This window comes from Amblyomma americanum, chromosome 2 (genome assembly GCF_052857255.1).
Source record: "Amblyomma americanum isolate KBUSLIRL-KWMA chromosome 2, ASM5285725v1, whole genome shotgun sequence".
NCBI lineage: Eukaryota > Metazoa > Arthropoda > Arachnida > Ixodida > Ixodidae > Amblyomma > Amblyomma americanum.
The window spans coordinates 145,085,134-145,226,094 of record NC_135498.1 but is presented as its reverse complement, the minus strand read 5'-3'; the positions used below and the strand labels follow the sequence as shown (position 1 = coordinate 145,226,094).

The window sequence follows — 140,961 nt, the reverse complement described above, 5'->3', positions numbered from 1 at the left end:
AAAGCACAAAGAAAAAAACTTTAACGCAAAATGAAAAATACAGTTTCCAATTCAGCAAATACGATATCTTATACATTACGCAACGTAGTTGAACACCATTTTCTCAATTTTTCATCATTTTACTGCTTGATTCTATGTCACACAATGTTTCAGTAAGTTGATTAAAAATTTCAGTTAGATAATAATTTCTGCTTTTCTTTCCGTAGTTTGTAAAAACTGTCGATTTAAGATATTTTTATGTTTTTATTATGTTACATCTTTTTTACATACTCTTTAAAACCATTTTAATGAACCCCACCTTCTCGTATGTGTTAAGATTTCACAAAAACAATCATTATATACGCTGATCTCAGGTCGGCAAGTGTGCGTTTTTTTGCTGTTAACGTTGTTGCTATGGTCAAAAGCGTTCGAAATTGGTTTTCTATGGCAGTGTTAACTGCTCAAAACATCAAAAGTAAGGTATTTGCTACGAATCGGGAGAAGGAACGATTACATTCAATGCTTCCAGAACAGTGCCTTGCCATTTTCCAAAATTCCATATTTTTGTCAAAGAATGATGGAAATGGCACTGCCACATCCTTCCATTTAATGTGTACGTAAATTACAATTAAGTACAGACACTTTCGTTGCCTTTGAAAAGGTATGCTTACGACAGACCAATACTCGTTTCAAGCCCTAAACTTAGTGAGTTATTACTGAAGTGTAATGCACTGCTTAATACATTTTAAGCGCGTTCAAACATTAATAAATTAAACATAAATCCTGCAAAGCGAAAGGCTGTAATATTTTTGGAAGAAATTAACCGCTTACACGGAGCTGCATGCTCAACTAAGAAGATATGCAAATAGAGTTTTGTACAACGAACAGGGCCCTTCGAGTATATCTTTCTTGTCATTTAAACTGGAAAGCTGAAGGTGATAATTTTTGGACAAAATTGGGTCGGGTTCAAACGGGCTGAACCTAATTTACAGAACGGAAGCTCCAAGCGGAGTCATGGCAACGTCCGCTACCTGCTTCCTTTTGAACACGCCGCTGCTTCTCCAGACGAACCTGAATGAGAATCGATGGAATTTTTCCCGGTGGTCAAAATCGGTCCTGGACCAATCGGGCTCTCCGCTGGGTATTTGGACGGAATCTCTGCCGCGGCAGCGGATTCCGCTCGCTCTCGCCGTCGAACTTCCAAGTGACAACGCGCCTTAAATGCCCTCGGCCGCGCGAGTCGCAGCGGCGCCGAACCGCGCGGAGTTATATAGTATGACGTCACAGCCCCCCCCCCCCCCCCCGCTCTACCTCTTGAACGCCATTCTTCGGAGCCTCATGGCCTTGAGGTTTTGCATGGGAGGAGTAGAGCTACCGCTCTTATGCTTTCACCCGCGTGCGGGGTCTTCTCACGACGCCTTGCTATTCTGTATTTTAAATGTGAATTACAAGCTTATTAGGCATTATTGTTTTCCCGGCTTCGTCATTGAAGTTTAGGAAGAGCCACAATGAGTAAACAATGACGAGTTATGTTCTTGTGTGAGAAAAAAATTTGTTCGAATAATTGACAGGATGGATCATATAACTACGTTCAAAAACCATGGGCACGATGATGAAGACGAAATTGGGCTATCGCCCTTGATTGGTGGAAAAGGTGTTGTGTGGAAAACAACAACAACAAATAGGCGCGCTTCGTTTAGATTCCAGGTCACTGTGGTATTTTACAAAATGCTGCTGTAGACTTCTTGGCAAAATCAGCTTTGAATGCATCTGTCGCCTGTGGCTTCCTAATCTCATTTTTTTGCGGAACATGTAGTTTTTTAGCATTATCATTCTGTAACCGCCACGTGCAGCGATCCTTTTTTCTCTGCCATTGACTACCAACATCTCATATACCCTTGGAAGGCTCGTGCGTGTAAATCCCGGCAGTGTAAGGTAGCGATGACACTCATGCGGTGCAGGGTCTCCCGCATTAATCTTTACTTATATAGATGCGGGATAAGTCCCACAAGTCTTTGTGCGGCTTGTGGTGAAGGTGAAATATTGGAGGACAGGCTCTTGCCGGAGGTTAGCCCATGAGAGAAGGACGCACCTACAAATTCCCATTAAAATGTTGGGACGGACTTTGTTGGTCCCGCTTCTCTTCTCCTGCGGTGTGAGCGCCAGAGGTTTTTTATTGTATCAAGTTTGCGAATACCTGCTCAATTTTATACTGGCCACTGGCAGATTCCCTTGCTAACTTATCCAGAATTTTCGCGTCTAAAAGAAAGGTTTGTTTAGTTCAGCATTTTCACGTATTGAATTCCCTGATATTCTGTCCTATTACTTTATTTTTCTATTTACTGTTTATTATTTAGCTCTATCACCCGAAGCACAATCATTACCATGGCAACAGCTTACCCTCTTCTTCTGGCTCTCCTCACTGAACCTTGGCATCTCCCCCGTCGTGGGTCTGTGCCATGTTACTAACGCAACAACAACAATGCATCGATCGGCTACTTTTGTTTTTTTATGCGCTGTGTTCACCTTCCCGGCCTCAGTGTCACCTCCTCACGCTGCCTGATGATCTCAAGAAAGCCAGAGGATCTCAGTACGATCCCTCCGACGCTGCCTTCACAATGCCGACATTCATTCGGTGAAGAGCGCAGACCTACTTCAGCCTGGCCGACGGACATGAACAGTAATTATGACATACAATGATGACATCCTGCTATCAATGCCTCTGATGTTTCGCGTATAACTTTCCACCTCAACGATCTCTCCTAAGCACATCAATTCCTCCTGCACCCAATATTTCATCGCTACTCAAGTCGTCGTCTTCACGTGTAGAGGATGAATCATCCCTACCCCCTACCATCTTGCCTGCTCCTGTGCCTAATCCTATGCCACTCCTTTGCGGCCTATTTCTGATGCCAACATTGAAATGGCTGCGCAAAAGGTACAGGCCAAACAAAGTCTCCACCGTAGAAATGTGCACTCGCAGAAATTAATCGCTGCTTCCGAGTCCACATTAAGCCTACCTTGCAATACGACATAACGTGAATTTCTTCAAGATCGGTGCAGCAGCTCACTGACCGTGCATTGGGCATCTCAGGTTAAATTGGTTTTATTTACCATCATCCCTCAAATTATATATCTGTCCAAGTAGCGTCAAATGTTCGGTCATATTGACAAGTTATATATCAGCGAGTCGCAGTATGTACATGTGCAGGCCTATCTAGCCTCTGAACCGGGCTTGCAAAGATGTCATTTATGACCTGGAACCTTATGCGACTCCGAAGTGATGACGGATCTCATCTCCGACACCCACTAATGCTTAATGCCCGCCGAATAGACATCCGAGGCACATTTCTTCTCCAGCTTGTGGGGCCGTTAGAACTGCCAACCAGATTCTTCTACAACGGACGAATCGATCAACCCAAGCCTTTCCATCCTGCACCACTCATGTCCAGCTTTCACGGGGAAAAGTTTTGAAATTTGAAAAATTGTAATACATTGTTAAAAAAATATTGAAGGTAATGAATCATTATTCTGATATGTAGCAAAATCTTTCTTTTTAAAGTCATTCCATCAAATGCATGGAATAGTTAAGACAATGATAAAACCAATGGGGATCGCTTTTGGCGATAGCATAAACGTGAATGGAAAAAAAATACTAGACTGCTGCGGGGTGATCTTCGGCTATATTGATTGTTATAGTGAAATCTTACATTATATATAAAAATTTCGTTCATAAACGGTTTTCTGTTCACAAATACTTTTGTTTACCATTGCTGGGTATGTTCAGCTATCGATGGCTTTCACAAGGTCACATCCGAAATTTGTGCCCTGCATCACAATCCACCAGCAGATGGTCTTCCCTCCTTCAGGTGTCTGTTTTGTAAGACAAATGACCACGACATTGCCTATTCTAAATGCCATCGAAAGAAACGTCGTCCGGTGGCTGCGCCTAGAAAGGCTGGAGTCAAGATCTCCAACAGTTTTGCTGCTCTTTTGTAAGATACAGATGAGGATGATACTGAAAACCCGCCAGCATCTTAGTTTTCACCTTTTCGTATCCGCCATTGTTATGCCTGTGTTTCGAAGCCAAATTCCCGTACGCATCAGAAAAAGAAGATGAATTTACTCCGATAACCTTGCATATGCCTGAAGAGATCTCCGCCATCGATGACGCGATCGCCCAAGTTCGCCAACAACTTGACAAGATTTGCCAACGTTTCCCTCTCCTACTGCAACGTCCGCATCGTTCACTTGGTGAGCCTGTTTGTCAAGCAAAAACGCTTCCCAAGCAAACAAAAAACAGTCGGCGTAAATCACCTCTATGATTTTAAGTTGTTACAAAAACGGTTTTGTTCGACGCGCTCCATTGCTAACTTTTTTTCTGCACTTACCTATATAGATGCACGCCGCTCTGAGGTACATAGATGTGGTACTGATACATGGGGTTTACCAGGCTTTTGCGCTGACACCATATCTAATAACATTACGCATTCTCTAAATATGCATAACCCTTCCAAAAGGCGTAATGAAACACAGGCGCGGAATACTTTTATTAAAATATGCGACCGTGCCCTCGCTCTAGGAGATCGGGCTGTTAACTTGATTGCGCAAAATTTTTTTAATAAACCGACGAAAATAGCAGCGCAGGCCAAGGAAACTGCGCAGTTATTTAGGCCGCAGGAACGAGCAACTTTCCGCACAGCGGCATGCTTGTCTGGGTCAGGTCGAATGCCGTCTCGGCTGACGAAGTGGCCCAGTATCTTGATCTCCTTACTGACTAAATGACACTTTTGCATTGAATTGAATGCCAGCGCAAGCAAGGAGCGTGAGCACTTCGTCGAGACGCCATATGCGGTCACGAAAAGTCGATAAGAATATAGCAATGTCTTCTTGGTAGTGTAAGCAGCCTTTTCAGGCCACGGAGGATTGTTCCAATCATGCATTCAAAAGTAGCGGCAGCATTGCACAGCACAAACGGCATAACACTGAATTCATAAAGCCCGATGGGAGTATCGCGAACACGGTTTTTCCCTTCTCTGCTTCATGCATGGGAATCTGTCAGAAACCGGTATGAAGATCTAGGGAGGAAAAGCATTCAGCTTCCTGTAGAGAGCACAGGGATTCATCATTCCGGAGCTTAGGGAAAGCTTCTTTGCGAATTATTTGGTTGACGGCACAGTAATCAACAGGAAACTGCATGGACGCGTACTTCTTTATAAAGACCACCGGAGAGAATCAAGGACTGGGGAGCGGCAGAAAATGTCTCGGCGAAGCATTGTCCTGAATGCTTTCCGTTTGGATAGAGCAACGCGGTATGGGCGGCGGCTAACGACACCTATCCCCCTCCTCCCGTTTCCTCTTTCCTTCCTTCTCTCTGGAGCTGCGTTCCGGTCGCTGCATGCGTGCGCTAACTGTCAATCTCAAGAGGGAGAACGCCAACGGTCCGGTTTCCTTCCGCACGGTCTCTGCAACCCCTCACCTCCACCACGTGTTATTCAAGACTTCGTAGACCAGGTTTATTCCAATCCGCTGACAGAGACGTGCCCCGAACGAACCGGTCCAGCGATGACGGTGAGCATAGACAAGACAAGTGAGTATCATAAAGTCGCATGCAGATAGGTTTATTATGAACGTAAGTTATTATGTATTATGTAAATGTGAGGTATTAATTATTGATTTCAGTTCAATTCAATTCATTATTTCCCATGTACACAGGGAGAGGGTCGAGGGAAAAAAGCCAGTAAGATGTCGCTTGACGTGCCCCTCGGCCCCTACACACAGGGCAGCATAAAACTTGAAGAGCAACATATGCAATTGCGATAGGGGATGAAGCAGCAATAATAACAAACAAAAGAACAGAAAGAAAATATCGCAAACAAAGCGCGTCTGAGGTTACTTCAAGAACGCCGTTTCATGAAACGATTTCGAAAGAAGCAGTGAAATATGCATGTTACAATCTAAAATGTAGCACATATACTCTGTATATCTTTGCGGTATACTCGAGACACGTCAACATTTGCAGCATGAAGCTTATTTAAAAGCCGGTAACGTGTTTGCTAGGCTATGGGTACCATACATTGTGCGGCATGTTGGAACGTGCCGCAATTCGCTATGGCTGTGTGGGTAAGTTTGTACTTTTAGCGAAAGGTGCGCCAGGTCGCTCATGTGATTGAAATTTTGCTTTTTTCTTTTTGTACTTTTCATCCAGCCTAACATGGTACATTTGAAATATTTTTACAGCACTGAGTTGGTTGAATAGATCGCATGTACCTACTTCATAGGCGACGTTAAGTACTGCACGCAGAGCCTTCTTCTGAAGAATCTATATTTTATATTTATTTTCAACTGTAGTTGTTCCCCAAACTAGGTGATCATAGTTCACACGGGACATAAATAAGGAGTTATATAGGAGAAGCTTAACTTTGTATGGAAGCATGTGACGATGCCTGTTAATGATACACGTGACACGAGAAAGTTGACTAATAACAGCGTCAACGTGATTGTCCCATCTGAGCTCACAATTAAAATTTACCCCTAATATCTTAATATTTTCTACAACCTCAATCTTTTCCAAACCAAGCATAAGGACGCATGGTGTCGTAATGCATTTATTTTTTGGTCTGAAGATAACAGCTTTTGTCTTATTTGCATTAATTTTTAACTGATTTGCAAGTGACCATTTGTGCAGTGTCTTCAATGTTCTGTTTGCCTGGTTTATGCCTTCTCCACCTTTGACTGACGAGAAAATAAGTGAGACGTCATCTGCATACATAACGCATTTCACATTATGGCATTCATTACAATATCATTAATGCTATAAAATAAAAAGTAGAGGCCAAAGTATGCTGCCTTGATGTACGCCAGCGGTTGCTTTTTTTTACCGAGGATCGGAAGCCATTAATACTGGTGAACTGAAAGCGGTGCTCAAGATAAGTCGCAAGAAGTGCATGAACAGGACCCCTGAGGCCGTAGTCAAACAGTTTTGCCAAGAGTCGGTTATGACTGATGTAGTCAAAGGCCTGCGATAAATCTATGAAAACACGTAGAGCAAGTTTCTTGTCTTCGAAATATTGCAAGATATACTATTTCAGGGTGAGTAATGCGGTCTCAGCTGATTAATCTTTAATAAAACCAAACTGTGAATCTGTTATAAATTTGTGTGTGTTACAAAATCATGCTATTTGAGTGTGAATGACTTTTTCCAATCCCTTAGAAAAGATTGGCAGCACTGAAACTGGTCTGTAGTTCGAAAAACAAAGTCTATCGACTTTCTTATACAGAGCTGTAAATTTAGCAGTTTGAATAATTAATTAATTAATGCGCCGTGGAAACACTCCGTATTCGAGAATGAGATTAAATATATGTGCTAAAACTGGGGCTAAAATATCCAATACATGCTTTACAGTCCGAATCTGCAAATCATCTATATCATGGCATCTGCAATTCTTCATATTTAAACATGCTGTGAATACTTTAGAACATGTCGTTGGACTTAAGCACATAGAATTTGTGCTGGGCATGATGCGAGTCTCATATGTTATGTTTGAGCAGCTTTGGTATTTTCGAGTCACAAAACATCAGTTGAACGCCTCTGCTAATTCGCGTCCGCTTACTTTTTGTCCTTGAACAAGTACTTCATGGGGAGAGGTCTGGTCTGGACTTACTAACGTGTGTTTCGGTAATGTACTAAATAAACAATATATATATATATATATATATATATATATAAAGTAAATAGGGGGCCCGTTTGACAAACTTATGAAGGGAGCCAACAGTCACCGAAACCAAGGTGCATAGGGGAGCGTTATTTTTTTTAATGTGTTGTGCTTATCAGTGGGATAATATTACTTAGATTAATAAATCGCTTAAAGAAAATTACTTATAAAGCAGCAGAAAAAACATCCATGCCGCCGGTGAGATCCAAACCCACGACCTCCGAATATCGCGTCCGGTGCTCTTACGAACTGAGCTACGTCGACAGCTGTCCAATCTGCTGCTCTCGTGGGTATTTATGTTTATTTGGTGTACGCGAACCTTGAGAGTGTTCATCAGCGCCACCCTCGTCCATAGCGGCGGACGTAGCACGTCCTGTAATACCGCGAGCGTGACGTCTAACGTCATCTAACTGCGAGGGCGGAAAATGTGCGAGAGCCCTCTTAAGCAACCTGTGGCATCAAGACAGCCAGAACCGAGAGCCTCGTTAAGCTATTAGCAGATAAGTTAAATGAAATGAGAAGCCCGTTTGACAAACCTATGAACGGAGCTAACATTCACCGAAACAAAGGTGCATAGGGGAATGTTTTTTTTATGTGTTGTGCTTATCAGGGGGATATTATAGTAGTTAGATTAATAAATCGCTTAAAGAAAATTACTTATAAAGCAGCAGATAAAACAACCATGCCGCCGGTGGGATCCGAACCCACGACCTCCGAATATCGCGTCCGGTGCTCTTACCAACTGAGCTACGGCGACGGCTGTCCAATCTGCTGCTCTCGTAGGTATTTATGTTCATTGGCTGTAAGCGAACCTTGAGAGTGTTCACCAGCGCCACCCTCGACCATAGCGGCGGACGTCAAATAGCGGACGACCATAGCGGCGGACGTCATACACCAAATAAACATAAATACCCACGAGAGCAGCATATTGGACAGCCGTCGCCGTAGCTCAGTTGGTAAGAGCACCGGACGCGATATTCGGAGGTCGTGGGCACCGGACGCGATATTCGGAGGTCGTGGGCTCGGATCCCACCGGCGGCATGGTTGTTTTTTGTGCTGTTTTATAATAAATTTTCTTTAAGCGATTTATTAATCTGAGTAATATTATCCCACTGATAAGCATAACACATTAAAAAAATAATTAACGTTCCCCTATGCACCTTGCTTTCGGTGACTGTTGGCTCCCTTCATAAGTTTGTCAAACGGGCCCCTCATTTACTTTACCTTGTCTGCTAATCGCTTACCGAGGGTCTCGGTTCTGGCAGTCTTGATGCCATAGGTAGCATAAGAGGGCTCTCGCACAGTTTCCGCCCTCGCCGTTAGATGACGTTCCACGTCACGCTCGTGGTATTACAGGACGTGCTACGGCCGCCGCTAAGGACGAGGGTGGCGCTGGTGAACACTCTCATGGTTCGCGTACACCAAAATAACATAAATTCCCACGAGAGGAGCAGATTGGACAGCCGTCGCCGTAGCTCAGTTGGTAAGCGCACAGGACGCGATATTCGGAGGTGGTGGGTTCGGATCCCACCGGCGGCATGGTTGTTTTTCTGCTGCTTTATAAGTAATTTAAGCGATTTATTAATCTAAGTAATATTATCCCACTGATATTATCCTTGGGTGGACATATGAATATTATCCTTGGGTGGACATTTTCAGGGCTTGCCTCTGCTTTTGGCTGCAGAAAGGGCTTTGTTGCCTTTTCTATAAAATTATTGCGAACTTTCATGTGTGAACTATTTCTTTTACATCTCCTGCTCGCAATATTCAGATGCTTGTAAACTATGTATTGTACTTTGACTTTAGAATGAGTAAATCAAACTATGTATTCTAGGTTGACTTTAGAATGAGTAAATCGCAAAGTATTTTATGCGTGCGTTAACATTGCATTTTAAAGGTGGCACAGTCACCATCAATCCACTGACAGGCTTTTCCACTGTCTCCCCAGCGTCAATGATGTTGAAATGGAAGAGTTTATTTAATTTCACTAAGAAGGCGTTTCCAAAGCGGTTTCAGCTGCGTTTTATTATACGCTCGCCATACATTGTGAATTTTGTCGCGGAATTGTTTGAAATACGACGCCGCTTGGTGCGCTTACATGAAAAGCCAGGTGGCATAGATCTTTATTGCACAAAGAATCCTCGCCTGAATCTATTCCTCACGTCTTTAAGTGTGCTTTTTGGCAAAAAAAAATCAGCCAGATAATCTTTTGAAATGTCTGAATGCCTTCCGAAAATGCCTTCGAGTCTTTCACCGCCGTGGTATTGTAGCGCGCGCCAAAGAAGTTCTCCCTGAGAATGGGCAAATGATAAGTTCCATTGCAGACAGCGCTCTCACTCACTGATAGGGAAAGTCGGCAAGCGAAGGCAAAACGTGGTGGCCCCCGCGCCAGACGTATTTGGCCCAGATTAAGATATTGCTGAGCGCTTCCTTCAGGCCCTCACGATGCGGATGAGCCTTGGTAATTAGGATTTATTAGGCCCCCTCGCTAGTGGGGCTCTCGCCCTTGTAACTTTTTTTTCTCTTTATGAGCGATAATATGACATTGGCATTATCGATAACCTGCAATTTTACTTGCCACCTCCCTATAAGGATGGCAGTGTGGCCGCAGTTAATATTCTGATCGTATTACATGTCGGTGAGGGAGTGCTCTGAGATGTCGTTGCGTAAGATGAAGCGTAGCCTTAAGAACTTCGACGAGAAGAAAACCAAAGCAGGTGATTGAATCGGCAATCAATGGAAGGGAACAGAACACTTGCCTACTGATTACAAGGGTGAGCGCTAATAAATCGGTGTTTCATTGAAGATTATTTCGGGCAAAAAATTCAACTGAACATGTCTTTTATTACAGCACAAATGTCTCAAAAAGTTACTTTTATTTAATGTGATAAATTAACATGAATATATATGAAAGATTAAGGCTCTTTTTTTCTACTTACCTTACAAGTAGATGCAAATAAATTCCTGCGGAATAAAAGCACATCAATAACCATTTGTTTCGTATGTAGCAGAGTTTTATCCCCAAAAAACCGCTCATAGTTATGCGTGGGGTTCATTAAAGATTTCCCCTGCCCAGCTTCTATTTATTGAAAGATGCTCAAACTCCGTAGGTGCAGCGATATACATCGCTATAGGTTGGGGGCCAGTTTTCAGGCGTGACCTAATAAAGGCTTTTTTTTCAGAGGTGCCTAAATGGGGCAAAGTCGAATAATTGACTGAAGGGAATACAGCGCAGTCATTAAGTTCATTTAGTTGAAAGGCAGCATCCCAAAGCAAACGTTCGATGAGAGGAAACCCAAGCAGCACAGGTAATTGGCCCAACGTTGGAACTGTATTGGCAAAGCTGGGATACAAAGGACGAGGATGCGACCATCCTGTTGCAATATTGGGCCGGTGACCTGTGCTGCTTGGGAAGTGGTTTATGAGGAGGGTTCCCCAATTTATGACGTAGTCAAGAACTGGTGTCCTCAATTCATGTGTGATTGTACTTGTGCGTAAACTCTCCAATGGCAGAGAAACCCGACTATGCTGTCGATGAACACGCCGTCTAGCAAGTGGAGGACGCCATTTTAGAAAGTCGCCGGTTGACCATTCGAGACATGGGCCAATATCACACGATTAGCGTGGGGTCTGTGTAAAAAAATAATTCTAGGTCATCTTCATAAGTGTAAGGTGTCAGCTCGCTTAATTGCAAAGCGGCGCATATGCTTCCGAAAGAAGAAATGAGCCGAATGTTACCAGACTGCTTTGCCGATCTGCCAAGAAAACCAGGAGAGTTTTTCTGCAGACTGATCACACAGGATGAAAGGTGTATCCATCGCTAGAAACCGCCGAATGAAGTAGAGTCGGTGTAATGGAAGCATCTGGACTCACCTAGCTCTTCCAAAGAATTGACTTTACCAACCGTACGCTGCCAAGGTAATGGTCACAGTCTTTTGGGACCAGCACGGAGTAGAAGTTATGCATTTCCAAACAAAGGGTACCGCTATTACTGGCGCATACTATGTTCACTGTTGCGGAAGTTGCGAGCGGCCATAAAAACCAAGAGACGTGTCATGCTCAGCCAAAGTGTCCGCCTTCTGGAAAACAGCGCCCCAGATCAGAACATCCATGTTGCCCAGACGGAAGCACCCTGCTGCGGGTATGAATTTCTACTGCATCACTTTCATTCATCCGATCTCGCAACATCAGACATTCATGACTTTAAAGCAATGGCGTCATTTTTGAATGCCCAGCATTTTCCAGATTATGAGACTGTAATTTCCGAGTACACAACGAGGCTTTTGGAGCAAACCAGCCGACTCCTACAAGCAAGGTGTTTACAGTAGCACAAAGAAATCGGAGAAGCGTGCGTCTATGGGTGGAACCTATGAGCAGAAAGACTAATAAATGTTCCAGCTTTCTTTGCTCTCAGTCTAAATGAAGTGGGTCACGGGAAATATTTATTGAACTTCCATCGTATGGTGTAGAGAAAATCATCGCAAAAGTTTGAATATTTGTTACAGCACAACAGTTGCTTCAGTTAAAATAGCAGGAAACAGGCAAAAAAATGAACGAAACCGGAATGAGCTGTGTGCCGTTGCTGCTGAGAAAACACGTCTTAATCGTACCTCAGTATGCTTGGGAAGTATGGGTGTTACCCTATGCTAATCATCCACAGTGTGTTTATCGTGTAGTTTGCGAAGGCATTGAATTTTTTTCATGCCACAGGAATCCTGCTCAAGTCGAATGTTGCGTGCACGAAAAGAAGGGTAGAAAGTACGGTGTTAGCGATAAGTGCTCCTAATCCTTCGATGTCTTTCGGCGTAGCAGATACACGCGCTACAGATCATCGTGCTACCAACTGAACTACCCTGACTTGTCGATCTCGAATAGATCGGAAGCAGGGCAAAGTAGTGCGTGGTGGACCCATCAGAAATAGAGTCCTTATATGCGAAAACGTAGTTGCGCATTGTTTGTTCTGCGCGCGAGTTGCTCCTTTACTTAAATGCACTGAACTGGCCTCAAAGTTTTCATTCCAGTGTCCTCAATCCTTTCTCAGTGTACTCACTCCTTTTTGCGGCGCCTTTCTTCTGACAATAGGAGCTGTCCTAAACTGCGCAATGCGAAGCCGAATGTATTGCCCACCAAGGCTGTCCCTTTTGCGCCGCTGATGTAGGTAAGAAATGTCCCGTGGTTGGACATTTTGCCATGGTATAGCAGCACGTGACGCTCAGGGACGCTGTAAGATCTTGTGGTCGAAATAAAAATGTTAGGAGCCTGCATAAAGATGATGAGGGCGGCTAGACATACTTACAGTCACCATACAATTTACAGTGGACGATCAAAAAAGATATAAGAATGATATTGGACAGCCCGCGCCGCCTAAGGCACAAGCGGCTCGAGTTACCATAATCAGTAGTTTGGGGCTGCCTAAAAGATGTGTGAAATAATAGGCCGCAGCCTGTACATGAAGTTACCACCGTGCGAAACTGTTGAACGGCGTTACGAGGGAGAGCGGACAGCGATGCTACCGGCCGAGGAGAATTCTATGCTCTCCCTTTACGCCAGAGCCAACCGGGGGTTCACAATTCCAGATGTTCACGGACCGCTGCTTTAGCCACTATTGTGATGTATGGTGGCGCTCATTGTTTGAGGGAGATATGGCGTAAGGAGAGGGAGATACGGCATTAGGGAAAAAGGGCGCTATTTTGCCTTCAGTATTGTGCTAGCGCGACGGCGTTAGAGCGGATTTTCGGATAAAAAGCCGTGCGCGTTGTCACATCAATTCAGGATTGGTCAACAAGGTTGTGAGTTGTGAAGTGAAAGCGTTGAGTTGAGTTGTGGAGGGAAAATGATTAAAACTCCAGATAAAGTGTGACAACGAGATCGTACCATGAGCCGAATGTCGTAAGACTTGTAAGGACGTCAAATTAATTAAAGGTGTAAAACAGCGCAAAAGACGTGCACCAACTAGCATAACAACCAGCTTTATTACAGCTGAAGTAAATTAAAGACACTAAAAAGAAAATTGGGGAACATATTTGAAATTCGGAATCCATGACCCTGGGGGTCCGACTCCGATACGCTCAACCTGCGCCATTGAGCCACGTTGAGGGGAGACCTTGTCTTTATAATGTATTGCGTGGTCTAGAATGCCTACTGACCTCTGATAATTAGTGTGCTCAATTAAAATGCGGTACTAATTAAGAAAGAAAGTAGCAAATAACCAATGCAGGTGCCGCGTTATACCGCTAAGGTGGAGCTCAAATGTCCTCTTAATTTTTGCTGAAGTTCTCTATTCGCGGAGAGAAGATAAGAAAATAAGGAATTTTAGCTGCAAGAGCGCATGTCTCTAATGTCCCGCTCCCGGCAAAGTTACCCGGCTGGCCGCTGACAGTTTACGCTGACGCAATAGGAGCAACCTGAATATTTTTCTTTTCTAGGGCTTGGCGTGCTTCTTAGCGAGCCTGTAATATGCATTGAGAACCACGCCATTTTCACGGGAACTTCGCTATTTGTTTCTCACGCTCTGCTACTTCCAAGTTAAAACCTGGTGTAGAGGACCACTGACATCAGAATGAATTTAATAGTTGCGCACAACTAGTCCAAATAGTAGGAAAGAGCTCACATGCCTCCGCCGTAGGCAACAAACGCGAATAATGCTCCAGTTTTATCCCAGCTAAATGCAAAAACACGTTTTCGAGTCTTGGCCAGGTTAACTGAAGCATCACGTAGCCTAAGTACGGTTGTCTACAGCAAGTTTCGCATCTGTTTGATACAACCCATCAATCTTATGGAGTGCCCACTGATTAGTGGCTGGACCACCTATACCTGACGCTGGGACAAGCTACAACGAAGCTTCAATGGCGCAGGCAGCGGACAGCAGAGGTAGGGCCTAAAGCTCGGCTCGCCTGGTGCCCTTGTAATTTAGGTGCTTTTACATGCCCCAGTGATTAGGATCATTGCTGTAGGAGCCACACATCTTCCACGCCTGAATAGACCGATCTCACCGAGCGCACTACGCATGAGCTTGCTGGACGGAAGCGACCAAGCCGTCATCTTAGCTGCAGCAGTTGGCGACGCCGCCTGCGTGGCAACCCGCTTTCCCTGTCGCTTTCAATGGCATTAGATCCGCTCACAGTAGCTTTCATCTGCAGCGTTTATCGCATTTTGCTAGAGGAACCATAAGCAAGTGCCGCTGTGAGAGGGGGAACGGTTGCTGAGACGCGGGGAGGTGGTGACCGGAGCGGACCTGTCGCTCGAACCTTTGGGCTTGAAGGTCTACAGGCGGCGATCAAAACACGCTTGTCCTTCACTATCACGTGATTTGCCAGAAAAGCGTTCTTACGCATGCCGATACAAGCATTTTCACGGGTTCCGATGATTTGCGTATTGCTGACCATTTCATTTCCACGGTAATTATCTCAGAGTCAATCCTGGCAGTCAGCCATGTCGTTTGATAATTTTTTTATTTCTTCGTTCGTGGTCCTTTATGGCATGCGCTCACTCTTCTGCGCTTCTTATGGAAACAATCATAAATATAGCGAATAAGCACAATTTTAACGCCATGTTTGTCTGAACTATCTGTCATATTGTACAAAACGAGCCCCATTTTGAAGCAGGACAGCGGGTATAGATTTGCATGATTACGGTAAGTTGAACTTGTCACAACACGAAATGAGACTGGATAGCGTTTTGTTTTGCTCTGCATTAGTCACATAATCCCGCAACGATCGGTGTGTAGTCTTTTGATAGAGGAAGTTTATGCAGGGTGTTACCGCATGCATTGCAGCTGCGTTTGGTAATGGGGCGTCAAAAGGCTGATGCTACTGAGAACATCCGATGCGCGTGTCTGCTTTAGGCATTCTTTTAGAATACGCCTAGCGTACATTAAGAAAAATGTAAAAATATTAAGGAGTCAGCTTCTCTATTGTGGGGATTCACAGCAACAGAACTACGCGATACGCGCAAGTTATGCCTTTTTCTTTAGGATATCTGTGACCAGCGCGTTTGTTCTGCGTTCAATTAGAACGGCAGATAAGAATGGACATTTATAGTGCGTTGCGTCTTGAATGAATAGCGACTGGTGATGATGATGATGATGATGGATTTTTATGGCGCAATGGCATCTGTGGGCAAAGAGCGGCATGGCACAACGTATTTTCCATTTTTCAAGGTGCGGTCAAAGACCCATTTCCCAAGCATTTCACCTTAGCGAAGCCGAGCACTGGACCAGGGGAAAGCTTGTAATGTAGTATTCAAGTTCATTTTAGAGTTCGCAGTTGCAGCGTTGCTTTCGTTTTTAATTTTAGAATTTTATGTTAACTGTCAAAGCAGTTGCCGCGCAACCAGTTACTGCATTAGAGTTGTCCTCCCCACGCGCTTGACTACGCCGCAATTGCGCCGTCTCAAGGCAGAATTTTTATTTTTGTTCAATGAGCAGTAATTTGTAAGATGTCGAAGATATTGTGACAGAAGTGCACGCTGCAAAGAGTCCAGTATATTTACGCATGGTCAAAGGTAGATCTGCAAGAAAATATCGTGAATATTTCACATAATATCCAGTATGACACCCATGTCGCCCGTTTGCTGTTCTGATTCCATAAAAAAAAACATTTTCGCGAGTGTATAGTGTCATAATTAAGGAGCATGCGAAATCTCCAGGAAGTGATCATGAACTACGGAAGGATTGAAATGTCACCAAAACTTCACTCACTTCTTCCTCCGTAGCCTTACATCCGGCAGCATGCTGGCAAGACAGCGTCACGAAGTAGCGCAAGAGTGAAATCGACAGTGACCTTGACTCTAATTTAAGCTCCTGCAGCATAACTTGACGGCAACTTAAAGGCGCTTCTGCCTGCAGCGCCACGTTTAGACCGTGAATACTTACGCTATGCCAATTAACATTGATCTACAGGGACAAGACGCAAAACGTGCTGAACCAACCCTTGCTGCCTCTCTGACCGGCTTCTACACACTTCTTGTAGGGACCATTCTTTTCCTAGCAACTCGAAGTGCGGTGCCGGATGCTCGATGCACCTGTCGCAGCTTATGGCGGTGATCAGACGAAGCCATCCGTCCTATAAAGCCTAAATACGAGCAGTGGAGAACCGTGTGAAGATGTAAACGGCACTGCTAACCGCGCATAGCCAATGATATGCGCCGGCGCGCTTACCGGCCTCAACATCACATCTCCCAGGGGCATGCGGCGCCTGCGGCATAGCGCAACTTATTGTGAAATTGATTTATTAATGGTAAACGTTTAAAAGCCTACCGTCAAGAATACAGTACAGCCGCTGATTGAAACATAATAGCACGATTATGTAATACGGAAACGCCGCGGAGCTGCATGCGCTGTTCAATACTTTAAGCACTCATTACAGGGAATATTACGCACGGAAACGTTAATTCTATCTTTCTTGTCTTGTTTTGGTTTTGGCTTATGGGCGTTTGACGTCCCAAAGCAACTCAGGCTATGAGGGACGCCTTGGTGTTGGACTGCTGAAATTTCGACCACTTGGGGTTCTTCAACGTGCGCTGACATCGCAGAGTACACGGTCCTCTAGAATTTCGCCCGCGTCGAAATTCGACCGCCGCAGCCGGGATCGAGCCCGCGTCTTTCCGGTTAGCAGCCGAGCGCCATAGCCACTGAGCCACCGTGGCGGCTCTTTCTTGACTTATGCAGTGCTGTACATCATGGCTTTTTACTTTATACCCCGCGACATGAAATTTTGTCAGATTGTTCACTACGCCATCAAAAAAATAGACAACCGGGAGAATTGATGAGGTATTTATTGCTTGGCACTCCTTAAAAATACTTAAACAGAAGAACTCATACCACCAGCGAGTTTACAGTTGGAATGTATATGACGGTTAGCTTCTGCGGTGAGAGTTCTCTTGGCACCCCTGTTCAACCGAGACTAGCCCATATTTGCTTAATATGGCTGGTCACAGGCTTGAAGACCTTCTCAAAGCAAGAAATGTCGGACTTGACGCGCTCGTAGTAGCTGAAAAGCTTCGAAAACTTGGCCTCGTCAACAACGTCAATCTGAAAATGAACAGAATCGAGAGCAACATGGAAGATTTAAGACGAATGCACGACAGGTAGTGTTCTGAATTGGTGTGCAGCAGAGATTTGTCAGCAGGGCCAGAGGACCTGGATTTGCAGGACTGAGTTCGAGCCATGGACGAGTTAGTTTAGTTTTCTCACATATGCGAAGAAGTATCTGTGTCGCGCGCTTAAGCATAATCTCGTAATGGATGTTTCAAAAGCTGAAACTGCTGTCAATGAAGAGAGTTCATTGGCACGGTTAAAATGTTTAGAATGAAAGGTTGAATGAAAGTTTAAAAATTCTTTGCGCATCAGAATAGCTCTCTGGAGAGGTAGCCTATAACCGGAAAGAAAAATCGTAATGCCATCTCTGAAAAAAGCAATGTTCGCAAAGGAAAACAATAGACGCACACAAAGCATGGAGGAAATCACTCCTACAAGACCGAAACGTGTGCGAAGAACGAATTTTTCTTTTTGTGAAAAAAAAATGTAGTACTGCGGCAACACATCAGCTGTTCCTACCAGTAAAGGCGGTAACGGATGGATGGATGGATGGATGGATGGATGGATGGATGGATGGATGGATGGATGGATGGATGGATGGATGGATGGATGGATGGATGGATGGATGGATGGATGGATGGATGGATGGATGGATGGATGGATGGATGGATGGATTGATGGATGGATGGATGGATGGATGGATGGATGGATGGATGGATGGATGGATGGATGGATGGATGGATGGATGGATGGATGGATGGATGGATGGATGGATGGGTGGATGGATGGATGGATGGATGGACGGACGGACGGACGGACGGACGGACGGACGGACGGACGGACGGACGGACGGACGGATGGATGGATGGATGGATGGATGGATACGGCTGAACCCTTTAAATCAGGCGGTGACTCAAGCCACCTAGCCACGACTTATGAAATTTTACTCTTGTCTTGATTTTAGCCACCAATTAGATAACCTTCGCTCGGTTACTTCTACCCGCTTAAAATATACTTTCCCTTCACTGTCCTTAAACCCCAATGCCTTGGATAAATAAGCCCCGCTGCTTTTCTCTGTAGGGTGAAGCCCTTTGCAGAAAAGTATCAAGTGTTCGGCCGTTTCCTCGTCCTCTCCACACGCAACGCACAACGTGTCTATCTCGTGGTACCTGACTCTATATGTCTTAGTCCGCAAAACTTCCGTCCTGGCCTCAAACAACAAAGAGCTTCCCCTACGATTATCATACATATTTTCTTTGGCATTTTCCTGCTTAAAAATCCGGTATGTTCCCAGTGCTGATTTCGTCAGCATCCCAGTTTTCCACAGAGCTCTCTCCGTTTCTTTAACCTTTTTCTTAACCGATAATTGCTGATTTGCCCCCATATTGCTGTCCAGATATTTGCTTGTCAATGTTCTGGTTCGCTTTCACCGTTTCGTATCAACATTCCTTATATACAGGTATCTGAAAACTTTCCTAGCCCACTGATTTTCCCCCGTTTTTTTCAATCGCTTCTCAAATGCTATCTTACTGCTAGCTTCTCTGCTCTCGAACGACGCCCATCCCATATTTCCCTGTACCCTCTAATTTGGTGTATTGCCATGTGCTCCCAAAGCAAGCCTCCCTACGCCACGTTGTTTAATTTCTAACATTGATGTCTTTAGATTTTTTTCGGTCTCTCCTAATTGATATCAATTGGGAATTTGTTATTAATGAAGCAGACGCCAACAACGCTTATACCTTATGACCACGGATTAAAAGCGCCACTTGGCGGTTGACCGCCGAGTGGGGAAAAAATTTCACAACCCCAGAAATGCTTGACGGCGATAGGATGTTATAAAATCGCCTTCAGGTTCTCGAAGGCAGTGGAGTCGTCAGGTGTACTTTCACTTTCACTCGCTTGGAACACGTCTATCGAGAAGTGAGAAATGCGCTTAAAGTACGGCGCGGGCTTACTTGGTCGTCATTTCTCGATTAACGTGCGGGACGTGTCGACCATCACAAAGATTTTTAGTGGATGTGCTACAGCCTTTTGTTGGGTGAGAATTTCCCAAACAACACAGGCTTTTTTGTGAGCCGCAGTCAGAGAAAAGTAAAAAGAGTACAGCATACATACATGCACCAAGTAAACGCTTCTCTCCGACATCCGCTTAGGGCCAAGTTTAGTGATTTATATATATATATATATATATATATATATATATATATATATATATATATATATATATATATATATATATATATATATATATATATATATATATATATATATATACTCCAGTCCCAGAGAGGACTCGATCAAGGTGGCATCTTACCTTTTTAATATTGCCGAAAAGCTAAAAGTACTTCAAATCAGATAAAGCCGATTCATCATCTCCCTGTGTTTTGTTTTCTTCCTTCTGTTAGGCATAACCGCTAACAAAATCCTGAGTCTATATCCTATCGAAAAATGAACATGATGTCTTTAGATTTCTTTCGGTCTCTCCTAATTGATATCAATTGGGAATTTATTATTAATGAAGCAGACGCCAACAACGCTTATATCTTATTTGCAAACAAGTTAAAAAACTGATATGATAGATCCTTTCAGCTCAGAGTTTGAAAGAAACACAGCAAGAAAATGAAACCTTGGGTTACGAAAGTCCTGTACAAAAAAAATTGAGAAGGAGAACAAAATATTTCACACATTTCTGTCCAGCCGTGGCCAGGAAAAGCTTCTTGAATTCAAGAAATTCCGAAATCAACTGAATAGTGAACTGAAGAAAGCAAAGATAGAATACTATGAAAAATCGTTTGCCCGTATTCGCAATTACCCTAAAAAAATTTGGCAAGCTCTTAGGCATAAACCTATTCGCAATCCTAATACCAATAGTCCCCCTGCTAATACAAGTATACCACAATATTTTGCAGCAGCAGAAATGAATAGGAATCTCTTATGTTCTGGAACGTATATCCCATCACAATATCATGTGCTTGACAGTGAGCTACGACTGGAAAAACCTAGCACTTCAAACTCAATAGTCATGTCTCTGGTGACAGAAACAGAAATAGAAAACATGATTAAAAATCTCAAGAACGAAACAGCGACTGGCTTTGATGATATTAGGCACATCCATTGAAACATGTAGCTGACATTTTGAGCCTGCCCTTAACCTACATTATTAACCGCATGTTGTAAACTAGTATATTTCCCGACGAGCTTAATATTGCCCGTGTGTGCCCTGTTAGCAAAGGATGTGGTGAGCCCGCTATAAATAACTACAGGCCGATTTCTGTTCTGCCAGATTTGTCCAAAGTATTTGAGATTGTAATAAGCAAGCGTCTAACAAGTTTCATTGAGAAGTATAACGTTATATCTGCTAATCAATATGGTTTCCGCAAAAACAAATCTACCGAGGAAAATTTACTAAATACCAAACGTGAAATACTGCAAAATATTGAAAATCAGTTGTTCCACTTGAAGTATTTCATGACCTACATAAAGCTTTTGGTTTCGTTAACCATGAAAAATTATTAACCAAACTTAGTAATTCTGCAATACGGGGTGGTGCACTAGATTTTATGCGGAATTATTTCACTAATAGGTACCAGTAAAATTCAACAATGATGTATCGCCAAAACTTAAAGTTATCAGTGCTGTCTCGCTAGGGTCTATACTCGGTCCAATTTTATTAATCTTTATATAAATGACTTCTCTATATACCTGATTCCCATCGTCTGATTATGTACGCAGATGATGCTAATGTATTTTCTGCGTCTACTTCGCTTCTAAATCTAGAATGTACAGTTAATTAATATTTGAATACACTTTCAGCATGGTTGTATACAAATATGCTACAAGTATATATAAATAAAACCAAATATATAATTTTTTCTCCAGTTAATAAAACTGTTGTAACAACCACTACTATAATATTTAATAATATTAAAATAGAACAAATAGCGACGCAGAAATTTTTGGACGTGTGGTTTGTGACCGATCTAACTTGGAACACACATGTAGATAAGCTAAGTGCAGAATTAAGTATGGTTATTGGGTGTCTTTGTTGGTTAACTAACTTGATACCTCTCTGGTTGAAGAAAACATTGCACTACAAGTTATTTTATTCCTGACTGTCATATTACAGCCTAGTATAGGGTACTACGTGTAAAAGAAATTATACCCGGTTAACCATACTACAGAAAAAAATGTAAGAATGTTTGAAAGCTACAGGGGTAGACCGCAAGATTTAACAACTGAACCCCTCATCTTAAAACATGAAATCCTTAAAGCTAGTCAGATATACTATTGCAAGCTTGCACCAGAGATAAAAAATAAGCTATAGGATAACGTCGGGCCTAAGACAGAAACTCGATACTGCTTACGAAAAGAAACACTTAGATCACCTCGCATACGTACATACTATGGCACTCAACACTTAAACTACCAAGTCCCCCTATTTTCAAATAACCTCGAAAACAGGATCAATTTCAGGGCACGTATTTCGAAGAAGTCACTCAGAAGATTCCAGCTGAAGAGTAAAATAATAATTAATTAACTTTATAATTCTCCTTATGTTGCTTTGTTGGAACACAATGGTTTAACTTTCTGTTTAAACGTGTGCGACGTATATTTGGTGTATTTTAAATGTTGTTAGAGTTTTTTAAAGTTTCATTTTTGTTCACTTTCCATGTTTGCGGTCTGTACAAGATGTATGGTAAATGCTTGCAAGTTTTGTTTTAAATTGTACCGTGTCTGCCGTCACTACTCGATAGGGCAGGAGCCCCTGTCAGACTACGCCTTTACCTCCCGCTTTATTGCGCGTTTGTTACCGGTTTAAGAATGAATAAACTTCAAACTACAAGAACGTGGAGGCAAATTCACCTATTGGGAGGCATACCTCCTAGCTGGAAAGTAAATACAAATACGAAGAACAAAATATGTAAAATCAAATCAAAGTATGAAATAAAAACAAGCGCACGAATAAAAAATGAAACGAGATAATCACACCAAACATCAGAAATTGAATTGCAAAGGATAGACGTTCAGAGGTAGCAACAATACCAAACACTCGTTTCTGTCAAATTTCTGGCACAGATTACAAGGTAATGTCGAAAGTTTATGTGACCAAAAACATTTCTGTTGCCTTCTCTTTGCCAAAAAACATCGCCTGAAAAAATAAACCACACAGAAGAAAAGAGTACAAATTGCAGCGAAAACCGTACTCAGGCAATCAGCGATATGTTTACGATACAGTAAATATAAATTTTCATCCAAACGGGAAGCACTCTTCCCTGGAAAGGAAACATGGGAAACTCTCGCACGAGGCCTACCTCGAGAGCGAGAGTCAGATGGGAGACGAGGCTTAGGTCGGCGATAGTGAGCGTGTCACCGACAGCAAACTTTCCGTCGCCAAGGAGATGCTCGAAGCCCTTAATAACGTTCTGTTCAAATGTGGCCACCTCTTCGGCGCTTGGCTTCGTCTTGAAGTAGTGGCGGGGACGCTGTATGGAAAACAGAATGCAGTGGTGAGTTGACCGTAGCGCGCCAATATTTCCACAAGGGCTACCTGATTGCGCAACACGGGATCGAACTTTGAGAATAACGGCCTATGGAAGGCTGCGAGTCCCCAGAGCAAGCAGTGCATGTTTGAAAATTTTACAGCATATCTCTTGATTTTTTCATGAAACCAGCGATCCTGGTACTTTTCCTCGAATGGGGTATTATGAAAAGATGACATCAACGTGATAAAGCCATGGATGTAGCTAATATGGGTAATGCGACTACCTGTTTCTTATTGTTGTCTGTCAAGCGAGTCATCCGGGAATGTCAATGAGATTCGTACGCCTCAATTGTCGCTTGTGTTTTTTGCAAGAACCCTTTGCCACATACGCCATCATGTTAGCAAATGCACCTCCACAGACATGTGAGGTGAATTTGAGTAGTCACTGCACCTTAAAAGCAAGTTTGGCTGGGACAAGAAAAGAAGTAAAGGGGAACAGGGGCCGTATTCTATAAGCTGTGCATTTTTCATTGTACATTTCGCGTCCATTCGGTCCTCCGTCAATGGTTGCTCAGATAATCCCATGGCTCTGAAGCCTCTGTGGCAAGCAAAACGGCCATTGAGTGGTTAGCGACCGGACCTCATCATTGGCTGAAATTGGATGCATATCGTAGCCAATGCAGCCGATGGCAGCAAGTAGTCACGTCTGTTCGGATGCTGCTCACAGAGCGCCGGAATTACCCTCACCTTGGCTGCATATTGGATTAAATTTCAGCCAGTGGTAAGGTCCGGTCACCAACCACCCAATGACCACGTCGCTTCCCACAGCCGCCTGAACGCTACGGGTATAGAAATCCGAATCGACGCAAAATGGACAAGGAAAAATGGACAACTTAAGGCCCAAGGTTCGTTTCTTCGCACTCTGAATGCGTTCTCTCTGGGACAGTTTCAAGAATTATAGCGTAAAGAAAGAGTGATAGCTCAGGTATAAATTAATTCATTCTCTAAGCAAGGTAAAATGGCAATGGCTTTCACCGCCTTCTGCTTTGTGAACACTGGTCGGAGCATTAGCGAATACGCTTGTGAGATGCCGGAAATAATCACAGAACTTATGAAAGCGCCTTTTTGTAAAGCTGAAGACGAGTATATTAACATACGACCAGTATTCGAACCTGGCACCGATAATTCCAGGATTAAAAATTTAATCGTGTCACGTTTCTTTCAGATGCGGGTTGGGCATTTTTGTGCGTCAATCTTTTGAACAGCATAAACATCGCGAGAATAAAACCTCTGATAAAGACTTTCCTTCTTTGAAATAAGTTGATTCGGCTTCTATAGAAACATGGGTCAATAGCTACGAGCTTAAATTTCTTTTGTTCTCTATAATTCTGCAAGGACAGGCAGAAATTGGCTTAAACGCGGCGGAACAGCAGCACTTTTGGTGAAGACCGGACATATCCTTTATCAAGCAAAGTATACTAGAGGCTGAATAACTTTAGCTTTTGGTTTGTCTTTCCAATATTATCACAGTCGCACAAAACACCCGTGAAGTTGTTCAATAGCTATTCACAACGAGCAGCTGCTCGTGTTTTGTGCTCTTTAAACACATGACTATCTATTAATGTGATAGCATTGGAGCCCACATTATGAGTAAATAGCAGCGTGTGTCACGAAATTATCAGATTGGTCGAGAAGGTCACGTAATCTTTGGCGTTAACACGACCTGCCCACCGTAACAGGTGGCCACAGTCCGACCGTCTTGAGAGGTAAGGACACCTTGTGACGTCATCACACCATGACCACCGCGGCAGGTGGCAATCCGGCAATCGTACTGTGAGGGACCTGCCCACCGCGGCAGCTGGGAATTACTAGTACAGAGAGGTTACGTTACCTGGTGACGTCCTCATAACCTGCCCACGGAAGAAACAAGAGAGAGAAGAAAGAAAGAGAAGGCAGAAAGAGCAAGAAAATAAGAGATAAAAGTGAAGCACGAAAAATTAACAGGAAAAACCAGGTAGAACCGATGCTTAGTTTCGCCTGGAGACGAATACCCATAATAAAGACAGAAAAGCAGCGGAGAAACAGAGGACGAAGACCGAACACGATGGCACAAAGCATTGTACCGAAAAAGCGTTTTGCCGACAAAGGGTTGTGCCGACGTCTCCTTTCCTCTTCCTCTGTTTCTCCGCTGCTTTTCCGTTTTAAGATGTACCAGCTTGCCCAAGTATCCGCCTTAAAAATACCCATATTCTTATTCTCTTGCGGAACATTCCTTGAACCGCAAAAGGAATGGCACATAAACATGGAACAAGCAGCAATGGGTTCCTCAAATGCTCTCGCAATCTACTCTTCAGTTGAGTTAAGTGCCCCCAAGTTTGAAATCGTACTTGGAACCTCTACAGCTGAGAGGACCAAGGAAAAAATGCAAACTCAAGGAAATCGTGCTGAGTAAGGCCTGCGGTTTTTCACATCGTACCACTTACCTCCAAAAGCAACGACAAAAGAAAACCTTTCAGCGTCCTGGTAGCGTACATTTCAAAGCAATTTTCACCCTTAAGGGCTCCTTCTTTTCTAAGTGACTTGTACACTTGCACCCCTTGTGGTGACGCATTTCTCTTGCCCGGAAAATGCTCGCGTTCATTTATTTTCAGAATATATTTAAAGTTAAAATATCTTTTAAGGCACCCTTGCTTTAGAAAACGCCCGAGCACAGCACCACAATGGTACAATGTGCTAACAAGGCCATGCTAGCATGCTAGAGGAACACAAACAGGCTGAAAATTCATTGAAATGAGTCAAGCCACGGTACTACGGCATTAACGTTCAACATAGAAGGAAACTGTGATCAGGCGCTATATACGCACCCTTAACACGCATAGATTCGCCATACTATTGTACTCCATTGAGCAAACCCCCATTTGATGTCACTGAATCTTACAGCTCACCTACGACCATTAATATTTCAAAATCTGGTGGCGTAAGTCGCCGTCGGAGCAGCACGTGGTAAACGTGAAGCTGTTCTTTATGAAAACCTCGAGTAGCTCACTTGTACAACTTCAAGGATGTTCATAAAGGCAAAGAACACTTGAACACCTAAAGCATACTTGCACCCTACGCAGCTGCAGCGCCTAGCACCTGGGCACCCTTTATGTGCGTACGGGTATATTCTCGATGGCGGCGTGCTCAGCGCATCCGTGCAAAAAAGTAAAAAAAATACTAATGATATCAAAAAGGTACCTTCATTGTGCTAACCCTTCAAACGACCAGTTTTTAATATTCTACTTTTACAGTTCGCATAAATCATTGAGAAGCGAACCAGGGTTTCAGATGTTTTCAATATCTTATAAGAAAATCAGCGCAGTTGCAAACAAATGATGTGTCAAGAGTTGCTGACAGAACACTCACGTAGAAAACAGCCGACTGAGGATGCAGGTTGCTGGATAGTACGGCAAGAGTCTGGTCGATTCGGGCACGGGTGGTGATGTTGGCGGGATACAGCTCAGACTCGGGCGCATACTTTCGCAGCAAGTAATAGGCGATGGCAGAGCTGTGCAGCGAAGATAAAAGGAAGCGTCATGAATGTGACGTAGAACAGTCTGACTTTGGCGACGTTCCTGCCAAAAATTTTGCACCTGTGTTGAAATTATCCTATAGCCATCTCTAGACGCCCACCATTAATAAGTTGCCTCAAGAACAATTTTTTTTATTTGTGCAAAAGCACTTTTCCGATGTGTAAACCCTGAGGGAGATCTTGCAGTGTTTCTACAGTTGCGGTGTTTGTGCGAAGCTAAAGGGGTGAATTGAAATAAATAAATAAATATCCGGTACTAGGATTCGAAACCGCAGCAGATCGATCAGAATAGCTTCCCTGGCCACTTTGCGAGAGCAATAGGCTACCGCCGCAGCCGAACACGCCCTGTGTAAACTGCAACAAAGTCTCACCCTGTGCATTGCACATCGACTTCTACATCAACTAATACTACTATAAAACTAATTTTCACTCTTTGAACTATGTGGTTCTTGTGGCAGTGAGATGTGCACCACATGCATGCGTTGGCGTGGAGAACTGTTGTGGCAGAAGCCCGGCACTAGAGCGACAGCGTTGGCTTTGGGAACATTGCTGCAGAAACCCTGCACTGGAGCATAGGCCGCCGGCGTACATTGCGTAGGTTGGCAGTGACAGCGAAAAATATCAAGATGCGCATAACTGGCTCCCTGGGTCTGTGGACACCTCAAACGCTTTCAGGTACGTGGCAGCGGTGTCCATATGCAAAAAAACTGTGGTTTCGGACAAAATTTTTGCAAAGCACAGTCTTACCTTGCTGTAACATACTTTTACCAGAAATATTTTCTGGTACGAACAACTTAGCTCGACGTAAGACGTTCCGAACAGACGCAGAGTACAAGAAACTGCTGACAATTGATTTTTTATTAAAATCCATTTATGATAAGCTGGCGGACAGCAACAATGCTTTTCTGCGGCAGTAAATATCACACACATTCTAAAGGCAATAAAAGCATTGACATTGTTGTTTTGGTTTATAGGGTTCAACGTCCTGCAGCGACTCAGGCTGTAAGTGACACTGTTGTGGAGGGCTGCAGAAAAACTTTCGCTTTCATGGGGTTCTGTAAGCTGCATTGTCATTTCACACTACGCGGGTCTTCAGTATTTCTCATCTATCAAAATATGACCGCCGCGGCTCGAATCGAACCCTCGTCTTTCCTACTAGCAGCCGAGCACCATAACCACCGAGCCACCACGGCGGCTAAAGAGTTTATAAAAAGGAACACGTTTGACTTAGGGAGGAGCCCAAAAGAGACAAAACCGAAAGGTGACGCATAGAAGGGCACCAAAAAAATATGTACGTGTGGCGAACGAGTAAAGAACCATGTTTATTGCATGAGAGCGTGAACACGAAGAGAAAGAAGATGCACTAAAAGGGATACAAAGTTCCGGGGTTCGAACCCGACCGCGGCGGCGGCGTTTTTATGGAGGAAAAACGCTAAGGCGCCCGTGTGCTTTGCGATGTCAGTGCACGTTAAAGATCTCTAGTTGGTCGAAATTATTCCGGAGCCCTCCACTACGCCACCTATCTCTTCCTTTCTTCTTTCACTCCCTCCTTTATCCCTTCACTTACGGCGCGGTTCAGGCGTCCAACGATATATGAGACAGATACTGCGCCATTTCCTTTCCCGCCCAAAAACCAATTATAAGGTATAAGACCACGTCAAATTTTCAGATGTGGCCATGTGCACTGAAATAATCCTACGTATATGAACAGTCCCCGTCCGCGAGTATACAGCCGAAGGAGTTCTGTTCTAATCTTTTGAGCGCAGCTCCCTAGCATATCAAGCAGTCCAAAGCTTGAGGGTAATGAGGACGCGAAGCCACTCCTTTTTAGAGAGACTGCGGTCGCTGACGATGCAAAACTAGGCATACAACAGGCCTCGCAAGCAAATCGCTTGGGCCGTGTACTTTTGACAGCGAGTGTACCTAGCGTAACAAAATGCGAAAAGAGATCATAAATGCGAACAGTGGAGCGCGTGGCGAAAGGTACATTTTGCGCCACTTCGCTGTGATCATCAGGGATAGGCGCGCTCTTCAAGTTTGCGATAGCTTCGCGTCTGTTTTGTTATGTTGGTTTTCTTGCGTTGCCACTGGAGCGCCAGATTTCTGTTGGGGGTACGCCGATCAAGCTCTCCTCTCTGCGTGCTAAAAACAAACGATTCAGTAACAGCAGTGTTGGACACCAAAGGCCACCGGATCGGTTTTTTTCACTGTTCGCATCTCAACCAGACGCTGACAGCAGGGCGATGATAGAAGCAAAATCAAACGCTTCACCCACGAGGGCTACAGCCGATGCCAGCTAAGCCACCCTCCCCAAGTTGAGATCGGTGGAAAGTATGAATGTGGAACTCCAGAGGCAAAGCAAGAAAATGAACGTCAAAGAAACCAGAGCCAAAGCTATTGCACACCGGATAAGCGTGCCTATCCAATATCAGGAATGACAGACGGCGCAACCTGGCCCGTAGTCACGCGCTCCGCTGTTCCCTTTTCATTTGACGCCAATAGAACATGCGTTCTTTATCTTAACACAAAATTTTAAAGAAACTACTCCCCCTTTTTTTGATAAAGAGCAGCTCTCTTTGTTCACCGTAAGGACCGATGCACCTCCTATCTATGACGACCAATTCCTGGAAAACAGTAATGCCCGGGCAGTCCTAGCAATCTTTTCAATGAAGAGGTCCATGTGATCTCGCGCTCCACTTGACTGACTGTTCATTTCTTTCAGCTGAAAGACACGTGCATTTTAGATTATAAAATGAATGCTCAGTCGAGTGACAGGGGATCACACCTACCGCCTCGTTGAAAGCATCGTGAGCGCCGCCCTTGCACGCCTCTTATCAATGAAACCTTTGTTCTAGACAGCAGCAGTCACCGTCCTGACCCTGATCTAAAGGAACCTTGCTTTACTAAAAAAAAGTGCTTGGGATGTGTTAGTTGCGGTTTGGACTGTATGCGCTAGAGCGACGTCCGTTCTTTAGAGGGATTGTGATAAGGTAAAAAACTCATGTTCTTGGCTTGGTACCTAGGCAGACCGGAGCACTTCAATGCAAGTAGCCATATATGATGGCTATATAAAGTTTTATATCTTTACAACTCCTTTTATGGCGTTTTATTTCGTTTCTTCGGTTCAAGCTCACACTCTTCTCTACATGTTTTGTCGCCACTTTCCTACGTGTGTAATATTATCTTCATTACCATGAAAGGATCATTTTTTCCCCTCTCTTGCTTTTAAGCTGTGACCTAGTTAGCCTATTAATTCCTATGCATAAAAGGTAAAAGTTATGAATTTCCAAGACTTCATCATTAACGGCTCATATTGCGGACCAGCGCAAAACGGACAACGGATCTAGGAAAGAGAAGACGACATGGGCGCTGTATTCTCGTTTCTAGGTCCGTTGTCCGTATGCGCTGGTCCCCAATATGAATTACTTTGAACTTGCCCTACACAACGCACAGAGTAGATCACACTTGTCTAGAGCGCTACAGCGGTGCCGCCCGGTGGAAATAAAGCGATATTCTGTAGTAGGTATTGACTTTCACTGATAATAATTGCGTTGGTTAGCAGCCTAATAGACTTGTGAACCGCGCAGGCACCAGTGCCTTATCCCCGGCAAAGCAGCTGCGATAACATTTAAGTTGCTCAACTACACACCACTCAGGCCCTCTAGACGAGTCTGATCGACTCTTTACTGTTAACCTAACGGCTCCATGACAGCAAAAATGTAAAAAAGCTTCGAGACCCATTAAAAGAAAATTAATTCCATATTAGTTGATTTGAGCTAATTTTTATAATGTCTGAGTGCCTAATGTCTACAAAACTATCTGCTAACACGCAGACGCATGCAAGAACTAAAGCGAAAAATTAAAAACTGCACTATTATCGGTGAATGCAGCTTTGCAACCGCACAAATTTTAGGCTGTTTTGCGTAAGGGCTAGCTTTTGCATGAGTTTGTCTTTTCGCGGACCTGCTACATTCCGGGCAGCTTATAATTTGGGCTTGCGTTGATAAATATGTTGGAGAAAAGCGTTACTTGAAGTATGCTAGCAGTTGAAGTGCGTAGGAAGAAATTAAAATGAGTCAATAATTGCGCTGTGTATCATACATGCAACGTCGGGCGTTAGTGCGCTAGAGGCATTCCTTTTATGTATTGCTTTTGTGTCCTTTACACCACGTTCGACGTTAGCTGCAGCTGATCTGTTGTCAGCGGCGCTTTGCCCTCAGTTTTCTATGTGTATGAATCGGTTGCGCTAAACTTGTTACCTGAAAAAAAAATTAACCAACTGACCCAGCAGCGAGTTTTTCTTCTTTACAACGTATGTCGCTATCCCAGCCGGGCTTGATTCACTCTTTTATTCCACTCTGCTGTTATGCACGTATATTGTTGCGGGAAGGAAAGCAATTAAAGTTATTTACACCAGCGAAGGGAACAGCTGCGAGCGGCACCGAGAACACAGCCAGAACTTCGTTGTCATCTTCGTCTCCTTCCACACGTTCAATCGCTCTCTATCGTCGTTGTCTACCCGCTTCAGTGCCCCCGGCTGATGAAACGCCGTCTCGACGTTGGGGTGGCGACGTATGAGCATCGTGTTAAGGTTTAAAACGGCATACGTGGACGATGCCGGTGGTGTGGGCAGAGAACGATGGCGAGGACGCAAGAGGAGCAAATTAATAGTTTACGCCAGTGACACGACGCACCACACGGTAAAGGCCACGATAGTGAGAAAGAAGCTTCTCGGAGGGACCGACGCTTCGAGACGGCGTCAGAGGAGGACGAGTGATCCTGGATTATATTCGACTGCCCGATGACGGCGGTCGTAGGCGGACTTCGGTAAAGCTTGCGAGGCTTGGAGACGACCACGGGCTATTTAGCGCGCCAGCGTTGCCTGGGCGATGGCGTCCCGAGCATAAGCAGTGGTGGGGACTGAAGAAGGCGGCATGAGTGTGTCCAAAGGTAAGGTGGGCTGCCTAACAAACTAAATGTAGAAAGGAGATTAGCCTGTTGTGCCATGTCGTGAAGAGGCATACGCAAACTTCACATAAGGCAAGGCTGCGTCCCAATCTCGGTGGTATGGCGAGACGTACATTGCTAACATTACGGTGAGCGTGTGGTTTAACATTTAACACTTCCGCAAACCCGTTGGGTTGTGGATGATAAGCTGTCGCGAGCTGGTGCTGCATGTCATACGAACGAAGAATGTCATTAACTACTCTGAACAAAAAATAAGGACCGAGGTCGGTGAATACTTCAGGAGGGGCGCCATGGTGAAAAATGACGTCTTGTAGAAGGAAATCGGCGCGACCTCGGCATCGCAGCTGGTAGGCGAAGCACGCGTGATGGCGTACCGAATCGTCTAATCAGTTGTGACAACGAGCCACTTGTTGCCGGAGAGGGACGTCGTAACAGGGTCAAGAAGGTCGAGGCCAACACTGTGAAAAGGTTCCACAGGCACGTCGATGGGTTGTAGAAGACTGCCAGGCATAGTAGAGGTTCTTTTCCGACGTTGACACAGGTCGCAAGTGGCAACGTGACGCTTGACGGAACGATACAGACCAGGCCAAAAAAGCGGTGCCGCACCCGAGCGTACCTGCGGGACACGCCAATGTGGCCGGCTGTTGGAAGATTCTGCAATTCTCCGAGGACAGAAGAGCGTAGACGTTAGGGTATGACGAGCAGCAGCGCAGGACCATCCGAGCGTAGGTGCGGCAATAAAAAATGGCACTCTGGAGCACATAAACTTTCAGAGGCGGAGATAGGTTTGCAGAGCGGAGCCCATCAAATATGGGTAGTAAAGATGAGTCGTGGCGCTGTTCGTTCGTGATATCGGTGAGATCAGAGATAGCTAAGAAGAAGGGCAGGGTCTCAGCGTCTTCTAGGTCAGGTGGCTCCCAAGGTTATTGCGATAAACTGTCAGTGTCCCGGTGATGAAGCCCTGACTTGTGCACGACGCAGTATGAATATTCTTGGAGGCGCAAAGCCCAGCGACCAAGGCGACCGGTGGGATCTTTTAGTGAAGACAGCCAACAGAGGGCGTGATGATCAGTGACAACAGTGAATTAACGGCCGAACATGTAGGGTCTGAATTTAGTTACTCACCAGACAAGAGCAAAACATTCGCGCTCAGTAATGGAGTAATTTTGCTCTGCGGCGGAAAGCAGCGGGCTGGCATAAGCGATGACCCGATCTGGACCCTGTTGGCTTTGGGCTAGCTCGGCGCTGATCCCATTTCCGGAGGCGTCGGTGCGAACCTCTATTGGAGACGACGGGTCAGAATGGGGTAAGATGGGCGGAGCAGTCAGCAAATGAACGAGAGAGGAAAATGAGTTCTCTCGAGCAGGGCCCCAGATAAAGCGAGTGTCGTTCTTAAGAAGGTCGGTGAGGGGGCGAGCGATGCAGGAGAAATCATTGATAAAAGGGCGAAAATACAAGCACAAGCCGGCAAGGCTGCGCATATCTTTCGATGACCTTGAAAGAGGAAAGTCATTCACGGCTGGATCTGGGGGTACACGAGAAACGTCAACAAGGGCTCCGGAATAGTGAGTTGGCGACGACCAAATTTGCATTCCGATGAGTTCAGCTGGAGTCCGAGGTTACGGAACTCTCAGAATACTGGAGAGGCGTTCGAGGTGCGTGGCAAAAGTAGGAGAGAAAACCCCAAAATCGTCTAGGTAACCGGGGCAGGTGGACCAGTTAAAGCCGCGAAGAAGGGAGTCCGTCATTCGTTCAAAGGTAGCCGGCGCATTGCAGATTTCGAACAGCATTACTTTAAACAGCTATAGGCCATCACGCGTCACAAAGGCGGTCTTTTCGCGGTCCTTTTCATAAACGGCAGTTTTCCAGTACCGCGATCGAAGATCAATTGAAGAGGAATATTTGGCGCCGTGGAGGCAATCTAATGGATCATTGATCCTTGGGAGAGTTTATACGTCCTTTTTTGTAATGCGGTTGAAGTGCCGGTAATTAACGCAGAAGCGCCAGCTGCCGTCCTTTTTTTTTTACCACGACGACTGGTGAAGCGCAAGAGCTTTACGAGGGCCCGATGATGTCTTTTACGAGCATATTGTCCACCTCCTGATTTATGACTGTGCGTTTAGCGCGGGATACTCGGTACGGTCGTCTCTGGAGAGTGACGGCATCACCTGTCTTTATGCGATTAGTGACCACAGAGGTACGGGCCAAAACACGGGCATCATGTCGGCGTAGTCTTCATTTGGTTTCTATGTTGATGTGGCTGCACGCATTGATGAGTGGAAGGTAAGCAGCTGCCCTCCACGGATATGCCACATTCGGCAGCAGGGCACAGCGTGGCGAGTGAGATGCCTTGTGAGAGCGGTTATATGGACTAGCCAAAGTTCAGGACCGGAAGGCACGCTCGGTTCGCCGACATTGTAAAGCCAGTGTGCGAAAGCACAATGCTTCGCGTGAGGGCGACGTCAAGTTCCGGAACGACTAGGTAATCACCATCAGGGACAGAGGGAACAGATCAGAAAGAATCATAAGTTGCGGCTTGAGGCGGTACACGCACGAAGTCGACAGCACAAAGACGAGGTACAACTGGCGACGGCGACTCACCATTTAGGAGATGGTCATGCTGAACAAAACTGGTGGCGCAGTTGATGAGGGCTGAATTCTCAGACAGGAAGTCGAGGCAAGGAATGACTTCATTAGGGCACTGGTCCAGAACAGAGAATTGAACGGATGTATGGCCGCCGGATATGGTCACACGGGCTGTGCATAGTCCAACAACAGGAGGCGTTTCGCCGTCGGTCGGCAACGCGGAGAACGGCTGTGGGTGCACGGGACAGTATTTTTCTGAGGCGGCGTCGTAGGGTTGAACTCATGACAGACACGTGCGCGTCCGTATACATCAGGGCTCTCACAGGCACTCCATCGACATGAACGGCGAGCAAATTACGGTGTGCGCGAAGGGCTAAGCGAGGATTTTGGGACTGGAGCTGTACTGCAGCAGCACCTCCCGACACTGCAATGTCTAGTTTTCCGCCTGCGGGCGTCCATAGGGGCCAGGAGAGGAACGACGGCGTTGGTGCGAACGAGACTGCCGACGCAGGGGGGACGGGGAGCGGCTGGAGCGGGGAACCTGGCCGTCGACGGTAGCACTGTGCTGGGCATGAGGGGGCGTGAAGTGGCTGGGCTGTTCGTCGTTGCGGTGAAAGCTTAGAGGACTGTATGAGATACGACGGGACCAATAATTACGAGAGCGACGGGAGATGTGGCCAGTGCGGTGGCAGAGGAAACAAATAGGCCTGTCATCGGTTGTCCGCCAGTCGTTAGGCTTACGTCGACGTGGAGTGAAGTACGAAAGTCGTCCAGGAGTAATCGCTGTGATTTCGGGAGGTGGTGAAGGACATAGGGCGCTGACGTGCTGGAGACCAAGGTTAGCAAGCTCTTGACGGACGAGGGCTTGTACCAGAGAGATGGTGGGCAAGTGGTTGTCGCCATCACATAAATGCGTGTTGAGAAGGCGTGTGGACGGCTGGCTAATAGGCCTGCTTTTAGCTTCCTCGAAGCGGCGAGATTCCTTAATAATGCCGTCGACTGTAGGGCAGACTTTGTAGACGAGCAAGTTGCAGGTATCATCGGCGATCCGCTTCAGCACGTGACCCACTGTGTCAGATTCGGGCATGCCATTGTCAAGTTTTTGGCAGAGGGCGAACACGTCCTAAATGTACGAAAGATATAGGATTCCGTAGAAGTGTGAACTCGGGATGCAAGGTCCATGTTAGTGGCAAGTGTTCGGCCGAGCGGCCGTCCAAACAGTTCTCGCAGTTTCTGCTTGCAGACGTCCCAGCTGGTGAAATCATTTTCGTGAGTTTCGTACCAGGCTCGGGCGGTGTCTTTTAGATAGAAGGTGACATTTGCGAGCACAAGGGCCGGATCCCGGCGGTTGTATGTACTCACGCGTTCGTATGTTTGGATCAAGTCGTCGACGTCAACGTTGTCGGTGCCAGAAAATGTCCCAGGAGAAAACAAAACGAGCGATGGCGTGGCCGGTGCTGATGTTTGCTGGGAGGCGTCATGGTCATGGTTAGCGAAGGCGTCTGGTGGCCGCTGCGAAGGTCCGTCGCCGGCAGGCGTAAGAGAAAGCCGCCCCTCTGCCAACTATGTTGCGGGAAAGAATATATTTACAGTTTTTTACACAAGCGAAGGGAACAGCTACGAGCGGCACCGCGAACACAGCGAGAACGTCGTTGTCATCTTCATCTCCTTCCACTCGTTCAATGGCTCATTGTCATCGTCGTCTACCCGCTTCAATATTTTATCACCCCTCCCGTTGTCTTCCAGTACGATTAGTTAAAGTTGAGCTCTAAATATTTTTTCTCTGTCGGCTCTACCCAAGTTTATGCATGAGGCTGACAGCACGTGTAATAGACAGAATTATTATGCTGGACGAGAAAGTACACACCTCTTTCGAAACAACTGATGGCCAAGCGTTCACTTATTTGGTCTGGTTTTACAAGGCTTAAACCTGCCGAACCGATTCAGGCTATGAGGGATGCCGTAGTGGAAGGCTGAGGATAATTTCGACCACCCGGGGTTCTTTAATGTGCACTACAATCGCGCAGTACACGGGCCTCTAGCATTTCGCCTGCATCGAAAGGCGACCACCGCGCCCGGGATCGAACCCGCGTCTTTCGTGTCAGCAGCCGAGCACCGTAACCAATAAGCCACCGCGGCGGCTCAGTGTGCGCAGACGTGAAGCCTATTTGTTACGCACTGAATGGAGTTTTGTTTACGTGATGAACGCGCGTACACGAAAATTTTAACATGCGAATGACGTATCCCAAAGCGCATTGGACATGCGCGAATCCTTTCAAAGCCCTGAGAAGCTGCCCAGGGTCGTATTTATTCAAAAAGAAGGATTCATATTCAGGTGCTAAATACTAGACGTGGTGAAATATGTAAACCTTTTGGTTGCGACTCGATACAGGTTTTTCCGCTGACACTGCAAACGCTCTTTTTCCGCGGCGGCTGCGTTTTTATGGAGGAAAAACGCTAAGGCGCCCGTGTGCTGTGCGATGTCAGTGCACGTTAAAGATCCCCAGGTGGTCGAAATTATTCCGGAGCCCTCCACTACGGACCTATTTGTTCCTCTCTTCTTTCACTCCCTCCTTTATCCCTTCCCTTACGGCGCGGTTCAGGTGTCCAACGATATATGAGACAGATACTGCGCCATTTCCTTTCCACCAAAAACCAATTATTATTATTATTATTCTCCCGGCATCCATTTCTTCTCATGCTGTTTTCGGAATGAACGCTTTTGTGTTTTTCGAGCATTGGCAACAAAAACTCCTTCAAATCAAATCCTCTCGTTGTTTCCATGCCCCATTTTCAAGGATGGTAGATAAATTTATTTTTGTAAATGAATTGATTCTTTTGTTGTGTTATGTTAACTTATTTTCACTTAGAGTGCGTAATAGCGCATATTATGAGCTGGGGAGTTGTATTTTCGCCCGTAGTCTTTATCCCCTGACGCCCCATTCCGCTCACCCCCCTTCAAGGGCGCTTGAACTTCCTAGTATAAACAAATTCTCTACGCCGAATAAACCTCAGAGGCCTCTCAAATAAAGCCAGTGTAGTCGCGTGTGAGTTGGTCTTTATATCTTTTTTTTTGTCATAGCCCCAGCCAATGTATGCCTCAGTTTTACCAGCAAATATTGCTGCTGCCTTTGCGAATCCCAAAAATAGTGCGCTGCCTGTGGGGAGCAAGTAAAGACTCAAAGAGCCAAAATTACAACAAATACGTTTACCTCTCGTACAGGATGAACCCATTGTCGTCGATGGCAGGTACCTTGTGGAAGGGGTTAATCTGCGGCCAGAAAGCGTGCACGAGGTGAGAATGGAGCGGGAGGTGGCGTGAGGGACCAATTCTGTACAGTAGGTGCGCATCAAATCAAGAGAAAGCACTACCGGCCCGTGGACGGTCGTGCTTGCTCTTGCAACCATGATATGACACCGTTTGAAAGTAGCGAGCACAGGCCGCTCCTTACTAAAAACTAGTGTCTTTTAATTCCTGCAGTAAGACATGCTTATTACCAGCCAATTTTTTGTTTTTTCTTGCGTTTGTTTGTGTATGTGGCTATCCATTCCATAGCAAAAATCCAACGCTCGCTGTTACAGGCGTTCCGCATATTTCATTGGGAGAGTCAGCGGCACAAGAGCCTTCGTTGTGAGTGCCGTATATACAGCGTGTACGAGGCCACACAGCGACGCAATGGTGGCTGCAATTCGAACTCCGTTGGCGAAAAATATGAGGTAAGTACATGTTTTGCTACCGGTTACAAGCCTGCGTGGACATACTCGTGAAGCTGTTCACACATGTGTACGTGCGACCGCATTTCCGCCGCGATCCTGATTGCCTTAGCAACTTTTGCGTAGGCGGTACTAGTTTTGAATACCGTTCCAGTACACAATTAAAAGGAGTTGTTGCTGCAGCAAACAGCAGTAAAACAAAAGTGTCATCTTCGCCAAGCAACCCTTTGCCATTTTCCGCCAAGCCCTTCATCCTAGAGAAATAAAGCAAAAAAGACAAAGTGCCGCTCTAAAAAAGAAGCATACGATTCTTTACTCTCGTTACATTTGTGCAAAAGCATTCGCTTTACGTCCTTATAGCAAAAACGCTCCCGAAGCAGACAAAAAACAGTCGGTGTAAATTACCTCTACGATTTTAAGTTGTTACAAAAAGGGTGTTGTTCCATTGCCAGGGCTCCACTGCCAACTTTTCTTCTGCACTTGCCTATATAGATGCGCTGAGGTACACAGATGCGGTACTTATACATGGTGTTTACCAGGCTTTTGCGCTGACACCGTATCTAATAACGTCACTCATTCTATAAATATGCATAAACCTTCCAAAGGGTGTAATGAAACACAGGCGTGGAAGAATTTTATTTAAATATGCTACCGTGCGCACCCTCTGAGAGGTCGGGCTCTTTACTTGATTGTGCTAAATGTTTTATAAACCGAGAAAAAATAGGAGCACAGACCAAGGAAACTGCAGAGTTATTTATGCCGCTGGAGACGGGCAACTTTCAGGACAGCGGCATGCTTGTCAGCGTCTGGTCGAATGCCGTCTCGGCTGACGAAGTGGTCCAGTATCTTGATCTCCTTCCTGACGTAATGACACTTTTGTATTGAGTTGAATGCCAGCGCAAGCAAGGAGCGTGAGCACTTCATCGAGACGCCGCAAGTGGTCACGAAGAGTCGATAAGAAAATAAAAATGTCTTCTTGGTAGTGTAAGCAGGCTTTTCAGGCCACGGAGGATTGTTCCAATCATGCATTCAAAAGTAGCGGCAGCATTGCGCAGCACAAACGGCATAACACTGAATTCATAAAGCCAATTGGGAGTATCGCTAACGCGGTTTTTTCCTTGTCTGCTTCATGCATGGGAAACTGCCAAAAACCGGTATGAAGATCTAGGGTGGAGAAGCATTCAGCTTCCTGTAGAGAGCACAGGGAGTCATCATTCCGGAGCATAGGGAAAGCTTCTTTGCGAATTATTTTGTTGACGGCACAGTAATCAACAGGAAACTGCATGGACGCGTACTTCTTTATAAAGACCACCGGAGAGAATCAAGGACTGGTGAGCGGCAGAAAATGTCTCGGCGAAGCATTGTCCTCTATGCTTTCCGTTTGGATACAGCAACGCGCTGCGGGCGGCGGCTAACGACACTTATCCCCTTCCTCCCGTTTCCTCTTTCCTTTCTTCATTCTGGAGCTGCGCTCCGGTCGCTGCATGTGTGCGCTAACCGTCAATCTCAAGAGGGAGGACGCCAACGGTCCGGTTTCCTTCCGCACGGTCTCTGCAACCCCTCACCTCCACCACGTGTTATTCAAGACTTCGTAGACCAGGTTTATTCCAACCCGCTGATAGAGACGTGCCCCGAGCGAACAGCCTCAGCGATGACGGTGAGCATATATGCAAGACAAGTGAGAATGACAAAGTCGCGTGCAGATAGGTTTATTATGAACGTAAGGTATTATGTATTATGTAAATGTGAGGTATTAATAATAAATAAGAACCCAAGCTTTTAATTCATCTGCACTTCCACATGCCATCGCTCTTTGGAATGATATTCCTGACCGTACCGCATGCTTCTGAAATCAACAAGCATTCCAGGATCAGCTACGCAAACATCTCAAATGACACCGTATCTTCTTCGTTCTTTTGTGTCACTGTGTATGTTTGTTTCTTCGCAAATATTCTGTTTTGCTTGGTTCTTTGTGCGTCTTACAAACATTACAGGGACTGGCGCTTCTAATATGACCACTTCATTTTTTGATTAGGATAGTATTCAAATGTGTCTTGCATTAATGTACTAATAAGTACCTTGTATCTATGTACACTTTCGCCTCCAGGTTTTGCGTGTAGGAAAGCTTCTTTTTACTTATTTCTTTGGATATAATGTTGTATCAATTAGTTTCTTTTCTGCATTTGCCGTTCTTTGTCCCCCTTGCTCAGTTCAGTCAGTGCTCACAATATTATTAGGGTTGTAAAATATTAGAACACTTTTGTTTTTATCAGAAGAATGCTATTCGTGTTTCTTTTAGTCATTAGGGTCCTTACTGAAGAGAAATATTGTTGATGAAGAAAGAATAATGCTTCATAAAATTGTAATTATCATTCAAAGCGCAGAATAATAAGGCATCGCGATACGGCCCAGCAGACGGACGAAAGAGTTTTGCAAAGATAATAAATATGTGCACACCTCTTTAAATCACTACAAAGGCTTACACCAAGAGCCTTGTGCGCTTGAACAAACTATATTTAGTTGGAGTTGCAGTTCGGAGTTAGCTGTCAGCTCAATCGGCTGAGTACTTCAGGATTTATCTTTCATTTATTAATCTGTGACCGCGCTTACAATTTACTAAGGAGTTCATTACGCTTCACTAATACCTCAATATTTTCAGGACTTGAAACTTAGCATCTGCTGTCATAAGCGTATATTATGAGCGGACGAATGTATCTGTACTCAATATGTGTTTCATGTACGCATTAAACATAAGGAGTGTCAGTGTACTCCCTTGTGTGACACCGCAGTCAATATGCAAAAAGCGATGATCAACCATTATAGCAACATAACGACCAACTTCTCCTTTGGGGTTAGTTTAAGCAAAGTTAGTGAAATTACCACGAATTTTGCACACCTGCTATTTGTTAAGAGGAATTTTTTTCATTTTGGCAACCAAAACCACGTGTAAAATCAACACAATGTTCTGATTGATACCGTTCTTTGCGATTTCTTTAATCATTATTAAAGCTGTTTTTGTAGATTCATGAGGTCTGGGAATGAATTGTGCGTCAGGTATCGACTTTTGTTTTTCAAGAAACTAAGTGATTAATGAAACAATAATGTCCAATTATATTTTTTTAGAATGCGCGGAGCACAAGGATAGGTTTTCAGAGATAGCGTATAGGAGCTCGCAATCTTGAAAACCCGGCGTCGAAAGTCCTCCTGCATCAGTCGGAAAAAAAATCCCTTAAGTATAAAATATGAAAACATCATTGGAAGGCATTAGGGTTCGAATCCAGGTCCTCTGCGTAAAAGGCGGCCACTCATCGAATTGCTCAACAGGAAGGGTCGTTGGCTCTCCCGTTATAGAAAGGTAAAGGTACCTACTGAACGCATTGTGATGTATATATGACTTGGTAACGTGTGTTTCGAATAACATACTAATTAAACTATATATATATATATATATATATATATATATATATATATATATATATTTAAGAGAAGTGGGCACTTCAGTACTTCAGGACTGAAGTACTGAAGATTTAAGAGAAGTGCCCACTTCTCTTAAATCTTCCGCGGTCCAAACGTTGATAAATAAGTGTCTTTGTAGACGTGCCCACTTCTCTTAAATCTTTATTCTGCGGAGCCAACGCAGCCTACGTTCGTAACATTATATTCGTGTGCGTGCGTGCGTGCGTGCGTGCGTGCGTGTGTGTGTGTGTGTGTGTGTGTGTGTGTGTGTGTGTGTGTGTGTGTGTGTGTGTGTGTGTGTGTGTGTGTGCGTGCGTGCGTGCGTGTGTGTGTGTGTGTGTGTGTGTGTGTGTGTGTGTGTGTGTGTGTGTGTGTGTGTGTGTGTGTGTGTGTGTGTGTGTGTGTGTGTGTGTGTGTGTGTGTGTGTGTGTGTGTGTGTGTGTGTGTGTGTGTGTGTGTGTGTGTGTGTGTGTGTGTGTGTGTGTGTGTTTAATTACGTGTGAAACTGCGCGAAATGAAAAGGAGGCGGTGTTATTTTGCGTCTGTAACGGTGATAGTGATTGGTGATTGGGAATCAGTGATTGTGATGGAAATCGATGATCGCGATGGGCAATGCGATTGTTGACTATTAATCGGCGAGAACTGAGAAGGAAAAGGAAGAAAAAGAGAGAAAATGCAGGGGAAGGCGCTCCCGTGTGTACTCTTATGACGAAGCTCGAGCTTCGTTATAATTTTTTGAAGTCTGATGGTACATTTCCGTCGACGCCTTTATAAATTACAGACACTGCTGGGGTTTTCATACCGGTCTTAAATGCCCCACATTTGAATTCAACATCTGTATATAATAAACTAAGGGGCAGTTATTGGTAAATAATAGTTACATATTTTGACCTTCGTGATGTGTATATATAAAGCTTTTGCTGTTATTTTTCCCTATGTACACGGCATAAACTTCTGTAGCATCAGTTCGTTAAAAAAATATGCTCAAGCAGAACTGTGCATGATAATTTATATTAATTAATATAATAATTTATAATAATTTAATAATTTATATTAATAATTTATATTAAAATGATCGGATGTGGTACTTCAGCTCCTGCTTAAGGGCACGACACGAGAACGAAATTCGGTTAATATCCATATATGCAGAATTGGTAATTTTAGACTTTATATTCATAGGTCCCTGGGAGTTATACCACTCCTTGTGCAGAGGTACTACGGTTAAGCGATGCTACCCTGCGCTACGATGGCGGGTGCGGCCTATTGTTGGGCTTGCGCGACCCAGATTTCTGTTGCCGGCAACTTCTCGCGACCAATAATTGATTTAACTTCCACTTGCCACCGTAGGCAGTTTCCCACCCACCATCCGGTAGGCAAGTTGTGCTGACGACACAAGGTCACGTGACCTAGATGGCCTACCTAGTTTGCTTCCGCGGGGATTTTTCGATCACAGCGCGTAGTTGAGTTGAGCTGAGTGGTTGTAAACTACCGGTGGGATTAGCCTTGCAGTTGCTGCCGGCAATTGCTCCACCGTAGCGACACTTAAGTAGAAATCACAGAAATACTGTCCGCAAAAACCCAAATAGACACTCCTGAGGTCACCATGTGGAGGCCAAATCCGTGTCCTGCAGGTAAAGTAGAAGAAGGCGAGAAGCATCCCTTCTACTCGACTGGCTCCCGCTCGGGAAAATAATGTCCTGAAGAGAACTGTGAGGAACTCCTGCCTTCTTGAGGGATCCGAATAACACAGCCCGTTCCGCGTTGTACAAAGTACAGCACAAGGGGTAATGTTCTATGTCACCACACACACCACACGTTGAACACAATGGTGACAACGCTAGGCCAGTCTTATACATCCACGCCGGCGTACGAGCAGAATCCGTGCGAACGCGGTGCAGCAAAGTGGCTTGGTACCTTTTGAGACCCTTGGTCACACATGGCTGATGAGGAGAGCTCCACAAAGAACTGAAGTGGCACAACACCACATCTCTGAACATTTGCTTGACTTCATGAGGGACTCCATGTACTGGAATCCCGGAGAGAGCTGTATGGGCGAGGTTGTCTGCTATCTCATTGCCTAAGACACCTATGTGCGAGGGCACACATTGAAAACGTAGAGAGAAGCCTTTGCTATGTAGATTCTGCACCAAACGTAGGGATCTAAGACTCAAGGCATCAGTGGGGAACCCGTACTCTAACCTTTGAAGGGCAGATTTTGAATCCATAATTATGACAGTAGGTTGAGGCGTACAACACCGTAGCTTCTTTAGAGCTGCCTTAATAGCAACGCTTTCGGCCATTGTGGAGGACACGACTTTAGTAAAACGAACAGACCAATCATACTTCAAAGACGGAATATGAAAAGCAGCTGCACTTGACCCTCTGACGTTGTCCACAGAGCCGTCTGTAAAAATTTGAAGATGACCGGCATATTCGGTCTCAAGATGTTCCAGTACGAGCGAACGCATTGCCGCTAAAGGAGATTTCCGCTTAGCGCGAACGTGGGGAATTGTCAAGGAACAATCGAGGCTCGGAAAGGACCAAGGTGGCTTCAACGTCTTAGGTCGATCTCGAAGGTCGAGCCCCAGAGAACGAAGAGTATTTAAAGCCAAGTACGCCCGGGACTCGGATCTCTTTGGAAGGAGCTGTAGAAGCGCTCTCCCGGCAACAGTCTCTCTGAGGCGGCCAATTTGCAGCAGAAGTCTTTGTGAAGCGGCTAGCCGAAGAGGTTTCGATTGAGACTCATACAGTGCTGCATTGTTTGGAGCAGCCTGCGGAACGCCGAGAGCCCTCCTTAGTCCCATTCTGTGCAAAACCTCAAGGCGTTCCAGCTGCGATACCGAGGGGGAAATTAAAGGGAGCTGGTACATTATGCGGCTTGTCACCAGGGCATTGCGAAGCCTGATCATTGAAGCAGGATGGTTTCCCCATTGCTTACTAGCAACTCTACAAAGCACATTGAGACGCGAAGATAGTGAAGCCACAATCGAGTCCACAGCTCGTCGCCACTGTAGACGTGAGTCAATAGTGACGCCCAAAAAACGAATGTGGTTAACCTGACGAAGGCAAGACTGATCAAGGTCTATGCTCAGCCGCGCATACCGTCGTCCCCTACCTGGAAACAGGACGAAGCCAGATTTTTCCACCGAGAGAGTCAACCCAACACCTTGAATGTAACTTTTAACTGAAAGCACGGCCTGTCGCGTTAATAGAGCTAAGCGTTTGTGTTGATATCCGGTTAACCAAAGACAAATGTCGTCTGCATATATCGACATATGGACATGCTAAAATGTTTTTGCGCTTTTGCGGGAAGACCAGCCATGACAACATTAAAGAGCGTTGGGGACAGGACACTACCCTGATGTACCCCTCGCGATACCGCCCTTTCTGAGCTCATTGTACTGCCTAACCGCACTCGAAATTTACGATCACTGAGAAATGAGTGAATGAATCGCAGAAGATAGCCCTGTACCCCTATGACCTGCAGACTATTCAGTATTGAGCTCTGGAGGACGCTATCATAAGCCTTTGATACGTCTAGGAAAATAGCTAGTGTTGGAAGTCCAAAAGCACTCTGATGTTCAATGTGGCTTAGCAAGTCCAGGACGCTATCTTGCGCGCTTAAACCTGTGCGGAATCCAGTCATGCATGTTGGTAGTGCCCTTCTATCCTGAAGCCACCAAGACTAACGCTTACTTGCCATCTTCTCCATGAGCTTAGCCACACACGACGTCAGCGATACAGGATGATACGAGGCCGCGTCTGTCATCTCTTTGCTGGCCTTCAGCAGTGGGACTACACAAGCCACCTTCCATGAAGGGGGAACGTCACCAGACTCCCATTCTCGATTGAGATAGGTTAGGAGCATCTTCCAGTGTTCCAGAGGCAGGTTCTGTAACATTTGATTGGTAATGCCGTCAGGACCTGGTGCACAGCGACACCGCAGGCTGCGGAGCGCTGTCTGTAGTTCTCGAAGTGTGAACGGGGCGTCCATAACAGACGGAGACGTAGCAGGCAGAGCGCAGGGATGAATGCCCGGTCTGGAATTTACAAATGCATCCGCAAATTCCTCTGCCAAGCACACGAGATGTTTCTGCGTGCGCAATGCAAGCGCCTCGAAAGGTTTACTCGGACGAGAGCCACCAGCAAGACTGCCAACGACACCCCAAATTCTCGTTATCGGTGAGAAAACAGTCAAACTAGCGCAATCGGATGCCCACTGCGACCTACAGAGCTTGTTCGCATGACTTCTAATGGCAGAGTTGAGCCTGTTGAAAGTTGTCTTCAAGGGTCTGTCGTCCTTCTTCCGCAACAGTTGTCGTTCCGCCCTTCTGCGCGCTGCGCAGAGGTTCCTGAGTTTTAAATCCGGAGTCAGAAAATGATCAGGTAGCTTGAGCGCCGTGGTAGCAGCCATCTTAGCATAAATCATTTTGTCTGTCACATCACCGGAAAGCTAGGCTAAGTGCTCCCTGTATTTGTCCCAATTAACAACATGGCAAATTTTAGGACCACGCAGATGGAAGTCGGCAGTAAACACAAATGTCGGGTAGTGATCACTTCCCATTCGGTCAGCTCTAGTTGACCACTGCACACGGACGTCAGGTGAATGTAAGGTTAGGTCTATAGATGTGGGTGAGGTTGGAGGCCGAAAGTGGGACTTCCGTGATTGGCCACGCACAGGTCCAAACTGTCGATGACTTCTACAAGTTCGCGTCCGCGAGGATCTGTGTTCCTGTCACCCCAGGCAGGGTGGTGGGCGTTGAAGTCACCGCAGATGATTCTGGGTGCTGGGCAGCGGTCACAAAGTTGCTGGAGGAACAAAGCCATATCGACCTTCTTCCGCGGGGACACGTATACTGATGCAATGGACAGAGTTCAGAAGGCGAGCCGAATCCTCACAGCCACTACCTCAATACTGTTGGTGCAAAGATCGGTGACGTTCAAAGCCACATGAGGAATCTCCCTTCGTATGTAAACGGCGGCACTTCCTGCGGGAAAAGACTTTATGCAGCAATTCTTGTGGGCGACGTATCCCGGCAAAGACCTACCGCTTGGCAAGCCAGCCTCTGAGAGGGCCAGTACTGGAACACAGGTCTCTTTCAAGAACAATTTTAGTTCTGCTAATCGACTTATAATCCCAGCGCATTTCCATTGCATGATAAACGGCACTTTTCTAGGGTTTTTAGTTGCAACAGGTTGAAGAAAACTATCCATCTAGGAGTTGAAGTTCTCTGCGAAGACGGTGATCAAGGTCTCAAAGTAAAGCACCAGCTGTTTAAAGTTCTTCAAAGTACCAGGCTACATCGCTTGGCTATATGAACGCAGGACATCAAACAAAACACCGACTCTTGCACGATGTTCACCCCGGTATTGGCCTTCCAGGTGCTGTCGTACTGGCTCTCTGCTGGTACGCGCCGTGGCCTGGACCCCTGCCCATCACCTACACTGCACTTCCCGGACTCTTCGGCTCCGTGGATGCCTGAACAGTCATCTGCTGTATCAACCGGACCTGACCGCCCATATTTGGCGCCGCTCGACGCCTTCGCCTGGAAACCACCGCCATAGACTACGTCATCAATCACATGGCCAGAGGCAACAGTATTTAATCTGCGGCACAACGTCAGCTCGGCGGGGCACGACACCGACTCTTGCACGATGTTCACCCCGGTATTGGCCTTCCAGGTTAGTTACCTAGACTACGCTAAGGAGACTCGTAGTAGCGATCGTTGTCTTTTCGCGGTGTCGTGCCCCTACGACTTGAAATGGCGCACTGCGCTGCGTGTGTTATGTGACATACTTGCCTTTGATTTGCTATCTGAGCTAATGCAGCTGCTTTCGGGAGATGTTGAACTTAATCCTGGCCCCGGACCAACCAACCTTTCCGATGTTTTAGATGCTCTCAAGCGGCTAGAAGAACACCATGCAGCCATGCGTGCCGACCTTGATCAATTGAAAACAACCCAAATCAGCCATGAAACACAACTAACTGCACTTTCAAACCGAGTAGCAGTGCTCGAATTAGACGAGCGTAAAACAGTATCACCATCAAAACAGGTAGAGACTAGCCAGATTAGGCAGGACATCGCTGAACTAAAGGCCGCCAACATAGACGCGAAGAACAGAATGCGCCGAAACAACCTGCTCTTTTTCGGCTTAGATGATAGCGATAAAGAATCGTGGACTGAATCGGAGGAAAAAGTTATTGCGCTGTGCAAAGAAAAACTAGATTTGAATCTAGAACCAAGCGCAATAGAACGCGCCCACCGCATTGGTCAATTCTCAACGGAAAAAAAGCGACCAATAATAGTTAACATGAATCACTACAAGGCAAAAGAAAGCGTGCTTGCATATGGTCGTAAATTGAAAGAAACACCTTACGTTATCCGAGAAGACTTCGAATTCGCCACTCGACTTGCTCGCTCCAAATTGGTTCAATTCATTAAGCCCCGAGGGTGTAGCTTTAAGCTTCGATACGATAAACTTATCGTTGGCGAGAAATATTACACCTACGATCATGCCTCTGATACCATAACAGAAACAGATACGAACACCAAGCCCGCGGCAAACATAAATGGAGCACAGGACAATACACAGCAGGCCTCAGAGCAAGCCAAGTGACATTCTACTGAACTGCATGAACCGATTCCGCCAAGCAATCGTCATTCACCCGCACTCATCAACATCGCTTTTACTAATATACGGAGTATTCTACCTAAACGCCATCAGGTTCACAGTTTAATTGAAGTCACAGACGCCGATATGGTCATACTCACAGAAACTTGGCTGCACCCAGAGATAGAAGACCACGAATTGTTCCCTTCAGACTTCCATTTCACCACATACCGCAAAGATCGCACTAACCGAAAAGGGGGAGGAGTTCTAATAGCCGTTCGTAACACTCTGCAGTCCTCGATTATCCGGCATGATAATATCCTAGAAATGATCTGGGTATGCCTTCACAACGCCTCCGGAAAGCTAGTGTTCGGTGTCTGCTATAGACCCCCAGACAGACACGTATCATTCCCCGATTCCCTACGCCATGAATTAACGATTATGAGGAATGAGTATCCCAAAGCACCCATATTTCTGTTTGGTGATTTCAATTACCCACAAATTAACTGGTCATTGCTCTCGACACTTAGTTCGACACCTGCAAACGAACAGAAACTTTTTCTAGAACTAACCCTTGACTTTAACCTTCAGCAAGTGAAAACAAGTCCAACGAGAGGAGACAACATCCTAGATCTTTTGCTCACAAGTCACCCGGACGTCGTAAAATCCATTACTGTCCTTCCTGGATTAAGCGACCACAACCTTGTTCACATCTCTATGACGCTACCTTTAAAGAAGAAATCACCAACCAGCAAACTGATAAAAGACTACAAAAGGGCTGATTTTGATGCTATGAACAATGATCTTGAAAAATTTTTCGACAACTATCGTTGCACTTATCTAAATCGCACACCTAACTCGAACTGGAATTTGTACAAAGACACCCTACTACATTTGGAAAGTAAGCACGTTCCAACACTACTTATTAAATCAGATACCAAGAATCAATGGTTTAACAAACGCCTCAAGTCTCTCCTTGGCAAAAAGAAGCGCCTGTATCGAACAGCAAAACTTCAAAATAGTCACTTAGCATGGGAAAAATATCGCTTGTGCGCCCAACAGTATACCACAGAACTGACAAGTGCTAAAGATATGTTTTACTCTCAAGATTTACTATCAATCCTTCACTCTAACCCCAACAAATTCTGGCGCATGCTATCTAATAAACCACAAGATCGCCATGTACAACTCCTAGATGCTGATGGAGAACCAATCAAAAACGATGACTGTGCGACCGCGCTCAACAATTACTTTACGTCAGTTTTTTCCGCTGCTAACGTTACTGCTAATGAACACATTCCAGAAATCTCACTCTCAGAAATGCCTAAAATCGAAATTAACCCCGATGGTGTATCAAAGCTTATTGCCTCACTGAAAATATCTACATCTGCCGGCTGCGATCAAATTAACAGTAAGCTACTAAAAAATACCATTTCATTGTCTAGCCAGGTACTGCATCTAATTTTTACGCAATCCTTAGATACCGGGGTTGTCCCTGACGATTGGAAAAAAGCTCAAATTACACCCATATTTAAAGCGGATGACCGCACGTGCCCTAACAACTATCGTCCCATTTCCCTCACTAGTATACCGTCTAAACTACTTGAGCACATTATTTTTTCCAATCTCATAACCCACCTAGAATCAATGAACTTTTTCTATCCGAATCAACACGGCTTCCGGAAGCAGCTGTCATGTGAGACCCAGCTCGCCGAATTCACCCATGACATTCTACAATACTTAGATAACCTTGTCCAGATCGACGCTATCTTTCTCGACTTTTCAAAAGCATTTGATCGTGTTTCCCATAATCTTCTTTTTAAGTTGTCATCGCTCGGCATTCCACAAACTTTGCTCTCCTGGCTAGAGCAGTTCCTTAAAGGACGTAAGCAGTTCGCCTGTGTTAATAACTGTCGCTCAGCTTTTTCCGACGTAACATCCAGCGTACCTCAAGGTGCAGGCTTATCACCTCTTTTATTCCTCATCTACATCAATGACCTACCGATCAACATAAAATCAACGCTACGTTTATTCGCAGATGACTGCGTAATTTACAGCCCCATCCACGGCGCTAGCGCCATTGCCGCTCTTCAACAGGATCTAACCACTATCTCAGCGTGGTGTGACAAATGGCACATGCCTCTTAATCTAAATAAATGCCAATCTATATCATTCTCCCGCAAAAACACAGTTATTGATAGCACTTACAACATAAAATCGGTCGCCGTCACGAGAACATCATCTTATAAATACCTAGGAGTACACATAACATCATCGCTGTCATGGACAACACACATTCAGACCATCTGTTCCAAAGCATCACGCACACTTGGTTTTCTCCGGCGCAATCTAAAATCTGCATCACCTGAAGTAAAAAAGTTGGCATACATAACATTCGTACGTCCTAAATTGGAGTACCCGTCATCTGTCTGGCATCCATCACAATCGTATCTCATCTCAGACCTTGAAGCCATTCAAAATCGCGCCGCCCGTTTTATTACGTCGCAATACTCAAGAAATACCAGCGTAACATTACTAAAACGATCCCTCGGCCTTCAAACACTAGCAACTCGCCGTGTTATTTCCCGTCTATGCCTCTTTCACTCTTTCTTTTATCGCTCACCAAGACATTTGTTGCTGCAGCCACCCCCACGTACGTCATCCCGCCTAAACCACAGTAACCCAATCGCACGCATTAAAACCCGCACCTCCGCAATGAGCAGTTCATTTTTTCCCGACGCCATAGTGCTTTGGAATGGCCTTCCCGACAACGTAGTAACATGCTCCGATCACCGCCTTTTCCGCGAGAAACAGGCTAATCACTTCTCATAAACATATTCATACTGCGACACCGAAGTGCCAACTGTTCCTTGTTTTCTTTTTGTATGTTTATTTCTTGCTTTTAGTTTGTATATTATTGTACACTTTTTTGGTACCCCGTGTATTTTTCCCCCTTTCTTTCTTTTGTGTTCTCTGCTACTACCCTCCAACCTGTATGTACGCCCCCCCTTATGTAATGCCTTCGGGCCTTTAAGGGACAAATAAATGAAATGAAGATCGGAGAGATTCCGGCTTTTGAGGTCCTTATTTTGCTGCACGCACTGGCGCACCACTTCGACAAAAGACGGGGACTGGGACCCACTCTTGGCCACGGTAGCTGGTGTCTGCATCTCTTTTAAGGCAAGGGGATGTCCTCCATGTTGTCGAGTCTTGCTGTGATCTGGTCGCTGAGGAACATGGACACTTTTTGCAGAAGCAGATCGAACAGCCAGCTCACCCTCGGAGGCCGTTGCCGACTTGCTCGGATCAGGTCGTGCAGCGACGTCGCTTGCTACCACGTCCCGAGCTTCAGACTCGAGCGCAGGGAACTCTTCACTTCCATGTATCGGCTTCTCAGTAGGTTGTTGTTTGGGGCCACTAATGAAGGACTTGCGACGGTGTAAGGCGCTTACACGGAATGTGCACCCACTGAAACTCGCTGGATGGTCACCTCCACAATTAGCGCAAGCAAAATCTGCCTTGCACTCTTTGTAATCATGGTCACCACCACACCGCTTGCAACGTTGATCTTTGTTGCAAACTCTCGCTACATGACCAAAGCGTTGGCACCTGAAGCACCGGGGAAGAGTTTCAACGAACTCGTGGACTGCATGTTTGGTGAAACCAAGGTCAATTATTCCAGGGCGCTCGGTGTTGAAAGCAAACGTTAGCACAATAGAGTTTGTAGGCTTCACTGCCCATTGTTGTTCTCCAGGCTCCACCCGGCGCATTAACCGTCGCATGTGCAGAACTCCTTGCGGTTTCAAGTAGTCAAGAAGGGCACTTTCCGAATACCACACTGGTACTCCCCTTATAACACATGTGTTAGTCATGCAGGAGTGTGGCAACCGGGCTTGAACTCATATGCCACCAATCTGAGAGCACCGCAGAAGAATGTCTACTTGCTCTTCCGTTGAGATATCTAGATGAAGAGCCCCTTGCGTTGTTAAGCGACTGCGAATCGGAGCAGATCCCAGTAGTACTTTAATATCATCGAACAGCCTGATAGGGTTCCACTCTCTGAAGTCAACACCTTTCTCTTTTGGCTGAACTATCACTGGGATGCCGAATGTCCGGTGCTTCCGATGACTCACCACTTTGAAGCCATTGTTGTCCATTTCCGCCATGTCAGCCACTTCCTCGTCAGAGGCGACGATAGTTGAGTCGTCCCCACTGAGCGATGATGACGCACTGCACTGCTGAACGTCCCTGATGACTGGCAGATCCCCGCCATGTGATGCCATGGCCGCCTCCGCCCCACTCTGCTCCTTCGGATGGCGCTGTCCCTTTAAGGATACCGGCGCCGGAGCTGCCGTACTCTTCCCGTAGGGACAGTACCGCCTTAAAGACGCGGCCGTCTTCCAAGGATGGAAATTACCTAGTTAATAAGTAGAAAACAAGGCAAAATTACTGAGCTGAGGTGACAACAGATCGAGCAGCGTCGTCTTCCTCTTCTTCCTCCCACAGCGCGTACGCCGCCGACGGCAGCGGAATTTCTGCAGAACGGGAGCCTTAACGTTAACGCGTTAGTAATGTGCTAGTTATAAGGGAGTAGTTACTTACTGACATCCACCCGAGCGCAAGCATACGTCTGCCAACGAAAGTTATAGAGCTTTTTCAGAAACTTCGTAGTTAAGCAAAATTCGTCCTGGTCCGGGGTTTGAACCCGGGACCACCGCTTCCCCGGAGCAGTCGCTCTACCAACTGTGCTAATTGGGGCGGCAAGCATATGGTAGAGCGAGAGCGAATTGATCAATAAATCAAAGTGAGAACAGTGTTGGTCAAATGTTTAGGATAATCTCCGAAGGTGGAGTATATTTGTAAGAAGGGTGTTATTACTCGTTGACATCCACCCGAGCGCAGAAATATGGCTGCATAGAAAAGTTAAACATTTGTCTAATCTGGTAGTGCTCTTCCTCCTATTTTAGGGCTGCTTACCGTAATAGTTTTGTCACAAAGGCGGTCGCGGGACAACCTGGGACATCGTTTTATGCCCTACGAAAGTTCTATCACTCACCATTGCGCCATATTTTGCTGCCCGTGACGCTCAGGGGCGCTATGGGATCTTGCGGCCCGCAGAAAAATTTTTAGAAAATGCAAAGGGAGGATGGCACAGACTAGACAAGCACAGAAAATTATCACATAAATCAGCGTTGGAACTAAAAAAGGAAATAATAAAATATTAAGAAGAAATAAGGAATAACAAGGAATAAGGAAGGAAACAATAAGGAATAAAAAGAAGGTTAAGGTGGTGGTTGGCGTTTGTATTCTTTCATGCAAAAGTGTAAGGAGGACATGGGAACACCGGCTATAGCACTTGCCTTGTGTCATTGCGCCACTGCTGACCTGCCCACCGGCTACCCCTTGCTTAGTAGGCAACCATGTGCGCAGGTGAGCAGTGACGCAGCGCCCCAGGCTCTCGCCTGGATACCACACAGGACAGACCTTTCTCCCGACGCACTCATCGACATACTTAGGAACACACATACAACTCCCGGTACCTCAAACCTCCTGCCCCCCTATGCCGGCACCCCGAATGCGAGTCTCGACGCGAAGATTACGGAAGCAGAAGTCAGAGCGGGCCTCCTGACTCTCCGCTCTACTCCACTCCAGGGGTATACCGTATCTTCAATAGCATGCTCCACAATTTGGACGATCACTCGATTTCCCAGCTCACGGGGTGCTTCAACACATGATGGCAGGAGGGCACCCTTCTGCAATCAGTCCTGGCGCTGCACCAAAATTTTATTCATACCCAAGCCCCACACACCTCCTACACCTGCAAATCTTCGTCCCATCTCACTAACATCATGCCTGGGCAAGCTTTTGGAGCATGTCGCACTCGCCCGACTCACCCAACACATGACGGAGCAAGGCCTCCACCCGCACAGCATGGTGGGCTTCCGTCCCCACCTGTCGGCACAAGACGCCATGCTCTAGCTCACACAGGATATTTTTGACCGCCTCATACCGGGCCACACAAAAGCTGTCCTCGCCTTGGATCTCTCCAAGGCCTTTGATCGCCTAGACTATAAAGCGATCATGGCGGCGCTCTCCCCCTTGAACATAGGTGAACGTATGTACACATATATTCGAGCATTCCTTACTAACCGCGCGGTCGAAATTCACTTCGGTCCCCACACATCCCGCCCATACACCCTTAGTGGGGTTTGCACCCCCCAGGATCTGTCCTCTCCCCTTTCCTCTTCAAAGTCACACTCATCCCCCTTGCCCACAAACTACAAACCATCCCTCACCTTCGACATACACTCTATGCTAATGATATCACTCCATGGACCAGCCATGGCAGTGATGGAGACAGAGACTACTCTGCAGTCGGCAGCAACGCTCACCCAAACACATGGGCGGAGTATCGGGCTCTCATGCTCTCCGGAGAAGTCGGAGCTCCTCATACTCCGCCTCACAACCCGAAACTGCCCCATTGCCCCCACAACCGTGACACTGGAAAACCGGTACATCCCGGAGGTACACTCTCCCGGTACTGGGCCTCCACATCCAGAAAACGGGAAAATCACTCTCACCATTCAGAAACTCAAGCAGACGGCGGTGTCGATATCCGAGCTAATCCGCCGAGTTTCTGGACACCCCCGGGGCATGAAGGAGCATGACCTATGTAGTCTCGTTCATGCCTTCGTCCTCAGCCGCTTTCTCTTCACGCTCCCCTACCTGCAACTCCAGGGCACAGAAATCTCCACCCTGGATGCCATGATCCGAACAGCATTTAAGCAACACTACACCTACCCCTAAATACCTCAACCGAAAAACTTCTGCAGCTAGGCCTACACAACACGATAGATGAGCTTATCGAGGCCCACCGACAGACACAATACATACGTCTCGCGAGAACCACCACCGGCAGACACATCCTACACACCCTCGGAATCAGGATACCAGCCACGGATCCCACACAGCTCCCGGTACCCCACCACATTCACCGCGAACTATTTATTAAACCTCTCCCCAAAAACACGCACCCCACCTACCACGAACCCCGCCGCAGAACTCGCGCACGGGCGTGCCGCAAACACTATGCCATGGAACCGGATACCGTGTGGTGGATGCCGCATGCACAGACAAGGACGCGGTTGTAGCCATCACGAACCCTTCCGTACAACAGAATGCAACCCTTCACATATCCCCCACTGCCACTTTGGTGGAGGCTGAAGAGGCTGCTATCGCCCTAGCCATCACGCGCACGGAGGCCCGGTATATGCTATCGGACTCTGAAACTGCCGTACTAAATTTTGCACGCGGGAGAGTAAACGTCCCTGCATTTCAGATATTGAACTTACTCGCCGCACACCCGCCCCGCCACATGGAGCTCATATGGGTGCCTGCCCACTCCAGGAATCCCGGAAACGAGGCTTCCAACGCTTTAGCCTGAGGTTCTCTCAACCGGGTACCGGCGGCCTCCGATCTGGGGTTCTCACAGGAGCACATGCATTCTTTCAGTGAACTGACGCAGGCCTGCAAAGCCGAGCGTCGGCTTTACCCCCCCCCCATCCCTCCCTCGACAATTAACAACAGACACTTTGGAGGCGGCTCCAGACACGCACCTTACCCTCCCCTTACATGCGCTCGCGTTATCACCAAGTCCACACAAACCCCTCGTGTACCCTCTGCCACCACCCCAAAGCCACTCTCGATCATAACCTTTTCCTCTGTACGACGGATCCTCCTCCGCAGGGCCTGGAGCACCTTACCACCTGGGAGGCTTGGGAGACCCTACTGCGCTCCGAGGACCCGGTCAAGCAAGCCGTCGCCACAGGCTGGGATACCAGTGTCATGAGCCTCCGGGACATGCACGTTTGAGTGAAGTGGGGCCGTGCGGGGGCCCAAGGACCTGCGCCTTCTAAATTCCCCTGTGTGTAATAAAGTTTCCACCACCACCACCTGGATACCACCGGCCACATCTTGGCAAGTAATCCACCCGGTGGGCAGTGGCACATGGCAGGTGTTATGGAAGGTGTTGCTATCGATGGCACTTAAGTTTCTTGGGCTGGGTTTCTACCCACGTTGCTCTTCCAGAGCAACCTCTCGCGATTACATGGGCTGCGACGTGACACGGTGAGCGGCCTGTCCCAAAACCGGTTAGGACAGACATACAGACGGATAGACGGTCGGACGGACGGACGGACGGACGGACGGACGGACGGACAGACAGACAGACAGACAGACAGACAGACAGACAGACAGACAGACAGACAGACAGACAGACAGACAGACAGACAGACAGACAGACAGACAGACAGACAGACAGAGACAGACAGGCAGACAGGTAGACCGGCAAGCAGGCAGGCTGACTGACTGTCTGACTGACTGACTGACTGACTGACTGACTGACTGACTGACTGACTGACTGACTGACTGACTGACTGGCGGACTGACTGATCGACTAAGTTACTAAGTTACTGAACACACAACGCTCAAATGCGAGGAATGGCCACCATAAGTGCTTGCGCACTATGAATAAATACTGCCCAGCTCGCAAGAGCGGAACCACAAATATTATTTTGGAACTAAGAAGGAAATTTAAGAAAAAAGGGTCCCTGCCCGTGCCACTGGAAAGAGAGGAGCCACCGTGCGAAACTGCTACAGCGGAATGAGAAGGCCGAGCAGATAGCGAAGCTATCTGCCCAGGGTAAACCGAAGCTCTCACTCTACGCCACACCCAACTAGGAGTTGACAAAAAAGACTACGGACAGTTTCTTGAGGGACTATTGTGATGTGGGAGGGGGGGGGGGTGCCGGTCGTTTGAGGAAGATATGGCATAAGGAATATGAATACAAGGTGTTAGCACGAAACGGCGTAAGTTTTGTTTCCGTGTGCTTTTCTGTAGTCTTCTGTTCGCAGAGGGAAAAATGAAATGAAAATTAGCTTTCGAGGAAAGGAAATGGCGCAACTGTCTCACATATCGGCGGACCCCTGAACCGCACCGGAAGGCAAGGGATAAAGGAGAGACTAAGAGAAGAAAGGAAGGAAGAGGTGCCGTGGTGGAGGTCTCCGGTGTAATTTCGACCACCTGGGGATCTTTAACGTGCACTGACATCGCACAGCACACGGGCTCCTTTTGCGTTTCGCCTGCATCGAAACGCGGCCGCCGCAGTCGGGTTCGAACCCGGCAGAGGGAAACGGCTCTCTCTCTCTCTTCGGCTTGGGAACTCGAAACCTCGCGGGAATAGTTTCCGCAAGCTCGTCCTCGTGCCGTCCAACCTCGGAGCTTCTCCCCTGTTCTAGCGCAGGCGAAAATTTGTTCGCGAGCATGCTAGTGAATCGGATCACCTCGATTTCTTTGTGTATTTTGTTGCTTTTTCACGTTACATTGCAAGAGCAATAAACTGCTATAAGTATCTGTAATAACAATCATTGGTTTTTGAGGAAGGAAATGGCGCAGTATCTGTCTCATATATCGTTGGACACCTGAGCCGCGCCGTAATAGAAGGGATAAAGGAGGGAGTGAAAGGAGAAAGGAAGAAGAGGTGCCGTAGTGGAGGGCTCCAGAATAGTTTCGACCACCTGGGGATCTTTAACGTGCACTGACATCGCACAGCACACGGGCGCCTCAGCGTTTTTCCTCCGTAAAAACGCAGCCGCCGCGGTCGGGTTAAAGTGTCGCATTTCTTTGTTCCAGATTTTACGCCCCACCGTGGTGAGCCTGCGCTCGGCCACGCTGTTAGCTCCCGTTAACGTTGCAGCACCAAATGAATGCAGTTCGGTGTAAGCCAATGCAGTATTCATTTGTTCCCACAGAGCAGGGCCCGCCTTGGTCGGCATGAGCTCGGTAGCGCGCACGATCACGTTGCTGTGTCGACGGTATCGACTGTCAGCCGCGAATAAGCTGGAGAAATGCATTTATTCCCCTACTTTAAACTCCACAAATTTCATGATGTATCCTATTGAATATTAGCACGGAAATGTCAATTCCGTTATTCTTGACGTGTGCAGTCACCGTACATTTTTGTGTCCACTACGAGAACCCAGCAGAGGAAATTTTGTCGGAATCTTCACTTCGCCATGAACAATTAAGAGACCACAGGGCGAGTTGATGTCGTCTTTATTGCTTTGCATGCCTTAAAACAAACTCAGTGATGAAACTTTCTGATAAGGACTAAAACGACCAGCCAGTTTACATTTGGCATGTATATGAGAGTACGGCGGTTAGTTTCTGCCGAGGGTTCCCTCTGTGCAGTCACCGTACATTTTTGTGTCCACTATGATACCCCAGCAGACGAAATTTTGTCGGAGTCTTCACTTCGCCATGAACAATTAAGAGACCACCGGGCGAGTTGATGTCGCCTTTATTGCTTTGCATGCCTTAAAACAAACTCAGTGATAAAACTTTCTGATAAGGACTAAAACGACCAGCCGGTTTACATTTGGCATGTATATGAGAGTACGGCGGTTAGCTTCTGCGGAGGGTTCCCTGTGTGCCTTTATTGAGATTAACCCAGACTTGCTTGACGCGGTTGATCACAGGCCTGAATGCCTTCTCAAAGCAAAAAAGCTTGTACTTCTTGCGCTCGTATTAGCTGAAAAGCTTGGGAAACTTGTCTGTGTCTACATATTGGATCTGAGAATTAAGATAATCGTGAGCAGAATGGCAGATTTAAGATGACTGCGCGACAAGCTGTGTTCTCAATTTCAGTGCAGCAAAGAGCTGTAAGTAAGGCTACAAGACCTGGCTATGCAGGGCTGAGTCCGAAACAAGGACGAGGTGTGTTTTTGACATATGCGGTGCAAGTATCCTTGACGAGCGCTTTAGGACAACCCCAAGACAAGTTTATTGAACTGCGCTCAACATGCTAGGCGTACAACCAGGCACCCCTCTTCTGTATTCCTTAAACTTTCTTCTATCTTTCTCTCTCTGTGCTCAGCACGTATACTGAATTCGCAATGAATGGGGCCGCTCACTGACATGGTTGACCAGTAGATCTGCTGGTTATTGAGACATTGAGAATACACATTTTAATGAATGTCTAAAACTAGTTTGCGTAACAGGAATGGTTAAAGGGGCTTAGAAACACTGCCAACGGATTCTGGTTGTACTTCAGATGGATTCGTTATGTCACGCAGATGCTGACTCAGAAAGAATTACAGGAATTGATGCATAGCAAAGGGAGTTATTCAATGAAGAAATTTCAAAATACAAGCATACAAAATGCTGCCTTCAACTAGATTTTCGCCGGGCTTCCCATTCCCATTTCACTACCCCAATGACGACACAGGGAGGAGCCTATAAATACCGCTTATCTGAGCACGTCGCGGTAGTTTGCACACCGTAGTTGCCTAATCGCTGTAACTCGTTCTTGCCAAGGCTGGCAGCGTCGTTTTCATGGTTACAACAAGCACTTGAACGCCGAGTTGAGCCAGCGATGCTTCATCGTCACGTCGACGGCGCAGAGGGAGCGCTGATCAGTTACGTTCCCTGACTTACATTTCCGAACTCGAGCGCGAGATACTGCGGCGGAGTGACGCCCTGCCAAAGATAGTACTAGACAGCTTTAGGATAGCGCGTACCGCTACTGCTTACCCGTACCATGGCCGCTACTAGGAACGCGCTGATTGGTCACGGCGAGCAAGGCGCTCGCGCTGTTTACACGAACGTAGCGCCATCTGGCGCTGTCGCCTGGTAATCCTCCACATGCCGACATTGTGCACTCCTAACACCTGGACTCCATGTACGCGAAAACTCACGCGAACGCGACGGCGGCGGCGACGGCTGGCGTTCGCTCCGTCGCTTGTGGGCAACCTCCATGCAAGCGAAGGCGGCAGGCGACGCGAACCCGCGACGTGCGCAGCGGACTCCGTGCTTTGCGCACTCAAGATTAGAAACACGCCCGTAACCTGTTCTCGCTCTTAAAATTTTGTGAGTGTGCCTCATTGTTGTGCGCGGCAGGCTTGGACACATCCGGAGCCTCAAGTAATCACGTACGGAACGCCGCCTGTATGTGGACAAGAGTGCGTACGCTGTGATCCATTTCCTTTTGACTCCACATGGAACTAACGAGTCAAGCGGACGGCGACGGAGGGGAGTTCGGGGTGCGCAGACGACCCAGCTTGGCCGGGCCCCATTGTTCGCAGCCCGCTCCGAGAAGCAGCAACGAAGGCGCGTCGCCTTTCATCCCTACCGCGGCGACGCTGCCCAAGGCCATTACCCGGGCGGCGGTCGTTCAGTGTGTGGCTAGGAGGCAATTTTGAAGACGCGTTCCTCATGTTCACTGTGAGCGCTTATCAGCTCCATATGACTGCCAGGCACTTCCTGTACACGTGGGGCATCAGGAAGAATTGGGGAGCGATGGCGCCTTAAGTGGCACGGCTTTCGACAATCTGTGCGGCTCTCGCATGCTCTTTAAGCGAGTAATCATGCCGCCCCGCGGGGGAGGATGGAGTGATCCGAGAGGGGAATTGTTAGTATTCGTGACAATGACCTGTCCCCTCTCCCCAATCTTTGATTGGGCGTGTTTTACGCTCCTCAGTCTCTTTTTCAATGTGTTTTCCTCTCCCATGTGTTTTATTGGATGTGTTTTCCTTTCCTCGGTCCTTGATTGGATGCGTGCTTGTGTTTTGACCTAATTGGTTGGTGTCCCCACTGAGGGCGGGGACTTAGGGATTAAAAGAAGACGTTTTGGTGGGACCGGGGGTTGATTTCGTCTGGTCACTCTGCGGATCAATCACTATGTACATAGTTATTCTCCTTGTTGTACCTTCCGTTCTGTCTTAACTATTTTATGTGTGATTAAACAGTTTACTTCCTGAAGTTCCACGAGTAATGTGACTGAGCAAGTTTAGAACCTCAAGACGTCGGCATCCAACAACTTCTACCTTTCCCCTTCGGGCTGACATCAAGGAAGAGAAAGAGGTAAAAGGAACTCAACTGGCGCAGTCGACAGGATTGCGACGTCTTCCTACTCGAGGCAACTGAAGGAGGGCGGAAGTACAAGGCGGCGGACGAGCTATAGCATGGCACGTCCAGAGGAGAAGATTTCAAGAGTGACAGTTGGTCAACGCCGACGTGACGCTGAAGGTTTAAGTCAGCGGGCAGCTGAAGGAACCAGGTGACCAGAGTCAAGGAGGGCGCTGTTGATCAGGAGGAGCCGACGACGACGCGGATCAAGGAGACGAGTTCCAACCGGGACCGTGCGGCGCAGCGACCAACTTCCGGGCCAGTCTTCCATGCTGGGGCACCGGCAGCCTCGTAAAGCGGAGCTTCGGTAGCCAGGCGAGTACCTTTCTGTTTCTGTCGGGCTTGTGCTTATGCCAAAGCCTTGGGTTTTGAGAAGTGACAGTGTTAAACAGAAAGAGATGGAGAACGGGGCAGGAAACGGAGAGTTGGCAGCCGCGGGTCAGGCAAATGAGGGTCCGACGCACCCTCTGACAGTTAGCGCGCCGGTGCAACAAATGACCGAGTTGCAAGTGCAATTACGAATTGCTGAACTAGCGGTGGAAAAGGAGCGGTTGGCTTTGGAAAATACAAGGCTGAATCTTAAGCAGAGCGGAACAGCGGGTGGGCTTGGTGAGAGCGCGGGAGCGAGCGGAAGAATGGACGAGGACAGAAGGTTGAAATTTGCTAACCTTATGAAAGGCGTCCTCACGCCGATGCCGCTTCAAGAAGCCCTGGTACCAGGGTGGTTCGAGGACGTAGAGGCCACGTTGGGGTCATACGAAGCTCCAACCCAGTGGTGGGCTGGACTAGTTTTGCCACACCTAAGTGAGAGGGCACGCATGCTACTCACGCGGTTGTCCGCAGAGGAAAGGAGCGAGTACGCACTCCTGAAAGCTAAAGTGTTAGACGGCTTGAGGCTCACTGCCGCCGAATACAAGCGTCTTTACTCATCCGCGAACAAAAACCCAAATGAGACGTGGGAGCAGTTTGCGGTGCGCCTGCAGAACTACCTGGAATACTATTTAAACAGCTGTCAGGTAACTTCGTTAGAGGAGTTCAAACTGCTAGCCGTCGCGGACCGACTAAAGGAAGCCCTCAGTGCAGAGGCGAGAGCGCACGTTGCTCTAAATTATAAGCCAGGGTTCCTAAAACCTAGTGAGATTGCCACGCTGGCAGAAAACCACGACGAAAGCCGAAGATATAAGGTCGGGAAAGCAGCGAGCGCGGCGGTGGCGACGAACGAGGCAGTCGAGGTAACACAGCGCGACGGAACCCAGTCCCGACCAAACAACACGCGGCCCCGGGGACGTGGACAGTGTTTCCATTGCCACGGGCATGGGCACATCGCAAGATTTTGCCCGAAAAGACAAACCGCGGAAAAGCCAGACATGGGGGGCGGACGCGCAGAGCAGAAATCAGTAATCGCCCGAATATTGGTCCCCTTGCATGACAGGGAGACAGTGCACGGCTCAGTGGAAAGGCAGCCCGCGGAGGAGAAGGTCAGCGCCGGAGAGGTGACTTTGTTGAGTAGCGGGAACGCTATAAGTGCGCGCATTGACTCAGGGGCCGACATCACGGTCATCCGCAGGTCGCTCGTGCCGCGATATGAATGCGCGGGGGCAACAATAAAACTCACCGGGGCTTTCGGAAAGCAGGTTGTCGCGGAGCTGGCGTACGTTCCCCTAGTAACAACTCAGGGAGCACCGCGAGTATCATTTGACCCGTCGGAGCGGGGCATACTGTGTGCAGTCACAGACGAGCTTATAACTGGGATAAGCGCGTTAATCACTCCCGAAGACTATGAGCAGCTTCTGAGCGATCGTGTCCATGCGCAAGAACAGGGAGAAGCCGAGGGTTCTGACGAAGAAATCGAAGAGAGGGAGAAGTGGGTTGACGAGGTTCTAGCGGGCGCGGTAGCAGCAGATTGCAGCGAAGGGGAAACCGCGGTGGCACAGACGACGCGGCAACGGTTTCGCGAGGCGCAGATTGGAGACGAATCACTCCAGGAAGCGTGGGCTCAGGCTAGAGAGGGAACACACGGCATGGCGGTCCGGGACGAGCTTTTGTTCCACCAGGAGCCTGTTGCTGGGCATCCATGTACTCAGCTTGTCCTCCCAACCGAGCGACGCGCAGAGGTGTTAAAAATGGCGCACGACGCAGTGTGGGCAGGTCATCTCGGCGAGCGGAAAACGCTTCAGCGGATAAAGGCTTCATTCTTCTGGCCCGGGGTCACACGCGACGTGAAGCAGTACTGCCGCTCATGCCACTCATGTCAGGTGAAGTCGCGTGCACGCACAGCAGATCGAGTGCCGATCGCGCCGATCGCTAGACCAGAGGCCGCATTCCAAGTGGTAAACATCGACTGCATAGGACCGATAGAACCACCGTCAGCTCGAGGGCACCGCTATGCACTTTGTGTAGTGGACATGAACACGCGTTGGCCCGAAGTCATGCGTTTAAAAGCGCTGACCGCTAAGGCCACGTGTGACGCTCTTTTGCAAATATTCGCGCGCCTGGGAGTCCCTGAAACAGTGTGCTGTGACCAGGGCACAAATTTTACCGCAAAGCTTACACAAGAGCTTCTCAGAAAATTGGGCGCCTCTCCGAGGTTTTCCACGCCGGACCACCCTCAAAGCAACGGTCTGGTCGAGCGCTGGAATGGAACATTCAAATCCATGCTATTCCAGATTATTCAGGAGCACGGACGTGACTGGGATAGGCTTGTGCCATTCTTACTCTGGGCTTACAGAGAGGTCCCTAATGAGACGACCGGGCAGTCGCCGTTTGAGTTAATGTATGGCAGAATTCCGACCGGACCGCTATCCATTCTCCAAAAAACTTGGACGGGAGACTGGGCAGTACCAGATTCTTTGGCAACGCCGGCGGCAGAGTACCTGTCAGCTTTGCGCGAGAAGCTGGTCGAGGCAAACGCAAAGGCTAGTAACAACAGCTCGGTAGCGCAACGCAGGTACACTGGACAATACAACTTGCGCGCTGTCGATAAACACTTCACAGATGGGCAGCAGGTGTTGTTGCTTGAAAGGGATGGCGAGGGAAAGTTGATGTCCAAGTGGACGGGGCCTGTGACGGTAATGCGGAAGACGCGCCCGTACAGTTATCTGATCAAACTCGACAATGGCGCATGTCGGACTGTCCACGCAAACAAGCTCAGAGCATACCACGCACGGGTGAATGTAGTAGGGGTGATATTCGAGGGCGACGCGGAGTTCGGCGACGTGCCCACGTTCCCCATGCGCTCAGTGCCAGGCGACGCGCTGCCGCCGGGTGCTCTCGAACATTTGAACGAAGCGCAGCGCCGAGATCTAGAGGCACTGATCGAGGAGAATGGCCAGGTTTTCAGCAGTAGGCCCGGCAAATGCACGCTAGGAGCGCACAAAATCGTGCTAAAGGAGGGTGCTCAGCCACGGGCTGGCCATGCGTACAAGGTCCCGATGGCGTATCGGAAGGAAGTGGAGAGGCAAGTAGATGAGCTCCTGGAGTGGGGACTAATATATCCCGTTGAGAGTCCTCATGCTCACCCAGTGGTTTGCGTCGCTAAAAAAGATGGGGGGCTGCGCCTGTGCTGCGATTATCGGAAGTTGAATGCGATAACCGAGCAGGACGCCTTCCCGATGAGCCTACCGTCCGAGCTGCTGTTCCGAGTAGCGAAGGCCAACTTCATCAGCCTAATAGACATGCTGAGAGGCTATTGGCAAATATCCCTTGACGAGCAGGCACAGGCCCTCACGGCATTCGTCACTCCGGTGGGGCAGTACGCATGGAGGGTCATGCCCTTCGGCCTTCGAAATGCGAGTTCGACATTTCAGAGGGTCATAAACCAGGTACTAGCACCGCACCGCGAGTACGCATGCGCCTACATAGATGACCTCGCGATTTATTCAGACACCTGGGAGGAGCATTTGAGGCACGTTCGGGCGGTGCTCGCTTCGATCGCAGCCGCGGGGTTCACCGTGAACGCAGGCAAATGTCATTTCGCGAGACGAGAAGTCGAATTTTTGGGCCATGTGGTTGGGTCGGGGAAGCACAGCGCTAATCCAGGAAAGGTCAAGGCAATAGACGAGATGCCGAGGCCCCAAACAAAGAAGGAGCTCAGAAGCTTTCTGGGCTTAGCTAACTATTACCGACAATATGTCCCCGACTATTCTCGCGTCGTGCTCCCACTGACGAGCTTAACTAACAGGCGGACACCGCAGCGGCTCCCATGGGATGACGAGGCGCAGAAAGCTTTTGATGAGGTGAAAGCTTGCTTGAAGAGCGCATCCTCACTTCATGCGCCTGACCCAAGTAAGGAGTTCGTGCTCGCAACCGATGCTTCGGACTACGCGGTGGGTGCCTGCCTTGCCCAGTGCGATGACGAGGGCCGCGAGCAGCCTATCGCTATTCTGAGCAAAAAGCTAAGCCCGGCTCAGACCCGCTGGGCGACTATCGAGAAGGAGGCTTATGCCATCATTTGGGCATTAGGGCGACTTGAAGTCTGGTTGTGTGGCGCACAAATTAGGGTCATAACGGACCATAACCCGCTCAAATATTTGACTCTGAGTAGTCCGCACAGCGCCAAGCTGACACGCTGGGCACTCGCTCTGCAGAGATTCGATATCCGGGTCGAGCACAAAAAGGGGGAGCAAAACGCTAATGCCGATGCAATGTCGCGACTCGTAGCTGCCAACTAGAGGCGTGGGGGTATCCGGGGCCTGGAGTTATGTAATGTATGGAGGTGTACCCTGAGGCTTTGGCAACGCATATGGTTCGGCAGCGGCAGATGGTGCTTCTTCGGCTCCGGGCCCGCGGCACGTTGGTCTGTTTCGGTTTTCTGTGTGTGCTTCATTCCAAGATGTTATGCAGCACACTTGGTGGGGAGGTGTCGTGCGCGGCTGGCTTGGACACATCCGGAGCCTCAAGTAATCACGTACGGAACGCCGCCTGTATGTGGACAAGAGTGCGTACGCTGTGATCCATTTCCTTTTGACTCCACATGGAACTAACGAGTCAAGCGGACGGCGACGGAGGGGAGTTCGGGGTGCGCAGACGACCCAGCTTGGCCGGGCCCCATTGTTCGCAGCCCGCTCCGAGAAGCAGCAACGAAGGCGCGTCGCCTTTCATCCCTACCGCGGCGACGCTGCCCAAGGCCATTACCCGGGCGGCGGTCGTTCAGTGTGTGGCTAGGAGGCAATTTTGAAGACGCGTTCCTCATGTTCACTGTGAGCGCTTATCAGCTCCATATGACTGCCAGGCACTTCCTGTACACGTGGGGCATCAGGAAGAATTGGTGAGCGATGGCGCCTTAAGTGGCACGGCTTTCGACAATCTGTGCGGCTCTCGCATGCTCTTTAAGCGAGTAATCATGCCGCCCCGCGGGGGAGGATGGAGTGATCCGAGAGGGGAATTGTTAGTATTCGTGACAATGACCTGTCCCCTCTCCCCAATCTTTGATTGGGCGTGTTTTACGCTCCTCTGTCTCTTTTTCAATGTGTTTTCCTCTCCCATGTGTTTTATTGGATGTGTTTTCCTTTGCCCGGTCCTTGATTGGATGCGTGCTTGTGTTTTGACCTAATTGGTTGGTGTCCCCACTGAGGGCGGGGACTTAGGGATTAAAAGAAGACGTTTTGGTGGGACCGGGGGTTGATTTCGTCTGGTCACTCTGCGGATCAATCACTATGTACATAGTTATTCTCCTTGTTGTACCTTCCGTTCTGTCTTAACTATTTTATGTGTGATTAAACAGTTTACTTCCTGAAGTTCCACGAGTAATGTGACTGAGCAAGTTTAGAACCTCAAGACGTCGGCATCCAACAACTTCTACCTTTCCCCTTCGGGCTGACATCAAGGAAGAGAAAGGGGTAAAAGGAACTCAACTCTCATCATCAGGGCCAAAGGAGTATTTCCTCTAGGGCAGCGGTGTAGCGGCGGTGGAGATAGCCAAAGGCGTGCTTGCGGAGACGAAGTCACATCACGGGTTCACGGGGAAGGTGTGCTTTCGTTCGGTGCCTGTGCACTACGGCTTAGTAAAAACACTCCCATAAACTGTCATCGCAGTTTTGATTGTAAGTGAGCAAACTATAATTTACCAGTGAGAATGCGCGCCGCGAGTGTTTCTGCACAGTTGGAGCGCAGCGGCACGGTGGATCGAGCGCCGGTACCCGCGGCTCGGCACGCATCTCTTCCTGCAGTACGCCCGCTCGCGTAGCCCGCTCCAAATGCTGTTAGCCCTCCGCACCCAACAAGTAGATTGTTTTAATTATTTAAATCATGCGGGTCTGCCTCTCAGCTACAAAACCAAATATTTTATCGACGGTGGCGATGACCAAGACGACGGGCGGGTTTCGTGAGATGTACCCGTGAGAAACCGTAGACAAACCGGAAACGGCTTTGGTGGGCTCAGGTTGGCCAGTCGCGTGGGGGACTTCCGGGCGACGAGCGAAATTTTCTGTGGGTGCAGATCCGAGCGACACGGCAAGCGACACATGCATTTTGCTTCGCGCGACGGCGTCGCTCGTCGCTTGGCGCCGTCGCCTTCGCGTTCGCGTGCGCTTTCGCGTACATGGAGTCCAGGCTTAAACGTGAAACGAATGGCTTTTTTCTTTGAATCCTCGCATGGCACAGAAACGAACGCTCGTAGAGTACAATGGCTCGATCGGATCGATCCCGCAAATCGTTTTCAGATATATCGAGAGTAGCCATAAGTGGTGTGCGCTAGGTCGTAGGATGTGTACAGAGAGGCGCAAAGTCTTTCGAAGCAAAAAAATAGCCACTCTCTGGTGGTGTATTTTTGTTTCACTTGTTTAGAGCCCTTTTATCTAAGGCAAACAAGTGGGTTTTGCTGATGTAATATAAAACACGAAAACTTGACAAAACGTATCTTTATTTGTTAGCAGAATTTGCAGTATATTTACTGTTTGTCCAATCATCAAGCTCCCGCCACTGTATGGTGACACCGTCAGCGCCATGAATTTGTTTTTGCAAGCTAATTAAAATATTAAAAACTCGAGTATACGCGGTCCAACCGATGCTAATAGCATCGCTATAACTAATTCTCTGCAGCCAACAGACAATACAATGCACTGATTATGTGTTTCAGGGAACCTTTAACTACTACGATTTTCATCAATTTCGGAGGTGTTCGACGTAGCATTTGTAAAAGCGCATTTATTTTTTAAAGCTGAAGATGAGTAAGATACTCTACTAATACCCACAGAGGGTCGTATTCGTTATTAGGGAATTTAAATTTGCATTCTCTCAATTTTCTCTCAGATGCCGGGAGCGCGATTCTCAGCGTCGCGCTTTTGAGTCGTATATTCATCGCGAGACCAAAGAAAAAGACTCATAACGGCTTTATTTATCTGAAGAAAAGCTGATTAGTCTTCAAAGAAAACTTGTTTCAATAGGTGTGAACATATAGGTATTTTATTCTCCCCGGTTCGGCAGTCTCGACAAGAATGCCAGAAATGTACTTTTAAGTGCGGTGGAATAACACTACTGTTTGTGAAGACTGGATATGTTTTTTATTAAGAAAACTATCCTGCAGGCTGAACAACTTGCGTTTTTGCCTTGACTCTGCGATATTTTCCTGGTCGCTCAGAAAAACCATGAAGTGGTTCGGTAGCTATTATAAAGAGGAGCTTCTCGTGTTTTGTGCTATTTGACCACACGATTAGCTATGAATTGTGCTCGCAATGTTTACAGCCGAGTGAATCAAAGATAGACAAAGTTGTAGCGAAATCATGCTCAGTCGAGTCCAGCGGTTTTTTACGACTTCCCATTTACCTCTCGAAGTATGGATAGATGAAGCCTCTTCAGGGCAGTAATAGTACACTCTGCATAAATTTGCACCCTTAAAGTTGCGTTATCGTGTATAAGTCGCACCCTTGCCGCCCCAAAATGGGTGCATACTATGACTGTCGCAATAATATGGTGGGTGTTATACAGTTACACCCTTCTGCCAGCTAATTCGCAACTTCACAAAAGATGATTATATTGCAGTTCCACAGGCAATGACAGCCTTATGAGAGGGTGATAATTTTTTTGTTGCATGAACTCGTTTGTTGCATGGAAGCTGAAGAATCTGTACAAAATGGCGCCGACGACAGGTCTCATTATGGCGTAAAGTTTCGGTATAATCAGCACCTGTTTGATGTGCTACTGCACTTCCTATGCACGGAAAGTATTCATGCTCATTTATTTTGCGGAATATATTTAAAAAAATAAAAGCTTCTCCAAGAGGGTCATGCTTCCGCAAAGGCGCTCGCACAGGCGCACGATGCCGCATTCTAGAGGAACACAACCAGACTGAAAAGTCATTGGAATCACTCGTACCATGCACTGAAGTAGTGGAATTCAACACTCAGGCAAATCGCGGCTTCGCGCTGAGTGCCGAACAATGACGCGTGTATAGTCTACATATTTCAGTCTCCATTTTAGCGACCGCCTTTAGGAGTCCCTGAAGCCGATAGTTTTATTACGCAGATTTTTGTTCATTTTCGAATTGAAGTGGAGAAAATCGTCGTCGCAGCAGCACGCGTTAAAACTGCTGCTGGTGTTTCTTTCGCATCATCTTTCGGAACATCTTTCGGATCAGCAGTGGAGCACCATCATCACTGAGTCACCGTGCCTGCTTCGTCGTTTGAGTAAATACGGATTAAAAATTCTAAATGGTTTTCATGAAACATTGTAATAAAGACCTTTTTTCTTGGAGCACTCGCGCTCTGCACTCGATGCCTACTGCTAAATCTGAGCTCTGTATGGTATTCCTTTTACATTGGTAGAGAAGACTGCGAAGAATTGTGCCGCATGTCAGCATTCACTCACAGCGAGCTGTGGAGAAGGCAACCCCATAAAATGCACATTAGAAGGTCCTAAGATAGGGATTCCAACGTGAAATTATTGTAACATTTAGACTTATATTCCTTATGAAAAAAGCAAATTCAAGACCAATCTTCGTAAAACCTGGTACATCGACAATCATACGGGCACAAGCCGTGCAAAGCCTAGCAGGCTGACCGCGAACCAGTTGACCACAGTTTTGTGCCCATAGGTTGAAGCATAAAAAAGGGAACAGCATTGCCATAGATAAGCGCACGCTCTTAGATGCAAGCTGGTTGCAACCTTACAAAAATGGGTCTAGAATTTTTTTTGAAAATATATGGGGAGCCTAATGAGTATAACGGATCTCTATATAAACTCCTTGCCGATCGAACAAGCTAATAAAAAGTCTGTTCTTTAACGACACCTAATTATAAAATTTACCACTGCTTCCAGTCAAAATGAACTCTAAAGAATTTGCTCGGTAAAGGTTAACAATGAGTGAAATTTTCTAGAGCATGCATCGTGGATTCAAGGAATTTGTGTTAAATCACATACATCGCTTAAGAGCTACCTTTCAAGCAAAAGAAATGGTTTCTTTGGATAACGCACACTAATCCTTTTCGCCTCTCAGTCGTGTCCCACAAGGAGTGCACTGGGGCCCGTGTTGTTTAATGCGTACATTAATGACATAATAAGCATAGATACTTCCGTTTACTTTGTATGGCACAATGATGAAAGCATGCTACTTATTTCAAGATGTAAAGTTAATGAGGTACTAGTGAAGTGCAATGAACGGCTTATTAAGCCGTGAGCGCGGTGAAAGGTGAATTAATTGCAGATAAATCCAACAGGGACAAAGGCCGCCGTATCTTCTGCAAGATAGAAACCGTTAACTCCGAAATGCATGCTCCACTTTGAAGATCTACAAATAGAATTTCTTCAAACGCACAGAAGTCTTGGAGTATATTCTCTGGTTTTTTTAGATTTGGATGCCTATGTTTACCCATTTTTTTTATATAACATTCGCCCATCCACGGGGTCATGGAGCGATTCCGTGCTATTATACCTCTTAGATGTAAATTGGAAGTTTGTTAGGTATTATTCTTTTCCAATCTTCATGATTTCAAAGTAGTATGGGCCACAGTGATGAAAAACCATGGATATGTTCCTGTTGCAAAAAAGAATTTCTTTCGAATAATGGAGAACAACAAAAATATAACTACCTCAAAAAAGTATCTGAAGTGTATAAAACTGTACGGGCTGATCACGTGTACGATTTTTAGTTGTTGCAAAAAATTGACTTTTGTACGAGCTCTCCGGCTACCAGCTTTTATTCTGCGCTTGCATATTCAGATACGCGTCGTACCAATATGCACACAACAAGTACTGGTATAAAAGATTTACCAAGCTTTCCATTAATTACCAACTGCAAATATTATCTTTTAGCCTGCACCACGTGTGGTTTGCTTCCGCCAGTATTCATTCAATTTTCTACTGCCGAGGCTAATCCTTTTGAGACATGGCCAATCGATAACGTTGCTTACACACCATCGTAATCTCTTTAAAACTTCTTGAGGCATGGCGCAGCTCCTGCAGCATGTGAATTGGGCTATCATTCTAGGGCATTTTCTGCACTGTCTTCAACCAGTTGAAGCCAAAGTAGATTTTAATAAGAACGTTTAGCTTGCTCTTCTTCACGCGAAGCCAGTGTCCATCAGAACACAATGCCAATAGCCTTCAGCAAACGAAAATGGGTGATTGGAATTATATATCTAGCGACGAATGTAAATGCAGAAACTAGCCGAAATCCCAGCTTAGTAAATAAAGGAAAAAACTAGCTCGGACATAATAATATTTTTCCACCTCTTTTCAGTTGCACAGATAGATGAATTACATTTTGTAGATATTTCTTTCGAGCTGAGACGGATAATTTTGTGCAAAAATAAAAGCACGTAAAGAAACTCGTACTAATTATTTGCATTTAAATGCAATGAAACATAGCGATTCTAAATAGATAATTATTTGTCTACGCACGCGACGGTAGGTTCAAAAATAATAAACGACGCTCATATGCAATTACTTGCGTCTTTGAAAAGAAAAGCGCCGCCGCTTTCTACTCCTTCTGTCCAGTCCATGTAGTGCGCGTTACCTTGGTATTTATAAGCTGCCAACATTGCATATTAGAAACCCTTTTCACAGCCCCAGATGGTCGTTCAAAGATGAATCCTCAGTCTTATCACAGAATACCACTAATTAAAAGCAAGGCATTATATCTTTTTGTTGAGTAAGAGTGTCTTCTTAGCTACTTCTAGGCTACGGCGTTATCATTATTTTCTATGACGCCAGTACCAATGCATCCTTCAGAATAGATCTCTCTCACCTGTGGCATACCCTATGATATTGGTGCAATGCACAGCGAAGTCCTCCAAGCGGGAAGTCGATTTTGTAATGAGGGAATATTTACACATTAGAAGCTTTAACTACTGGGCGAATTGGTTATTCAAGTCGTAGAAGAAAGCTGCCGAAAACTCAGAGAGAGGACCAGAATAAGGCACTCATACACTGTCAGCTACTGCAGCGATGGCGCACAGGTAGATCATCCGCCTCGCCTGCAAGAGGACTGGGGTTCGAATCCCAGGGCCGCGCAATTCTCCACTGGCTTTGGAATAAAACGCGTGTCGATGAAATTGCATAAGCAGGCCTCGGGTGCGGCCTGATCTCGGTGACTAGAACCGACAACGCACTCCCTCACCAGAACAGGATTTGGCCATACTGGTCTAGCCAATTAACCCTCGGCCTTCAGCTCCCAGCGGCTGTGTAGCAACTGGCCAAGGCGGCGGTCAGACCTGTGACGCAGCGGAAAGTGCTATGAGCTTAAGAAGTTTGAAGCATACGGTGGGCGCAGCTGGCAAAGGACAGGGTCAACTGGAGAGACGTGGGAGAGGCCTTTGCCCTGCAGTGGGCGTAGTCAGGCCTGACCTGACCTGACACTGTCGCCGGACTTACAAGTGATTTCTTTTTGGTTCATCCACATACTAAACGCCATTTTCCTCACCAAGCTGACATGCAGATGAAAATCTTTAAATCCAATCGTCGTTCCATTCCCCGCAAAAAGCGCGACTCCTCCTCTGTGGTACGGACAGATGAGCCGCTTATGCAGGAGAGCTATTCTTTTTGATTAGAAATGCTTCATGAAGTTTTCGCTCGTGTCTGGACTTCCACTGGCACTGGCAACAATGTTCGTGCGCTGAGAGTGAGGCGATCATTTGCAACAGTCCTTCCTATGCAAAGCCAGGTACTCCCCTGTGTTCTTTGCCCCTGGGTGCTGTCTCGGTTTTCGCAGTTTTCTAGAACATAATTACGCGCTGCTTTCAACAAAGAGAAATGTTACATGAGCTACTAAGTTTCTGTGAAAACTGTATATCCTTTTTCTTGCAGCTGCATGGATAAACTTGCGTGAATGCTAAGGATAATTATTTTGCCAATAACTGTATTGTAAACTTTTACTTCCAGAACCGATCTCCAGTTGCCGACAGTTGACGTTGTTTGTAATGCTTAGACAGAGTGGAGCAGAGAACCGTGGGATTAAATCGACGACTTACAAGCATGCACTGCGTCACCGCTGGGCATCGCGAATAGTTTGATTCGCTTTTCTTCACGATTACTTTTTACAGACGAGCACTTTAAGGACGGTTTTGCTTTGGAACCCAGGAGTCCGTATGAACAAGGCACTACTGTAGTTACGCTGTATGAGTTAATGTATCAGCAAGGGTCATTTTTAAAGTGGTCTCGGTACGGTGGGCCTGATGGCGCACACGATGTGATTAGTACAGTTATTGGGTTAATAACGCGAATTTTGAACATTGAGGAGATAAAATGTGTGCTACTTAGTGCTGAAATTATAACGTAAAGGCGTTCAGTTGTCGGGACGCCTTCTGAAAACGAAGGAAAGCTTCAGTTATCATAAGTCTGGTAACTGGTGTTAAACTGCGGTAAATCGCGGTTTCGGCTAACCTTTAAACCTGTATTTGAGGGTCTTCCTCCGAATTTTGTGGTATTCGCTGTTTGCGTCGCAATTCGTATTCACTAGAAACTCTGCGCTTCGCCTGCTTCCTCCAGAATATTTAACTAGTGAGCTTAACGGCTCCTGGGCACAGAGGCCGCTAGAAATGGACATGTATTCGATGTGCACCTGCTATTCAGTACAACGAAGAATGGTACCAACGCGAAAAAACTGGAGACGGGGGAAGGGCAGAGATGCCCATGTCTACTCTTTATTCGCTACATGTGTCGTTGTGGTGGCACCATGTTTCACACTGTCAAAATAGTCAATAAATTTATTCACCTTTGACCTGAACCTGAACACGACCTTTTGAACGTTTTTGTAGCTCAGACCGGACATCATTTGCTCTATTGCATGAATATCATGCACAAGCGATCTGACAACGATGCGACATTGTCGCATCGTTTTAAGAGGGTAGGGGCCAAGTATGGCGTTAAGGTCATTTTTTCTGTTCCTAATAAGCTGGGTAAGTTAGGGCAGCAGTTCTATGGAAGCAGGAAGGCTTTAAACGGAATACTGCCTGCTAGGTAAATCATGTCAATAAGTTCATCAGTTGCAAGAAGTGCGTAGTTTACCAAATTTCTTTATCATGTGGCCTTACTTACATAGGCCAGACAGGCCGTTGCATTAATATTAGACTCATGGAGCATGCCAATTCATTGGATAAAAAGACACGAACCTGGCAAAGCATTGCAGTGTGCGTAAATGCGTTCCTTTCTTTGACGACGCAGAACTGTTATTTTTTCATAGTGACAAGACTACCTGAGAAGTCGCCGAAGCATTCCATATCATCAGGAAATCTAATAGTTTATTTAGCAAAACTTCTTCAACTTTGTCAGCGAAAGAAATGACATTGCTGCACAAAGGATAAATTGGAAGGCAGATGCATCACGTGTGCATGTTGACATTTTGGATTTTTTTATCTCCTCATCGATGTATGACCGTGCGCATGTGTGCCCTGTTTTGTATGTATAAACTGTATTCTTACTTCAAATAAATCAGGTATAAGTTCAGCGCCATGTTTGTCTCCTCCTCTTACTGGTCCTGTTGTCTAGCGCTCTTTGAATTTTTTCGTTACCATGAAACACCAAATCGCCCAATCTGCCGTCCTTCTAAATGAGCTTTTGTTTCCTGCTAATTGTTTTTTTTAATCCTGACAGTAGCGCTTCAAAAACCCTCAATACATACGATTATGCACTTTGTTCCGACAGGCAGGCGACCTCAGAAAAGCAGAAAAAAATGGCTACCTTGTTGCTAACAACGAATAGTGTAGAGGGCTGGTGTCATTTTGTTTCATGCTCAAAATAACGAACCTTCTATATAAGCACTGCGAAATGAAGCGGCGCACTCGATCGATGCTCTCTGCTGTCGAATCGAGGCGTACGCTTTAGTTGTTTCAGTATGACATCCTTGGAGAACAAGTAATTCGCGTACTGTCGGGAACGAATGTTTTCGGCTTGCGAGAAAAGAATGTTCTCCACGGCCATGGCATGTTAGCCGCTGAGAACCCTAGAAAGGTACGAGCCTCGCAGGCTTCATTCCTTGGCAAATCACCCGTTTACATCTCTGCGAGGAAACTGAACATTAAGCACTGCCAGGCTAGTCCTACTGCTCGCTCATAATTTCGGCCCTCACGCCGTGCTTACACTTGAATTTTTTTTTGGATGTGAAGGGAACGCTGTGTTCCGTGTGAGCATTGCCGAACCACAGCCTGCGGCTGTGGTATCGAGCGCCCGACGCGCTCGCGTAAATAGCTCGGGAGTGGACACACATTTGAAACGCTTTACTGAGTGTTCTATATGAGGAATCTTTTAAGTTTATTTTTGTTTCTACTAATTATTTGTACGCATTCTCGGAATATAACTGCCATGGCTATGCCAGCAAAAGCGGGAGGTTTTCGTTTCAGAAAGAAGATGCACCTGTAAAGCGGGTACTAAAATTTACTGCAAGCACGCAGCTGCGTTGTACTTTCATGTAAATGACAACGAGATAAATGCATGCACCAGCCAGCCTCTGAAAAGGTGCAAGGTGCCTGTAAAAGGATGTTCTCACATCCAGGCACGCTTAACAGGTACATCGCGTCTGTTAGGGGTGTTTGTCGCCAGGGAAGAAACGCGGCTCTGCAGTCGTGAGGCCAAACTTGAGCATAGATTCTTTGTATGGAAGGACTATGGCCAATATGGACGGAGCCGCCCTTGTGGTAAAGAGGTCATCGGCCGGAGAACGAGTATGGCCATTCAATGAACCAACTGAGCAGCGCGGGAAAATAGCGCATTACAATAATACAAAAGGCGTTTTGTGAAAATACCAGCCGTTAAATTCGTTCCCTACACATATTACTTTCAATAAGGTGAGTGTAAAACGAAAGTATTTAATCAGTTTAGTTGCAGCTGTGGAATTTTCACCAAGTACAAGAAGAGGCCAGAGACAAAAGCTGAAAAAACTGCCCGATTCTGACCTACGGTTCTGTTAACTTGTCTACTGTGACACGAAGGTATAAGAAAGCACAAAACGAAGTTCGAAAAGCACACTGTTAGAAGCTCCATTTGCGGTTATATTTTTGTTTCTTTATGTTCGTTAAACTTGGCCTCAAAAAAATTCTGTCTCGCTGTTGCATAATGGAAATGCATGAAATTATCTCGCACCCAGAATTCTTATCTCTGAGCGTGCGGATTTTCTCGAAGAAAGTTGCACGGCGACAATTTTACAAATGACTTCGAGTGTTGTCACTGCCTCTTCTGACTGTCGTGCGGTTCATTTCACTTGCGAAGCGTATACGATTGTTCGGTTTTTCTTAGTAACAGAAGCTACTCGAAAACCTCGACAAACACTGGCTTTTGCATGGAGAGGCGAACATACGCCCACTATAAATGCTCTTTGCAGATTTGCAGAGCTCAGAAAAAAACATGTTAGAAATAAAAAGTTTCACGGCAGCTTCGCGAAGAACTTATTTTTCTCCAGTCGAAGACACCCATTTACCTTTGTTATGTCTTTTGTTGCATGGACGTTTTTTTTCTTGAAGGCAACCGGAAGGGCGAGCTTAAAAAAAAGCAAAAGGAAAACATTTGCGCATGCAGCAAGTGACACGTAAATTGCTGAAAAAGGGATTTATTCTATGTTTATGTAGACTGTCGACGCGTTGCCGCCTAAAAAGTTGCTCCTCGCTGGTGCAGCTGCGTTTCGTCGGCTCACCTGCACGGCCGTCCGCTTTCCCCAGTTGAACGAGCGTAGCAGCTGGGCCGACAGAAAGGCCTCGGCAGCCCAGCCAGGGCTGCTGGGCGGGAACGGGATGTTTAACTCTACGTGCTATGCGTGCAGCTGGCGATTTTGGAGATAGTGCCCGGAAACTGCACCTGCTGAGGTGGTATCGACCGAAGAAATTATAGGATGTACTATACATGGCAAAATTACGTTTGAAGATTAGTTAAATTACTGTACTAATTACTTGCCTGGAAATCTCACAGAAGTAATCAAATTGTATTACAAATTACTGCTGTAAAATTCAGAGCCATTGTATTACAATTACCTGCCGAGAGTTTCAAGTTTTTAAGTTTATTGAAAACGCACACAGTAATAATAATACAATAAAATCAGTACAGTAATGAAAACAAATTCTTAGTTTCGACGCAAAAGGTAGAGAATTGGAAATACAACTTGTTCCTACGAAATTTACCGATTTATTTGTTCGCGTCGCCACTGAGATTTAAAGCGGGCGTCAGGAATTTTTCCTCTCTTAGAAGAAAGGGAGCCCTAGTCCAGTGAACAGCCGCTTTGCTGACGTAGATGAGGTCAATTCACTCGCGAAAACTGTATAATTTCTCGCCGTATTCTTCAATCAGAAGTGCCCCATTCAATGTGTATTATGGTCCCAACCTTCTGATTTTGAAGAATTATTCACTCTCATAGACCCATATTCACTCTCATAGACCCGGAAATGCACCGGGGAGCAGACGAACTGCCGATTCTGCTGTTCAATTTACTCGTTCTGAAGGCACGTTGATGGAAATAAATTGCATGTCGCGGTGACACTGTCGCCTATGCGTCTCGAGTAAAAAATAGGGCTTCAAATGTGCCCACAGGAGCAAGATTTCGAGAGAACTCACAACCATATTTGTTAGGCGTCAGTTGAGACTCCTTCTCAGTGCGGCGACCTGACAATATACTGCGTGAAAAAGTCTACAGGAATGCTCAAGGACTCGCAGTGCGTCCGCGCGTAAGTACAATGCGGCATGATATGGTCATGGAACTATCTTGGTGGCCATGCGCCACGTTTGTGTGTGAGGCGCTACTCAGTACTGTAAGATGCGTAGCAGTCATAGAGCTGCTGCGCAGGTTCTTCGTCAAATCTGCGTTGATGCCCGCGCCCACATCGCCTCTCGTCCGCGTGCGCCGCTGCGCAGAATTGCTGGCTATGGTTGGTCGCGCGTTTTAAAGGCGAAAGCCTTATATGGCCCATTAGGAACGAAACCCGGCGTCGTTGTCGGCATCCTGGAAAAGGGGTCCACAAAAGCCCCAATGACGTCATCAGCAAAGAAAAGAATTCTACCAATGGCGCAGAGGATTGAACAAAGGACCTGCGGGTTGAGAGACGAGCACGCAACGCATGGGTCACAAAACCGCGATGCTTCTTCGCGAAGAAAGGTGAATTTAGTGCATGCGTTTCCTACGCTAATCAGTAGGTGTCATTAAAACGAAGGAAAAATTTATTGTTACTTTGTAGACACACAGCTCTGCAAACGCGAGGCCAAAGCATGGCAGATACTATGAGGAATACGGACTCATTACTAATCAGATGTGATTTCTCTAGTAATTACATTTGCTGCGAAATTATTGCTGCAAAGAAACTCACTACATTACTTAATTACCAGCCAGGAAAGTAATGAATTGCATTAAAAATTACTGAGAAAAGTAATTTAACAACTGTAATTCCATTGTCATTATGTGTGGGATGCACTGCCTTTTAAGGCATCTGCGCCTTTGTCTGCGTTGGTGCAACTTCTCTTCTGCTTTTCACCACGATATTTTTGTGAAACACATTTTGCGGCTTAATTCTGTGCGCCAATTTGTTTGGCCAAAGAGGGTGCACGTAGGAGCCGGAGGCATGGGAACGTAGTAGCAGCACACGCCCCCTGGTAAGAGCGCCCTCTTTAGATCCGTGGTCGAGGGTACTCCTAAGGTCGGGCCCACGGATATTTTGTGCACCAATGTGCACGCACCAGGGCACGGAATTGGATGCCGACGTTGGTTAGGTGGCGATGCATGCAAACCTGCCTTCAGTTTTTTTGCCGCCAGACAGACTGGCGTCTAAGTGGGTTTGCCATGTGTTCTATTTACATACAATTCGTTTATTCGCTCATATTGCACCATGAACGTTACAAGCTGCCGCTTGAAGATCGGCTCGCCAAAGTTCAACGTATATCATGGTTCATTTATAATGCTCAAGCTAAAGCAACAAACCCTTGTCATTGCGAATATGTCGCATCGCAGGCGAATGGTACCTTGCCTGCAGAGGAAGTGACCGAAAAATTTGGTATCCACGTCACCTGCGCAGCGTATTTTTTTACTTTACCTGTGCAATAAGGGCATATTTGTGAAGATTTTGTCCCGCATCGCACACAAAATTGGGCAATTATTACTTTTTATGCGAATCATTACGCCAATTCATTTAATACATTGAGTACAGGTAGTTTTAGTGATCCAAGTTTCGGTCCACAGCGGTAAATTTAGCGGAAATAAAAATTTCTAGAAAAAAAATGGAAAAGAACAAATGATGTTAGTAGCTTGATATTGAGAAAATTGCTGCCTTTATTATTTCTCTTTGAAATCCTTTAGCGTTTCTGCAGGTTGATGCAGAGAGAGAATATCGTAAGCGTGTAACTACTTGAGCTTAGCCAGAATCTCTTTCACTGCAGTGATGTTAGGCGCGTAGATCTCGTCGAAGTAAGGCAGCTCGGATTTGACTCGCTCGTAGTATCCTGCTAGCTTGGGAAACTTCGCTTTGTCGACGAAACCGCACTGAAAAAGGAAAGTGGAAGGCATGGGATCAAAGACTGTCGCTTGATTCATATATAGGAATAACATATTTGAGGTAGCCCTTTACACCCTGAACAAAAAAATATGAATTCGATACAGTCAAACACAAGTTGCAGCGAACTGATGTGGCAGCTAGGGAACGTACATAAACTTGGAAGCCTTACCACTATTTCGTCATCGCGTGTTCCAGAAGAGTTTATAATAAAGCACACTTCTACATGCATGTAGCTGTTGTGCAATATTTGTGGGAAAGCACTATTCCGATGGATAAGCCCCGTGCAAGTTCTAGGGATGCTGGTGGGTTTTTTAATAAAGAGAAACTCGAACCTGCGGCGGTGTGAACTGATCAGCTATGCTGGCCACTGCGCGAGAGCACTGGGATTTAACCCCAGTCGAACACGCTTCGTGATAAACTGCAACACTCTCGCGCTGCGCATTGCACATCGTCGTCTTCAACTAGCACTAGTATCAAACTATGTGGGGTCCACGTTGCCGCCTTAGGCATTTTTCACTCTCTTGTGGCCTGCCTTGTCTCTTCCCCTACCGCACGGTGCAAGAATATTTTTACACCGTGCCCTACCGGTACCCTCCGAGCGGCGGCGGAGGAAGCGCGCAAGAGGCGCTCGCGTCTCCGCGTCATCAGGCGGGCAGCCCTCCTCTCCGCCCCTCGAGCCGTCGGCAGCCGCACGGGCCGTACACACAGCGGGCAGCGTAGAGCTGAGAGCGAGACCAGACACCGGACTGACCAGATGGAGAGACAATATCTCGGCGGCCTAGGCGACCAAACTGTTTCCCGTGCCTGCTGCGGTGCCGCTGCTTGCGCGCGACCGAGAGAGAAGCCGTCAGAATACCAGAGATCGCAATGAGCGGTTTGCTTGCGGGCTATTCCTCAGTGGTGGTGTTCTTAGCGGCCACAGCTGTGGTTGGAGCTAGTGGAGTGGTGCTGGCCTTGAGTGCAGGGTCCAAACCGCGCCTAGAAACCCCGAAACTAATATTCGGGCGTTGACCTACATGGCGGTAGTGAGATGTTCGCTGCATGCGTTGAAGTGGACAACGTTGTGGAACAAGCACCACACTACAGCAATGCGCATTGGCGTTGACAACATTGCTGCAGAGACGCGGCACTAGAGCATAGGCAGGCGGCGTACACTGAATTAATTGGCATTGGCGTTTAAAAAGATGAAGGCGCGCATAACTGGCACCCTGGGTCAATGTACAGCTCAATCGCGCTTTCTGCTACGTGGCGGTGGTGTCCACCCAAAGAAAACCGCTTTCGCACAATATTTCGTGGTTAGCAATGCTAAGCCGCAAGTGATTTTCTATATGATGTGGCCCAATGAAGTACTAGCAGCATTATGTTATTGGCGAGTAAAGTGCGCACTTCAGGAGTATTACTCTGCACCATAAAATGTTACGATCGTCTCTTGTATACGCAGGGAGACCGCGCAGTATTCGGCAGTAGGCATTTGAGAACAACGTGTTTTGCGTAATGTTTGCGCTCACATTTCCAGGTTGCCGCAAAGCCCAGACTGTGTTTAGATTTCTTAACGTCTCGGTTAAATGAGGTGCATCCGACATTATTTCACGCGGCGATCACGAGAGGCAGGGAGAGAGGAGTAGAAGACAGAGTCAGACTGGCGTAAAACTCAAAAAATAATTCGATATTGATTGCGCAAGTGGTCTTAAAAGCAGCAAGGAGGCTTGACAAAGGCAGTATTTGACAAGCGAACTTTGCCTCCTGGTTCTGGGAACAACAGTGGATCTATTTTAATATTTACTAAAAGATCCCTCGTACCCCTCTAGAATCACGGGCTGACATCGTCGTGAACCGCCTAGAATAGCGCTGAATTGGCAGCGCGCGATCGAAATTTGCAGAAAGCATTGTTGTGTAGGGCCAAGCTAGCCAGATAACATTTTACCCCCGTGGTGAACTGAAGAGCGATAACTCTGCACCCGCATTGAAAATAGAGAACATTAGTTAAGAATTTGAAGGTGTATTTAATAAGATGGGTTGTTTAGCTAGTTGGTACGTGATCAATTTAAATTTGTTAGAAAAGTCTCATTTATACTGAGGAACTGTTAGCACATGCAAAGTGCCGGTTGTTCCTCAGCATAAATAGGCGGCTTTTCTAATAATAAATCTTCTGTTGTCAGTGCAGCATCGTCCTCGTGTGTGTGTTAACGCTGGGTCTTCGTTTCTCTCTACAGTTTTTAATTAAGAATTATACATTCAGAATTCTCTTCAATATTTTTTTCTTCAAGGCTCAGGTAATCTGAAGCAATGTTTGTTGTAAATCAGTTGGTTTACTCCTTTAAACGCCGCTACTATTAATGACGCTCAGTTTGCGGGCACACCGTACACGTTTCAGTGCAATCGCCATGGTATCAACTATAAAGTGTCACGCAGCGGCTTCACTTGTCATGTTCAAGCGCTCTGTTCGCATTTCTATTCGCCAGTACTTGCCAATGATGACAGCCAAAGAAAAAAAAATGGGCTGCTGATCAAACGCGCTCTCCTCCCAGAAAAGTTTTTACGAATCTCCGAGCGCCAACGTTTCTTTTTTCTTCAAGAAACGCGCACTACTCGTGTCGAAGAAGCGTAGCCTGTTGGGTAAGTTGGTGCATGGCTACGGAGGAAGAACAAACACAAAAGGACTCGTGCACAAAAAGGAGAAGACTGCGCGAGCGTCCTCCTGTGTACACCTTCTTGTGAACGCATTTTTTATGCGCTTTTTTCGTAATTTGTTACTCGCCATGGAACAAGTACTCCAGGGGTTTTACAGTAAGAAAGCAACGAAGTCTAATGAAAAAATGAACTGAGTTTAAAGGCACGCAGTAATACGTGCAGCACTTGGCTGTACGAGCATTCGGCTTTCCCTCTGAGCCAAATAGTGTTTGTACCCGCTGTCCAGGCAACGCAGCTAGTATGTTCAGACGGCAAGCAAGCTTGAAGCCCTAATCCTATTTGACACAAAACGAAATAAGGCGTCGGTGAAAGCGAAGCCATTTCTCGATCACAAGAGACAAGGAAAGATATAGCAAAAGTTTTGATGTCTCGCTTGGGTGCTTCCCGGCAGCAACGATGCATACACGACGCAACACTGCAATGTCAGGAGAAGCTGAATGCTAACGGAACAGATCTGAAATAGTTTCCCTTGCCGACTCGCAAACTCCGTTTACGGAACGGGCGGCTGCTTCTTTCATTACGACGTTCAGCAACTCACCACATTACCGATTCGTCTGCAGCGCTCCTATGATTAGTATTAAGCTTTGGCTATTTCAACCTGCTGTTGTTCTGCTCGCCAGATACCGCAACTGTGCGAGTAGCATTTCCTTTCTTTATTCGGGCAATGCGCGATGGCAGGGATCCGGATCTGTTCCAGCTACTTCGCTCGTTTCACGCACCGCGAAGCGTGAAAACATCTGCGTTTGTATACAGCCGCCCTCAGTATGCGGTCACGCACCACTGCACAGCCTGCAATGTGATGATCAGAAGCAGATAACCATATCACACCAGCCATTAGGATTAGTTATTAACCCAGCGAAGTACGAAAACTTTCTAAACATCGGCCCACTACTTTAGGTGTGGAAGCAATGAGCACTGCGGTGTATTTACGCAAAAGCAGCGACGCCAGTGGTGAGGGTGTCTGGGAGGGGCTGCTACGACTTGTTGCTCGTGAAGTGCTATTTTTAGTTTTTGTTACTTACACCCCTATTTCTGGCATCCGAGAATGTATTTTCATAGGAGGATAGTAACGGAACTGTGAAAAGGTAAAATTATTACACTAATGCAAAGTACAATTGCGACCGAGTTATAACAAATAAAGTTTTAGAAAGAACTATGAACAAGCAATGTTATACTGACGCAACTGACGTCGCTAAGCACACCGTAGTGTACTCATGGCTGTAAAATTGAATACATTATCGAAATATCCGAGATTCCAGAGACCTCCTTGCCCGCAAGTGAAATTAGCCATTGCTCAATGTAGTAGTTAGGAAAAAATCTGAGCTCCAATTTTTATGGACGAAATCTCCGAATTTTTATATGGCTCCAAATATTCGCCAAGGAAACATTTCTCCGGCCGTCGAGGGATATAGTATGGTGAGTGACAAGGCACCCCTGCAGTGAGTATAGACAATAGCTGCCAAATATAAGGGGTGTAATTAAAATAGCCACCAGACCCCCAGAACCCTCCGTCCCGCATTGTTTTACTCTCAACAATCTACAAGCAAAATTTCAGCCGCCACCCATTCCAACCCAACTGCTTTCACTCAGTTCGATATATTCATTGTGACTGGCTGTTGTGTAGCGTGCAACGCTTCTCTAGGTGGGGCCACGCGAATGGATGCAACGGAGCTAGTCCACTTGCTATGCCTACCTCAATGCAGAGAGTGACGTGCCCGATTAGGCAGAGGTCGGCCAGGGTGATCGTGTCGGAAACGGCGAACTTCTTGTCGCCAATGAGGTGCTCCAGTCCTTTGCACACTTTCTCTTCGAAGGCGCTCACCTCTTCGTCGGTCGGCTTTGTGTGGCCGAAGAAGCGCGGACGCTGCATAGAAAGACAGATAAAGCATTGAGCAAGTAGTTGCAGCAATAACTTTAGTCGGCGTAGATTGCTCAGAAGAGGGGGGGGGGGGGGGCTACGTCAGTGCGGGACGGAAATCCCGGATCCATCGTTTTTGTGTACAGAATAGTGAAGGCCGCAGAAGCCCAGATGCAACACACGAAAAGGGGAAAAAAGAAACAGTGAGACGCCATCTCCCACATGTTTCCGACCAATAAACTAATTACGTTTGCAAACAGTGCGTAACAAAATAGCTTTGCAGGTGGGCAAGCCGTTGTGTAACTGGGAAAGAAATGAAAACGGAAAGTAAAATCTGGCCAAAAAGAAGTGCGATCTTAAAGTAAGAAGAATCAGCGCTTTGTATAGTTAAAAGCATGAAGCCTAAAATTAACACTGCAGAGACAGCACGCTTTGATAGGCAATATATCAAGTACAAAGAAAAGTAGAGTAATCAGTATCATGAAATGTAACAAGAAGAAATCGTTCCATACAAATCACAATACAAACAATTTCTGGCGCCGTATGTAGGGTATACATCAGGGTTACGTTAACTGATTAAAAAAAAATCAAGTCCAACGCGTTGGATGCCTGCCAATCATGCCCTCTACACTGACTGCTATGGGTGGGGAGCTCGTACGAGCAAGTCGAGCAAAGCGTACGAATTAACCGCTCAAAACATTTCTCTAATACATGGAAGATTATCACAAGCCCTTTCCTTGTAATTCGAAGAATCATCATCATCATCAGCCTGACTACACCCACTGCAGGGCAAATACCTTTCCCAGTTAACCCTGTCCTTTGCCAACTGCATCCACACTTTGCCTACAAACTTCCTAAACTCATCCGCCCACCTAACCTTTCGCCGCTCCCGGCTACGCTTGCCTTCTCTTGGAATCCATTCCGTTACCTTTAAGGACCAGCGGTTATCTTGCCTCTGTGGTAGGAGGTCCACATTTATTTGACGTCCCGGTAGCCGCGGCGGCTGAGGCGGTGGAGTGGGATGTTGACTTTGCTGGCTAGGCCAGTTGCCGAAATCGTTCTCTGTTGCACGAGCCTGAGCTTCTGGTTTGCGCGAGGAAGGTCGCGCCAACTTCATCAGCGCCGCTGGCGATGCCAGCGCCGCTACAGATGCCCCCCCCCCCCCCCCCCCCTAGCGCGGTGCGCGTTAAAGGAAAAAAAAACGGTATGTACAAGTTTGTACAGGTGGTCGAGCCTGGCTGCTGCGCAAAGGGCGAGTGCAGCCAAAGGATGAGGATGATGACGAGAGGAACAGGCGGGAGAAGTCGAGGAAAAGGAGGCGAGCTAGGCGTGCCGCAGTCGGAAGGTATACTGGTGGAGCCGCCAGTTTGGTTGAAGCAGGCCGGAAAATGTCATTGCAGAAAATGCACCCGCGGCGGGAGTTACGGGTGCTCCTGGAGATGGTCCAAGGTCAGGCGCCACAGCTGGGAAGCGGGGCTGGGTAGGAGGCGCCGGGGGACGGGAGATCACAGGAGGATGGCCGTCCATAGGGGCCGGTGGAGCAAAGTTGAGAGAGATCGGGGTATAGTTTGAGGCAGCTGGTTGAGAAGGTTGCAAGAGACTGGCGCATCCTCGCGTGGCACTTGCCGAACCGTGAGTGGGGCACACACGGTGGCGACGATAGTGGAGTGACCGGTGGGGGGTGGGGCGCCGACGTAGGAGTGGGCGTAGGGAAAACCGAAACAGCTCGGTTAGGAAATGCGGCCAGGGATGGTGGTTCGAGTGGCGCCGCAGTTTCTGAGTCCGGAACAGGAGCGCAGAGAGTCGGCGGGAGCTCCAAGCCAAAATGTGCTGTCAAGCCCTTCGTGAAATCGGCGTCTATGTCGGGCCCGGGAGGCGGAAACCGCAGCTGTGCCAGGAGACCGGGTGGTAGTTCGCGGCTGGCGTGCTGATAGCGCAGCAGCTGGCTGGACACGTTGTGGACATGAAAGTGAGAGTCCAGCAGCGGCAGCCACAAAACGGGGTCCCTGGCATAAAACGCGGGCAGCCCGGGCAGCCGAGGAAGGAAGGGGCGGTGATACGGCTGAAGGAGCTCACCGGATGTGATGGGAGGTGCGTACATGGCGATGAGAGGCTGCCGAAAGCCGGGTGCGAACAGGGGGCGTGCAGCGGCAAGGCCAAGTGGAGGGACAGGACGGGCAGGAGCGGTGAGCCGGTGGGAGCGGCGTTGCGTGCGTCGGGGCTGTCGTCCGGTGTCATCAGATGAGGTAGGAGGTCCACATTTATTTGACGTCCAGGTAGCCGCGGCGGCTGAGACGGTGGAGTGAGCTGTTGACGTTGCTGGCTAGGCAATTTGCCGAAATCGTTCCCTGTTGCACGTGCGAAAGCTTCTGGTTTGCGCGAGGCCGGACACGCCAACTTCATCTTCAGAGCCGCTACACATTCGCATTACATGCCCCGCCCAAGCCCATTTCTTCCTCTTGATTTCGACTAGCATGTCATTGATCCTTGACTGTGCCCTCACCCATTCTGCCTGCTTCCTTGTGCCTTAACGTTACACCTATCTTTTTTTTTAATAACTCTCTGCCTTGCCCTTAAACTCAACCCTTTTCGTTAACCTCCAAGTTTCTGCCTCATGGCCTAGTACCGGCAAGACACAGGTGTTGTGCACTTTTCTGTTGAGGGATATTGGTAACCTGCTATTGATGATCTAAGAGAACCTACTTTATGCGCTCCACCCCATTCTTATCCTTCTAGTTATTTCCCTCTCATGATCCGGATCAACTGTCACTACCTGCCCTAAGTAGACGTATTGATTTGCCAATTCCAGCACCTCTCTACCAATTGTGAACTGCTGTTCCCTTGCTAGACTGTTGAACAATATTTTGGTTTTCTGCATGTTAATTTTAAGACCTACCGTCCTGCTCTGCCTTTCTAACTCATTTATCATGCTTTGAAGCTCATCTCCTGAGCGACTTTGCAAGGCAATGTGTGTTCCGACTTTTCCCAATGCAGGCCTCGGAAACCTCTAAACCGGCGGTGAATAGCATTGGCGAGATCGTGTCTCCCTGCCTGGCGCCCTTCCTTATTAGAACTTTATTGCTGGCTGTATCGATGACTGTGGTAGCTTTGCAGTTGCTCTATATATCTTCCAGTATTTTGACATAAGGCTCCTTTACATGATTCCGCAATTCTTGTATGACTGCTGAGGTATCCACTGAGCAAAATCCTTGCTCGTAATGAATGAAGGCTATATAAAAGGGTTGGCTATATTCTGCTAATTTCTCTATTACCTGATTGATATTGTGAATATGATCTAATCTGGATTACCCTTTACGACAGCCTACCTGATCATTTGCTTCATAAGTCTAAGGCTGCCCTGACTATTGGCGATTACCTTAGTAAATACCTTGTAGGCAACGGACAGAAAGCTCATCGGTCTGATTTTTCAAGTTCTTGGCATCTCATTCCTTATGACCTAAGATAATGTTTCCATTTTTCCAAGCTTCTGGTACGTCGAGGTCACAAGGCATTTCGTAAACAGGGTGGCTAGCTTTTCTAGCACAATCTCGCTTCCGTCCTCGAAATGATCTGTTGCCTGATCCTCAGGAGCTACTTTTCCCGTTTGCATTGCTCCTAAGGCTTTCTTTACTTCCTGTTTTGTTGCTGGCGGGATGACGCACTGGTGTGCGCTACTGTCTCTTTCATTAACGTTCTGATTACATTGGCTACTGTATAGAATTGTGTAGAACTCTTCGGCTACTTTAGCTATCTGGTCCATATTGCTAACGACATTGCCCTTCATCTCTCTTAATGTATACATCTGGTTTTTACCTATACCTAGTTTCCACTTAGCCGCTTTTAGGCTACATCCATTCTTCGGAGCATGCTCGATTCTCTCCATATTAAACTTGCATATGTCTACCTTGCGTTTATTATTAGCTTCGATAGCCCATCTAGTTCTTTTCCGTCTGTTGGCTTGAAGGCCCTCATTTTTTGGCATTTCTTAATCAGATCTTTCGTCTCCTGAAATAGCCTGCCGGTTTCCTTTCGAACCATCCTACCACCTACTTCTACTGCGCACGCCGTAATCATGGCCGTCAGGTTATCGTTCATTGTATGGACATTAAGATCGTCTTCCTCACTTAAAGCTTAATATCTGTTCTGCAGCGATATCCAGAATTACTCGATTTTCCCTCTTACCGCTAGCTCGTTAATAGACTTCCTATTGACTAGCTTCTTCTGTTCCCTCTTGAAGTTTAAGCTAATTCGAGACGATAGCATTCTGTGGTCGCTACAACGCACATTTCCGAGGACGTCCACATCCTGAACAATGCCCGGTTGAGCACATAGTATTTAGTCGATTTCATTTTTAGTCTCGGCATTGGGGCTCTTCCAGGTTCACTTCCTGTTCACTCGTTCGCGGATGAAGGTATTCATGATCCGTAAATTATTTCTATCTGTGAACTCTACTAATAACTCTCCCCTGCTATTCCTAGAACTTATCTCATAGTCGCCTAACACCTGGTCGCCAGACTGCTTCTTGTCCACCTTCGCATTTAAGTCGCCCATCAGTACAGTGTACTGTGATTTTACTGTGTTCATTGCCGATTCTAAGTCTTCAAAGAAGCTTTCAATGATCTGGTCATCATGGCTGGATGTAGGCGCGTAGGCCTGCACCACTTCCAGATTGTGCCTCCTATTGAGCTTAATTACGATAGCTGCCACCCTCTCCTTAATACTATAGAGCTTCTCCCCATTGCCAGCTGCATACTGATTAATGAGGAATCCCGCACCTAGTTCTTGTATATCCGCTAATCCGCGATAGCACAGTATGTGCCCGCCCTTTAGTGCTGCATATGCCTCACCTATCCTAACTTCACTAAGCCCTATGACATCTCATTTAATGCCCGCTAATTCCTCGAACAGCACAGCTAGGCTAGCCTCACTGGATAAGGTTCTAGCGTTAAACGTTGCAGGTTCAGATTACAATGGCTGCCTGTCCGGAGCCAGAGATATTTAGCACCCTCCGCTGTTTCACAGGGCTGACCGCTGCCTTGGTCAGTTGCTCCGCAGCCGCTGGGGACTGAGAGCCGAGGGTTAATTGGTTTGTTCATGGAAGGTTGTCGCCAAGTACGACACCAGGGTGGCCAAATCCTGTTCTGGTGACGGAGCGCGTTGTCGGTTCTGGTCACCGAGATCAGGCCGCACCCCAGGCCTTGTCATGCAATTCCATCGATACGCAGGGCTTTTTTTTTTCAAACTCGGTGGATAATTGCGCAGTTCCGGGATTCTAGCCCCGGTGCTCTTGCACGCAAGGCCGGCGCTCTACCTCTACGGCATCGCTGCTGCTTAATTCGAAGAAGCAACACTAAAATATGTATGGAGATTGAAAAAAATATCGTACCTGACAGGATCAAAGAACAAATTGGAGACGCTGACACAATGCTCGCAATGTCTTCTGTGGCGATGACCAAGGTGAATGAAATATTGTTCGACTCTCGTCGAGCACCAAGTGCGTAGCTGAAGAACAGACTTAAAAGAACTTAGCTTGCAGGAAGGATTTTAAGCCTGCTGGGGGATTTTAAGCCTAAAACGGCACTACGTCGGACTGCTACCTTTCGATGTACTCTCGCTTTGAGCAGCTACCTAAGAGGCAACTAAATTGACATGATTCAGACTACTGCCTGCGCTAGCGTTTCGCTCTTGTCTTTATTTGCAAAGGTATATTTTGTAATTTATTCTGCACAGTTGGGGGAACTGCATACCGACTAACCGTCCATATCTTGCGTTCCACACTGACAATTCCGTTTCGAAAAGCAGAAAGATGAGTAAATGGAGTGTATGTGGCTGATATCGGCGGGGGAATACGCTCATTTCTCGCCGCATCACGTGAGCAGACTTAAAGCTCGGCTCGAAGAGCACAACTGACGCTTTACATTTTTTCTTGCTTCCTCATTTCTCTATTGTGGGCACATAGGACGTTTAAAAAACCCAAGGAGTCACAGGTTCAGTAGTTGCTGGAACGTTCTTTTCAGGGTTATAAACGGTACATTCTTTCTCGTGCAGCGTTTCTGTCTTGCTTAGACAAAAAAAACTGGAGAGCACTGCAGTCTGCCGCATTGGAAAAATGCTAAACCATTTGCATCTGAACATCAGCAACTTTTTACTGCAAGTCATCTTTGTCGCGTGACGCTTATAACTTGACCCTTCGATGACGTCGGCAACTTTTTGCGAGTCATCGTTGTCTAACATCGGTACACATCCCCAACACACTTTACCGCCGTACACACACCCCAACGCGTTCACTCCGTGCCGCTATAACACGCGTGAACCAATAGATAGTTTTAGCTGAGCGTTTTTGCTGCCAGCGGGAGGGAGCGGGCGAGCGGATACACCAGCGGAGAGGCGCGCGAGAGAAGAGTGCGCGGATCGCCCGTCCTCTCTAGCGGAATAGATGGTTTGGTTTATGGGTTTGGTTTATAGGGTTTAACGTCCCAAAGCAACTCAGGCTATGAGGGACGCCGTAGTGAAGGGCTCCGAAAATTTCGACCACCTGGGGTTCTTTTTGTGCACTGACCTCGCACAGTACACGGGCCTCTAGAATTTCGCCTCCATCGAAATTCGACCACCGCGGCCGGGATTGAATCCGCGTCTTTCGGGTCAACAGTCGATTGCCATGACCCCTGAGCCACCGCGGCGGCTCGAGCGGAATAGAGTCGCTTCCTCTGCTGCTGCACATATCGGTCACAATTCGAGTTAGAGTGAAAAGAATATCAATTAAGCCTGCTAATAATGCGCTGAAACTGTTTAATGAAGGTAGATTCTGTGTCTTTGGTTAATTATTTGGGAAGTGTTCCGTTTTATACGCACAAAAGAGCGGTCTGTTAAACAGAATATGTTGGCTAGTGCTAGTCAAGTCAAGCCGAAACAAGCCCGCGCGCTCTTACGCACGCTCGCGCGCTGCCTATCACTCCGCTGGAGTGGGCTTCCCAGCGGGCGTAAGCTTCGCTGCATAAAAAAATTTGAAGGACGCTTAAGCTTTGTCTTTAAGAGTGAGACGCGACAGGGTGTCGCACCGTTGCCGAGGAGTACACGGAACGCCATCGCCCGTACAACGCGACGCGTGGCCCGTTAGACAATTTAAGGAAAGAACGCCTGTCTCACATATCTCGGCAGACACCCGGATCGCGCCCCGTAAGAGAAGGAAAAATCGGTGTATCGATCGATCGGTCAATCAATCAATCAATCAATCAATCAATCAATCAATCAATCAATCAATCAATCAATCAATCAATCAATTCTCTTCCCTTACGGCACGGTTCAGGTGTCTACCGAGATGCGCCTTTTTTCGCTCACGGCCAAAGACGCCGACGGCGACGACACCGTCTTTTCTGCGACACGAGCTCCTTAACGCTATCGCGTTAAAATGCTGGCCGCCCCAGCGACGTGCGCATGCGCAGTGGCGTCTGCGCTCGTCCGCTCCTCTCCGCTGGCCGTAAAAACGCTCAGCTAAAACTTTCTAATGACTCTTCGTGACGTATGCGCTCCGTGCTCGCCTGGCGCACAGAGGCCCTTGGTTTGGACCGCAGTGCCGGTGAACTTCCTTTTTCTAATGGTCATTTTTGGTGCGCACACGCTCTTGCGACAGGTCCCGTGCGCGCCGCTCCCGAGACAAGAGATGTTTTCCCATTGACAGAAAATAGTGCACTTACGAAAAAGTTGCCGAGGTGCGTTTGAATGTTGGAGGAAGCTGTGGCGAGCACCTGGTCGATGCGGGTGCGGCCCCTCACGCAGTTCGGGTACAGCTCGGACTCCGGCGCGTACTTGCGCAGCAGGTAGTAGGCGATGGCATTGCTGCAGTTGACGTCGTTATGTTATTTCAGCTTGCTCGGCAAATCTGATACATCATAGAATCACGAGTGTTACGGAACAAGGCTCTTAAGTGAAAACTGCCCAGCAAACCCCCGACTGAAAAATGGAACAGTACACTGGCTTAAGTAGAATGTAATCAGCTTTGTCCTGCACCCGCCATGGACACGCTAAAGCGACAACTTTTTTTCTGCCTGCCACTGCCCGCAACATATGCATTTCCTTGAAATCCAGCCCGCTACCCTCGTACACCATCGGTTGCTCTCTGCATTGCATGCCCGGTACACAATCGTTCCTCCCTCTATTTCCCATCAAATACCACTTACGTGAAATTGTTGGTATCTAACCTGTACTGCTCTCATTCTGCCTCTGACGTTAACCGCGTTATTTCGGTTGCATAACACGCAGCGATGTTGTCAACTAAAATCTATGCCTCTTTTTGTAAGACTCCAACATACCCCCCCCCCCCCCCCCCTGCCGCTTTTTTAAGCCCCATAGACGAGTCGAAGAATGACAGCCATTGTATAGGTTTTTCTGTGAATAATGTCTGCAATTTGCTTTTCATGACCCAACAGTGACTGGCAAATACACTCCAGTTTAAATGTATTCTTGCGCTGCTCTTGTCCTGCCTTCTCTATTTCTTCCCCAGCCTTTTTTCTCAGTACTTAAAGTTTGCAAATAATCCAATTCATCTTGTGTCGGCTGTCACTGCTTGGTCTAGTTAGATATACATATTTCCAACTTCGAATACCCCGCTACCAATTCTACGATGTTGCGTTCCCAGACTACTCATTTTTACTTTTCTTTTCCATAATACTCTAGTAGCGAGGGTTCTCCATTGCGTGTATAGTCTGCAAGAATGCGCTGCAATTCATTCGCTTAATTAGGAAATGACTGAAATACTGGAAGGTAGGTATATTAAAAGCTAGAATTTATTCAATTCAATGTCACTCAACTGCCATATTAAAGTCGAAATATTCCAAACATCGTAATACAGCAACTTGAGGGAAAAGTGAATTCAGGACGGAAAAAAACACGTAAAAAACATCGTGAGGTGACTGCAAGTTAGCCTGAGCAAGGAGAGTACACCATGAAACAGCAGACACCATGAAAACTGAGCACCTTTGATATTTGCTGAAATGACTGCATCTTGTGATGTAATTTCACGTTCCGACAACCACTTCTGCAGAGAAACGTGATAACTGTACCGTTTGCTTTCCGTTAGAATGCTCGCTTTCGCAAAAAGTAGCTTATCTAAGTCTGCGAATACAACGTCACTATCGTCATGCAAATGTGACTGATGTAGACAGCTCAGGGCAGTATGGCTGTTGTTTTCTGCAAAGGTAACTGATGCCAACGTTAGATGAAGCAGTAACGAATATGGTCTTATTTCCTTTGAAGTTCACATGATTAGCCGAAGGACGTGTAGGAGAACACTTGATGACTATGGTCGGACGGCACGCACAGGAAACGGCAAAATTCAACTTTAGCAAATGATGCAACGACCCCACAGAAAACACGAGCGCACTGAACAGAGACCTTACGCGCTGCAACTCCGCCACCCAAGCTGTCTGCGGATGGCGGCATCTAAATGCAGCGGCTCGCATACTTCCTTCGACGAAGCCTGACCGAAATCCAATCCAATACAACGCCCCATTTTCACGGCGTTCCATTTTATAGGCGTGCGAGTATGCCCAAGCATGCGCACAAACACGAGCCTGCCGCGTGCCGGTCGCCGTTTCCTCCGTACCGCGATCCCGAGGAAGGAGTGAATCATCCCGTCGTGCACAAGCTAATGATTCTCAGACGGCGACCCGGAGCTCCACTCTAAGGCAGTGAAGCAATGGGTTGTGTAGGGAGTCTATTGACCATGCCATCGTGGTCCAAATTCCCCAATGGAACACTCCCCGCTTTGGCGCAACCACAAAATTTGCTCCTGGTCGCCGTATGCAATACGCCATAAGAATTAGCGCCACCTTTCTGGTTGGAATCGAGCGGCAACGCTGAGGCTCAGTACTGCAATCGCTGCCGGTGCGAATCTGCGCTTTGTTCCACACTGCGCCCGAATCGTCTGTCGCCGCTCGCCACGCTGCTGAGGTCGCTGAAGTCGCGCACTGGAGCGCGCTTACGGCCGCGCCCGTCTTCCACTGCGTTCCATTGCTTTCCAACACTGCTGTGTCTGTGGTTTCTCTCTCGTGTTGCTTTTGTTTTGAATTGTTTTTATTCAGAACTTCACGTCGCCAACTCGACCAAGGACGTACATTAATTCAGTTTAAAGATAAGTCGTACTTTATCTGCGGCGAGCGCGCCAGAAAACGCCCGCCTTCACCAGAGCGACCACGTAGGAAGAATGCTAAGGTTACACTAAGTGAGAGAAACTGGTGCTTGGTCAGGACAGGACATGGTTAGAAGACTGACTTGATTCTGAAAGTTACCAATTCATGGTAATTGCGAGCAATAACAACAAAGGCGCAGCGGGAAGTGAAACGCAGTGAAGGCGCTAACAATACCGGTGCTATATTTTATAGCGTCAACCTGTCCGCCTGAAGTGCTTGATATGTGAATACAGAAATCGAGCTCTATAGTATGCGTAGCATTGTAATCATCTCAAGCAAAGTCCGCGGAAATCGTATATGCGACCGCGAAATGTGAGCTCCACTGACGGTCGCTAGGATCTCGCTTGCGACCCAAGGTCTTGTCTGCCGTCCATAACGCCTGTCGTCGTGCAAGCCTGTTGCTCTGGAAACATGCCCGTTTCCTGCTGCACTTAGGGCTGCAGTCATGCCTGATTTGCAAGGCACGTTCCTAATATGGATTTTCCAACAAGGCGAATAAAAACACGATAGAAGCTAGCGAAGACACAGTCGCTAGCAACATTAATCGCTCTCCATACGTTTAGCAGTCCCAGTGGTGCAACATCTACTTTTAGCACACCCCGCTCAGAACTGCACGTGCTTTGAATGCATTCTTGACAAAAAGACAGGCTGCCCGAACGCGCACAGGGGCGGCGACAGCCAACGGTGTAACCTTGGAAAAGTACCACGGGCACTCAGCCAGGGAAAAAGAAATAGCAGTATTGCCCTCGGCGTCGCCGCCAATAACTAGCTCGTGACATCGTTATCAGAAGTGTCACGTTTTCATGCTCGCTTGTAGATCTAAAGCACCTACAGCGTAACTTTTCGTGCTCGCACGTTTATGGTTTCTAGGGGTTAAACGTTCCACAGCGACTGAAGCTATGAGGGGCGTCGTAGCTGAGGGCTCCGGAAATTTCGACCACATGGGGTTGGTTCTTTAACGTGCACTGACATCGCACAGTGCACGGGCCGCTAAAATTTCGCCTCCATCTAAATTCTACCGCCGGAGATGTGTTATTTGTATGGAAACACTTCGACAGGAACAAGGTAATGAAAACTGAAAGTTTATTTTGCAACCAAATTAGCGACATTCCTTCCTGCTTAGGAAGGCAAATGAAAAGAAAAAGGGATAGGAAGAAATGAAAATAACAAAATCAAGGAGGCACTGAATTTTCATTACGCGATGACTATGGCTTAGCATGAGGTCATATCCGTGCTTGAAGAACTAAGGGTGGTCGGCTTAGAGCGATATTCAGCGAAATCTAATCGGCATCGTCTGGCTGGCCCTTCGCCCTCCACAGTAGCCACTGTGTGGGTTCTTCCCATTGCACCATCATCAGGTTGCTCATTCTTCCTCCCGTGTCAAAACCTGCGACGTCCACTTTGCCACCTGGCAACAGTGGCAGATTATGTACGCTAGGCCTTCGGACAGTTTATTCACGGGCGGATGTCTACCGCTAACGCCTTGTAAGGTTAGTAATAAAGGAACAAGGAAAAGGTGAGAAACTTAACTGAAGAGTCATTCGGACTGGTCATAGATAAAAGGTGTCGTAGATAAAAGGTGAAAGTGGGCGAAGACAGCTTTATGGAACGCTGCCTAGACGTCTCTGCAAAGTATAATACATCTTCGCTTACCTTCAATGCACAGAAATGTTAAAGTTTGATGAAATTGCGAGTCAAACTACAGACGAAGGAAATTCAAAAGAAACTTGGTCTGCACACAGTTCTAAAACATACGAACATCATACATAGAGGCAGCTGTCGACTTGTTATGAGATGCCTTCTGCCGGCTTGTCAATGAAACATCCACTTTCCGATGCGCAGCTTTGCAATTTAATTTCTTTTGATTTTGCTCGAAATGTCCAGGTGAAAAAAGTTATGCGCCACTCTAACTGCACTGAGCAGTACCAGGTCCAACAACTTCAAGCCAAATTCAGTTGTCTTCTTTGTGCCAGATTTAAAAAGACTGAGAAAGACGGATAAAAATGTACGTTTCCGAAAGACACGTGGTCAAGCTACGTTTTTTTTTATTTCTCACGATGCAGATAAAAAAGATGAGCTCAGGGCATTTCAGGACCAACCCCGTCATGGATTAAAAATTCAAGTAAGTTGCAGCGCGAAACACACTCATTACACAGCACAAGACGATAGAGCGGGACACTGCCGTGATTCAGGGTGATTCAAGCTTACATGCAACACTTACTGGCGTTAATACGCAGTGTACGGCAATGAAAACAAATCTGACTCAGCTGTACCTCTCGTATACAATGAAGCCGTCATCGTCGATTGTAGGGACCTTGTGGAAAGGGTTGATCTGTAATGAAAAAAAAGTATAAGATAACGAAAATCATCATGAAAAAAAAAGAACACGGCGCAAGAAATAGCTCAACATACAGGCGCTGTTTAAGACAGCGTCATGTTCCCTTCGCGCTATCACGGCGGGGGACAACGAATGCATTGAGATGATGTAGTTGATGACGAAAGGCGAAGTTTTATTCATAAATTTTGTCGCTTCGCTAAAGTATGGTAGAACATAAAGCTTCTGCAAGCTGGGGAAAAAAAATTAATGTGTTTATTTTCGACCCAAACAACTTACAATGCTACCAGTGTCTTGTAATTGAACCACTAAGAAATGAATTTAGGTCAATGTAGAGAAATAGTTCGTGGTTTAATCCAGATATGCATATAAAGGTCATATATGCAGTTCTCGCAATTCGTCACAACAGAAACGACAGTCCACAATAATCTCCTTAGGCTCAGGTTGGCCTGCAATACAGAATTCCCAAACAAATGTTTGCAGATTATTTACACAAGCGCTCACTGTACGCAAGCACACATATCAGCTTCCATGACCATCTGGGCGGAATAAAAACTTCCCACGCTCAATCGGGCCAAATTCAAGTAGTAGACGAAGCGGAAAATTAGGCGACAAGATTTCTGAGTTACTTTGGAGGCTCCCATAAAATACAAATACATATGCACTTTGAGCAAAAGAAAGGCGCAGAAACTCACTTTCGGTCGACGGCTAGCCATGAAAGACGGACGAAGAGGAGGCCGAAATAGATGACCTCGGAGAGGCCTACGTGTTAATTTCAGTTACGAGGGTTTCTTTCATACCACCTTTACATGGCACAGCATGCGTACAATTTAGCATTTAGCCTCCACAAGAAAAATAAAACAGAAGTAGGGCGCCACAATTACCGCGCGAATTCAGCCCTTCGCCTCTTCTGTCGCTCTTAGCTTTGCGGCTTGAGATGACCGTCAGGAAGGATGTGGGCGCAATGGCACGGATACAATTTCACCGCAGGTTGCGTCCCTCCATTGCTTTAACACAGCGAAAAGCTGTCACAGTAAACCTAGCCCGAGCAATTCTTCAACTTAGGCCCTGGAAAAGCCACAACTGCAAAGCAGTCCGAACACTCTTGACACACAGTTGTAAGCTTGGTCTTTTTTGCTGCAACTCAGAGAGGAGGTCAAGAGGATAGTGCAGCTACTCTCTGTAAGAATAAAAGTGGGCAACGGCAAAATCCAACCATATGTGAGACGGGCGGCTTAGTAATCAAACCGAATATCGCTGCCTAAATTTTTTGGGGCGTATCGCAAGCTTAGGTGGGAAGCACCGCGCTCAACTACAGCTCGGCCGAAGCCAGACCCTGGAGAGAACCGCTGCCTGCTAAACGTTTTATAAAAGATTAACAGCCTGCTCACAAAGTTGGCCACCAGAGGGAAAGCCGACTCAGGAACAGCTATTTGTTGAACTGCTCGTGTTGCAAGCACTACCTTAGCTGTTTTTTTTTTCTTGTCGCTCACGCATATAGTAGACATTTAACGAAGATGCCTAGTGGCGAAAAATGAAAACACTCTAGAATTCCGACATCTCTGTTTATTTTCGCCTTCCACTGCACGTCACCCTATGAAGATATTAGCGCGGATTGGTCGAACTGAGCAGTTGTGTTCTGCTCATGGGCGCTCAGAGCAACGTGTATGGATCTCGCGTGTTAACGCTTATATATGCCTGGTGACTGCATATAGGGTGAAAACATTTTATCGTGTATTTCAACCAGCCTTTCGTGAAGCAGTGCACAAGCAACGCTTGGCATCAACTGCATCACCAAGAGCGCAGCAGCCACTCTGAGCTTTACTCGAAAGTATTAATTTGCCTCAGCCTATCTGACCGTGAAGATGTCAGCCAACCTCTGTTCGCTTTACTTTTCAGCCGTTACGTTGCGTCTGTCTAGACCTTACGCTACAGCTCGGATAACGTCAGATATAGTTTACTGGGTTTCACACAATTTTTGCGATAATTTGTGAAAATGAATCCTAATAACAATTTATTAGAAACCAGCATGGCATAATCCGGGTTACTACCCGTGCTCGCCGCTGCAGTTTGGCGACATCATTCTTTCACGCTGTGGGCGGCCACCTCAAAGCGGCAACGTGGCTTCCTCTAGAACTCAGCGAACCGTGAAACACGAGAAGGAAAGAGGGTGGCTGCATGAGGAAAGCCGCCTGCAGGAAAGGGGGGGGGGGGGGGATAAATTACGGTTTGCCAAAGGGGGACGCAATATAATCACGTGTTTGCGTGAGCGCGATGGGACAAAAGCGCAGGAACGAATGAAGAAGCAGGCGCCAACCGAACGAGCATGCCTTTGTCAATGAAGCATGGTTGCACCTGGTCACCTGAACCCTTCGAAGTCTGTTTCTCAACTCGTGGTATTAAAACTGAAGCTCGCACAGACACATCATGGTTAAAGTTCTCAAAACGTGAACCAGATTTGCCCAAGTTTGTTGCATCACAAGCCAAATAATGCAGTATGGTGCTTTCATTATAATTTCTTCATCGTTAGCGTAACTACATACTAGACTGTGCGATTCATGACGAACTCCACTCGCACGCTGCATATCACATCGCCATTTGTGGCGTCCTGCGATTTCATTACGACGTAGTAGAGTAATTGTATTGGGAGCGAGCATTAAATTTAGCGAGAAATGCAATTCCTGCTGTTTTCTTCATATACTAGCTCTACAAAGTGACGTTTCGTATAAGCACAGTGGGTTTTAACATGTCCAAAGCGAAATACTATGCTTACGGCATAATTGCATGCAATGGTCGCCTCTGTCTACCCAGGAAGAATGAACTGCATGCGGGAATGTGGACACTTGTGTTGTACGGCTTTTACTGACTGGCCACCACAAACAATGGAATATGTGATTGAGCTTATGCAGGGTGTTGCACCTAAAACTTTACACAATTTCTAAAAATAGGCTTTTTGGGTTAGCACATTAGGGTACAGGTAAGACGTGCTAACTACTAGCCTTGAAACTAATATTGAATAGTTAGCTTTTAAAGTATTACTGTTAAACTCCTTAACTATAAATGGGCGTGTAGCCCACCGTAAGTAATATGTCAGTTTTTAGAACTTTGAAAATGCGGTTACCCTCGGCGCTTTGCTCCAACGATCTTTGGCTGCATTGCACCAAAATACATGCGCTTTCGAGAAGCTTGCTGGCAAAGCAACCTCTCCAGTGCACGTAACTCGTCGAAATACCCAAAATTTGTTGGGCCACAGCGCAGAGGGTAACCGCATTTTCAAAACGGTTAAAAATGACACGGATATTACTCACGGTGGGCTACACACGTATCTATAATTAGGGAGACGAATAGTAATAGTTAAACTAACTATTCGATATTAGTCAACTAGACTAGTAGTTAGCACGTCTTACCTGCACTCTGGGCTGCGGCACCGATGACAATGCTAAGCCGAAAAAACGCCCTTCCAAGTCAAAAAGTTATTTTAAAAATTGTGTAAAGTCTTAGTTGAAACACCCTCTATAAAATAAGCAGAAAGACCCCGGCACGTTCCGCCCGCGGTTATCTCATAGACTATCATTGTTGCACCATTTTGTGAGGAATGCCAAAGGAAACGCCAAAGATAGCCACAGGTAGACCGTGTAAAGATAAGGCCGCTGCAGCTAGGAAAGCAGTCTTGGAAGCGATGGTCCAGCACTCAACGCTTCAAATAAGGCCACGTATCTGAGTTATCTGTTCACTCTGTCTCGGTAAGTCCACACTTGACGATGCTCACTGCGGAGTCGTGCATCGCTACTTGAAACCGCCCCCTTGGCTGTCCCTATCATGCTTCGGCGTGCCTTTTACAGCCGAGAACAGAGAAGTTTCAGCTCTTCTTTTTAGAGGACAACCTTGCGGAACTGAAATAAAGAAGCAGTTCGAAGTAGTTCGAACTACCCCCCCCCCCCCCTTTTTTTTTGCATAGATATTGCCACAAGCAATGAAATAGGATGTGCAGACAAGAGCAGATTTGTCTACTGCGCTGGAGCAGTGCGCTGCAGAGAGGATCAAGTGAAATTAGTGCTGGTTCTTTGTTCGGAGTCCGGCGCTTGTGCCTGTGTCGTCCGAATAACTGTGATGCGGCGGAACATAATTTTGAAAAGCACTAATCCCTTTAAAAGTTTGCACCGTTTGGCCTGCACAGCACGGGCGCTCCACAAAAACTTGCTCACGACCGTACATACGTGGCCTGAAAGAGCCGAAAAAGTGAATTGCGTCGCTTTAGCGAAGCCGACAAGAATACAACTCAACCAAGGAAAAAGTTTTCGCCACAATCGCCACGCTGACCTTGAGGAAGTCTTCGGAAAGATGTTCTTTGTTGGCGAAGTCCAAGTTCTTGATGCTTAGCTCGACTCCGATCTGCTTGGCCAGGGACCGGATGAAGCCGCAGGGCGGACTGCCGACGAGGTTGTACAGGACGATGGGCATGGCGATGCTGGGAGCAGGAGCTGGCTATTCTTCGACCCGCAACGCGTCGACGAAAGACAGGCAACGAGATGTGCCGCGCTCTGGGGCTGGCGACGGGCGGTGGAGAGGAGGATGAGAGGAATGCCGCTGGGAGGTCACGGTTGCCGGCGTGTGTCGTCACGGACGGGTGACGTCACCGGATCGAAACACGTGAGAGCGTAGGATGTTAATGACAAACGGAGGCGCAAGAGGGACGCCGGCAGTTGTAGAGTGTAGGGGGCGTGGCGCACCTGAATTTCTGCGGCATTCAGCTGTTAAACGTCAAAAAAGCATATAACCGCAGGGTGACGGGCATATGAAAATACAGACATGATTCTGAATGACGCGGTATTGCATTTTCCTCCTCTGATTTCTCCCACGATACCTCTGGGTCATCGTTGGTAGTGAAAAAGGAATCCTTGAGCAATAACAAGAACAAAAAGGTGCAAACATAAACGGTGCGATGTACGCTACTAAATAATCGATTTCTCAGATCTCCTTCGGTGAAAAAGTCGGATTATGCCTGGATGCTGCAGAATGTGCTGTAAAGGTAGCTGCTAGTTCGGTCAGGCGTATTTTAGAGCTCTAACATTTTTTTAAAACTCATTCTTACGCACGCGGTGGAGCACCGTGCACTGCGGACCGCATCTACATTTCTCCGTTTTTAAGTTCGCCATCCCCATGGCATCAACGTGCTTTATCCGTGGCGCACCCCCTTTGCGGCCGAAGCAGAACTGTGGGCCAGGGCTGAAGTAGGCCGCAGAGAAGAAGCAAGCGGCACCTGTTATAGAAACGAGCCACTTGTGTTTTAGGAACTTCAGCATAGATGGCGCGGTGAATCTGCTTTGAGCTGCTTTGAGCTACCTTTGAGGCTGTGTCGCTGCGTCCCACACCATGGTTCCGCGTTTCTTCATCTTGAACTACAAATGCTTCGTGGTTGGATTGCTAATCTTAACTAAATAATATTCTTTGGTCTTTCTTGAGTTTTCATAAGGGAATATGCGCTGACGTCACAGCGCCGGCCATTCTGCGGTGCATCTTGCGAGGCGAAAGGCTGCAAGCGTATTTGATCTTTTTTTATCGCCACCTGCTCCAGTTTGTACTGTCGAAGCAGCGCGCTGTACCACAAAATGGCCTACGTGACGTCACATCAATACGTCGCATACACGAAGTCATATGAGTTGGCGTTTGTCTGCCTTGCATATTGTTACAGCACTCGCTCAGAGCGCGTTCCGGCATGTGTGAAAGATAGGGTGCATCCAGACTTCCGTTGCGTCAACGTTTTCACGTCCATCGTGACAGCAACAAAATCTCACGCTGAAAACACGGCTTGGCAATATCTTGCCAGAGTTGGCGATTAAAGATTTTATGGGAGACACCAAGAAATAACATTCACTTTGTTACGCCATGCCTGGTCCCACAAAACTTTCGTGCGATGCAGTGCTGTAGTTTTGTTGGCTTAGCCAATGAACGGTCCAAATCGATTACTAAAATGCATGAATGGGCAAGCCAACAAGGTTGTTGTATTCAGAATAAAGCCCCCAAACTTTCCCTTTTAACGTTTATAATGCTTCGCCGATTACATTATTAGGCGCGAAATGCTCAAACGAACCGTGCAACTAAATGTGCCCCTTTAGCAAAAAAGAAAAAATCCAAACAGGAAACATTCTCACTTTGTTGTAGGTTTTGAAAATTTGAGTTTGATAAGCAATTTTCCTGCGTTTCGTTTCAGAATAAGTATTTGAATAAAAATGTAGCAAGGAACCCAATAAGCTTAACTATTGCTCCAATATCTTGTCACCTTAATACTTAATCCCAATCTTTTCTCGCTCCTAATGGGGTAGATGAGGCGCTGAAGCGTGAAAATTTGAGACACTGGCCCGTGTTAAATGGCATTTTCAGACATGATTTATGACAGGGCTACATTCACTACCGCGAATTGTTGTTCTTCCGGGGTTTTAAAGGAAATTAGAAAAGATAGAATGGGAAGATATGCCTACCTAAATAGGAAACTTACCGTGCTTTGCTGTAAAAGCCACAGATTTCCTTATACATGTAATGCGTAAGCTAGAAAGGCTTTTATTATTACTAATGCAATAACATTTAGGTTGCCGTCGTGCAGTTTCTAGATCTTCCTTAATAAAACTCCCGGAGTGGCCGATAGAGAGCACGTGACTCGCGACGTCATCACAACGTGCTCTGATGGGCCCCCCCGATTGACGTCATCACAACGTGCTCTGATGGGCCCCCCCGATTGGTCGAGAGAAGTCATGTGGTTTTGTAAAGTCGCTGAAACCTGCCTACCGTGGCAGGTGGCAAGTCGACGCCCAAAAGTTTGAAGTTCGCCCATCTCCGAAAATTACTAATTACCCGTGAATTTTTGGAGCAGGCGGACCGCAGAAAATAGAATACTGTTGATTAGTATGGGGAATAATGTGGATTTGTGCGTCGGAATAGAATAAATTCATATGATAATCTAATACAAGGTGCTCCAACAATCTAGAAGGCAATGACTCAAGCGTACCATATGAGATTAAAGAAACCGGTTCCAACCGGAGTTTTGGGAGAAAAATCGCGAGAACATTAGAAACTCATATCAGACACCATAGAAGGCAACCTGAAGTCTATTTCATTTCTTCCTAAAAGAATGTGGTTAAGAAGTTCCCCAGGTTTTTAAAGTGTGAAACGAAATTGGGCAATTATGGGAATCAAATATAACATTTGACCACTTAAACTGCCACACCTTTGTCGATGAATGACCACCCTTCGTTAACAGTGTATTTTAGTGCGAAAGCACTGATACGCTCACCAACATAGAACAAGAATCTTGTCACCGTACGTACGTTACGAACGATCTTGTGCCGTTGCTTAGCAACCGGAGCTGCTACCCGAGTAACTCGGGTAAGTTCAGGGGAGCGGCGCGCCAGCGGCGCGAGTGGTTGTTCGGGAAGGCAAACACGCCTTGCACATTCCCTTCCGGTGGCTGTGATCGAAACAGCCACCTGCCAGTGCAGTGGCGCATCTCAACCGCGGCGCTACTGCATTGGTAGTGGTTTAAGGACTGGCCGCCAATGGTAAGTAGATAATGACCCATTCTGCATATATGGACATTAGCGCACTTAAGGTATCACGTCATACTCTTCAGGGGGAACTTAAGTGCCCTCATTAATTGAAGAATGAACACCTGTTTTCGCACGGATTATCGGTTTAACTACGTTGATGTTCCTACCATTTTCTACAGCAAAACGCCGCCAATTGTAGAAAATTCGATCGCGTGATTTTGTATTCAACCGTTTACCAACGCCGCACAACCATAGTGAAGGGTGGCCATTCATGACTCACAAGGATCAAAACTTGGGCAAGTCGGTATTGGTGGTCTATCACATGACAGTGTGAGTGAAAAAACGCAAAGGGCAAAAAAACACAGACACACTACTGCCACTAATTTATACAAATTTATGTCCAAGACGTCCAAGGCCGATGCGACACGGTTCTTCTTGAAGCATGTACCTTATAGCACTTACGTGCGACGTTCGCCTAGGACGCCTTGGAAATAAGTAATTCTTAAGCTAGCGCCTGTGGTATGTGTCTGTGTTCTCTACACGTCGTGTGTTTTGCACTACAGTATTTTGTGATGGCTCATTCATGATGAAAAATTATTCTCTGGACGGCTGTTCAGTGACCAACGTGGTCAGCGCATGCAAATGAAGGTGCTCGAACGTAAACATTCTTTCACATGGTCTGCGCCAAATGAGTTGTACACTTTACTATGGCACCTTGTAGTAAGTCGCTGTTCGTGTTTTGTGCGACGGCCAGCCGTTCATGAATTCCGCTTCAGCTTAGGCCAGACACCCTTGACACAAGTTCACGGCAGGACACAGCAGGACTGTGATCTTGTTCGAGGTATGCAAGCTCAGACCTTACACGCTCGTAGTAGTCGTTAAGCTTGGGGAATTCTTCCTTCTCGATGGATTCATTTAGGAAAACAAAAGCACAGTCATGCAGCCAGCGGTGACGGAGATGAGAAGATTGATTTGAGAGCTAAGACGCTAAAAGCTCTGCTCTGAAGATAACACAACAAGAATTTATCACAAAATTCACTAATATGTGCAGATTGGAGAATAGGACAAAGGAAGCCACGTCATGTGTGCAGTGCTGACTTTCGGATGACAGTGGGTTTTCGTGTTCGAGCTCCTTAGTTGTTTAGTAGACATGAGGTGAGGCCTGAGGCAATACCTGATATCTGGTTTAATATATGCTGCTGGACCTTAGACCCAAGTTATTAAATTTATTATTGGAGTATTGCGGAGTGCTAGACGTACTCTGACTCGGATAGGCTCGGTATTGCACTGCCTCCGGTATCGGCCCGGGGCCTATGGGCCTATTAGCGTGCGGTGCCTTTTCTATCCATCTTTCCCTCATATCTTTTAAGTCTCCTACTTTTAGCACGTGGCAGCGAGAGTGGCTCGGCTTGAGCCAGTAGGCAGGCCCTTGCCCTTTCCTTTTCCTACTTCCTTTCAGCAACATAAGTCAGTCAATTAGTCGTTTAGTCGTCGGAAGATGTGTGGGATGGCCCGAATTCGTTTCGCTAAATCGATACTCTCAAATCTGATAGGGATATTAGTAACGGACAGCGAAAAAACTGAAACCACAGTCCTTCAATGTTTTGAAGGACTATGCTGAAACGCTTGGCAGTAGGATCTGGCTAACCTGCTCAGATATGTACACGACTCGCTTGCTTTGTGACGTCCTCCGCCACTGGTATTAATAAGCCCAAAAGGCCATCTTTGTGCTTCAGAAGGCCTGCGTATTAAAAATTGCTGGTTGACTTCCCTGAAACGCCAAATACAGTAGGTGTGAATTTGTTCCTGTGACAGCAATTCAAGCATCCCTTCAAGGACTGTGGCACTTACCTCGAGAGCAGTGACAAGGCGTCCTATATGGCAAAGGTCGGCAAGGGTGATCTCGTCACCGACGGCGAACTTGGATTCATGGATGACGTTCTCCAGTCCCCCGAGCATGTTTTCCTCGAGCCTGTTCACGTCTTCGGCAGTTGGCTCGGTGCGATTCCAAACACGAGGACACTGTAGTGAAATTAGTTGCTGATAGGGACGCTCTACACTCGGAGGTAAAGAATTTATCACTGTGAGGAAATAAAATATGAATAATTAACACAGTAATAACAAATAATACAACGAAGAGAGCAGCTGCTTAAAATGCTCACGGTTAATGCCCGCAGTAAAGAAGAAACAGCAAGAAGAATAATATGACGCTGAATACTGAATGGATAAGCAATGCTGCAATGGTGGCTACTGATTTTTCATCTCTAAGGTGTTGGCGCGCTGCACTTACACACAAGGACAGACAACAAGGAACAGGAATCTGATGTAACGTTGCCTACGTTAGCTCCGCCTTCCTGTTCTTATTCTTAGCCCTTGTATTTATGTACAGCACGCCCACATCTTTTAAGCGCCGTAGCTGGTGGCTTGAGACGGTACTTGCAGAGTTGAAAGTCAGACTCATGCACACTAACGCTGTACTGTCAAATAAATTGATTGCTGGGAGATCTCCCTTACAAAAATGGTCTATGGATAGTCTGTAGACTTCTTATAGACTGTATTGCCTTCCCATAGATATTCCTTTTTGTCTATTCATAGTACATAGACTGTCTATAGAAAAAAGCCTACTAAAAGTGTATGGTCATAAATCCGTTGATTTTCTATAGGCTATCTATATGATTTGTATTGCCTGTAGGCTATTACAGCCTTTATCCACAGACACTAGTCTATAGACTTTATATACATAATTCTATGGAGAGTTTATATAAAGTCTAAAATGTTTTTTAAGAGATTACACCGATATCGCTTTCCGCACATCATGAATGTACTTATTTTCACCCTCATATACGTCACAACTTCTTTAACCGAGAAGCCTACATATATCGACAGCTCAGAAGATTCTCAAAAATAATGTGCGAGCAAGTGTCAAGAAGCATTGTAATGCATTGTTCTCTGCTAGAAGCCAATGGCACGCGACCTTTCCGTTTTTGTTGTCAAACGAGAGGCCACCAGATGTCTCTGGAAAGACTAGCCGGGCGCAAGTCTCCCTTCATGTTCAAAATTGTCGTAAGCGCATTAGGCGTCTAATGATTAAATTTCCTTGCCACCTTCAAAGTTTTCAAGGCCGATAGCGACCGTCCTTCTGACCTTAGTTGACCGAGCACTTGTTTTATCGCTGCGCCGCCGAACTGCATGCTTTCTACTTGAGGACACGAGTTCACTCAATAAACAGTTCTCGAGTTCGACGCTAGCTTTCTTGTCGTTACTCTGCGCTTACTACCGTTACCACAACGTAACAGAATCAATCAGTACAAGCTACCTACGCTGCCACAGATATTGACGCGTACTTAGGATTGCAATTTGAGAAAGTATGCATGTCCGATGAGTGACCTCGGCTACCATAAAGAGCGCCATTTTTTGTTGTCCGCGTATATTCAACCTTCGGCGTGTCCTGAAGCTGCCTAAAAATATTGGTTGAAATATTATTGTAAAAGACCTCAGAATATGCAGTTGAATGTCCAGTGCCCTCTATTCTGTTAAATTCAGGGACATTTATTAACATGTAAGCATCGCAAATCTTAGTTGTTAGTTCCTTACATTGCAAGCTAGGCCAGCTGTTATAACGCGCACTGTGAGAATTAGTGGAGCTCCGATAGGTTTAGATGAAATTGGTTTTTGGGGTAAAGAAATGGCACAGTATCTGCCTCACATATCGGCGGACACCTGAGCCGCGCCGTAGGGGAAGGGATAAAGGAGGGAGTGAAGGAAGAATGGAAAAAAGAGGTGACGTACTGGAGGGTTCCGGAATAATTTCGACCACCTGGAGATCTTTAACGTACACTGACATCGCATAGCACATGGGCGCTTATGCGTTTCGCCTCTGTCGATACGCTGCCGCCGGGGTCGGGTTCGAACCCGGGAACTCCGGATTAGTAGCCCAGCGCCCTAACCACTTAGCCAACGCAGCGGTTGTTGCGGAACACTTCTTTCTGGGGTGCTACTTCGTTTCCTGAATGACGTGAGGAAAGTTCGTGCTCTCAGGAGGTATATCGAAAGCGATGACGAGGCTGCAGAAATGCCGGAGAATAGTGCAAACCTTGTAGACATCGCCTCTCAGATAAGTCGGTTCGTTCGTAAGGCAGATACTATTGAGGCAGACCGCAGTTAATTTCGCTTTGCTGGCAGTTAGTTTTTACTTACAGTTACTGTCAATATTTGACTTAATTTTTCGTTGTCATCGGGTAGGACGGGCACTCGTGAGACTCCGCCAAACTTCAAAATGCATTTCCAAGAGGAGATATTGGACGTCGCGTGCATGCAACGTGCTCTGCTCCTGCGGCCAGGGTTGGGCTCCGTCTGTAACTGTTCCTTTCGCGAATGACATGATGAGTTTTCCTGGGGTTCCTTTCTCGAATGACATGATGCGTTTTCCTGGGGGGCACCATGAATTCTTGCTAATTCCGGTGTTGTGAAAAATTAAAGCATCTGCGCTTGAAATTTCAGGAGCTATATTTATGCTGCAGAATCCTTTACTCTTTTGAACTTGCCATCCAAGTATTACATGTCGACTATCATTCTACACACTCATAAAGAACCTGCGGGAAGACATACTACACAAGCTGATAGCCTTGATTTTTATTCAAATATAAGGGTAGAACATGTTGACGTCTGTGCTCGAAGCACACGTTCGACCATACACAGTCAGGCTAAAGGAGGCACAAACGTTAATCCGTTGTTTAAGATTTCTTCCACGCCAAAGGGGCTTACTACGCGGTCTTTGCGTAAAGCGTAAGGGGCAAAGTATAAAGGTTTGACGGTTACCACTGACGCGGGTCGAAATGGGAGCGAGCGCGCGTTCTCCTTCCGCGTGAACCACGGTTGCAGCGGCGGAGCAGTGGGGCAGTGGCGACACCACCGAGGTGCGGCGGGAGGCGGAAACCCCCCCATTGCGAAGGCCGTAAGAAGAAAAGCGCGCGCACCCTTCGAGACCGGCCGTGCTATATCTTTGTTTTTTGAGCGCTTTTGTAATCCTCGATTTTACAGGATTAGATGACGCGTCTGTAATGCGGCAAGTGCGACTCTGTACTGGTCCCCCAATGTCGACGCCTGATTGTAGACAGAATATGCCTTACTTCTTTAGTTTACTACTGGAGTTCCTTATTCTACTGTATGAATCGGCAAATGTATTGCATATATCTCTCATAGATACGCTGTATTTGCAGTTTATGGTCTCCATTTGAATGGAACGATACAGCCGCTTACCTTGAGACCTGGGCGAGTGATCAGCGCTGTTTCGCGAAATTATGAACACTATAATGGAGCCAAACTTGCACGCTGGAGCCTGCTACGGCTACTCAACTTCAACTGAACAAACACAAATGACTGCAGTAGCCTGTGAGCGATGTGGCGGATACCTGGCTGAATGGAAACGAAACGCGTGCACCATGTTTCCAGTTAGAGCCTTGCTGCCGGATTCGGTTACCTAAAGGCGCATAAGCCGGATGACGGAGAAGGAGTGGCCATGCTGTTGAGCTTACAACGTTGCACATTATTATATTGTTGCGCATCTTTTCACCGACAGTCTTCCTACGGGGTGTATTCTTAAACTGGGTGTACTGGGGCGTGAGGATGGAAGCATGGCATTGACGACGACGCGAAACAGAGGGGACTGTGGTAGTAGAGCTAAAGTGGTTATATGGCGCGGCAATGCACGATCACTCGACCATCTCTATCCGTGACTGTCTCCAACAGGGCCCCCGTGTGTAACGAGGATGTAAGTGGGCTCGTCGTGGTATTGTTGCGGATGACGCCTCTTTCATATTGCAGGGTGTTCGGTTCATCTCATAAGCGTTCTCTGCAGCACAGATTTCTGTCGGTATGGGTGGCCTGTTCAAGATTTTTTATTTGCGAGGAGTGGAGTGTGCGCCTTCAGTGGCAAGATGAAACAATGGGAAGGACAGTAATTTTCTGGGTCACACTGAAATTAACAAGTGCTTAAAAGTGATGCATTCCGCGTAGCTTATTAATGCGTAAGCATGACTTGCCACATGCGTGGAAAGTGTCCACACTTTTTGTCCACAAAGTAACTCGGGTAACTTCGGGTAAGTTAGAAGGACCGCCGCGCCAGCTGCGTCAGAAGTTATTCGGAAAGCGCAACATGGGTCGCACAATCCCTACAGGAAGCACAATCCCTACAGGAACAGCCACCTGCAGTGCAGTGGCGCATCGCTTAACCGCTGCGCCACTGCGCTGGAAGTCGTATGAGGACTCGCTGCCATTTATGGGTGTTAAGTAGAAAATGACCGATCCTGCATATATGGACATCAACCCACGGAGCTCTCAATGGTGCGCGCTTTTGATGACAAACGCGAAAGGAGTTACACAAACTCACTGAATGCCAAATGCATAATAATCCACAAACGCACTAACAGAAACACCAGTGGTACAAAATGCTTTCGCATTTCTAGCATGCAACGTTACTTAAGGGCCCTCGGTAGTTTTTTTTTTGTTCTTTTCGTAATGTGAGACGGAGCTTGTTATGTATCGCGCAACTCGGTTCCGGAGTTAAGGCCCCATAATTCAGGGTACATGTCGCGCTTAAAGGCTTCTCTGATCAGTGATCCTGATATGGTTCCTGGTTAATCGTTCCATGCTATACATGGTGCTTACATGCGCATTCTTCGTCAAAAAATATACATCCCCAGGGGCTTGCTTCCAAGCCGTGCAGCGGGACTATTAATCACATTTGACAGCTCTAAGCTTGGGAGGGTTGGATACTTAAGTTCCTCCCGCCTTCGTTAGATTGATGTTATTGAGTATGCAAGAGGAGCCATGCTGCAGGGCTCAGAAGCAGACCTCTTGGACTGTATACTTGTTACAAAGACTGCACATTGCTGGATGTGTAGCTTGGCATACTGCTTGCTAATAATGGTTTTGAACGCTTTCCTGACGGGGTTATGGGACTTGGGGGTACTTGACGTCCCAAGATGTTTTAGTACATTGGCCAGACAGAATTTCAGATAAGACATAATGTGGTTGATATGCTGCCTGATATTCTCTGGTGAGTCTTTCACTGTGTTTCTAGGCCCAGGTAGTAGAGCTCTATAGTAAGGTTACACAGATCATACAAACTCCGCCAGAAGATAAACGAACAAAAGCGTCCTCCCTCGAGATACGCCAGGACACTGTGCGCCTCCTCTGATTGTGCGCTGTATTTTGAGCGTTCCTTCAGTGCTGTAAAAACAAGGCAAGCCAGCAGCCAGATATCGAGAACACTACGAAACGAATGCCATTGTCGACGCTTTCTTTATGCATAATAAAAAACTAAACGAAAAGAGTAAGGGCAAAAGGTAATAATTAATAATTAGCTCAAAACATTCCAAACGCAATGACAGGCGTAGATGCCCAGTTAAAAAGGCGCAACGCCAGGCCTCCCGTTCAGTCGGCCTCTGTAGAAACAGAGGTAATAAGTTGAGGTAAGGTAAAGAAACAATTTGTCGAACTTTTCCTTCGCTACCATCCGCTGTCAGGAACTGCACACGAGACCCCAAGCTCACGCGTGAAATAAGGCTCATTTTGATTTTCCTATTCCTTATAAAGCAACTTAATCACTGCTAAAATGAGTTTAATGGTGTGTTCAGTTTGGTAGCGCGAAAGCAAGTAAGGCCATCACTGCTTCTAACATTCGGATAAATTTGGTCTGTTTTTTGTTTTTCAGGGGAAAATTTGCGAGCCACTTTCGGTGAGTTCTTTGTTGCCTCTTTCGATCATACGCCCCTTTTCAAAAGGAAAGAGAGAATAGCAAGCTCCGCTTTCATAAGAAGCAAGGTGCGGTGAAAATCGGTTTTCCTCCGAAAATCGTCAAAATGCTGCTTTGTTCACGCTCATATACTTCTGGAAAAAAATCAGCCATGACGTTGTGTGACTAAGTCTCCGTAATTCTTATAAATCTGCTTTCCGTATCTTCAAGACTAGCGAGTTCTTGCAAGAGTGGCAGATCGGGCTAGTTGGTAATTTTCCATAATGCGATACAGCGCGAATAAAGACGGGGACGAAGCGAGACAAGACACGGTCGCCGACTGCCTGGTATATGGTGACCGCAGTACACAGTCAAAAGGTGAAGTATGGGAGAGGCCTTTGGTCTGCAGCGTACGCAGTCGTACTGCGATGATGAATCTTAACGACCATCGGGTATCTTGCCTTCGCATTAAATGCCCTGCAGAAACCTACTTCTTCGAGATATCGCCTAGTATGTAATTAACCTGCCTTTGTTCCCTGGCCTACTGTGCTGTCTTCCTATTTCATAGCGTTGCACCCATAATTTTCCTTTCCACATCTTGCCGCGTTGTCCTCAATTTAAGTTGAACCTTCCCTGCTAGCCTCCACGTTTCTGCGGCATAGGTGAGTATGGGTAAGGTACAGCTGTTATATACCTTTCTCTTGGATATATTGGTAAGTTGCCATTCCTATACTGAATGTATCGGCCAAATGAGCTCCACCCATTTAGTTATTCTAGTTATTTCACTCTCCTGGTTTCGACCTGCGGTCATTACCTGCCCTGAGTCGAGGAGTGAGGAAGTGGGGTGATATGTTCAAACGAGGAGGGGGTGTGGCTTTCACGAGGCTAAAGTTTTCTGGGGGAATAATCATTTATGGGGTGGTCTGTGGCTAGGGTTGTAGGTGCGTGAGCGTGCGTCGTGCGCAGATGACCTCAACGAGACGATCTCCCAGAACGGCGCCCATGCAGCTGTCAGTAGAAAACGCTAGCCGGCCAAGTGAAGGAACAAGAGCTCTCAAGGACCGTCGTGGGACAAAAGACAAAACAAATTGACAGTGGCTTAGCTCGGCTATGCCAGGATATACGTAGCGAAAGCTAAGGCATAGCTTGGTCAATCTTGATTGCAGTGGTCAGTCTTGATTGCAAGTCCAGGTAGTCTGGTTGTCTGTCTAGATGTCACGTGGTTCGTCACGCGGTTGGTCACATGACCAGTCACGTGGTTGATCACGTGGTGCGGTGCGACCACGGTGGGAATGCGAGCAGGGCGATAGTGCGAGTTCGTGGACAATAGTGCTTTCGCACTAACAACCAATATTTGCAATTCACCCTATTGAAAACAAGGCGGAAGTCACCAGTCGTGGAAACAAAGGAGCATAGGGGAACTTTCTTTCCATTTTGTTTGCGGTGTTCAAAGGCAGCTTTATAGGGTAATTATTTAAAGATAATTGAATAGAAAGTGGAGAAAAAACGACCACATGGGACCGATGGGATTCGTACACAAGACCTACGGGATCGGAGGTGGTGGGCTCGGATCCCATCGCCATGCGGTCGTCTTTTCGGCGGTCGTGAGTTCGGATCCCATCAATCCCATGTGGCATGTCATAGCGAGCTCCTCTCTTGCCTTCCCTTGTCTACTGAAAACACGGCCGTGAGGCATTTCCAGACACAGTATGAGTTATTGCTTACCCCTAAAACTTGACAAACGGAGCAAAACGGTAGTTTTTGAAATATAGAGATATTTAAATGAACAAAAAAGTCTAGTTTGCACAGTGCGTATCAGGTGTTTTTATGCTCGAAAAAATCAATCAATCAATCTTTATGCTCGAAAAAATCAATCAATCAATCAATCAATCAATCAATCATTTTATTTCAGTAGAAAAGGAGGAGTACGGGACTAAAAGCTCGGACAGCTTGGCAAGGTCCCGACCCCTTGCAAGTTGGCATGACAGCAAGATGACGGCCAGTCATACACAAGAAATAAAAAAAGCATCTCAAAGCAAAGGGTAATACAGAGTGAAACAAGACGGCAAGCAATCTGACAAAAAAAAAGAAGGTAATATAAATAATCAACACGCATAGGCAACAGTGGTGAATAAAATAGGAGCATAAAAAGGCATGGTCTAGTCTTGCAAATAAACATGTTGACAAAGTCGTTTAATGCGAGAGTTTCGGTTTCTGGAGGGATCAAAATTTTGTCGCTCTAAAAAGTTTAGCAACAAATGTAATATATAAGATATGGATTGTTCATCATAGGAGGTTCTCGGGGTGGGGACGAACCACCTTTCTTTATGTCGGGTCTGACGAATATTTGCATTGTCTCGGAGTTTTGCCAGATGAATTGTATCATCAATGCCAAATGATCCAGTCCTCTTTTTGCGGAGAGAGTTCCTTGCTTTTCCGGGATCGCAACCTGTTGCCTTTGAACTCCTTCCCCATACTGGCCTTGTATTTGGCGAAGGCCTGCCTATCGACTGCAAGCTTATGAGTTTCGGTTTCGTGAGCATGACATCCTATTACACGCGATGTTTAAAGTCGTGGACCTGTACCTAGGCTTTGAGAGACGCCGATGTGTGGGGTGCTGTACTTATTTTGATCGACTTTTTTTTACAAGCATTGATGTTACAGACAACACACATAATACTGGCATTTCACTTAGAGGGAAATGCTAGTATTACGACCGAAAATCGATCCCGCGACCTCGTGCGAAGCATCAAAACACCTTAATCACTGCGGTACTGCAGCGGGTCGACGCGCTGACGAGTAAGGCGTCTTCTTAAGAAAAAGTGACGGCAAAGAGTACCAGCCGAAGTGTGCACAGAGCAACAGAGGGAGTGCCACTTGTGCTAGAGCTACCGGCGACGTGGAGACGATTTGAGAAGAGAAACAGAACGCAGTGGCCTCCGTACGGTTTCAGTGGTTCTCATGCGCTCGGTCTGGTTTGGAATTATCCCGGCAGTGTAGAGCGTAAAGGCAAGGCTAATTCCGTGCTTAGAATTATCAGAAACGTAATTGTCAATATGCGAGAAACATGAGGTAAGCCGCACACAGCCCAAATGGAGTATGCGTTGGCATGTACTTCAATGCCGAAGATGCAGTGTGTTTTAGGCTCAAGATTGCGTACGTTCATAGCAACTTGTTTTTCAATCGGTATGGGGATGAAATTAAACAAAAGTTTGCTACCACCTTCCAACTATAGAGGGCTATAAAATGATACTTAACAGGGTGATCCTATTCCTAAACAAAGTTTCAAACTTAAGCAAAATAATAGCAACAGTAGGTCGCCGGGCTTTCAAAAACGAGGTTGTGGTTCCCGAAATGAAAGGGCGGCGCTTGTATACGGTCCGGTTGAGCTTGTCTTGCGGTGGAATATATACTTTCTTGTTTTGCAGGGTATGTTGCTGGGCTAGTTGGTAGGATTTGAACATCATGTAATCGCAGCACTGGCAGACAAGGACACAGAGAGAACACACACACAGCTGCGCTGAACTGTCAACTTAAGTTTGAACATGTCTGTTCCGTGCCTTATATTTAACGGGGGGGTATTAACACACAAGCGCATCTACTACACAGGTATGAAGGGGACAATCTCTAGTATCCACGTTTTTGTAATGCACTCAGGGAGTGCTCGATCCCGACAAGAATGAAAACAAAGACTAAAATCGCAAATTTCTCAAGGATGGGTCAAGAAATGCCGAGCGCCAATGCAGCAAACACGGTAACAAGGGAAAAGCGAGGCATAACCATAGGTGAGAAGAAAACGAGGCACAAAAACAAGCGAGAAAATTGGTATTAAAACAAGTGAAAAAAATTGCATAAATGGAGCAACAATTACCACGGCAAAAATTCATGAAAAGGTAAAAACGTATAAAAAGAATGCAGGCCAAAAATGAACACAGGCAAAAATTAAATGAGGCTAGCAAAACTCAAGTAAAAAAAAAGACTAAAAAGAGGCAATAATAACAGCTAAGAAATTCAATGAGGAGCTAAAAGCAGGTAAAAAATTACGCAAGTGAGGCAACAATTAGCAGGCCAAAAAAAGAGATGTGATGAGAGCTGAGATGAGTGAGGAAAGGATTTAAGGTAGATTCGAATGCAGTACAATCATATTGACCCAGACAGGTATGTGATCCCTTTTTCTAGGAGGGCTACGAAAGGCACACTCACGCAGCCCGCTTTCAGGTTGTCAATGATGGCTGCTTCAATTATTTCCCGAGTCAAGTGGTTTTTGTTTTCTGCCAAGACTCTATTGTTAGAAAAAATAGCAGGGCGGCTTTTTCAGGGTGAGCAGTCTCGACAGTGGATGGCCAAGTTGCTTAATTTTTTATCTCTCACGTTCAAGTTGTGCTGCTGCAGTATTTTCGCTTGTTTTTGTGCCTCGTTTTCTTCTCACCTATGCTTATGCCTCGCTTCTCCCTTGTTACCCTGTTTGCTGCGTTGGCGTTTGGCATTTCTTTACCAAGCCTTGACAAATTTGCGATTTTCGTTTTGTTTTCATTCTTGTCGAGATAGAGCGCTCCCTTAATGCAGTATAAAAATCTGGCTACTAGAGATAGTCCCCTTCATATCTGTGTAGTACATGCGCTTGCGTGTTAATGCCCTTCTGTTAAAGTCACGGACCAGACATGTTCAAAACGAAGTGGACAGTTGAGCGCAATTCTGTGTGTGTGTTCTCTCTATGTCCTTGTCTGCCAGCACTGCGATTCCATAATGTTTTTTTGTATTGTATCCTAGCTGAAAGAGTAGTGCTTTCTGCACTATCAAAGTGTTTGTAATAGCTGTGATACGCTAACGACATTGGTGTTCTTGTCGATGCTTTTCAGTTCAGAATGAGCGAGATTTTATGTATCAAATAGTGCTGAATCCTAGAAACCTTCAGTGTGTCCCTTTCAGATTCAGTTTCACTGATTTAAAGAGCAAATACCAGAAGGCTAAAATACGCAGGTCTCCGAAACGCCATGACTGTAAGGAAACTTCAGCACTACGCCCCGTTATGCTTCCAGATGGAGTGAAAGTAATTAAATATTTTAAAGCAATTAAATCAGTTAGAGACAGGCTGTAGATCATGCTTTTGTGTCTTGCAGTGAAATTACTTGGGGGAGTATGTAGACAGACGCAATCTTTTGGTGTCCCTCGTGGATGGCTATTGCCATAAGGTACGGACAGTAATGGTTAAGCATTGCCTATTGACGTGAAATATGGTACGCTTATGCTGCCATAGGCAACATGCGCTGAAGTTTCCCGCTTGGATCGGAGCGCCATAACGCATCGCCTATCGAGAAGAGCAAGCATTTTCTTCAGCTCGCTTATTGCATTGCCACGCCACCTGCCTGCGCCTATCAGCGTAATTTTCTGTGGTCGGTTGAAGCGAGGCGTAGCGTGGGTAAGCTAATTAGGCTACGACGAGAGCACCTATAGGAAAGGATTGTTATGAGCCATAAATTGCTTCTAAACGCTCAAAATGTCGCTCCACTTGTGTGGCTGACGGGAGCAGTTTTACGCTGGGCTACCACAGCAACGCTGCCTGGGCAGTAAGGTTACTTTTATGTTATGCCTCCGGCGTGTGGCCTTATCACGTCGTTTTCACGTGGCTCGCGGTGAGGTGTCTCTGGAAAAATTTCTACAGCGCGCAACTATTTCTGTGACGTTCGATATCACCGCCAATATTTTGGGGCACTTGATCTGGACAGTTCTGAGGCGCCTCTAAAATTTGACACTGCCGATAGCACGGCCCTTCAATCTTCGCCGACCGCCGGGTGCACTTGCGGCTATAGTGTCCGCCGATCTGAGTTTCCTTTTCGAGTTGGGCCAAGCAAACAACTTTTGTCTCTGATAGTGTCATGGTCCTTATCTGCCTGGGTGGCGTCACTGCCACGTGAGAATACTTAGACAGAAATAACGGTTCCGGAGGTGGTCCTGGGAGAGCAGCATTGTGCAGAATAATTTCTGCTTTCCACACAGCTGGACGCTTTTGCATGCAGGAGTTCATCAGCACAAGTGTGCGTATGGCATCAAGTCCGAGGCCTAGGGAGACAGAAAAAAAGGCTGAGCGTTCAGGTTATAATTACTCAGTAGGCATGCGTGACATACAAAATCTTTCTAGTTTTATAAGTAGTTTTGCTTTTCTCATGTATTATCAAAACGTCATTTTCAACTTGAGTAAAAATGACCAAAAAATTTGTCTCCTGTTGGAGACTGGTTGTTCTATTGAACACTATCACACAGAGATTGTGTGGTCACGTGATACAGATGAGCCTTAGATTGGGTGCTTTTTAGGGGTATTGAGTGCAAGGGTAGCGGTTTTTTTCAGTTCAGACATTCCGGTTTTCTTATACTTTCAGCGGCTGAGTTATTTCGCACTGGTTCCCACTGGATTATTGTTGAAATAAAAATCTTGCAGAGAGCTCTTTTACTGACTTACGATCTTTAGTTAACGCTTGGCCATATTTCGGTGGCTTTATATAAGCTGATTCTAATGTGACTGTGCTGCTGAACTCCACAAACTCCCGCGCGCGCTTCCGATGTGCAGTGCGTGGTTTAAAATAACTTTCCGGTAACATGTCCGTTTTGGTGACAAGTGAATTGGTGCTTTCTTTTTTTTTATGTGTGTGTGATGACGTTAAGCACCAAAACACTGAGTAACTACTTCTGTGTTGTGCTTCCATCTTTCTGTTGGATCTAAAAACTGCAGCTGATTAAGAAGAAAGAACGGATCAGAATATAGCCACTTCGCTGATCCGTTTTCTAGGATTGTCTGTTTATTACACCATCTTTATATCCTGCGAGGGTAACGAATACCGCAGAGATGCAAACTCTATTTCATCTTAGCCAGAATCTGTTCTGTTATTGAGATGGCAGGCCCGTAGATCTCGTCGAAGTAAGGCAGCTGGGATTTAACTCGCTCGTAGTAGCCGGCAAGCTTGGGAAACTTGTCTTTGTCGAAGTAGCCACTCTGAAAAAAAAAATTCCGAACCAGGGGATTAGGCAATATCTTAGGACATTTTCTTATGCCTTTTAATTTTTTTTTACTCGTATGCACGACCGCAAGCGCACACCTACTATAGGAGAGACAAATGCCCAGGGCATGCGGACACTCGCAAAAAGCGTATTTCTGGCGGCAAGTTATTGTTTAACGCCACGCCCATTCCTGCTAGAGGGGGCTGACCGGCCGAGAACGTCTTACGAACCGCGTTCAAATCCTTCGGCTTGATACACGAAGCAACGATCTGGCGGGTGCTCAATAGCGAGTTGCTGGTAAACTCCAATATAAAATGTAGCTGACCGGCACGTTATCAAAGTGGCGGCATACGCCGCGAAACGCGCCAACTTGTCCACTCATCGTGTAGCATGCCTCTGGATCAGAGCCCAAGGGAGGAGGAGCGGGCTTTCATGCGAGCACCACTTGGTGCACAATATGGACGCGCCATTCTCGGGCCAGTAGGGGACTCCTATGACGCAGCGACGTACTTTAACCAGCGACTGCGCGTCCGCGGCAGTTCTGTTCACGATAGTATAAGCCTTTCTTGCCGGTGCGGTCGGAGTGGGTGGCTCGATACGCCGTGTTAGCTTGGTGACTCTGGCCGGGTGCTTTCTTGCGCTGTTATGGCGTTGGATGCGCATTCCGCGTGTTTTTCTTCGTGGGCCACGCACTCACTTTGCGATCTGGAGTTCTCTACAAACGCAACGTTTCCAACAACAAACAAGCGTTCCTACTTGTCGTACCATCACAGTGGCGGCCTTAGATCTTGAGTGCCTGTCATGATGCACCAATCGCCGGCCCGGCCAACTTGGAGTGAGCCGTACACTCGCATGAATTAGACAAAAGTGTTATTGGCACAGGTTACTCTCATCGGTGCTGGCCTACGTAAAAATATGCCGTGACTGCCGACGTCGGAAGTCTCCTCCATTGAAACCAGCCGGTATTCTTCACCCCGTCGATCGACCGAAGACCCCTTTTCACCGACTGGGCATGGACCTCCTTGGCCATTTTCCGAAGTTCTCCTCTGGAATGCGTTGGATAGTCGCTCCGACCGACTACCTGACACGGTACGCTGAGACCACGTCCTTTGTCGAAGGCACTGCAGCGGAAGTGGCGCAGTTCTTCGTCCAAAACATTGTCTTGAGTCATGGAGCCCTCGCCGTTGTTGTTACTGACCGGGGGCCCACTTAACCCAATCCCGGATGACTGACGCAGACCAGCCATTGACGTGCTACGGCCTATCAACCGAAGACAAACTGGTTGGTAGAGTGACTGAACCCCTCACTAGCCGATATGCTTTCGATGTATGTCAACGTCGAGCATCGAACTCGGGACACCATTCTACCGTACGTAACGTTTGCGTACAACACCGCCCTGCAGGAGACAACCCAACGGGCCCTCGTTCATAATAATAATAATAATAATAATAATAATAATAATAATAATAATAATAATAATAATAATAATAATTGGTTTTGGGGGAAAGGAAATGGCGCAGTATCTGTCTCATATATCATTGGACACCTGAACCGCGCCTTAAGGAAAGGGATAAAGGAGATAGCGAAAGAAGAAAGGAAGAAGAGGTGCCGTAGTGGAGGGCTCCGGAATAATTTCTACCGCCTGGGGATCTTTAACGTGCACTGACATCGCACAGCACACGGGCGCCTTAGCGTTTTTCCTCCATAAAAATGCAGCCGCCGCGGTCGGGTTCGAACCCGACCGCGGCGGCTGCGTTTTTTATGGAGGAAAAACGCTCTGTTTGTCTTCGGTCGGCAGGTGACTACTCCGTTGGATGCTATGTTGCCCTTTGGCCCCTACTGCGACTTTGGCGCTGGCCTCGACGTAGACACCTTCGTTTAGCGTGCTGAGGAAGCACGGCAACTGGCACGACAGCGAATTAACCGTCAACAGGAGACTGACGCCGCTAGGTACATCCTCGAACGTCGCTTCGTCAGTTGCGAGCCCGGCGACTTCGTGTGGATTTGGACACCTGTGCGTCGCCGCGGACTTTCTGAAAAGTTGCTGCACAGATACTTCGGCCCTTACGAAGTAGTTGCCGCTTGAGTGATGTACGTTTCCAGTTGATCCCACCCTAGCGGCTTGCTCATCGCGGCGATCGCACGGAACTGAAGTCGTGCACATTGTTCGCATGAAGCCTTACCACGGCAGTCTACCTGACGTAACGGCGGTTTACTGGAGCCGTGTGCTAACCTTTCTCTGACTTTTGCCTCCTAGCCGCATCGTGTCGATGCTGCAGAAGAGGGGGGCAGTGATACATGCCACTGCAGAAGTGCCATTGTAGAAGTGGTATTGTAGAAGTGGTATTGTAGACGTAGAAGTAGAAGCGCATGCATTAGTAGAGGCAGAAGTTCATTTTCTTTCCCTCGCGCGCTCCGACCACTTAGAGACCGCCGCAGTTTTTCGTCTCTCTTCCGGTTGCTCTTTCGCATTGCACATCGCAATATCATATCAGAAGCCCTTCCGACACATGAGCCAGAACCCTGATGTCACTGTGAACGAACGACGCTCAAGAAAACTCGCGTCTGAAGCTACTGTTACTACTTTTCTTTTGTGCAGGACAGCAAGCGCTTAGAATATTGAAGCATTGCGTCGTCTGTCCCCGAAGGAGAATTTTTTTGCTTTTGTTTAGGAAGACTACAAGCTGGAATAGCCGCGGAGACGTGCTCTGTGGCGGCCAGGAAGGAAATCGTCGTATAAATGCTGTGGTGAATGGTGTTTTTGTATGAAGCAATTCAGTTGATTCTCCTTAGAGTCCGAGTAATCCCGCAGGATCGATATCAACAAAAGGGCAGGAAGAACAACTTTTAATTGATCAATTAAGTGCATTTTGACCGTAGTTAAAGCGAAGTGGTTTGATAACTAGGCGACCCCACTCTGGACCCGTTCCCATTCACTCGCTACGACTTATTTCAGTACCGCTACAAACCGGTGTTTTAAATGCGCGTGCTCTATCGTTTGCAGCATTTGGCTCTATATGGCCTTAACAGGTTGAGCTGCGTTTTGGCAATACAGACCAAAAAGCGCATTTAATAGGTGACATAGCGACTGAAAATATCTTGGCTATTTATGCATGAAGTGTTAGCAAATTTGGCACCCCTCAGAAACTTGTTCTGCTGATTCGAGAGCACAAGTGGTTTACTTTAGCTGCTGCGGTTGTTCGGTTGTGACAGTTAAGAACCTCGTTGAATAATACCAGTATTAATGGCTAACTAAGAAGGAAGCGCACAAGATTTTGGTGTCAGCATTTTTTAAAGATAATGCGTTTGCTTTCTCGACAATAGTTTTGAACACCCTAAAATTGGCTGCGCATGATCCCGATGCGTAGAGCACAACCTGGGCTTCTGTAGACAAGGTACTGTTGGGGACAAAGTTCTATGGACCACGTGTTACTAAAACTAAATAGATGGATTTATTATTAGCCAGTGGCTGGGGACCACAATTGTGAATATTATGGAACAAAATTTTGACTTTCACCTCCAGCCGCCTGATAATAGCAGAGTTACCGACTTTGCTTGAGGCACACGTGGTCCAGAGACTACTATCCGTTTCCATACGCCAAATAACGCGCCCCTCACGTTGCGAATTGTGTGGTGAAAAGGATTTGCACCGACACTGATAAAGAGGGAACACTGGTTTGAAGTTAAACAATGCGGTGCGTAGTTAGCGCTCCACTTCTTCCACTGCGCCACCAAAAATTGTTGCCGACAACCACTCGAACCGGGGTAAACGTGAAACCACACACCCAACGGTTAGAGGCGAACGTTTAGCTAATAGCATTCCTTGCCTAGGCACTCTCGGCGTAACCGTATAAGAAAAATCAGATGGCATAGAGAAGAACTGCTAGCTCGCAGTAATATGCTCGTTCCTCTCACTACACTGTTATATGGCGCTGCGATACGCATAACAAATTTCATCGGAGATTACCTATAAATTTCGTTTCAGTGATTTTTTGTGTAGGGCAAGATGCTCTTGAACGCTGTGGGATGTAAAATCAGTTGATGACCTCTCTTAAACACAGCAGATTTTGAGCATGGTACTCATTGCTTAGAAGGCATACCACGTGTGCCTCAGTAAAGCCGGCATATGCTCCCTCCACTTGAAGGCCCAGTGAGGAGCAGGCGTGAGTATTGACCTTGCGGCATAACATTGGTATTCTGTTATTATTGGCTGCTGTGAAATACTTTGACCCTTTTCGTTTTAGTGATGGAGGGCACGGCTTCGTAAGACCTTTTTTCAGATGTTTCCGGTAGCCTTCATTGATTTGTATGTGACCTGTCTACCACAATCGAATAAATAAAACCAAAGAAAGGAAGCTTAACCGAAGAGCAACAGAGGGAATGTTTCTGGTCAGCACGACCAGGGAACTTATTTGTTGAAGCATTTAACCACAGATAAACCGAGTACCAAGCCGGACGAAAACCTTTACCCATTCGAAACCAGCGGGTAGCCGGAGGCATTGGACATTGAAATTCTCTACTGCAGAGGTGGAGCTGGAGGCAGGGACAACAATAGGCCAGCGCTGCGGTAAGCAAGAACCATTGTATTTCATACGATAACAAACATAAATACGGCCGCAATAAAGTGAAGGCCGTCTGATATATACAAGCGGGAAAAAGAAATTAAACAACCAAGCTGGGTGACGAAATCCGGAGCGGAGCGTGGTCCGTGCTTGTAACAACCTTCATATATTTCTGGTCGTGTCGGTTAAGAAGGAAAAGATAGAGGGTCTTCTTTATTCCTCAATATTTCTGGCGTACGCAAGTCAGATCATTTTTTTTTGCAGTAGGGTGATGCTTAATTGAATAGCTATCTGTCTATTGGTTTTCTAACCCTCAGTGCAATGTGCGACAGGGACTCTTTAGGGAGATCAGATATCGTTGCTGAATTGAAAACCAATCACTTTCGCCCGTCCTCCTTCATCCTATCTCTTTTTTTACTCACATGGACATTAAAGGAGACGCTGGTGCTGATTATGGCTCCGGCTACTCCTTTTCACATAATTTAAGGAAAACACTGGAACATAACACTCAGCAAAGCACAGCTACTACACACATAATTCACCATATGGATAATACAAGAGACACACCAGGAATGCTACCATGAAATATTAAATGTAAAGTAAGCATTAGAGGTGGGCAACCTCATGACGTTGACCTCAACCTCAAGATGACCTCAACCCCACGTCGTGAGGTGAGGTTGAGGTGAGGTCGGCGAAGGTTAGAAATTTTCTGAGTGAGGACAGCAAATCAGACCTCAACCTCACGCGTGATTCGAAGAGACCAGCGCGGAAACAGACAGGGACACGAGAAGAAAAAAAACACTGACGACAGGACGAGCGCTGACTAACAACTCTTTATTGTCGAGGAACACCCAGCACAATATATGCCAAAACACCACGTGACAGTCAGGGGGCCAAAGATTACAACCTAATCTACAGTCATCGAGGGGCGGCCAACACATGATTGAACCAGAAGTAAAAACCACAAAGTGAAAAAAAGGGATGAAACTTTATGAAGTGAACATATCAAAAGTACTTTAACCAGCAAAAAACCAAGGAAAAAAACACAAGTGCCAAACAACATCGTGGCCAAAGGGCGGTGTCAAGAACACTTTCACAACAGCAAAGAGCGAGCCTAAAACGGCCCAAGCAAGCGAAGCAAAAGCAGAGTCAGAAATCTAAAAACAGATAGAACGTCATCCTACCCTACAGATGCCACAAACAACTAAAATCATATGAAAACAACCTAAAAAGCAAAAACTTGTCAACGCCAATAAGGTAAGAGGTAAAAAACAGTCTGCATGTAAAAACACAATTTGGACAATTACCACTTATGAGCCGCACCAAAAAACCTGAGGAGAAGAATGCGCACGGGCTATCATAGGAAAATTTATGAGCAAACGGGAAGTGGCAGGCGAACACGTAAAATCAGTAATCTTTAGGCATGGTCAAGGAAGCGCATTTCTATCTCGTGCAGTGAAATTGAGGGCGTGCTTACGCAACTGTCCCCTGCCTTAGCAATAAAGTAGGCCTCAATGACCTCCCTTTCTGTTTTGTTTTTTGATGTTGCTAGGAACCTTGTGTTCTCTAATATAGGTTTACACTTGTGGCGAGGCTGGTTGCAGTGGTCTGCTAGATTACTTCCAGACCCTCTATCTACGTTGAGGAAGTGCTCCCTGGCCCTGACATTAAAGCATCTTCCCGTCTGGCCTATGTACACACAACCGCACGTTAGGGGTATCTGATAGGCAACCCCTGTCCGGCAGTGTGTGTACCGTTGCCCGTGTCTCGTAGTGCAGGTCGCCTTTCTTGCCTTGTTGTTCAAGACACACATCCTCGATAGCTTGCACGGTGCGGAAAAGACGACCTTGACGTTATACCGTCCTGCTACCTTTCTCACGTTGTGGGACATCTTGTGAAGGTACGGTATGACTGCAACGCGTTTCTTCTCTCGCTCCTTCCCAACCTGCCTCCCCTCCTTTAACTTTTTGACCATCGCCTCACATATATCAGTAACTAATGAAGGCGTGTACCAGGCAGAGTAGAGGCGCTGTACCTGGTTGTCAAAGCTTGATTTTGCCATATGCACACAACTCTTGGCTAACGCCGCCTGAAGTGCGTTTGTTACTATCATTCTTTTTATTAACTTTGAGTGCGCGCTGTCAAATGATAGCAAACTCATTCTAGACCTTACGTTGTAATACCAGCAAACATGGTCGTCCTTAAAAAGAAGAAACACGTCTAAAAACTGGATGCTGTTATTCACAGGCAACTCAATGGTGAAATTCAGACCACCAGAAAAGGCTTTGAACAGTTTGAGGTTGTGTGAGGTCATCATTCAGTGAGGTCAAAATATTGAGGTGGAGACTTTTTGCAGTTGCCGCGGCTTACCGCGACGAGTGCCTGTTCCGAAGCGGACTCGGAGTGTACCACCGCAGTGTTTATGCAGTGAAGCTTGGTGTTCGGTTTCCCCTGTCTAGACATCCGGATGCCACCGTCCGCTCTTAGGTTTTGGTGCTGCGCCGTAATGTCCGTTCAGCCCGAGCTTACAGGAGGAGGCAACCCTATGGTCTTCCTGGAAGGAGTGCTGCTGCCACGGCACGCCACCCTCCCTCCCCCTTCCGCCATTGGCGTAGCAGCCGTAGCTGCCTGTCGGTCGGCTGAAACTCCCGGGAGCGCGCAAAACACAAAACTCGCGTTGAAACGCGGTTGCTCTGTCCGATGCCGCAAACAGATAAGTTCAGTATAACACGGAATAAATTCGTCGCAGTGCGGATGGCCCGAACCAAGGCTGCTTCATGTTTGTGCTCCTTGCCGGCGCTGTCGTCACGGCTCTTGCCTTGCAATCGTGTAAAGGGGATCGTGCTGTTCATTACACGGTTACTTAACAGAAACTGGAGCAGTCGGCTCAGGCGATAGAAAGGGATTTAGACGGTTCCTTGAAAAAAGCACGAAGCAATGAAAAGCTGTATAACACCGTCGAAGCTTTTGGTCGGTGTTGAATCTCATACTACTTATGTATATTCCGGTTCCGTAATGCAAGCAGTTTCAAATAAAATTTAATTCTATATCATTCCGAGTAACCAATCTTTGGATTCTTGTTCCTTGTTCATTATTAGAAATTCACATTTTATGCCGACACCGCAGTATGGGGTAAAGGTAACAGCATAGCGATGTTATAGCAGTAAAAAAAATGCAAAACTATAATGCATGTGTGATGATGTGATAGCTGAGTCCTTTTACTTTTTTAATGAAGATGTGTGAATTGATCTGAATAAGTGCGGCGATGTGCTGCTGAGTCGCTGTTTCACACCTTCTAAAATGACGTTTAATGGGGCAAACCGTTGTTCGCTTCTGTTTTGAGTGTGCGATTTGTTTGTAAGTTTGTAATCAATCTCTTTTTTTTTCTCGTATGGGATCAATTAGGTTGGCGGCCTGCCTTGCAGACGACCAGGCAATACCCACACCGTTATATTTTCTTTAACTATTCTGCAGAGACCCATAGTTCACCTTAAACGGCTTCGCGGTATTCTCGCGCTGTGCTCGCGGGTAAAAACGTCGAGGACACCGGCGTAGCATTGATTAGTTCAGTTATGAAGGAAAACAATTGATTAACTTAAAGCAGCTTATCTGAAACTGGTTGACGAAATAGTATCCAGAATTATGTTCAGGCGCATGAGTATTTAGGCGTTTTTTTTTTATCTCGAGAAGGGGGGGGGGGGGGCGGGAGGGGGGGAAAGATTTCGCTGCGTCGAAATTTGACTGGGCAGCCGGGGTGCTCTTGGCAGAGAGAGCGGTTCACGCTGTCCACACTAGGCCAGTTGCTTTGCCAGTGTTGCTTCAATAGTCGGCACATTGTTCGAAGACGTTATCTAGCCCGTTCTTGCAAAGAACCGCAGGACACGGAGTTATCGGCGAATTTCCGGGATTTCGAAATCATTACAATCTCCACCTGCAGGGAAGTGGAGAAAACGAGGGATGGTCTTGACCTCCCAAGAATATCAACATCATCATTCTTATTTATTAGAGGCGGCTATTTCCGTTTTTTCGCAGAATTATTGCCTTCGGTTGCTGGGTAATGCACAATATTTAGTGAACATTCTGGCAATTTTTAATTCAGTAGCAGTATATCAGACTTCCCCGGGCTCATAAACATACTTTATTATCATCATCATCGCCATCATCTCGAGGGTCAACGGCATGTGTCGTTGCATGATCTTTGCAGCATGTCACACATGAGAGCTGGCGCGTTTATTTGCTGAACAATCCGAATGTCATTAATGTGGACCGGGTTGTGGGTACTCTTTGTAATGCGTCATGCGGCCACCACGATGGCTCAGTGGTTATGGCGCTAGGCTGCTGACCTGAAAGACGCGGGTTCGATCCCGGCCGTGGAGGTCGAATTTCGATGGAGGCGAAATTCAAGAGGCCCGTGTACTATGCAAAGTCAGTGCACGTTAAACAACACCAGGTGGTAGAAATTTGCCCACCCCTTCACTACGGCGTCCCTCACAGCCTGAGTCGCTTTGGGACGCTGAAGCCCCATAAAGCATAATGTGTCATGCCGCATGTGTAGCAATGTGGCATCCATATGGACCTTGAAATGGAGGTGGGGACCTGGTATGACGTGACATTACATCGTTGTGACGCGAAAAGTCATAACACCTCATTACATCGTTGTCACGTGACCCTGTATGACGTCACACCCATATGATGACATCACTAATCGTGTTAATTAATAAGCGTCACCTGATTACATTAATCAACATAATTTATATATGTTAATAAATCTGTGTTCATTAGTATTAATCAATGATCTGACGTTATCAAATTCGTCGCATGACTCCTCGGCTCGTGAGTCACATGGTGCCATTTTTTTATACACTTTTATGTAGATATGACCATGAAACTGATCCATCTAATGCTATCACATTAATAAAAGAAGCCGCGCGCTTCTACATAGACATACATAAAACGCGCCTCTGTTAGTGACCCGCCGCGGTGGCTCTGTAGTTAGGGTGCCCGTCTACTGAGCCGGAGTACCCGGGTTCAAATCCGACCGCAGCGGCCCCGTTTCGATGGAGGCAAACCGCAAAAGGCGCCCGTCTGCTGTGCGATGTCCGCGGAGACCTCCACTACGGCACCTCTTTCTCTCTTCTTTCTTTCACTCCCACCTTCCTCACTTCCCTTACGACGCAGCTCCGGTGTCCACCGACATAAGTGAGACAATTACTGCGCATTTCCCCTTCTAAAAAAGAAAAAGAATTTTCAACCAATTCAGTTGGTGTACTACAGTCGCAACTTAAGTGTTTTCGAAGGCAGTATACAGAAGATTGAAAAGAGCGTTTGCTGGGTGGCGAAAATTTCATCTACGCTGAGTCGTCTCGCTATGCCGGACTGAGCTAGACAATCGAAATAAAACAGATATGCGTTGCGTAGCCGTTACATTCGCAAGTACATCGGCGACCAGTTTCATTACATTCGCTAAATATTCTGAAGTCGAAGAAGAGTATCGTGAATACCTCTCCCCCCTCCAAATTTCTGGCAGATGGTGTAAAAGGTCTGTATTTGTCAACTGCCGGTTCTTGCGTGAATGAGCGAGAGGCTTCCAATACGAGCAAGGTTACATGATGAAGATTGCCGAATACTGACAGTGATAAGCTTGCAAATAGTTAGTGAGGCAAACTTAATGAATAAAGTCTCCGACGTACTGGTGGTAACCGCGTAAGGGACACCCCTGCCAGCAGGCCATATACTCTCCGAGGGTTCACGGCATTTTATAACATTCTCCAATTTAGTGCACATAAATACGGTAGTGTTTGTACACACCTTATGAAATAATTACAGGCCGCTTAGAGCCGCTATTGTCATCACAATGGTACTACCATAATTTTGGCTTTCCTTTCTCAAAGGATTCTCAGTATTGTTTTCAACTAAAAGGGTTCTTAATCGCTTTCACTATTTTTTTTGTTTTCTGAGGTCGAGCAACCGACATCACCCTAAGCATCTGAAGTTGAGTTGAGGTTTAGTGAGGCCGGCAGTGGCCTCGGGATAAGCGAGGTGAGGGCGTCTCAGGAGACCTCAACTTCAACTGATGAGGTTGAGGTTCAGTGAAGTCGGCAAGGTTGTTTTTTCTGAAGTTGAGGTGAAGCCGACATTTTTGAGGTCAAATGCCCACCTGTGCTTGTCATTGATTTTACCCAATGACATAAAATGAAGATATGCTACCTAATTTCGCTCTTAACCATATGCAAGCCAAACCGGTTCCTCCTATTGTCTGTTCAACTGATGCCGCGCACTTGAAGGTAAGTTTATGGTTTAGGGGTGTTTAACGTCCCAAAGTAGTCAGGCTATGGGGGACGTCGTAGTGAAGGGCTCTGGAAATTTCGACCAGCAGGGGTTCTTTAACGTGCACTGACATCGCACCGTACACGGGTCTCTAGAATTTTACTTCCATCGAATTTCAACCACCGCGGCTGGGATCGAACCCGCGTCTTTCGGGTCAGCAGCCGTACGCCATAACCACTGTGCCACCGTGCGGTCGTTTTCGAAGGTAAAACCATGCGATTTGAAACGTATAGACAGCGGCTCCACTTGCGATGCTTACCTCAACAGCGAGAGTAACGTGTCCGATGAGGCATAGGTCAGCAACGGTGATTCTGTCGCCGACAGCAAACTTCTCACCGCCAATGAGGTTCTCCAGTCCTTTCAACACGTTCTGCTCGAACGCCCTCAGTTCCTCCTCGGTCGGCTTGATGCTGTCGAAGAAGCGTGGGCGCTGGGTGGAGAGGCGGAGAAGGCAATGAGCGGGACAGTGCAGTTATAAATGCAGTCGCCGCAGACGTCGTGCTTTATTGGGGCTAGGGCTATGTGCTGAAAAAATCTCGTTTTTGTTCACACGGTCTATTTTTGAAGTCATTAAGTGGAGGAGAGAAGACCATAGCTTTCTGTACAAAATAGCGCAAGCCTCGGGAGCCGACAGTCAATACACTGTACAGCAAGAAGCAAAAAAGAAATTGTCAAAAACAAAGCGCCTTTATGTGCATACAAAAGCAAGTAGTTCTCCGAGTCAACAGGCTGTTGTGAGCGCGTCAATGAGATGTAGTGTATTTCTCCATATTCTGAATACTAAAATTTACTGTGCAGAGGAATCATGTCTTTCAAATATCACAAGTAGAAAGGGTTGCAGATCACCAAAGAGCAAACCATGAAATAAAACGAGAATTTTCAAAAGCCAGTGAGTTTAACACGAGGCGATGCGTTACAGATGAGATTTCCTGTCATGCAAGAATGCGATACGTGAGGTGTATTGTGATGAATGCTTCAACAGTACGTTGGATGGTCACCACCTACGCGCTGTGCAACGCCGATTGCGGGAATCAGTGGAGAGCTGACATACGCGTGCAGAACAGCAAAGGTAAAGCGTACTAATTTCACTTTCTGCGTTATTGTGCTGATTTTCAGCGTCTTGCATTTGCTGTGCGCAGCAGCCTATTCATCATTAGTAACAACCTGATTACGCACCTGCAAGTAAAATGCCTCTCCCATGTCTCTACAATTAACCCTGTCCTCCGCTTGCTCCGGTCTCCATATCTCTGGAAACTTCTTTATCTCATCCGCCCACCTAATTTTCTGCCGTGCCCTGCTACGCTTGCCTTCTCTTGGAGATCATTCCGTTACACTTAAGGACAAGCGGTTATCTTGCCTTCGCATTACATGACCGGTCCAAGTCCATTTCTTCCTCTTGATTTCGGCAAGGATGTCATTGAGGCGAGTTTGTTCCCTGACCCACTCTGCCCACTTCCTGTCTCTTAACGGTATACCTATCATCTTTCTTTCCACTGTTCGCTGCGTTGACCTTAACTTAATCTGAACCCTTTCCGTTAGCCTCCTTGTTTCTGCCTCGTAGGTTAGTACCGGTGAAATACAGCTGTTGTATACTTTTCTCTTGAGGGATATTGGTAAACTGCCATTCATGATCTTGGAGAATCTGCCAAACGCTCCAATTTGTTCTTATACTTCTAGTTATTTCACACTCGTGATCCGCATCTCGGGCCGCTACCTGCCCTAAGAAGACGTATTCCCTCCTCAATTCAAGCACCGCGGTACCAGTTGGAAACTGCTGTTCCCTTCCGAAACTGTTCAACATTACTTCTTTTTTCTGCATACTAGTTTACAGCATATTAATGCCAGCCTAAGAGGTGGACGCGTATATAAAGTATTTGGACGCTTCTCCTCGCAAGCGCTTTATTTTTATTTTAGGCACTAATGTCATTATTATTGAGCCTTCACTGCATGCAGAAAAAACTATACATTGGGTATGTATAGATTCAAATTTTTAGTTTTACTTTGCTATTCAACTGACAACTGCAGCAATGTTAAGAAGCAGCCGGTTTGAAAGTGGCTTAGATAGACGCGGGTGTGCCACGAGCACCTGCTGCACTTGTGAGATTTGGTTTGGTTTTAAAGTCAACGTCCCAAAGTGACTTAGGCTATGAGGGACGCCACTTCCAGAAAGATGCGCAGCAGCCCAGTTCAAGTGCTAAAAAGTGTATGCACACCAAATTTTTATTCCGTTTCTTGATGTGTGGGATGACGTGATAGACATTATTGGATACAAACCCTCAAGTGCAATTCACATGGACCCGGCAAATAGACTAATCTGTGTCTGATATTGTTTTGGTCTCCGTTTCAATAGCGGAACTGCGTAACTACCTGTAAGCTCAGTTCAGGTCCGTGAGGTATACAAAGGCTCCACTCTTGTAATCGGTTCTTCGTTGTATTAATTCACCAGAACTCTTACGCCAGCCTACCCCAAAAGACGGAATAGCAACGAAGGAAGGAGGAGCTGTCAATGAAGAAGCAGCGGTAATATCGCTGGTTTTGTATCGTGACGACCTGAACTGAACTTTGACATCATGACTATCATTCGGCTGTTCAAATCTAAACCAAAACAGAATCTTCACGTGTGAACTATTTTTTTTTTTGCGCAGGCGAATTTGTTTGCTAATTTCTTCGGACCATTCCAATGATTCAAACAAGCAAGCGGAAGATGTGACTCTTCACTTCTGCGTGTATATGAAGATTACAACGTGCGCTCAGCACAACAAAGATTGTTCGTAATTCCTATTTCTTGAACAACCCGCTGCCGATGGGTCCTGATGGTAAAAGCTGTTGTAAGTTTACTGAAGTTCGTTGCAAAGTCCAACGTGTGGAATCCTTTTGTGCGCAGAAATTTCCAACTAATCCATGCACGAAACTAAAACAAAAATTTAGGGGGCACTTTGTTGACCTAAAGTGCGGTGAGGCGAGAGCCTTAAGCGCGATGTTGATTAAGTACACAGTTGCTTGTGAATCTTAAATCCTGGGGACACTGGAGGGCCTTTGGGAGGCATCCGCCTGATTCGACGCCTTTCCGCAAACACTCTCCAGCGTCCTAGACAACGCGAACTGCACGTGCGTTGGCAGGAAGTAGCGTAGTCGTTAGCACGCTCGTCTGCGAAACGGCAGGATAGTGGTTCGAATCCCATCAAGTAAAAAGTTTATTTTTCTTTTCGAGGTGCTGAGGTCCGTGACAGCGGACGGACAAGGTCTCATAGCCGCGAGTATGGTTTGGTTTGGTTTATAGGGTTTTAACGTCCCAAAGCGACTCGGGCTATGAGGGACGCCGTAGTGAAGGGCTCCGGAAAGTTCGACCACCTGGGGTTCCTTAACGTGCACTGACATCGCACAGTACACGGGCCTCTAGAATTTCGCCTCCATCGAAATTCGACCGCCGCGGCCGGGATCGAACCCGCGTCTTTCGGGACGGCAGCCGAGTGCCATTACCACTCAGCCACCGCGGCGGCTAGGCCGCGAGTATGAGCCATTAAAGGCTCTCGCCGTAAAAATCACTGCATGTGCACTTACGAAGAACGCGCCGAGGTGCGTGTGAATGTGGCTGGATGCTGCGGCGAGCACCTGGTCGCTGCGAGTGCGGGCCTTCGCACAGCTGGGGTACAGCTCGGTCTCCGGCGCGTACTTTCGCAGCAGGTAGTAGACGATGGCGCTGCTGTAGGTGTAAACGCAGTCGTTATTTCTAATTCAACTTTCTCTATAAATTAGATGCATATAATCATGAGGGTTTTTGAAGGAGTTCTCGGAGTGAGAGCTGACAGGAGGAAATCGTTTTTAAATAAATGATAAATTCAGTGATTTATATCGAAGCGAGTTAAGCATCATCATCATAATTATTCCTGGCTGCAACAACTGTAAGACAGATCTCTAATCAGCTCTAACTAGCCCTGTCATGCGCCACTTGTGGTCAGTTAAGCTATCAAAGTTATCTGCAGTTACCTCGCCCGCCCCCCTAGATTGCTGCCACCTCGGCAAAGTTTTTCCTGCATTTACTTGCGTTCCGTTATCCTTGTTATCTATTTTTCTCCTCATATGCCCCGCTCAAGTTCATTTCCTGTTCTTCATTTCAGCGAAGATATCCGTTATTGTGAGCTACTTCTCAAAATCACACTGTTCTATTTTGGCTCTTAAAGGCACACTTAAGATGAAATACAAGATTTGACAAAATCTCGTTTGGTCTTGGGTAGTAAATTAATTTCACAGCAGAAAAAAGCAGCGGCAACCAAACTTTGTAACATTTCTGGCCCTACCTGTTGGTAGACACTCTTTTTCTGCTCTGACAAATATTTACTTCACACGACCAGCCGGCATTTAGACAAACCTTAGATTTTATGCAGTTACGACTGTCCCTTGGCCAAATATTTAAAGAGTAACCGCAGCGATGGTCTAGTGGACTCAGCATCCACCTCGCATGCAGGAGGCGCGGGATTCGATCCCCAGTGCCGCCGGATGCCCACCGATGATACAATGTGCACAAGCTTCCCCTAGATGGCATGGCGCTCGGATAATTCAGGGTGAAATGCTTTGGAAATGGGTCTTTTAACCCACCTTGAGTAAATGAAAATACTTTGTGTCATGGCGCTGTTTAGCCGCAGATGCCCTTGCGCCATGAAAATTTGCAATCATCATCAATATTCAAAGAGTGAACAATACTTGCGTACGGTAGCCGAAACGTCTGGAACTTTTCACCTTAAACTATGGCCGGCGCTCCATTTCTCCGTTGGGACATAAACTTACTCCTATAATTTGCCTATCCATAGCCCTCTGCGCTTTTTAAAATTTATTTCAGTGGCTATGGTGGCCTTCGGCACATAAATAACAGCGCGACAGACAGGACAATAAGGAAGAGACACAAACACGAGCGCTGACTTTCAACTGAAGGAAGATTTTATTGCACTGACGGAATTTATACTCCAGGGTCACGCCCACAGCATAGAAACATGAAAACTTGAAAACCAAGCAGCAAGTTTCCTCGCGTTTTTAGCAATCAAGGAAACTAATATCCTTCCTTCTCAAAGTGATTGAAGGTGTGCTCACGCACTTCACTCCTCTTTTATGAATGACATGCGCTTCGAATATATCGCCCACAAGCTGTTACTTGTGTCCCCTGAGCACTTTGCTTTTGTCAAGATTTGCAGTGCACTTGCAGGTGACCACGTGTTGAGGCAGATTCTCTTTCGTGCTGTCTTTGATATCTCCGCTATGTTCTCGGAGCCTATCATTTAAACAACGTCCAGTCGGTCCTATGTAGGATGACCCACAGGACAAAGACACATCGTAGCCTTCTTTTTTAAATTCGGTGAAGGCCTCTCGGATTTCTTATCGCACTGTTTTGGCTGCGTTTCTTCTCGATTGACCATTTAGCAAAATTTTTCCAGTTCTGAGGTGTAGTAAAAGCCACCCTTACATCGGACCGGCCCAGAGCTTTCTTCAAAGTATGACTCACGCCGTGCACATACGGGATCACAACAGTGTTTTCTCGTTCTTCTTGTTCCTGTGTCTTCGTGGCTGCCCGGCGGAAATCTTTCCAAATTTTGTACCCAACACTACAAAGAACAGCGTCCGGGAATCCGGCAATGCGCAACCTTTGTACTAGTTAATTCTTAAAGATTTCTTTGCTACGATGCAGACATTACCTATTCAGGGTGCTTTTCAAGCGCTTGTTGCTGCTGCTGTTTTTACTAGTTTCGAGTAAGCCGAACTGTAAGGCATGAGACCTTTCTTTGAGCGCGGGGAGTAGCACCAACAGATGTGCTCTAGGTGTACGAATAGGCGCAAGTGCAGGAGCTGAGTTGGTTGTCTTGCGGTAATTCCCTCGTCATAGTGAAAGACTTTCTTCGAATATCTTGAAAAGTTCTTCCACATCACTCTGGGGTCCCTACATCACTCTGGGGTGTCATGAACCAACTGGCTCGGCTATTTCCACTCTTGTAACCTTCGGGTTTTAGCCCAATAAACGTCGCATACTTTCATTTTCATGGAAATCGCCATGTTGCTCGACATAACCTGAGAGAGCGTGCCAAATGCGCTAAAATCTTATTTCCGCGCCAAATTTCTTTCTGAAGGTCCGTATAACCACTGATAGTTTGGAATTTACAGGCGTGCTACCTGTTATTGCTTCCGGTACCCAACTGCCTATTGTGAGGTAATATTCCCTTTCCCCACGGTTCATCCTAATTTCTGTGCGCATTATATCAAATTTTTAGCCTACCATTGTACACTGTACATTTTAATGTGCTGTCGTGCACTGATATGCGTTTTCTGAACTGGACGATAATACAACAATGTTTACCAGAAATATGTTAACCAGAAATATTTCAAACGTAACTATACTGACCTCGCAAATACAAAAGAACAAAAAGTTGAAATACTGCGACACAGAAAAACTGAGTATCATGAGTACGGTGTCAGCGAACTTTATGTGAAACATTCTGGAGGAACAAGTTAACACCAGCCAGTTAGTGTGGAACCATAATTTAGAGGTACACTACATAGGATAAGAAGGCCCAATACAGCACATTTTCTTAAAATGCGGTATATGAGTGTATGCTGTGCAGTAATAGTATAAACCAGCAACACATTATATAGAGAAAAGGCAAAAACTCTGCCGTTTTTCGCCCAGCTGGTGTCCGCTGCGGTATTTTGCGGTTTATGCCCGCGCCATCTTCTGGACCAGCGTCGTATATTGCGAGGGGGCTTTGAGTGGGTGTTGCGTGCTGGCACTACGACACGCCCAGCAAGAAGAAAATTTACGAGAAACGTACTTTATGGCATCTGTGATTTCTCTGCTCGTAATGATTTATGTACGCCTCAGTACATATCTTGAAAATAAGTCTCTAAGACAACACTGCATGTCTAGACTAGACCCGCACGCCGCAGCTCCAGGTTTCGCTTGTTGATTGCCTGTGGATTGGTGAAAGCGACCCCTGTCCACGCCACTCATGAAACAAGAAACGCTTTCTCATTTTTAAGTTTGGAATGAATGAAATGGGGTGAGATTGCCTTTTTGTCTGTCCAGAGGGGCGCCCGGAAAAAAATATTAGCACTGTGAAATTCTGAGTAAGGCCCTCCATGCGTTCAAAAGTCAAGAGGCCTGCAGCACGGAGCAAGCCCAGCGTTGAGTACAAAACACTACTGCAGAGCACCACCCGGCTGCTAAGTTCATTGCACTCATAAATACTGACCGGTGCTAGAACCCAGCACAAAGCGATCAAGACAAACAGTGATGTACTCTGGCATACCTCTCGTATACAATGAAGCCATCATCGTCTATTGTAGGCACCTTGTGAAAAGGGTTGATCTGCAATTAAGAAAAAAGGTAAGGTAATGGCAGCAGTCATGAAAAAGAAGCGGCGGCAGGACAGCAGAACGCAGGAGGTCCTCTTAAGAAGATGGCCTCAGAGAATTACAATTAAATCACGTTTTCCCCGCTGGAGAAACAATCAGATGGTGAAGATGACCAGTGAGAGTACGCGAGATATACATATGTCTTGAAATTTCGGACTCCGGCTAGCTTTATTTGGCTCGACCAGTGTAACATACTTTGCCGATGATAGGTTCTAAAGCAGGCTTCAAGGAAGGAATGCAGACTAATCGGCACAATTGCGGTCTCAGAACAGGTGTGCATTTCACATATAAATGACTGGTTTACGGTGTCCGTAATGTCAGCGTTTTTACGTCTCAGGATGGCAGTTTCCGTATGTCCAGATTGGGCTACAGTGCGGACAAGCCGCAGAAAATTCTCTGCCTAGGTTTGTGTATTTGAATAAGCGTGCTATAAATAATATGCAGGAAAAGTAACTTTCAGTTAAAAGCCTGTCTTGATCGAAAACATTGCTATCCAGGTGGGGCCTGGAAGAAGAAAGCAATTAAGTTGTAAATGGACCACAATATATCATCGACAGACTATATCCGATTTTTTGGGAGCTCCCCAAAAGTACAGATGTGTTTTGAGAAAATCAGATGGTTAGTAACTTTCGAACTCGTGCAGGAAATGATGAAGGGGGAGTGCAAGGAGCCACAGGAAGAGCGGTGATGCAGTGGAGGCCTCTGGAACAGTTTCGCTCACATTGCTTTCTTTCACATGCAATAATATTGCACTAGCGCACGGCATCTGTTGCATTTAGCCTTCTAAGCGCAGAGAAAAGGCGCCATAACTCTCGCCTAAAGCCAAAACGCCTCTTCTCGCTCGGTAGCAGTTAGCGTTGGGGCTTCGCACGAACCCCAGAAGAGATGTGAGTGCATTTCACACGTCTGCACTCAACTCGGCGATTTTTACGTATATCGGCCACAAGTGGAGCTGCACTGATCATACGATTATTGCTTCATTCCTAAGCCTCTTCATTGCTAAGCCACAGTGTACACAATTGGTGCAGGCGTCCGCTCTGCGCTCGACTTGGCCCGAGGGTGGCACTAGATGTTGTGGGCTACTAACGACCTCACGCCAGGGCACGGAGCCTATAACGTGACGTGGATTATCCTCACTTCACGGCACTTTGTGAACCTCCATGTCTCTGTTGCTGCCAATCAGGCGACTAGATTATCTTTAGTAGTTGAAGACACTCATGTGCAGAAAAGATGAAAAGTCTTTTACGTGTTTCGGTGTGTCTTATGCCTGACGCCTTCGTGGGCATGCAGTCTTATTAACTACTGGATTTGTCGACACGAGCGCCTGTGTGCTCACAGGCATTCGTAGCAACGCGTGCCAAGTTCAGGTCTTAATTCTCCTATCTGTGCACCGTTATTGCATTTAAGATAGCGCATATTTTATCCAAGGCTTTTTTTTTTTTTTGCGCACGACCTTATGTTGCCTAATAAGTGGAACTTAAGAAATGCAAGTAGAAACTGCGCTACCAAAAGGTCACCGAACACCGCGTACATGGGAAGCTGAGTCAAACTTTGTGGTTTGCCTTAGCTTAACATTCCAGGTCCCCGACCTTGAGGGTGACTAACAGCACTTGCTTGCTGCTAGTCCGTGGCTGATTTTTGGGCCATGTTAGCTTTTTTTACACTGTTACGTAGTAGTTTTACCTTCGTTGGGATTATTGCTCAGCTAAGATTTTTTCTCCGCGTGGGCCGTACAGGCACACACAAAAAGCCGATGAGTGGCGACGCGTCGGGACCGCTGAGACAGGGGGAACTCCTCGTGATTTAGGTCCCCCCACTCCGACAGAGGAAGAAGGGCGTCCGACAAGCTGAAAAGGGCAGTCACTGAGAGTCGGCGATGCTGCTTCCCCTCCCTCAACTGCCTGGCGCTGACGGAACAGCGCAAACGTGAGGGTCGGTGTCAGAAATGAGGCAAACAACCCCCACGCCTCCCCCGCCCATTCTTTTGCGGCATTCATACCGCAGATGCAGCTTCCTCTGCCTACCTTACTCGTCGTGGTTGTTTCTTTCATTTTGGCTTTGTGTTGCAACAGTAATATGAAGCCCAGTTGCGGTGACTGGTACGCTCTCCCATTCCTCCTATCCTTTCCCCCTCCCCCTGCGCGACCTCCAGGATTATTCAGAACCTCAAGTTAACAGTACTGTGAAGTTTAGCAAAAATAAAACAATGCTATAGATAGACCGTCTACAAACAAAAAAAGGCGGTTGAAGCAACACCGCAGCATGGAAAGAAGTCTTCGAGCTAACATCCAGCTCCCAGCTCTGGAAACAAGCCTCCTACCACATATCTGCGCTATCTTTTGGCTGCCTCTCTCTGAGTAGAGACTCGAGGGTGTTTACGGCTGAGTTGTGTCTCCCTACTCCACAGCGCTTCCGCGGCTACGCAAACCATGCATGTAAACCCGTGCCGTTAAAGATATCTCAGCAGAAACTGCAGACCCAAGAAAGCGCCTAGACCCTTTAGTAGCATTTAGTTCTTTCCAGTGGGTAATTTTATAGATTCTGAAATAAAGAAGCACTCCGAAGCGTCCGTATCGCTGCCTATGTTTCACTACGCAAGGAAATAATACGCGGCATAAAAGAGGAGGCAAACATCACTCGCAATTCTCTAGCTAAATCGACAAAAAGACATCAACTGGGCAGAAACAAAGGCACGAGCCAAAGGAACCGCACTCGCCTTCAGGAAGTCATCGCAAAGATGTTCTTTTTTGGTCAAATCTAAGTTCTTGACGCTGAGCTCGACTCCGATTTCCCTGGCCAAAGATTGGATGAGGCCGCAGGGCGGACTTCCGGCAGCGTTGTACAGGACGATGGGCATGGCAGTGCGTAAAGTAAGAAGTTCCAAGATCACAACGATTGAAAAAAGTGCACTTGTGAGCAGGGGAGTGTTGCGTGGCTGCCGACCGCGGTCAGAGAGGAGGACTCAGATTGCCGGTTGGATGTCAGTGTTGCAGCTGCGCGGCTTCATGGACAGGTGGCGCTAGCGGCCTGTACCGCTCTAGTGTTTCTGTATATGCTCTCATATACAGGAACACTAGTACCGCTTGAGGGTGTATAAGGCAACGACATACGTGCGCTTGAGGATCGTAGCTAATAATGTTAGATTGTGGAGGGGACGCGTCGCACGTGTATAGCTTCGGCATTCCTTTGTCAAACGTTAGGCGAGAATATCCGCAAGGTGGCAGATAACAATGGCGGCAGGCAACTTCTTATTTGTTCTCTGGCATCGTCTTACTTCCATGTCACTATGGCTGCGGGCCGCAGTTTGTCTGCAACATAAGGAGAAAAGGTCGTAAAAGTACGCTACAAAACACTCGATACTTGA

At 46.7% G+C, this 140,961-nt stretch overlaps 3 protein-coding genes across 3 annotated transcripts; all 3 read right to left on the bottom strand.

The window, feature by feature from the left end:
* Positions 1-17,530: 17,530 nt before the first annotated feature.
* On the bottom strand, positions 17,531-37,745 carry LOC144120123 (glutathione S-transferase 1-like). The gene is made up of 5 exons (XM_077652567.1): positions 37,714-37,745; positions 37,550-37,669; positions 26,618-26,759; positions 23,043-23,213; positions 17,531-17,724 (listed from the first exon to the last, which is right to left on the bottom strand). The coding sequence occupies exons 1-5, from the start codon at positions 37,743-37,745 to the stop codon at positions 17,587-17,589; spliced, it is 603 nt and encodes a 200-aa protein (XP_077508693.1). The 3' UTR covers positions 17,531-17,586.
* Positions 37,746-79,732: 41,987 nt separating this feature from the next.
* LOC144121859 (glutathione S-transferase 1-1-like) lies at positions 79,733-101,610 on the bottom strand. The gene is made up of 5 exons (XM_077655276.1): positions 101,365-101,610; positions 96,983-97,041; positions 92,217-92,358; positions 84,358-84,528; positions 79,733-79,960 (listed from the first exon to the last, which is right to left on the bottom strand). The coding sequence occupies exons 1-5, from the start codon at positions 101,503-101,505 to the stop codon at positions 79,823-79,825; spliced, it is 651 nt and encodes a 216-aa protein (XP_077511402.1). The 5' UTR covers positions 101,506-101,610; the 3' UTR covers positions 79,733-79,822.
* Positions 101,611-119,092: 17,482 nt separating this feature from the next.
* Positions 119,093-140,597, bottom strand: LOC144121858 (glutathione S-transferase 1-1-like). Its single transcript, XM_077655275.1, has 5 exons — positions 140,314-140,597; positions 137,492-137,550; positions 133,764-133,905; positions 130,462-130,632; positions 119,093-119,308 (listed from the first exon to the last, which is right to left on the bottom strand). Exons 1-5 carry the CDS (start codon positions 140,452-140,454, stop codon positions 119,171-119,173), a joined length of 651 nt encoding a protein of 216 aa, XP_077511401.1. The 5' UTR covers positions 140,455-140,597; the 3' UTR covers positions 119,093-119,170.
* Positions 140,598-140,961: the final 364 nt, after the last annotated feature.

Bases quoted from the DNA above. Each gene is read 5' to 3' on its own strand.
- LOC144120123 (XM_077652567.1), bottom strand. From the start codon at position 37,745: ATGGTTGCAAGAGCAAGCACGACCGTCCACGG. The intron at 37,670-37,713 runs GCCGGTAGTGCT...CCTACTGTACAG, and splicing joins GCAAGCACGACCGTCCACGG to AATTGGTCCCTCACGCCACC. The intron at 23,214-26,617 runs GTGAGTGTTCTG...TTTTCCATACAG, and splicing joins CTCAGTCGGCTGTTTTCTAC to CGTCCCCGCCACTACTTCAA.
- LOC144121859 (XM_077655276.1), bottom strand. From the start codon at position 101,505: ATGCCCATCGTCCTGTACAACCTCGTCGGCAGTCCGCCCTGCGGCTTC. The intron at 97,042-101,364 runs GTCAGCGTGGCG...TTTTCATTACAG, and splicing joins TTTCCGAAGACTTCCTCAAG to ATCAACCCTTTCCACAAGGT. The intron at 92,359-96,982 runs GTACAGCTGAGT...CGTCAACTGCAG, and splicing joins GGCTTCATTGTATACGAGAG to CAATGCCATCGCCTACTACC.
- LOC144121858 (XM_077655275.1), bottom strand. From the start codon at position 140,454: ATGCCCATCGTCCTGTACAACGCTGCCGGAAGTCCGCCCTGCGGCCTC. The intron at 137,551-140,313 runs GCGAGTGCGGTT...TCTTAATTGCAG, and splicing joins TTTGCGATGACTTCCTGAAG to ATCAACCCTTTTCACAAGGT. The intron at 130,633-133,763 runs GTAAGTGCACAT...CTCTCCACCCAG, and splicing joins CGCACCTCGGCGCGTTCTTC to CGCCCACGCTTCTTCGACAG.